The 143,503-nt window shown below is 40.4% G+C and overlaps 9 protein-coding genes and 1 long non-coding RNA gene across 14 annotated transcripts in view; 5 read left to right on the top strand and 5 right to left on the bottom strand.

Annotated features, from left to right (window-relative positions):
• The window catches only part of wdr41 (WD repeat domain 41), a 10,012-nt gene extending 8,326 nt beyond the window's left edge, over positions 1–1,686 (top strand). The window contains exons 11-13 of the mRNA XM_008423409.3: positions 37–122; positions 345–478; positions 578–1,686. Of these exons, the coding sequence (XP_008421631.1) occupies positions 37–122; positions 345–478; positions 578–718 (361 nt within the window). The 3' untranslated portion in view covers positions 719–1,686. The remainder of the gene's footprint in view (positions 1–36; positions 123–344; positions 479–577) is intronic.
• A 508-nt stretch (positions 1,687–2,194) lies between these two features.
• On the bottom strand, positions 2,195–56,294 carry pde8b (phosphodiesterase 8B). 4 transcript variants are annotated; one of them, XM_017307943.2, is made up of 22 exons: positions 55,896–56,294; positions 33,710–33,766; positions 27,212–27,402; positions 25,966–26,025; positions 24,657–24,714; positions 24,298–24,386; positions 24,134–24,212; positions 22,846–22,986; positions 22,664–22,752; positions 22,525–22,579; positions 20,569–20,620; positions 19,610–19,687; positions 18,941–19,017; positions 14,919–15,083; positions 14,367–14,412; positions 13,805–13,964; positions 13,343–13,541; positions 11,677–11,894; positions 9,983–10,121; positions 7,942–8,109; positions 7,692–7,821; positions 2,195–5,125 (listed from the first exon to the last, which is right to left on the bottom strand). In XM_017307943.2, the coding sequence occupies exons 1-22, from the start codon at positions 55,941–55,943 to the stop codon at positions 5,016–5,018; spliced, it is 2,409 nt and encodes an 802-aa protein (XP_017163432.2). In that variant the 5' UTR covers positions 55,944–56,294; the 3' UTR covers positions 2,195–5,015. The 4 variants fall into 4 exon arrangements, with proteins under 4 accessions (XP_017163432.2, XP_017163429.2, XP_008421626.2 ...); XM_017307940.2 differs by lacking the exon at positions 55,896–56,294 and adding an exon at positions 51,905–52,753; XM_008423404.3 differs by lacking the exon at positions 55,896–56,294 and adding an exon at positions 51,905–52,753 and having other exon boundaries at positions 13,805–13,934.
• Positions 52,306–54,587, top strand: LOC145554062 (uncharacterized). Its single transcript, XR_014090097.1, has 2 exons — positions 52,306–52,388; positions 52,747–54,587. It is a non-coding gene; the product is annotated as an uncharacterized LOC145554062 (long non-coding RNA).
• Positions 56,295–66,541: 10,247 nt separating the features above from the next.
• crhbp (corticotropin releasing hormone binding protein) lies at positions 66,542–72,315 on the top strand. Its single transcript, XM_008423403.3, has 7 exons — positions 66,542–66,992; positions 67,134–67,227; positions 67,552–67,709; positions 68,858–69,068; positions 69,276–69,421; positions 71,104–71,221; positions 71,657–72,315. Exons 1-7 carry the CDS (start codon positions 66,903–66,905, stop codon positions 71,809–71,811), a joined length of 972 nt encoding a protein of 323 aa, XP_008421625.1. The 5' UTR covers positions 66,542–66,902; the 3' UTR covers positions 71,812–72,315.
• A 15,429-nt stretch (positions 72,316–87,744) lies between these two features.
• s100z (S100 calcium binding protein Z) lies at positions 87,745–93,348 on the bottom strand. Of its 2 annotated transcripts, none has more exons than XM_017307712.2 (3): positions 93,096–93,348; positions 92,840–93,008; positions 87,745–88,415 (listed from the first exon to the last, which is right to left on the bottom strand). In XM_017307712.2, the coding sequence occupies exons 1-3, from the start codon at positions 93,212–93,214 to the stop codon at positions 88,260–88,262; spliced, it is 444 nt and encodes a 147-aa protein (XP_017163201.2). In that variant the 5' UTR covers positions 93,215–93,348; the 3' UTR covers positions 87,745–88,259. The 2 variants fall into 2 exon arrangements, with proteins under 2 accessions (XP_017163201.2, XP_081469894.1); XM_081613768.1 differs by having other exon boundaries at positions 92,840–93,015; positions 93,096–93,187.
• A 3,391-nt stretch (positions 93,349–96,739) lies between these two features.
• On the top strand, positions 96,740–97,660 carry ch25hl2 (cholesterol 25-hydroxylase like 2). Its single transcript, XM_008423400.3, has one exon. It carries the CDS (start codon positions 96,740–96,742, stop codon positions 97,658–97,660), a length of 921 nt encoding a protein of 306 aa, XP_008421622.2.
• A 6,940-nt stretch (positions 97,661–104,600) lies between these two features.
• LOC103473291 (proteinase-activated receptor 2) lies at positions 104,601–107,760 on the bottom strand. Its single transcript, XM_008423399.3, has 2 exons — positions 107,516–107,760; positions 104,601–105,884 (listed from the first exon to the last, which is right to left on the bottom strand). The coding sequence occupies exons 1-2, from the start codon at positions 107,580–107,582 to the stop codon at positions 104,806–104,808; spliced, it is 1,146 nt and encodes a 381-aa protein (XP_008421621.1). The 5' UTR covers positions 107,583–107,760; the 3' UTR covers positions 104,601–104,805.
• A 6,880-nt stretch (positions 107,761–114,640) lies between these two features.
• On the bottom strand, positions 114,641–118,201 carry LOC108166772 (proteinase-activated receptor 2-like). The gene is made up of 2 exons (XM_017307786.2): positions 118,012–118,201; positions 114,641–116,243 (listed from the first exon to the last, which is right to left on the bottom strand). Exons 1-2 carry the CDS (start codon positions 118,034–118,036, stop codon positions 115,180–115,182), a joined length of 1,089 nt encoding a protein of 362 aa, XP_017163275.1. The 5' UTR covers positions 118,037–118,201; the 3' UTR covers positions 114,641–115,179.
• A 1,227-nt stretch (positions 118,202–119,428) lies between these two features.
• On the bottom strand, positions 119,429–123,233 carry LOC103473499 (proteinase-activated receptor 1-like). The gene is made up of 2 exons (XM_017307695.2): positions 123,025–123,233; positions 119,429–121,087 (listed from the first exon to the last, which is right to left on the bottom strand). Exons 1-2 carry the CDS (start codon positions 123,113–123,115, stop codon positions 119,871–119,873), a joined length of 1,308 nt encoding a protein of 435 aa, XP_017163184.2. The 5' UTR covers positions 123,116–123,233; the 3' UTR covers positions 119,429–119,870.
• Positions 123,234–137,353: 14,120 nt separating this feature from the next.
• On the top strand, positions 137,354–141,988 carry LOC103473290 (proteinase-activated receptor 3). The gene is made up of 2 exons (XM_008423398.3): positions 137,354–137,968; positions 139,022–141,988. The coding sequence occupies exons 1-2, from the start codon at positions 137,902–137,904 to the stop codon at positions 140,050–140,052; spliced, it is 1,098 nt and encodes a 365-aa protein (XP_008421620.1). The 5' UTR covers positions 137,354–137,901; the 3' UTR covers positions 140,053–141,988.
• Positions 141,989–143,503: the final 1,515 nt, after the last annotated feature.

The following is a 143,503-nucleotide window of genomic DNA, read 5'->3' as shown; positions in this document are numbered from 1 at the left end:
TGTGTGTTTGATGGTGTGTGACACTTTCTGTTTCAGTGAGCTGATGTCGTGCTCTGAAGACGGCAGCGTGAGGATGTGGGAGATTCAAGATTTACCTTTGGCTGCTGAACCTGCGTCTGCAGGTCAACACACACACGCACGCACAGTTGTGTTTTCTGGTTTAAGCTATAGTCCTTAATTTTTTAGGGGGGACTAAATCACTTTTCAGATTTTCATTGCTTAAAAATGTGAGATTATGTCTAATTTTTCTCCATTTTCCATGGAGATGCTAAACTGTCACAAATTCCCCAAATGTTGAAATGTTTGCAGTATTGTTGCAAATAATCCTTTTTGTTTTTTAACAGGGTTCTTCGGTATGTGGACTTTTGGACGGTCGAGCAAACAGCTCGGTCCTCAGTCAAAGAAGGCCCTGGAAATCCCCAACCTGAGGACGCTGGAGCTGACTGGAGATCTGATTGGACACTCGGGAGCGGTCCAGGTACGTACCCGTGAGATTTTAGACATGACTAACGTTCCGTAGCACATTCTAGACGGCGCCGGTGTTCTTCAGCCGCCAACGCCAGACTTCTTCTTCCAGATGTTTCTGAGCTTCAGGGAGAAGGGCTTGGTGACGTGCTCGACGGACCACCTGCTGATTTTGTGGAAGGACGGGGAGAGGCAGTCCCGGCTGCGCAGCCAGGCGCTGTTCCAGAAGCTGGAGGAGAACGGAGGACTCTGAAAGCGAAAGCCTTTACTCAGGAGAGAAGGACGATGATCGTTGCCTCGCTCATCATATGACTGTAGACTGATGATTGCTGTTTACATTCATTGGTTGACTAGTTGTTTATTTTTTTATTGAGGAAAGTTCATTAGTTAAAGTGAATGAAATAAAAAATATTGCTTTTCTTTTCATCATTGTTTGAGATCCATAGAGCTGAATCGTGTTTGAGGTAAGAAACAAAAAATCCCTGCTGTGGTTCTATAAGAGGGAACAAAATTTCACGTTTTCCGTTTTCAGGGTGTCTATGCATCCTTAAAACATTTTAAATCCATGTTTCTAAATGTAAGGCATTAAGATGTCTTTAATTCATAAAAATGTAAGTTGGTCTTAATAAAGATAGGAGTCAGATCTTAAATTTTGTTGCAGCAGGACTATTTAATCTCATGTAGTTTTCTGTCAGCCAAAAGCTTGAGTCGGGCGCAGACATCTTAACTACGTTATTACTCCAGGCAAAAAACGTTGAAGCTAAAACTTTTGTGTGGCGTTGAGAGACTCATATGCAGTGAGAAGCCACTGACGAGACTCGCAAACGGAGCCCAGAAATATCACAATTTATGCTGAACATGATTATACTACAGGACGATCTCATCCTCCTTTTAATTCTTAAATTTAATTCAAAGTGGCATTTAAAAAAGTCTTCAGTTCAAGTGCGGATAGCCTGTTCTTAAACCCAGTGTTAAAAACAGGCAGCCTTTAAATGAAGATTAAATGAATCTTCATTCACTATTAAATGAATCTTTTTTTTTCTTTACAGCTTATACTGGTGAAAGTTATGGAGGCAGCTGCCAGAATCTTCCTAAGTTGTTCTGTCTTAATTAATTGCACCAATCAGTGCCAAACAAAGCTCACATTTTAAATGTCACGCATTGTAAATGTGATATTGCACGTTTATTTATTCATGAAATAAATCATATTTCTCAAACTAATGGGATATTGTTTTTTTTCCATGTAGCTACGCAGAAAGTTTAGTTTTTCTGTTTACATGTGATGATGTAAATATATTTTCCATTTTTACCCGGATCTGCTCTGGTGCTGCTTCTATACCTCTAAACCAGTGGTGTCAAAACTATGGCTGCAGGGTCATTTGCAACTCTTGGGATTATTTTATGCAGACTCCAGGTAAAGATCTTCACATCATCTGTGAAACATGGATGAAGGTGCTGTGGTTTGGCGATACCTCCTGGCTAGCTCGCCATAATGAATCCACTATGAATTCTCCCATGAGTCAGATTGTGGTGGTGAAAAATGTGAGACCATCTATAACAAAATGCCACCTGAAGCAGGACTGGACACCAGTGTATCCACCAGAGCTTTCACATATTTTGCTTAGAGAATGAAGCAATGTTGAACATGGAGGTTAACTGGTAAATAAAACTTTTACCAGACGTAAACTAAAAGCGTAGACATCTGCGTTGGTGACAGTGATGTAGCCACTTCATAGTTAAATAATGCTTTATTCATCTCTCACAATACTTTTATTTTGTTTGACAGAAATGTCAAAAATAAGACATAACGTGGCGAGAGAAAAATACACGTAGCTTTGAAAACAATCAGACATGGCAGAATTTAGGAAGCTGGAGCGTAAAACATAAAACTATTATGCAAGAGGCAGTAAAATCTTTAAAAACACACAGTACAGTTGTCATGGGCAATAATAACAATGTTAATAATAATTTTCACAAAAATAGATTTTTCTCAACTCTACATATATATATCTCTCTGATGACAATTTCGTCTATAAATGGTGCAAAGCTCAGGGTTGGCACGGCCGTCACTGAAGGCGAAGCTGTCTGTGGTTCTGCCGGGCTAAAAGACAGAATGCATGTTGCATTCAAGTAGCGGCTGCTGCTCAGCGGAAAAGGCATGACTGTCTGAAGTGTGAATATTAAATATTTTAAATCTGTCTCTCTCTCTAAAATTTCTAGTTACAGGATAGCAAAAATGTTTCTCTCATGACCGTGAAATAATCTGAGCTGGAACCGTGTTTCAGCTCTCTGTATTTCTGTACACGACGAGCCGAAATGTGAATAACAGGGGAGCACTGACTGCAGCTTTCTGGTCGTTCAACGATCCTTCATAGCCTGACCTGCCGATTCCAATTTTCACCAATTAATTTTGTCTGAAAAGTCACTTAATATAGCAACAAAGTCGCTAAGTTGGCAAACTGACCTGATAGATAAGATAAGAATTTTGCACTTGCACCCCTTACTAAATAAGAAGAAACATTAAAAGCGAAGCAAGGCAAATGCTGAGTATTTACATGAACAGCAGACGCATCAGGTAGTTTTACAGTGTGGCACAAGCAAAGCACAACCAAACAGCGACACACGACAGGATTAAGGCGTTTTTGTAAGGAAGTGATCATCCGTAAAGTGACAATAAATACAGCGATGTTAGATGAAGTTGTGTGAGTGTGTGTGTGTTTTTTTAAAGGTATTTGACACTATGAGCAAAACGAACAACAAAATGCAACCTTTTAATGTAAAACCCAGGACCGCTGTGACGGGACGACTGAAGACCGCGAAACAACGTCGCAGATGTGTTTTCTTTTATCCTAAAAATCACCGACGACACTTATGGCTTTTCTTGTGATTCACTTTGTATAGAAAGGAGGAGCCATTACTATGACTATGCTGTAGTGTGTGAGGAGAAAAGTGAGATGTAAGGCACCTATGAGGGAATCTCTGTGCCTTTGGTTGATTCTGCAGTGTGTAGCTGCAGCTCAGAGGATCACCAATAATATCCTCCTGCTGGCTGCTTTTGTGGTTGCCATACTTTTTCAACTAAAAGTGACCAAAAAATTTGCGTATCTGTAAAAAAAAAAAAATCATATATGAATAAATGTACAATTACAGAAGAAGTGATTTCTTGCTCACATTTAACTGCTTGTTTGATGTGCAAATCTTTGTTATGTCCACCAGAGGGCATACTACCATATCTGTGATTTGATCAGGTTTTCTTTCTTTTTTTGTCTTTTTATTTAAAAAAAAAACTCAACTGAATTGTCATTGGTCGTGTTTATGGCTTCAGAGATCTTACTGGATAACAACTAATGGGTCAGACTGAGTCACATTTGTTTATAAAGATGTGTGACAAATCAGAGGATAAATGGCTGAATGTTCTCAGTGTAACAACTGAATTTGCTCTGTGAGGACAATTTCTTCCCCAAACTACTAAAATAAAAGTTTTATCCACATAAAATTTGCGCTGAGATGCTCACAGTTCATTTCTACAGTTTGTGTCGCAAAGCTAAAAGTTCGACATTTACCCCAGTACAGTGCATTCTGTTCGGTAAAAGCATCTCCATCGTCCACATCGGCTGCTTTCACACACATTAAAGACGGGAAAGAAGCTAAAGCTGCAGATTCGATTTTTTTTTTTTTCAGGCTACATGATCTTAAAACGTCCGCAGCACACAGAACAGCCCTTGGTTGTCAGGTTTTATCTATGAGGCTGAACTATCGGCGCACCCTGCCGTCTCCAGAGATCTGTTCTTGGAATCTTTCCTACAACACTTTTCCTGCTCAGGGCTACTGGGGTTGCTTACAGTTTGGTCCCACACACATGTTTTTTTGTTTTGTTTTGTTTTTGTTTTTTAGATATTAAGGATGAATAATTCCAGCTGAGCACCTTCACAAGTCTGTATCAGAAGTTTTAGAGATGCAAACTCACATCTACAAAGAAGCCCAATCGCTAGAGATGCTCACCTTTCGGCCAAGCGCCTCTTGCTCTCGTCGCTCCTTTGCAACCACACTCAGAGATAAAATGACAGGGTTTAAAGAAAAAATAAAAAACTTTTTTTTTTTTTTGCAAAGAGCAAAACGGAGCTCAAAATTCAAATGTCTTGATTTGCTAAAGTGCAGATTTTCGGCGTGTTACACTGTTTGGTACGGATTGTCGGGTAAGCCGTGAGGCCCATGCATTTTCAAAGAGGCGCCAGAACAAAATGGCGGATGACAGTCATTCGGGCTATCAGGTAAAAACTTGTTTTTTTCTTTTCCCATGGCGGTGGAACACCGTGTTCAGTTGGAACGAGAAAAGCGTCCGGGATTGAAGACGAGATCAGCGCCACAGTGCTCATCAGTCAGCGACCTCGTTCCTTTTAGTCAGGAAATTGGCCTCGTTTCCTCGCCGTATGCGCTACTTTAGCGCTGCGGCTGAAATGACTAACTGTTTTAGAGAGGAGAGCAGGAGAGCAGGAGAGCAGGAGAGCAGGAGATCAGGCAGGAGATCAGGAGATCAGGAGATCAGGAGATCAGGAGGGCGGCGGAGGACGCAGGCTCTTGCACTTCATGTCGTCCAGGTTCTTCCAGTACTTGTAGTTCTCGGACAAATGCTCCATCAGGTTGGGGAGACTGGCAAAGGCTGCAGCACACAAAGCAGGAGTTGGTAAAATATTCACCAAAACATATTGACACAGGTGTACCATTTGGTGCATTTAAAAGGTAGTTTAAACTTACTAAACACCAGCTAAATATATTTTAATCAACACACTCTCCCTTTCTCTCAAACTACACAATGCAGATGCTCTGTCTGCACTGATGAAGATTTTCTCTGTTCACCTGCTCGAAATATCTCCAGCTGACAACCATATAATCTACTTTTCAAAGAATTTGGCTAATAACTCAACACCAATCACAGTTAGTTCGCCTTACTCCAACTGCAGTCCGCTTGCCTAGAAAGTCCAGTTCGGTTGGGGAGGTGAATGCGCAATCCAACTCGCCTGATGTGGACAAAACCCTCAGTTTGGCTGAAATCTGGTGCGGTACCAATGCATATGTGAATGCCAAGTGAACTGGAGACCGCTTTTGAGGCAGGTAGCAGACCTCGCTCCTGGCCAAAAACAACCAATCAGAGCCAGGAGGAGGGTTTTAGTGCTGTTAATCAACCTCATGTCCTCACTGCTAAATGGTGGAGAAATAACTTACAGTTACAGAAGACAGTTTGTCTGCCGTCATTAGTGGCTATGCTAATTAGCCTTAGCATTCACCACAAACTACACCAATGGAGGAAAGCTGTAGCAGTAGCAGAGAGCAAAGGAAGAGGGAAAGGGGGATAAAACGTGCCACGTGAAATTGTGATTGGCAGCGCTAAGACCCGCCACTTGCCTCTGATTGGTTGTTTCTAGTTAGCACTGGGAGAAGGAAGAGGAGCTGGACTTTTTCACGGTTTATCTGTGTCACACCATGCTGCCACACCATCGTTTCAACAAGCAAGTAAAAAAAACAACAAAAAAAAACATTGTTTATAAAAGCTACATACTGCAGCTTTGAGGGATGAGTCAGTACTTCTAGGCTTCTGGTGTCACCAGTGGATATGTGGTTAACTAAAATGTGACCCAGGTCTGTGACTTTGCTCTCATTTCACACAGATTTTATGTACTACACATCCAACAAAAAATGTTTCTAAAAGGATTAGATGATAACACTTAACTACAAATACCCTTGCTGGTCTGAAATGGCTCATGCGTGGTGGCTAACGTGATGTGCGTCCCACAGTTAGGGGCTGACGGGCTCAGAGGTGTCTGTGTCTCTCCCTCCTTTCGCTCCACTGTGTGTACGTTCCCAGTGCTCTCTCGCTCGCTTGTTTACATCCTGGCTTCCGGCTCACTGATGGCCCGCGCTGCATCTGTGACCCCTGACATGAACCGACAGCGACCCCGGTGGGTCGTATGCGCCTTGTGTTTATGTGTGAACCGGATTCCCCGCAACCCAGTTAGAACTTTCCCAACTACCCCCCAACTCACCCCCATCCTGTGACACTCTCCCAGTTTCTCCCACTAGCATTAGAAGTCTTTCCGTGACATCAGAGCCGCGCTGACAGTAAACAGCTTTCCTCTCGGGGTTCGTAGGAACAGGGAACTTTAGTAGGAATAAGGAGCTAATATAAGGAATCTATTTCCTTTCTAATTCTTTTTAGCGCTGACGGGTTGGTTTCAGTCATTCTGTCTGGACTGTAGTTCGGAGGTCGAGCTCAGACGAGTTCTGTTTCCATTAAAATATGACTTCAAATTTCTTTTTGTTTCACCATAAAGCCATCCAAATTTAAATAGCGCAAAGTTTAGCGCAAAATCCATCTGCCGGAAAAGAGTTTAGTTTTTCCCTGGTTAAATAAATGACATGTTAAACTAAATTCAGCTATTGAAAAGTAGCATCAATTTAGGGGAAAAAAATCATTTACACTTTATTAAAAATAACATGTTGGAAATTACTTCTACCTTTCTCAATAATCACTGGACAGTCTTTTTATGCCAGTAAAACAAATGCTACTTGTTGATATGTTTGTCCAGCTTTTCCATGTTTCCACTGGTATTCTGTTCATTTACCCTTGGAGATTCAAAATAGCGTCACCTTAAAGGAAAGTTAAAGAGTAGCTGCTTTAGAAGCCACATTTATCTCAGTTTGTTAGTTTTTTACATTTTAAACATTTCCAAACAGCAAATATTTTAGTAAAAGGGAGATTTTTGGTGAGAACTTGCCTCATTCAGCTAAAATGGACTGGCAGCCCATAGCAACAGGTGGGAGAGGGAAAGTGTTTCTCTACTAAAAAAAATGTAATTGTTTTAAACTTTGACACCTTAAACCAGTCCATGAGCAGAATCAGTTCTTATTTCATAGTAAATCTGCTAAACATTTGCTGGAGGCAGCGCGGCCATAATAGGAGCATCAAGAGGAAAACAAGAACAAAGCGTTTTTAAACGCATGAGAATGGAACCGATGGTCTTCGGGGAAACAGCTGGAACATGTGAGGAAGAGCCATGAAGCTGATTTTCTCCAGAACAGGGAGAACTTTATTTCTTGGAAAGCTGTTGCATTGATCTGACTTTCAGTTTTTAGGAACACAGAGGCCTGTTTTAATAAATAAACTCCCTATGTATGTAAAAATACATTTAATAAAATACCCACAGCGGTGCGGGAAATGTTGCTCTTACCGTCCCAGGCGTCAAACATATCTGTGATGAAGTAGTCTATGAAGGAGATCTGAGATTTGGGCACACTGCAGGTGTTTCTGTCAAACACGGGCATCACCACGGGCAGCCCTTGTCGCTTCTCCTCATCCGTCTGCGAGCAAAGACAAAAACCAATTCAGTCGCTTCAAAGTAAAACAACCAAAGTGGTGATGAGGAACAAAAGGCTGTCTCCCTTTCACCCCCCCCTCCTCCCCCCCCCCTCTCCTCCCACCTGGGCGAAGTACTCCTCTGAGATCCGGCCCGCCCACTCGATGCAGAGCTCCAGAGGCCTGCAGGGGTTCGCCACATCTGCACACTTGATTAGCATCCGCTTTATCAGCAGGCGGTTCTCTGGAGAGTTTCTGATGTTGCTCTGGCCCTCGCAGTCGCTGTTGGTGCTCTGTTGGATGCATCACACAGAAATAAGCGACGTTATTGACAGAAACGTCAGTGACTCAGATCTGCTAACATGCTAACGTAGACAACGGCTAATCCTGGGAGCACAAAGACGCAGTAGCTGTGTTTCCGTTGGCCACATAATTGCACAATTTGAAGTTATGAAAATGAATTTGCTTAATGGAAAAACGGCAATTTCGAAAAAATACCCTCAAATTTTATGATAAAGTTATTGCGCTGAGATGAAGTGGTTTTTCGTCCGTATCAAAATTAATATATTTCGTAAACCTGGAAACGGTTTTTGTATCGCATGGATCATGTGATCAACAACCAGATGTTACTACTGGCAGAAATGGCGGAAAAGACGACAGGAAGTTGCAACAAATAATTTGTTCACGACTTATAATGTGAACAAATTTACTCACTTTTGATTTTATTCATGCATTTCTTTTTTAATAGAAACGCCGCAATTGGAAAATTGTGGGTTTTTTTAGTGGAATTCCAACAAAGTATTGAGCACATTTGTAATGGAAACGCAGCCAGTTTGCACAGTTTGGTGTTTGCTACATCTAACTGGTGGCTGTTTGCTGAAATAAGCCCCTCCTTCTGTGCCCCATCTCCATCAAAAATAATTAATTAAAACCAGTTTAAAAACCAGTTTGTGGCGCCTGTGACAGATAAGTTTGTTTACTTATGGTGCCCCTAAGACCACGCAGCCCTGGGAGGTGAGCCACAAAATGAAGCTAACAAAGCTTTTAGATTTTAAAAGAGAAAAATACTGCTTTGAAATAAATACCAGTATTATTGTCTGCAGTACATCCATGGATGATGTGCACCTTGTTATGAACTACAGCTGCTTCCCAGCCTCCTCTGGAATACTGCTTTGAGTTCTGCTGCTTGTACATTTAAAAAAAAAAAAAAATCACTAAATTGTTCAGTAAACATTTGGTAAGGTACCATGGAAACGTGTCTCCCAGGATCAACGTGACAAATCTTCCAAATTGGTTTTCAAGCTGCAGCCTTTCATGTGAACTTGACTCAGGAAATAAAATACATGTGCTACCAGCAGCAGCTCCACAACTTGTTTTACATCCTGCAGTCTGCAACACATCCGCCTGTGAACCAGCACTCTCAATTTTCGTGTGATGCAGAGTCAGAACAACAAACCGGGTTACAGAGCTAACACGGCAGCGACTGTTTTGTGATTCATTCTCAGCGTTTTCCTCTTCTGACTCACACAGAAAGGATCTTTCCGGGTTTCTTTTATTGCTTTTCACACAATTTACACCGATCTCCTGCCACTTCATTCGTAATGAAATTGATCGGAAAAATCTAAATTGTTATCGCAACACTTTTCTGATAATTAGGAGAGCAAGAATGCAGAATAAATCCTGACAGTGAAGATGAATGAAAAAAATGTTTTCACCATGTAATACTGTGATTAAATTTGACAATAAACTTGGCCAGATATGTATTAAATTAAGACCAAACTGGTTTAAGGCGATGCTACTTTACAGGCCAATCTGAGGAGCAGCAGAACCGATCACTGTCGCTGCAGAAATCAGCAGAAACCGTGTATGAGGTTATAATTGATTTAAATCTGAATACAACTGATTTATAAATTACTTTTAATGATATCAGCTTTCATTCAAACTGGGACAAAGCTCAAACAGTACAGTAACGTAGCAATTGTCCTAGACGGCACATTGTATTTTCTAGTTCTTGGTTGCCACGCCCTTTTGTGATGCCGCCCTGGGTAACCGCCCCGACTATAGCGCATATTAAAAATCACCAGTGTTTGTTATCATATCTTGTTTAAGTTAAAAAAGCCACCATTTCTGGCCCAGAAGATCAAAACGACACCTGCTGAAGCTTACACTGGTGCTGGTTTCTTCGATGGCGGCCATTGGCTTGTTGATGCTGTTGACGAACTTGCTGACGTGCTCAAAGTGGCGGGTCATCTCAGTGGCGAGCACCATGTCGATGATGGCCTGGCGCAGCGTTCGGAACTGATTCCTGATGGCAGCGAGAGCGTGTGGAGACAGAGTGAGAGGAGGGTCAGCGGACAGCTAAAACACCAAAGGGAGAATGGGTCGCTAAATCCCTCAGAATGAGATGTTACAAGATGTTTGTGTCTGATTGTCCAAAATAGCTTTTTCTGTGTTGTCTTTAATCAATGGACTTAGAATTAAACATCTGCCTTTCTACTCATTTGAAGGTGGAAAAGCAGAGCTTTTCTGTAAAACAGCTTTTTTCTTTGCTGGACTGTAGCATTGGCTTGCTTGTAACTACTAGCTAACAATCACTGATGGGGTTGACTGTCACATGTGAAACAAATGGCAGCCATTTGTACAATGAAAAAAAAAAAACTCCTTAACTGAAAATGAAAAAAGAGCGTAAATAAAACAATATAGATTTATTTAGGCCATATTCTGTTCTGTGGTAGACATGATTCTGTTTTTAGAACCAACTCATTTTTTGACAAGTTGGGATATGTTTTATAAGTTCATGAAAAAAGAGATATTGCTGCTTCTATAGTGTTTTTTCCCCCAGCTAAGATATTAAATTAAATATTGTATATTGAAAGTTATTTTTTAAGAACTAACAATTATATTTTCATTAAAAGTGGTGCATAAATAAGGTCACACTGACTAAGCATTGCAATTTTTGAAATGTAGAAGAAAGTAATAAGTGTGACAACCAATCCACTCTTCCCCACTGTGCTGCTGATGGAAAACTTTAACTTTTATTTTAACACATTTTCTTTTCTTTTTGTTCCTGTCACACACAGCGTTTTTAGCAATAGTTCAGAGCCTTCAGCTCTCGCTGAGCAGAAGGCTTTCTTTCAACATCGGTTTTCTTCTTACCACTCATCCAGAGTTACACGCTGTTAGTCCACTGACTTCTGCTGACTAGCATTTACGTCACATAGCAACAACCATAAAACATCACGATTCAAGTGTTTAGTCACATTAGCATGAAATGTGCTGTGAGATATATTTATAGCCACAGTCAGCAGTAGAAGAGCTGTAGTAGGTGGTGCTTATGCTTGAAATAACATATTAAAGACGTCCAAACTTTAAAGGCCACTATTTTTGTTTAATTAAAACCCCATAAAATTTAGCTTTTTTTTAGCTGCTCAACAATAAACAATCAATGCAATATTTTAGTGAGACAAATAGATGAGCAAAATGGATTTGTAATTTTTTTTCAGATCCAAAACATAATAATTGTGTTATTAAAGGAATACCATTTACATTTACTATTATTATTATTTGACTGATGTTTGTTTCCTTTTCTATTACCCAAGACTAGAATGAGATCGAAATAATTCTTTCCTCACAAATTTTGCTGAATTTAGTGATGTTTATCAATTAGTTAAGTACGGACTTGTGTGCCCCCAGGTCTGCGTTTGAGTAAAAATGTTACCGCATTCAATTCAGTTCAGTAAAACTTTATTCATCCCCAATTTAAAAAGTGCAGAGAGACACATTATAAACATTTTCTTTCTTTTAACACATTGGTTTTCATGGTTTGTCAGCCACCACTGTCCAACCCTCCTCTCACCGACCTGTCGATGTTCTTAAAGACGTTGCTCTTGCCGTCGCGGACGGTGAGCTGGAAGGCGAGCGCGGCGTGGTGGCTCTCCAGCACGGCCGTGTCGTTGTAGAGGATGGCCAGCTCGCTGCCCGCGTTGCACAGGAAGGAGTTGGTCCGACCCGGGTGGTCCACGTCGTGGACCGTGGCGGCTATCAGCGCCGCCACCTCGTCCAGCTGGTCCAGGCTGCTCTGAAGAGGCAGCAGAGACCGAACGGAGACGTCAGTATAGCTGGACGAAACTTTATAAATGTGGAAATCAAATTCTGAGATAACCCACTATCGCTTAACATTAGCAGTTGTTGCAGGTTTGGTTGTTTTTTTGTTTGAAAAGTCTGTTAGCTACAGAGCTAATGTTAGCAAAATGCATCTTTGCCGTCTTTCTTGGAAATTCGAAAGAAAAGAGGGATGCAATAATTTCTCATTTCTAACGTGTCACTGATATTTATTTATCTAGAATGTGGTTCTGTCTGACAAAACTTGGTACAAAAATACCTTTTAATATGCTATGAAGGCTAAAAATACAGTGTTATTTTCCACGCTGTTTTTCAACATGCATGTATTCAAACCCCTTAAACATTTTCACATTTTGTCACATTACAAGTACAAGCTTCTGTTCTCAGAGAATGTGAATTTATATCACGGGACAACACATCATACACAATAATTGTGAAATGGCAACAGAACTTTCTGCCAAGAGCTGAAAGTTCACCCAGGGAAGAAATCCCAGTTCTCAGAAAATGTTCCCGCCACAACAACGCAAAAGGCCAGACACGGCGCTGATCTCTGTATTTTCCAAGAAGCTCAGATTTTTCTAAGAGTTTTTTTTGTTTCCTGAGAAAATTAATTCATGAGTCCTGCCTGAGGCCAGAGGACGATGGTGAATTATGCTGAGCTAGCGGGAGAGCACGAGAGCAAAAACCTGGCAAGCGAGACGAGTCTTGAGACTGAATTTGGACCCACAGAATTTTTTTAGGAGAAAAATGTCAGGATGAAATTTATTTGTTTATAATGGGGCAAAATTATGTGAAATCAACTTTTCTTTAGCTTTACATCATGTTATAAAGTTATTCCCTCACAAAAAACACACCTAGGGTGTTGCTTTGACTCTTTAATGCATGTTTCAGAAATCCTTTAATCGTCATAGCAACCATTCAGCTGTGTAAAACTTAGGTGGGTTTTACACAGGGAAGAAATCCCTGGTTGGACTTGGCTCCGCCTTTGAGATGCAGTTCCTCCTCAGAGCTGCAGTTCCCAATCTTCCGCCTGATAAAGTAGCTCTTCGCTTTTACTCCTCCACTCAGCTCCTTCAGACTAGCCAGCAGCAATTAGCAAACACCTGGCGGAACCGCTGAGCTCATTATAAAAGCTACTTCTCAGTGCAATGCTGGTAAAACTGTTGTTAATAGTGGAACAAAGTTGTGATGACTTCTTGAAGGCAGAGCTTCAAAAAGTGCAGGAGTTTCTTAAAGAAACAGGTCCAATTTCAAGGCATTAAATCACTCAAATTTCTTTTAAGTATTATTTAATGTAAAAAGCAGTTTTATAGCAAATAAAGTAGGTTGACTGTGCTATAAAATGGCAATTTTTGCCTGGAAACCCTTTCAAAAATTCAAGCTGCCCAATCTGTGATCTGTTACCTTGACTCTCTCCTTGCGCAGGAAGTAGGCCGTGGCGTGCAGGACGTCTGCAGCATGCGTGGAGTTGTGGTAGGAGTTGGAGGAGTGATAGTTGGCCTCCATGAGCTGCAGCCAGGAGCGCAGCGTCGCCTCGGAGCAGTTCAGGAAGTCACACACTCCGAAACTGGTGAAAATCTTCAAGCCGAGGTAAGTGAGCGGTCTGCAGCGGAGCAAACACCAAAGCAGGCACAACATGAGAGAAGTGTTTTAGGTTTCTGTGTTCCGGCTTCTTTTACTCGCATTTTAAAATCTCCAGTTCCACTGGAAGATTTGTTCACTTAAGACATTTTTTCCATTCTATTAGTGAAATAATCTGCCAATTAAACCAGTACTCTTTCATCAGTGTTATTGACTTAAAACAAGCTCATGTTTCTCGTTTCATTTATTAAACAGTAAGCACAGACATGATGGTGATACCGGTACCTTTTATGCGTAGCTGCCTCCAGGTCCAGGATGTTGAACTCCCAGCGCTCCTCGTCGTTCAGCATCTCGGCGATGGACGGAGGAACGTCGCTCAGCGTTACCGGGATGGCCAGCTGGCTCTGGCTCATATCTAGCACATGGACACAACAACCTGAACACACTGCAGACACACACCATTGAAGATTACACACTGTTAGAATGTAAAAGAGGGAAACCAGAACCTGGATGGTTCACTGATCTTAATAATGAACGCCAAGCTTCCCTATATAACAGGGAAGTTTGGCCAAAAATTATTTTAAAAAATGTTACTTTTTTTTTAAATTGAAAGATGATAGCCTTAACAGTCTTTCACACTAGTATTGCTATTTTTAGTTTAAAGTTATTGTTTTTCATTTACATTGAAAGCTACCTGCTACCACAAATGCAGTATTTGAAAAAAGTTCCCAGAAATAAAATTTTATTCTAATGTTAGCAAAACACTCAGAAGAATATAAAAGATTACAGAACATGTAAGAGATTTGTTTGAATTCCTTTTGGTGTTTAGTGATGTTTTGAAACTTACTTTTACTGAAAACATATTCATTCCCAGAGAGTCTCCGCAGCCCGTCCTGAAGAGGATGAAGAAAAAAAACACTAAATCTTTTGATATTACCCAGAAAATGTTTATGTTATTTTACATCGTTTTAAGCAATAGTTCAGTTATAAAACACACATTGTCAGCAGCCTGAATTTGCATTCTGATACAAATAAACAAATAAAAAAAATACAAATACTGTCTGCTAAACCGTACACCATATCATATTTGTTAAAAGTGTTGCTTTTAAAGTGTTTTATAAATAAAGCTGGAGAACCTAAAAACTTTATCCTCATTAAAATGACTTTCTCTTAATTTTAAGACCTTCTTGTGGTAAAATTACATCTTTATTCTGCTAATATTATAACTATATCCTTGTACCTAAGCATACATTTTAGTAGCCTAACCTTCATAATAATAATAATAATAATAATAATAATAATAATAATAAGAAAACAAAATTTGATTAAAATTGGATCTGGTTTGAAAAAAATCGGAGGTTTTAGTTTGAGGAGGGTTTGATATGTTGCTGCTTCTTACGGTCATGAGCCCCCCGACCAGGTCGTTGGTGTGGGGGTCGTCATCTTTGGAGGCCAGCTGGGGGGAGTAGAGCTCGGTGGTCCTCAGGATCTCCAGCACGCGGTCCAGAGCCTCGGCGACCGTTACCGGGCTGCTCTCCTGGGCCGCGTTGATGATGTTTATTACCTGCACACCAACATGCAACACCGGTGAGTGAAGACGCAGGCAGGACCCAGGATGTAGCGGTAAATGATGAATTTAATGATAAGGACTTCTCAAAAGGAACAACAGGGAGACAGCACGAGGAAACTGATAGCACGGAGAAGGTGACATCAACCAACAAGGAATAGACATTCAGTAGACAACTATGACAAGCGATAGACAAGGACCCGACCTAGAATACAGACAACAGGGGAGACTAAATACACACGGGGCAATCACGGGAACGAGACACACCTGGGAGACAATCAACGGGGAAAGACGCAGAGACAGGACCAACAGGGAACAGAATCACACAGAAACTAGAAAATAAACACATAGAACCACGGATCATGACAGTACCCCCTCCTCAAGGGGCGACTACCAGGCGCCCAACAAAAAGAGTCCAAAAAACAAAAAACAACCAACAGGGTGGGCGGAGGGGCGACGGCAGGAGGGCCAGAGTCCAGAAACAAAAACCAGATCCCAACAGGGTGGGCGAGGGGCGACGGTAGGAGGGCCAGAGTCCAGAAAAACAAAAAACAAATCCAAAACGAAATAAGCACCGCAAAACCCTCCGGGGGCCGACCACGGCACAGGAGGCAGACCTCTCGTGGGAGGTCCGGCGGGCGGCGACGCAGGAGGCGGAGCTTGAGCCGCGGTGGGCGGCGACGCAGGAGGCGGAGCTTGAGCCGCGGTGGGCGGCGACGCAGGAGGCGGAGCTTGAGCCGCGGTGGGCGGCGACGCAGGAGGCGGAGCTTGAGCCGCGGTGGGCGGCGACGCAGGAGGCGGAGCTTGAGCCGCGGTGGGCGGCGACGCTGGAGGCGGAGCTTGAGCCGCGGTGGGCGGCGACGCAGGAGGCGGAGCTTGAGCCGCGGTGGGCGGCGACGCTGGAGGCGGAGCTTGTGCCGCGGTGGGCCGGTCGGAGCGCCGGCTGCTGCAGGCGCTGGAGACTGGGGTCCGGGCGGAGCAGAGACCGTGGGCTCGGGCGGAGCAGAGGCCGTGGGCTCGGGCGGAGCAGAGGCCGTGGGCTCGGGCGGAGCAGAGGCCGGGGAACCGGCAGGACGGCCGGGCGGAGCAGAGGCCGGGAAACCGGCAGGACGGCCGGGCGGAGCAGAGGCCGGGAAACCGGCAGGACGGCCGGGCGGAGCAGAGGCCGGGAAACCGGCAGGACGGCCGGGCGGAGTCTCGGGCGGAGCGCCGGGGAGCTGCGCACCGGCAGCGGACTCAGGGAGCTCTGGCGGAGCGCCGGCTGCTGCAGGCGCTGGGAGCTCGGGCGGAGCCGAGGCTGTGGAACCGGCAGGACGGCCGGCTGGATTCTCGGGAGGTTCACCGGGGAGCTGCTCACCGGCAGCGGACTCGGAGAGCTCAGGCGGAGCGCCGGCTGCTCCGGGCGCTGGGAGCTCTGGCGGAGCGCCATCTGCTGCGGGCGCTGGGAGCTCTGGCGGAGCGCCGGCTGCTGCGGGCGCTGGGAGCTCTGGAGCTGGGAGCTCTGGCGGAGCGCCGGCTGCTGCGGGCGCTGGAGCGCTGGGAGCTCGGGAAGGACACTAGGGAACTCGGGAAGGACGCTAGGAAGCTCTGGGAGGACGCTAGGGGACTCTGGAAGGGCGCTAGGGGACTCGGGAAGGACGCTAGGGGACTCGAGAAGGACGCTAGGATGCTCTGGAGGGACACTAGGGGACTCTGGAGGGACACTAGGGGACTCTGGAGGGACACTAGGGGACTCTGGAGGGACACTAGGGGACTCTGGAGGACACTAGGGGACTCTGGAGGGACACTAGGGACTCTGGAGGGACACTAGGGGACTCTGGAGGGACACTAGGGGCCTCTGGAGGGACACTAGGGGACTCTGGAGGGACACTAGGGGACTCTGGAGGGACACTAGGGGACTCTGGAGGGACACTAGGGGACTCTGGAGGGACACTAGGGGACTCTGGAGGGACACTAGGGGACTCTGGAGGGACACTAGGGGACTCTGGAGGGACACTAGGGGACTCTGGAGGGACACTAGGGGACTCTGGCGGCTGCTCACCGGCAGCGGGCACGGGAAACTCCGGTGGTCGAGGGCGGCGGCGACGTCGATGCCCCGGGGCCGGGACCTCCGGCGGCTCAGAGCGATGGTATCGCCGTGGCCCGACACCTGGTGGGCAGATCGCCATACGAGTCCCCCACCAGGGACTCATCCGGTCGTCGGCAGCGGGCGCAGGAAACTCGGGGAGCTGCACGCCGGCAGTGGGTGCAGGAAGCTCGGGGAGCTGCACGCCGGCAGCGGGTGCAGGACAGGGTGACCAGGCTGTGGCGGCTGGAGACGGGTAGGCTGGGCGAAGAGACGGAGCTGGCTTGGGTCTCGCTGCCAGCACAGCCTTTACCGTCTCCAGCTCCCGTTTTACCTCCTGGTAAAAATCCTCCAAGCCCAACCCAGGAAGGAGCTGGATCCACCTGTCTAGGTGGATCACCATCCGAATGGCGGCGTTGAGGCGGGTGAACGGAGAATATGGTTTCTTACATTCCTCGTCGTATCTCCTGATCTCCCTAAACAGGGAACGACGGTCTGCTGGGTCCATGATGAAAGGTAGCGTTCCTCACCGTTAGTGGTCGTGGTCGGGTCCTTCTGTCAGGGAGCGGTGTTTACCGGTGAGTGAAGACGCAGGCAGGACCCAGGATGTAGCGGTAAATGATGAATTTAATGATAAGGACTTCTCAAAAGGAACAACAGGGAGACAGCACGAGGAAACTGATAGCACGGAGAAGGTGACATCAACCAACAAGGAATAGACATTCAGTAGACAAACTATGACAAGCGATAGACAAGGACCCGACGAAGAATACAGACAACAGGGGAGACTAAATACACACGGGGCAATCACGGGAACGAGACACACCTGGGAGACAATCAACGGGGAAAGACGCAGAGACAGGACCAACAGGGAACAGAATCACACAGAAACTAGAAAATAAACACATAGAACCACGGATCATGACACCACAGGCATTACACACGATAACAGAGCGACTCTTTATGCGTGTGCCACGGAGGTCTGCATGTGACGCGCTGCAATGTCTGTACTGGAGAAAGCAAAAACAAAACAAAAAGAGAAAAAAAACAAAAACAGCCAAAGAAAGTTCTTTTTGAGTCCATAACGGCATTGTAGGCCCTGTAGTGGCGGGACAATGTGAAACACAGATATTATGTTACTAGATGCAGCACGATGTGATCCATCCAGCAGCTTTATTTGAACTGAATCTGTGTGAGGTTTGTGTCATGATAAATTTCACCGCGTGATAAATTGTGCCGGTAATTATCGCGATAAATGATAATATTGTTCTTTTGAAACCATTTTCAAGTAATATATTGATAATAGCACTGTAATACGCGTGATTTTAATTGCATTTCTTATTTGATGGAAACACTGCAATTCAAAAATTACATTGTTTTTGACAATTTGCACACATTTGTAATAGAAACCCAGCTGGTTTGAAATTTGTTCACATTTAACAGCCACATTTTAAATATTTTTTTAAATTATTATTAATTAAACAAGATCTTGTGTCTGTGAACATGTTGCCTTAAAAGACAAGCAGTGTCCATCTGCTCCATTCGAGAACTGTGTTTGGGGACCGGGAAACAAATTTCAGCGTGCCGCAAATGGCCCTCTCACCACACTTTGGACACCCCTGCTTTAAAGTCTTTGATGGAAAATAATCTGTTGCTTAAATTGTTTCTGGCAAAGAAAATTTTCCACCTCATGGAGTGTTCCACAAAACGGTACACATAAAGAAATTCAGAAATAAATATTTCTTCACGATTCAAACAGACATGAAGGAGTAAATGGGGAAGGATGTACCTTAGTGATGGGAGCCTCAATTGTCATCGAATGGATTCTTGCAACAGAAGAATATCTCCGGTTCTGTAAACTAGGAGCTGTAACGAAGAAGCCGTAACTGTTAGCAGAGTGAAAACTCGCTATGAACAAGTCTATGAATGTCTTTGCTGGCATGTGTTCAAAGATCAACACCAAAAGTTAGAGGATTCAGAAATCGCAAACACTTAGATGTACACATACACACATAATATGTTGTATCTTTTTAAAAAAGGTGCCGCATAATCAGTAATTTTAGGCCGCAGTAGTCATGACACTATTCTACCTAATAGAGGAATAATTTAGGATTTGAATGAAAGAAAAATAGGTAGGCAGAGGAGAGCTGCATTCAGCAGAGATCTCTGAAAATAGCAGCAGCTGCGTCAAAGAGGGTTAAGGAGTGGGAGTGCAGATGTCATCAGCCTACGACATCTCCCTTTAGGATCTCTGCAGCTTCAAGTACCAACCATAACACCGTCTGACTCACACTCTGACTTTCCATCTCCAATTATCCCCCGCTCTTTCTTTCTTATTCCTGTTTCTATTTTATTCCTTTTGTGTTGAACTCTCTCTGAGCCCCTGTTGTTTTCTTCTTCACACAGCAGGACCGGTGCAGCTCTGTTCGGTGAAATGGAAAGCTCTGAGCAGACCTACCGTCGCTGCCACGGGAACCAACCGATCTGGCATCGATTGAATCTTTCCGTCTGTCCCTGTGTCGCAGTGAATGGCACTCTGTACAGGAAGAGAAGACGTTAAATGCAGATAGAGACGTATTGCGGCTGTTTCATTAATAGAAATGTTAGTCGAGACTAAAAAAATTGTAATCGATAATGTCGTTTTCTTTTAGTTACTCTTTACATCTGCAGTTTCAAATGTTATACGTGACTTCAAATATAACTATTTTTTGCAACTGTTTTACTGCCACTATTTAATTCATTTCTGCACTGGATTCACAAAGCAGATTGGACCAAGTACATACAGAAACAGTCCCACCCATAAGGTTCAAAAGATAAATGTTTTTTTTTTCTTACTTGAAACAGTCTACTTGATAAATATGACAGCGGATTAAGGCTATTGTAGATGGAAAAAGGAAAAAGGAGTACATTTCTGCCAAAAAACTAAAACACTTTTTAGATTAATCTCAGAAATGTTCAAGAAAAAACGAGGAAATGTCTGAGACATAAGAGTTGACAATTTGCTAGAAAAACTGACATTTTTGAGATTACCCTCAAAATTATTTCAGAAGACTTCTGAACATTTTCTGAGAACCAAGAATCAACAGTTTTCCACTTTTGAATTGTCAAAAACTCCAAAATTGTCAAAAAATTAAGTGTTTTTTTTTTACATTGTAATTATGCTTAGCTAATGTTGTGTTTTTAAATCTGTAGTTGCATTTGGTGATTTGTTGATTTGCACTTCAGGCCTTCTGCACAGATCCTGCTCTGTGTCTAGTTTAAGAGTAAGGAGCAGATTTAAACTCAGGTTTATTATCCTAAAACAGCTTTATTCGTCTGCCTTTTAGTGTAATGTAGAACAAATCACAACCTTACATTTCAGGTTGGTAAAAAGCTTCTGTCCATATAAACAAGAATGAAAACACAGTAATGAGTTACCTGAATGAGAATGGTCCCCGCTGCATCTGTCTTCCTTGTTCATTTTGAGGACCTGACAGAAAGCGATAAACCAGAGTTCAACTCTTTCTCCACATCACCAGGCAGATTAAGAGTGTTGTTTTCGATCAAACTTGCCTCATTGCCAGTACCTAAGCTAGTCCTAACTGCGGTGGTCACAATGTTATTGTGTATGTGTCCCATAATTCCAGCTGCTCAGCGATTCTCTTGTCGTTTCAATGCCATTGAAAGAGATTAATTGGGATTACTCCTTCTATGTTCAAACTTGTAGCTCACGCATGCGGCTGACAGTTTGTTCGGTACGCCGTGTTTGTCACGCCAAGGTTATGTAGTTATGGATGTGCAAGGCCTCTCTAATCTGGTTATGGAAGATTTTCCTCACCCAGTGACTCACTGTACCTCTGCACAGCACGAACAAACAAACAGGCACAGTTATGTAATTATCAACATGTGTCTATGAATGTAAAGGATTTTAATTGAAATTTTCAGGTGGAAAATTTAGAAAATATGTTGCTATTGCTAAAAAAAAACGGAGATTATTTGAATCAAATTTGAAGTTAAATACATTTTGTAAGAGACAAACAGTTCAAGGTTAGGATCAGCTGCTGCCGTGTCTAAGAATGTTTATTACCCAAAAAGCTGGAACAGTTTGTAATCATTTGGCTTTGGCGAGCCGCCGACTCACCTTGTACATGAAACAGAATGATGAACTAAAGCTGTTGTATAAATAGCCTTGGCACCTGGTTTCTAGCCTTGGTGGGCCTTAGAGGGAGATAGTGGTGCTTAGCTGTAGCTTAGCATGGTCTGATGGTATTGGCCTGCAGCTCAGCTGAAGGCAGCAACACGTCTGCTTCATGGTAGTCGCTTGGGGCTCTGTGGTCCTGGGAGCATGTCGGGTCCCCCCCCCCCCCTCCACCCCTTCCCGGGATTTTGTATTTAAACTTGACAATTTGGGTTTAATTTCAAGCGCTAACTAAAATTAGCATTTCAAACAATATAAACCAGAGAACTTTTTGCCATGCAGTGAAAGAATATTGGTCCCCTTTCTTCTGTTTTGATTTGTTGATTTACTTTCAGATATTTCAGTTCTGTAAGCTGCCACAAACATTAAGTCTACACTTTTGTCTCATGAATTTGCAGAATATTTTCTCAAAAAGTCTTAAGGTGAGACGAGGCTTTGACTTGTTTTTGGTCTGTAGCGTTTTTTTCCCTTGGAACTCTTTTCTCTGGTTTCTTTCCTATTGTTGAATCAGTGACAGATAATTCAATGCCTCCTCAGATGCCATTCCATTGTGACCTAATGGGTGAGTTTTTGATGCACTCCTGGAGTAATTTTGTTCGGCTGATAAAGTCCTGGGAATGTTCACTCCTGTCCTATTTCCTCTCGTTGTGGATAATGACTGCCACTGTGGTTCACTGGAGTCCAAAAAAACATTAGAAATAACAGTAACATTTTCCAGATTAATAGTTATTAATAGACTTGCTTTTCATCTGTTCTTAAGAGTTTTTAGATTGGACCATGATGTATTTGAGATCTTTAAGTTTAGCTGTCTACTTCTTGACTTGAGAGATTTCTTGACTCTACAGGTCTGGCAGTAGTCATGCCTTGTTGTGTCTAAAGTCAGAAGTAACATCTTTTTTCTGGAACTCAATTTTTCTCTGGACATACGACAGCAGAAGAATGAGCATTTTTCCTGAAGTTGTGTAACCCAGTTGAGTGGTACTCATAAAGCAGAAACCAATAATTAATAGACTTACTTTGTACATCATTGTAACTCTTTCTATCTCCAAACCTAAGCTGAAAAGGCTAAATAAAGTCTGTTAATCCAACTTTCTGGTGTATGAAAGTCTGGATACCCAACATAGCAGCTTAAATCTCTAAAACCTATAGCCGTATGAAGGATGTGTAGAAAACTAAGAGGAAAAAAGTGTAATCACCTGATTATTGTTGTCGGTATGAACTCGCTTGATGGCTACGAAATGTCGTATTTTTCTGTTGGCAGAAGGAATCTGTCAGATTTTCAAATTTCTTGTTAAGCTGCAGAAGCTATTCTTGGATTGAGTAGATGTAGCTCACCCTCCCTGGCCGATGACAGGCAGTATCTTCACTTGCTGCTGAATGCTGTCGCCTGACTTCTTCCTGGCAAAGTAAATGCCTTGCCATTCCTTCAGACACGACAGAGCGAGCAGGCTGATTAAAAACCCTCCTGGGTTTACAAGCTCAACAGCAACGGATTGACAGATGGATCCAAAACTCACTTTGCCCTTTTTGATGCAGGTGTTGATTGTATCGAGTAGATCGGCTCTGTTCTTGTCGCTCTTGGGAAGCTCAGTCAGTTCTTTTCCGATCAACTCCCCCCTGTGGTATCCCATCATCCTCTCAAAGGCAGGGTTCACATACTGGGTCACAACCACAGAGAGATTAGAGTCACAGCATTGACGAACACTTTCCTGCTAACATCTCTGTGATTATTGGATGTTAACTTACTGGCAAAGTTAAAAATGGTCAAATCAAAATTAAACAACAAGCTAGTATCAATGACATTGATACTAAAAAGGCCTAAAATTTCTTGATATATAAATAAATGGCCAATAAAGCATTAAGCAAAATAGTTATCAAAGATGTGACCACTTAAAAATGTACATTAAAAGGCATTGTTAACAAAGGTTCATTATGACAAAGGTTTATTAATAATAACAAAGGTTTATTAGTAATTAGTTAATTAAAACTGAAATATTTATTATTTTACAATTAGGGTCCCTCCAAAAAATGACCCACACATTGATTAGGCTATAAGAACCTAATATACTTATAACATTAATCACAATTCATAGAAAATGTGTAATGTTTTACCAAGAAATAGTTTTATTTTTATTTAATAATCACAGTCAATGAATAGTTAATAAATCAATTACTAACAAGAATTAAGCCCTTAATAAATACATAGTAATAATTACTAGAAGCTACGTTATTATTTTATGAGCTCATCATACATTGCTAATAAACAATTACTGAAACAGTTATTTTTAAAGCAGTAAACAGCTAATAAACCATTAGACCATTGGTAGGTACCGCTAATGTGGCTAAATAGTAATGAATTAATCAAATATTAGTAATTTAACTAAATGTGCTAATGGTTCTCAGTTAAGGGATGAAAAAGTGAAAAGTCAGACATTTTATTCAATTGTTATGGTGCGCTTTTTGCTAGTTATCTTAGATAGACAGAACTACTAGGCTAGCATAAATGTTAGCCGTATGGCGTTTTCCCACAAACAAGAATGTAAGTACGAGGTAGTTGAATAGACAGATAGAAAAAAGAGAGAGAGAGAAAAGAGATATAGAGACAGAGAAAGTTATGAAGATAAATAGCTAAAGTTAAAGATAATTTAGAAAGAGATAGCTAACGATAATGATAGATAGAGGTAGCTAAAGATAATGATAGATAGAGGTAGCTAAAGATAATGATAGATAGAGGTAGCTAAAGATAATGATAGATAAAGGTAGCTAAAGATAAGGACCGACAGATATATGTAATGTAAATCCCACCTGAATGATGTGATCCTCACTGGTGATTTCCACAGCCTCTTGGCAGTACTCCAAAGCCGTAAAGACAGAGTTGCAAGCCCTATGAATGAGTGAACTTGATGTAACTCAAAATGCCCAATGATTCTGCTTGCATCCGTTCATGCGGACACTTGCGTGTGCCGTACCTGAGTTTGAACTGGCAGCGCACCTCTCCATGCTCGATCTGGATGAGTTCGTTGTAGCATGCTGACACGCTGCTGTTCTCCATGAACCTCTGGAGTCCGACCCAGGTTAAGTGGTGTTTGAAGGAGAGACAGAAGGATGAGAGGGTAGTGGGATGAGTCAGGATCTGCTCAACTGCGACTTGTTTAGAAACCACCCACGTCATTTTCACACCATTTAGCACGACAGGTAACACAACTCGCACTCAAAACGACAGTCATGTTTCTATTTTTGCAGAAAAACTCTAGTTTTCTATTAAAGTAAGCCCTTGAGCATCATGTAAAAACACAGCTAAGAGAGGAGGTAAACTGGTTTGACATACTCTGCTAAATCCAGCGCAGAGGAGAGGGAGAACAGACGGTTCCTCTTGGTCCGGGAGTCTGTGAATTGGCAGAGAACAATCATTACAGTGAGTATTTATCAAAAACATAACAGAACCAAACTAAACCTAAAGTAGACACAAAAACCAAGAAAAGCTGATAGCTTATCTTGTAATAGAATTTATACCTTTACACATTTTAATCTCTTTACAGTCACACTTGATTGTGTATAATAGCTGACAAAAAGCAAACTAAAAAACAAAATTCAAACATGGTTTTCAATTATTTACAAATAAAAATCATAAAAGTGAGGAGCACGTGTTTCAATACTCTGTACAATCACCGACTTTTGGGGTATGTCTACCATTTATGTACAATTAGACTATAACTTTTGTCTGTCCTGGTTCAAAATAGCTCTAGTCCAATCAGTTTGGATGGAGAAGAGCTGTGGACATAATTTTTTTTTATTAAATTGAGTTTCAATTAGATTAAGTTCTAATTGATTAATGTCTGATGGACCACTCTAACACATGACTATGCTAAGTCTACACCTCTGTATTGTAGCTTTCACCCTCAAGGCTTTTTTCTCAAGCTCCAGAGATTTGTCCCATTGAGCTCAATTTCTCAAGATGCTTTTCATCCTGGCCAATGAGCAGAGAAAGAAGGAGGAGTTGTGGACGGATTCATTTAGAATTGGCAACGGCAACAGAGGAAGTGAACGAAGCCAGTCGTCCGTTTTGGCTACCCTTCCAAATATTGAGCAATTAAAGTTGAAGCAAAATTAATATTTAAGACATTTTATTGCTGGTTAGAATGTTGTGGTTGAACTCCCTATGGAGTTTGGCAAAAGTTCAATTTTTTTAGTTGGCTCTGTTAATGGCAAATGAGGTGGCACACAATTTGTGGTAAGCTTCGTAGCCTATATATCTTCCTTCCCAATGGATCTGGCTCTTTACATACGTCATGGCCAAATGTTGGACGTTATAATCAGATCCAATCGTATAAGACTTCAACAGATTCCAACCAATCATTTCTCAATAGCCAAGAGTCCAGTCCCTCTGTATGAAATAAGACGTAGAAAAAGGGGTTTGGCTTTTACCAGAATAGAGCAAAGGAGTTGAATATGAGTGTTGAAAGAGTCCAAAGACAACTAAAAACTTCAAATCCTTTTCCGTTCACTTCACAAAAATGTACATATTCCATAAAATCCCCAAAATGTACATTAAACCTTGTGGTTATATACAAATATATGGTACTTTTCAGAGACACTTATAACCTGCATACAAGTACAAATAAAAACGTAAAGCTTACTTCTGTGGTATAACAGCAAGTATAACTGTGCTCTCCGAGGGCTTTGTGGCGCGGATCATCCTGAAAATGAAGCAGGTGAATCAACAAACACATCATTAAACTCTGACGCTGGACTTTGGAGAGGTGGCTTGGACCGAGGCGCGGGACGGACATGTGGGCAGAATGGGGGTGATGTCACTGCTGGAGAAGAAGGACAGAACATTTCTGTGTTTAACACAGAAGCACCAAATGCGGCTTGCGCTTCGGAGGTTTTGGCCACCGAGTCCACACAGCTGGCAGGAAGTGTGGGAAAGCGGTCTGGAGGTGGAGAAGCAACGAGTCGACAGTGATGGAGCACAAAAAGGAGCGACAGAGGGAACGGATGATGGCAGAAGTCCTTAGGGGAGATGGAGGTAGAAGGAAAAAAAATGATATTAAGGAAGGGAGTGATAGAAGCTAGGCACAGCAGGAGCCGGGACTGTGGTTATCACAGGACAGGGGAGACTAATGGGTCAGTTTCTTGGGAAAATTTCCAAAGGACGTACAATAAATCACTGGACGAAATACGTGGTGGTGAATTTCACTACATTTTTCTAAATGGGCAAAGAACGCCCAGTTTTTGATGCCTCTATTTGTTAATCTGCGCTTTGAGTGTTGCACTAAATCCAGACACAGATCTCATATTAAAGTCAACATGTCCAAAATACTCCTGGAAAGCCCGGCAGGAAGGGGAAAACAGTGAAAAATAGGGGACTAAAAATACCCTCGGAATAAATCCTCATGCACGCCACAAAGCAAGAGGGGACAGAAACACACACCAGCATGAACTTAACAGCTGCCACAGCGCTAGACGTAGAGCAGCTCTCTTGTCAGCAAATTAACTCATTGCTTAGTGATTATTTTACCACATATTTCCGTTAGCCTCTTTTGGCTCATAACACCTTTATTTATCCTTTTTAAATGAAAAAAAAAACACAAAAAAAACACTGGGGTCAGGGCTCTTTTGTGGTTCACTATGTTGCTGGTGCCTCCAGTAAACACAAGATGGCGCCAACGAGCCCTCACAACTCGAGCCGCTTAACAAGATTCAGGTTAAAAAAAAATGATAGCAGAAGTTACAACATTTTGGATAAAACTCAGTTAATAAATTCTCTTTGGTGTCCTGTTTTCAGGTCTTGGAATTGAAACATGTCCCATTTTAAAAGACAGAGAAGTACTATTTCTATAGATATCCCGTCTTCCCCCATTTATTTGAGGCCAGACTCACCGGCAGACGGCTTCGGACTCAAAGTAGCGCGAGTGACGTCCGTCAATGACGATTATCTCGTGGTGCTTGTCCAGGAAACACTCGACGGCAGACTCGGGCGTCCGTGCGATGTTGCACCGGAAGCCGGCGCGGTCGCAGGCCCACCAGAAGGCATCGCTCTGGCTGTCCTCTTTAGCGAACACCAGCAGAACCTGACGAAGTCAAGCGAACCAGGACAATGTTGTGCGACTTTCACGGAGGCACCAAAATAGGTGAAGTTAAATTTTTTTTTAAAATTGCATAATATGTTTTTACAGATTACATGTTTCTTCCCTCATTTGTTTCAAATGTTTAAAATAATCTTCATACCCTATAAACTTTTTAACTTGCAACATCCCAGCGAGAAACTTCAGCGTATTTTAATGGGGGTTTGTGTAATAAATCAATGATATTTACATCAATATTTTTTTTTTACACTCGTTCATATAACATTACACAAATTGGCAGGCAACTTATGTTTTTGTGTTTTACCCATAGGCACGATGACAAGTGGCGAGAACAAAGTTGGACTGAAAAACATTTCTTTCCAATTGAATGTTTCTTCTTTCTGGCTTAGTCACAGCTGACCCAATCTAGCCGTTTTGACTGAGCTTTAGATATTTAGCAAAGCAGAATTTGTTATATATAAAAACAAAGAAAAGAGAACCATGTATCATTTTTACCTCCACTGTAGTATTATGCAATAGCATAAAATCCAAAAAAATACATTGACACATGGCTGCTCTGCCTCCTTCTACAAGGTATCATGTATAACTGTATTCTTGTTTCAGGTCTTTCAGGAATGATCTCGCTTCAATTTTTTCCTGGTGTTTTATTTAATTAATTAATTTATTTTTGCTGAAACTTTTTTTAGTTTCTCCATATTTTCTTCAATTTATGACATCAATATGAAACAAACAAAAACATTTTAAACATTCCTCTCTTTGCTTCTCCACTAGTTTTCAAGAGCTAGTAGAGCTAGTTTTGCTAGCCACGTTTCCATCAACATTTTCTAATGTGCTTCTTGAAGTATCATGTTAGAAAAGGTAGATGGAAAATGACAAAATTGGAAATTACATTATCAATTTAGCAAAAATGTTTTTGCACTTGCTTCAGGTGTTTTTTTGGCTTTTCCAAAAACAAAAAAGAGTTCATATGCTAAAGAGGAGATGGAAAATGCATTTGCCAAATACATTTTGACATGACAAACTTCCCCATCCACTAGTGGGTTCCAGCATGGAGGGAAGGCCTGTCCACTTGGAGGGAGTGGCTGGCGAGAGGCAGTCCTGACTGGGATTGAGGGAACGCTCCCATCCACTGGTGGGTCTGCGCCTTACCAGAAGCACAAAACCTGGACAAAAGGTCCACATCTCCAGCCTGGAGGGGCAAACTCTCTTCATTCTTCTGAGATGTGTGGTCAATACCAGTTTGCAAAGTCTACATCTTGCTCTTTACAGCCATGAGTAGCGTCAACATCTGACCAAATCACGATTTGTGGAGTCTGGTTGATTCGCTCCAAACTAGTAGAAGAAACACATCTACTCTGTCTCTTTTTTTTTTTTGCAACATTTTAAAAATGTGCTAAAAATTTGCATGAGAATTGATTTCTACAGAGACTGTGATGTCAATGTCTTGCTCTCCTGTAATAAATCCAGTTGCCATGCAGACGGTTAGAGACCTGAACTCTCCTTATCAGCATAGATGAAGCACTTTCCTTATGAAGAAAACGAAGAAGAGTAACTACATTTCCACTTTCTCTGATACCGTATATGTACTCCTTTGGCTGAAACTGAACAGCCAGCAGTCCCCAAACCTGCCTACTGGATGCAGAATCCCACAGAGCTTTTAAGTCGCTTTTTTGATCTCAAACCGTGCTTGGACCACTGACAACAGCAGCCACCTTTAGTACAGCGGTGCAGAAAAGCAACAGAGCACACAGGCACGCTCTCGTGCACCCAAAGGGCAGCTGGTCCGCAGCCAGAACTAACAGCACTCGGCTCTGCCGCGCAGCAGCATCACCTCCTGACTCCCTCCAAGGACAACAAAGGATACTGGGACAGAGCGAGAGTACGGAGGGTCAGCACTCAGAGAGAGAGGGTAGGCGATGAGGGAGAGCGTAAAAGAAGCAGAGGCAGACTAAAGTCGTGACTTTCCACAATCCTTGTGCTGTTAAAAAACTGTAAAACAGGAGAATTGTGTCGCATAGTGCCTTTACAGGTGGAAACGGATAAAAAACAAACAAACACTGAATCTGATGAAAAAAACGAGTGGGGCTGGCACAAGAGGATAGAAACTGAAGCAGCGGTCGGAGAGAGAAGGTGGACTCTTACTTGTGAGTGCCTGTGAAAGGTCTACAGTCTTTGATCCCGTGCAGGCTTGTGTAACCATGATGCTAGCATGTGAAATTCCACACACAGGGGACCCCACGGACACCGGAGCGCACACCTTCCACCCGGGAATGTTACCAGTAAAAGGCTGATAGGAGGCGCCGTTGGTCTGATGCGCACCGACGCATTTAGACAAACGGCTTCTCTGCACCACACCATCAACGTTACGGCCACACCTTCATCTGCATGTCACTCTTTATCTTTATCCCTCTATATCTATATCTCTCCATATGTGTATCTCTACATGTCTCTCTATATTTGTGCCTCTCTATCTCTCTCTCTCTACATATTTATCTCTCTACTTATGTTTAATCTACATTTTAAATACCACACAAGCTACACCAGCCACCCCTTGCTGACTTCCCTGTTTGCACAGTTAACATTCATGCTAGCCCAGCGGCTAATCCTCGACGGCTGCTGCTGGCTGCCTCACATTTCCAGAGTTCACCGGATCAATTTGCTGTGTTAAAATTAGATCTGAGTGAGAGAGTGTTTCTAATTATTTGTCACTCCAGCTTTTGTGCCGTAATAAAAATTCTGTCCACTTGAATTCTATCAGTCTTGTAAACCTGATCAGAGTGTGAGTGGTGCCTGGCTGATGTTTCTGTAAAAGCTTATGGTACAGTTTGTTTTCCTGAGGAGAGCAGAGAGGCCTTAAAAACGCCAAGAACAAACCTAAGCAGTTGTAGCACATTTGAATTTTACTTTCGTCTGGTATGGTAGTTTAAAAGAGGAGCCACAAGCCAATAAAGACTTATTACCGATTACAACAAGCTGTTGTCAAAAATGTTATCAAGCTGACAGTCATTATTAGAATGAAAAGGGACACAAATTGCATTTTTCTATTTGATAGGTAGAAATTACCAAAGCTTATCAACGACACAACAGCAAATTTTTTGTCTGCACAGTTTCACTTGAACTTCGTACAAACGATCAACATTTTCTAGAACCTTCACTTGTAGCAGGAGCTTAACGTGTCATTTAAAACTTCTCATCACCTTAATCTGTCGGCATTTTGTCATATTACAGCCGCGAGCTTCAGAGACATGACGGGAAATTGAGAAATGGTTTTCAGGGTAAAGATTTTTCTAACAAGCACAAGCCTGAATTGCCTGCACGTGTATTCAGCCACCCTAAATCGAGACTTAACCTTAACTCTATTCCATAGCTGCAGACTTTAGCTGAAAGGTGTCAGAGTAAAACTCCACATGTTGTTTAATAATAACAAAACCCCAATAAAATACAGTACATCAAAGATTGATGCTGCAACTGGACAAAATATGGAAGACTATCAGGGCCGTGAATACTGCATAAGGCACTGCATGTTCTGCAACAGCTAGCATGAGTTAATAAAAGTTTTAAGCGACAGCATGATTGAAACTCCACGTTTTACAGCACGCTGCAGGTACACTGCAAATGGACGTCTGAGAAATACGATCACATAAGAGTTGCTTTCCTTTAACTCGGCTGTATCTGAAGTCCAATATTATATGAAGGAAGTATTCAGAGATTTTGAAACTGTCCAGGCCCGAAAGGTTGGACAGTTTCTCAGACCTGGAAACTGTCCAGGACTGAGACAGTTTCCAGGACAGTTTTCCTTGACACTTACTGTCAAGGAAAAATTTTACTGTCAAGTTTTTCCTTGACAGTAAAATGTCAAGGAAAAACACTCAATATATTGCTCTCCCCTGCATAGCTTCTTTTTAAAAAAAATCTTTCTTTTTATCTCTATGTTCCTGTAGATGGGAGCGGCGAGGACAAAGAGGGGTTAGGTCATGGACACAGGAGAGAGTTTGGAGGCACAGCCACAAATATGGAAGAGTGCACATTTTAGGGGAGCAGTTTAGGGTTTTATGGACCGTAAAAAAAAAAAGGGCTCTAAAACCTTTTTTTAATAAAGCTCCCTCCACCTGCACAAATGTGTCTTGTCTGGTCTGTAAGATTGATGGACGGACACGAGCGGCGTGCCAGGCCTGAACTCAGAAACCCCTGGAGACGGGTCAAACGCCTCGCGCGGCTCACAAATCCAGGCAAATCAAATCAAAGCAATAAACGAGAGCTTAATAAAGCGGCTCATTCCCCAACTGGGGGCCGAACCGCCACAACAGAGGAATGCTTTGTGGCGCTCACATCCCGACCATCTGAGTAACCTCCACAAGCTTTTACTTCCCTCCTGCCCTCCCTCCCCCCCGTTACATAAGGATAAATCTCCCCGCCATACGTCCTAATCCGTAACCAGAGGATGAGCGCAGACAATCCCCGACTCAGAACCCGGTGCCTTGCGTTCTTGATGAAGAGAGAGGAGAGGGAGGCGCGGAAACGGTCCTCCAAAGAGGCCAACTCAACCACAGTAATGAGAGTCAGCTCAGGACATGTTTCGCAAAAAAAAAAAAAAAACAGCGGGTCACGAGGGATCACAAATTTGGTGTTATTTTATTTTTATGTGCGAGAACTAAATCCAGATTTTATTGGTGCGACTAATAAAAAAATATCTTTTAAGGACAAACTCAGGAACAAAACATCTTAATCTTATTTTGCTTCAGCTGAATTTTTTTCTCATCTGTTTTTCCAGTTTTAAAGGAGCAGTATTATGTCAATTTTTTTTAGCTTTACACCCATGTTTTGATGTTATTCCATGATCAGAGCATGTCTGGAGTGTTGCTTTGATTGTTTCATGCATGTTTGAAAAATCTTTTCATCTACCATGGCGACTATTTAGCTGTACAAAACATCTGGTTGAACCTCGATCCGCAGTTTCAAAGCTTCTGGGCTTCTTCCTTACAGAGCAGAACCTTCCCACACAGCTCCATCAGACTAGCCAGCTTCAATTAGCAAACATCTAGTGGAACGGCGCATGGCCTGATCTCAATATAGGAGCTACTTCTCAGTGAAACGCTGGTAAAAACTTTGCTAAAGAGTTAATAGAGGAGCCATGTTGTGATGCCTTCCTGGAGGTAGAGTTTCAGAAAGAGCAGGAGGTTTTAAAGAGACAGAGGCCCAATTTCAATACAGTAAATATTAAAGTCAAAATTCTTTTAAGTTATATTTGACATATATAACTGAAGTTACTTCATTGTACTATAAAATGATACTATGAGCCTGGAAAACACATAATGCTGCCCCTTTAAGGCTGTAAAGCCACCATCAGTCATCCCAACAAACTGATTTGATATGGTTGTTTTCCTCTCTGAGTTGAACTTAGTTTCTATTTATGGCTGAATTAAGAGTCAGGTGTTTAAAGGCTTTTGCATAATTTTATTACCTAGTTTTTTTCTCCCATATTACATTAGCAGAAGGACCTTACCTAAACCCAACTTAGTGCACAATTGGAAATGGGCAGTGTCTGTACCGACACTGAACCGAAGAGAAAATTACACTGTGTACAGTGTAAACCTGTCACTGTAACACATTTTACTGGATGATAAACGGTCCCGGAAACCATTGTGATAAACAATAAACATGATTGAAAATGGCATAATAATACAAGTTCACTCTCAAAGATCAATACAGTTAAATTTTGTAAAGAACACTTTACACTGGAGCTAGAAGATATTTTAAATTTAAAAAAAGTACATGCCTAAATAATATAGATTCTGAGGCAAGACTTGAAAACAAAGATTCACATTTGCTTTCCATTCAATCTAACTGAATGTGTCCCTTTTTTTGTAAAAAAAAAATTAACATAAAAAAAAATCACCTATATATAAATACATATATATATAAAAATAAATGCAGAAATTATGAAGACATACCAAATCAATAATTAAACAACCTATTTCTAATTTTCCTTTCACATGACAAAATACAAACATGTTCAAGACAGAAAAAATCTTGCAAGGCCACCATATTAAATTACTCAAAGACAATAACACACACACGTGTATATATATATATATATATATATATATATATATATATATATATATATATATATATATATATATATATATATATATATATATATATATATATATAATATGAAATTAAAAGTGGTATACTTTTTTTTTTGACTGAGCCTTGAATCTGTGGACCTCAAACATGAATCTAAACTATATAAAAGTTAGTGTTTGCAGATGTTGCTACACACTCTTACCTGAATCGGCTCCTTAGTCAGCCTCATAGGTCCCACACATTCTTCTGTGGCAGAAACCTGCAGGAGAAACAGAAACGATTATCAACAGAGAACAAACACAAACAACTCAAAACAGTGCGAGCATCTCTCACCATTTTACCATTGATGTCAAGAAGCATACTGGCATATTGCTTTTGTCTTGCTCAACCTGTCTGTTACCGCTTCTAATCTTCTCTGCTTGCTTTCGGTTTTAAGTTCACGCAGCAACAAATGCTGTCACAAAGGAGACGTGCTGAGTTAAACTCTCCCCTCCTAATATTCCGTCTGAATCTTAGCTGCAGCTTTTGAGGTTAAACTCGCCCAGGCTGCAGTCATGGGTATTTTTCACGGAGCTAGAGCGGTCGGCAGCCGTTTGCTGCAAACCTCTTTTAGAGGGTATTAGCTGCCTAGCCACAGACTGAACCCGCCGGGTTTACCGGCTTAATCCCACTGCGGGATCATCTCACACACCGTGCCGCAGGTACGTGTGTGTGCATGTGCGTGCGTGTGTGTGTGTCTTGTCTTCACGCACTTCTAAACCACATGCGTCACTCAGGTGTGAATGCTTAACTCAGCTGCATGTGCATCTTTCCTAGCATATGCGTGCACAGACACGGTTAGTGTCATGCTCAGAGGGAGTAAGAGGTGCATTATGTCATGAAGAACTGCAGCTGACACAGCGGGAGCTCCGTGTGTCATGTTTTGGTATTAGCTTCTGTAAATCCACTTGTTTGTGAGCTGGCTGTCTCTTAAGCAGGGGTCTTAAACAGAAGATGCGCTCATACACCACAAAGGCCCGGGGGGACACGTTCTGTCTCTGGAGTGAAGCAAATACTCTTTAGGGATAAGGAAGGTCAGGGTGTAAGGTGGTGGAGTTTGGCTTTGTGCACAAACTACTAAACTGTCATACAAATGGTGTAAGGAAGGTAGGAGGCGGTGACTCAACCACCCACCATGACGCCGCTATCCGTCATCAGTAATTAGGCCTAAAAGGGACGTGTTTTTGCCCACATGAAATCTCCAGTACCCACTACAAATTTCTAACAGCATCGTCAAACGACCAACACTTTGAGAATCTCAAGAGTCTTAGTTTGAGTAGAGTCATCGCTGCTCTAGATAGCAAAACTGGAAAGGATTATTGCTGATGTAGAAATAAAGTCCCCAAATATTGTACATACTATAATAAACAACTTTGCTATGCTTGACCACATCTCCTGGTCTATAATGGCATTGATTGGAAATGACGCCACTGTTGACTGAATGTTTGAACAAAGTGCAAACTAAATGGCGACATCTGAAGTGTGTGTGATGTTGGAAGATAAAAACGTCCTGGGGGATTCGTTGCAATACTTTTCGATACAGAAGCACAGTGTGGTGCAACTTTAACAATAGTTGAAATGCAGAGGACTCATATTGAGTGGACAGAAAGCATCGTTGGTTGAAAGGTAAGTGTTTTTACTGGCTATGTTATCTGGGCATACTTTCATTGGTTTGTTTTACTTGTACTGCTCCTTCACTGCACAGGCTTACCACTCTTGTTAAATTAAAATAGCCGCTGTGCGCTGTTCTAAATTTATTAGTTTGACGACATTTGTGATCAGTGCTATATGTGACCTTGCCACAAGGTACAACTGATGTAGGACTCTTTTGGATTAAGAACTACTTAATCCTCAATGTCTTACGCTATATTCACGTAGGAGGGAAATGCAACTTTTATCCCACTTTTTCACGGCAGTCCTAACGGCCCAAGTTTGATCTTTTCACCCTCAAAAAAGTTGGATTTGTGGTACTAAGTTGGATACATATCCAATTGATATTTGTTTCTTTTCAAATGTTGCTTCTGGCTTTGAGAGTTGTCAGACAGGAAAGTGGGTTACGAGAGAGGGGGAAGACATTCAGCAAAAGTCACTGGGCCGGGAATCGAACCTGTGACAGCAGCATAGAGGACAGAGGCATCCGTATATGGCTCACGCGCTTTACCCCATATGCCACTGCCACACCCTAACAATCAGAGTATTTTTAAAGTGCTTGCTGTCAGAACGTTCATGTCGCATTTTGCATAACTTTTATGTCTTTGATGTGAGACATGCATGATAAATCTGTGCCAGAAGAAGTCTGACACGGTAAATCCAGACGTAAACAATGGCTACAAATTAGAATTATGAAATTATAAAAGAAGTCTGTGTTACTGAAACGCATCACATCACAATCCCACCACTCTGACTACACATCCAAACTGACTTCTCTACATTAGTTGCTCCACAAAACGCCGTTGCTACTAGTTGTGCTTCGTTTCCATCAGCTTCCTTCGCGTTGTATTGAGCCAGAGTCGCCGTCGGCAACAGGGGTGAAGTCTGAAAGATGTGAGGTCTACCATGGGAATCAATCACCAACAGCAAGTTCATGTGGTACAGGATCAAGAGCGAGTAAAAATGACAGGCAGTGCATAGAGGCGGAGAGGACTGAATCACTGCTGAATGCGTCAAACGTAGACAAGCTCAAACTCCAAATATATCAGTGTGGTTGGAGGTTGGCTTCACGGGAACTTGAGTAAGTAATTGTGTTTTCTTTAAGGACGACATTGCCAGATGTGACAGAGAACAGGAAGGAGGATAAGCAGAAGCCAGAACAGTTCTGTGAGCAAATCATGAGAACAAATCGGAGAGAAAACGCTCGGTAAACGTAACTCTTTGTGTCGGAAATGCAGAGGGAAGTCATTGTCGTTTAGTTGGAGAGAATTTTACTGAAGTCTGGTGTAGGCGCAAAAGTAGATGTAGTGACAACCCTGATGTGATGCAGGAGACTTAAGAAGACTGACGGAGTGTTTACACTTTGTAAGGATTCAGACAGTGGGAAAATAGTGAGGAAGCAGGACGTTTTAAGGAAAAAGCAGAGCAATAAGACAAAAGGTTGATTTAATTTTAGAAGTCTGAAAAAGGTTACAGGAGACATGCTGAAAAAACAATTATAATAAAGGTTAAAGAAGAGGGGGGGAAAACCCTTCTTAATCACTCTTAAAATGCGTCCAAAACATAAGCTCTACAACCTCAAATTGATTTTTTTTATAGTGATACACATCATTAGGCAGAAACACAAAAATAATCAAAAGAATTGCTTTGGTTTTGTCGATGGTTAGCTCTATTTTAGTTCATTTTCCTGGCAATTAAATCAACAACATTAAATAAGCATTTCTTTAAGTGCCCTCTAAAAAAACACATTTTTGCAAACTGGACATCATCGTTGCCATGGAAACGGGCCCTGAAAACATCAAATTACATCCAGACTCATCCTCACCTAGACGCCTTCACATCGGGTTTGTGTCTTCAGGTCGTGAATGAAATGAAGACGCTGCTGTAAAACCTCAGTTACTATAGGAAGTTTCTGCCGTTGATATTTGTAGCTCAAATCTAAACAATCTGAGGCAGCATGTTTATATGTGTCATATAAGTTAATCTCGCTTCATGAACTATAAATGAGTGGCATAATATCCTTTATTTAAGAAAAGGATCAGAAACAACAAAATTCTTTTGAAAATCAAAAAAAGTTTGAAACTGAAAAAAATGTGAAGCTAAAAAAAAAATCTTCAAGTTGAAAATCAAAATTGAAACTGGAAAAAAGCATGTGAAGCTGCAAAAAAAAATAAAAAATGTTAAAAACTAAGGTTCCATACACAAAGAGAAGATTAGTCATGTCTTTAATTGGTAAATATTAAGTCATTTAAATGACCACAGACGGGGACCCGTCTTGTCACTGGCCGAACTTCCAGCAGAAGAGTTCTTTATTGTTCAGACAGAATTTGGTGTAATTTGGATCGCAGTCCTTGCAAGGAGGCTCCATCTTATCTGCAGATCACATGTCCTTCAATAGTCTGGATAGACTTGAGGTTGGCCTTGGTCTGTACACAGCTACACATTTCATTCTTATCTGCAGCGATTCAACCAAACCAGGGACATGCTCTCACTTATCATCTGATGCTCTGACATAGCTTTTCTTTGTCATGTGAGAAAACAGCTTTCTTCAAGCGTTACAATCGTACTACGAGGAATGACCAGGAATAAAGTCCTTTGGTTTAGTTGCATTGTACTAAGTGGAGTATGAAAACAATGAAATTAAATTTTATGGAAACATAATAAGAACTCCTCCAGAAATTAATGATGAAACAAAACCAGTTAAAGACATTTTAAAAATCCTCAGTGGAGCAAGTGAAACTGCTTTGTCATCCATCAAATTTTTTTTTGTGGATGTCGCTTGTGCGTCAAATTTACGGGCGTTCCAGAAACTCAAAGACAAAGGTTCCATATTTGGACTTTTGTATGTAAAACAAAACAAACAAACAAAAAGGCAAATAAATTCCTTAATTAAAAGCATTAAAATCTACGTAGTTAATTAATAAGTTAATATCCCAACCCTACCTGTATTTTACAAAAAGTATTTTTTTAAAAGTACCAAGCTTGAGAAGCTCATGGTGTATTTATGTGTGCATTTATCAACTAAATTTGTAATTGAGGACATTTATGTATGGTAAAAAAAAGAAAGAAGAAGCATTACAAATCAATTCAGCCTGTCTTTCTGTATCCGATCGGTATCGGCCGATTTTAAACCTCAGATATTGGTATCGGAAGTGGAACAAAGTGGATCGGTGCATCCCTGGCTTACAACAGCCCTACAGTCACTACACGTCTTTTCCACAACGCCAATGCACAATCCATGGATCATTTGACACAAAACACAGTTAGTTTAATCAACAAGCAATTGTGGTTTAAGGTAGTTTTCCACCATTTTGTTCGGAACTGTTAATATGTTGGTGTAACGTTTTTGATTAGCTACAATGTTGGCTAGTGATTATGACACTGCCTCTACAAACAAAATTAGATGGAAAAATTTATAATTTTTACAGCATAAACAAACTGTTGCACAAAGGTTTTCATCTATCCATCCATTTTCTTAAACCTTTGTCCCTCGGTGGGGTCTGGAGGGGTGCTGGTGTCTATCTCCAGCTAGCGAACCGGGATGAACCCTGGACAGGTCGCCAGTCTGTCGCAGGGCAACACAGAGACACACAACCATGCACACACACACTCACACCTAGGGGCAATTTGGAGAGGCCAATTAACTTGACAGTCATGTTTTTGGACTGTGGGAGGAAACTGGAGTACCCGGAGAAAACCCACCATGCACAGGGAGAACATGCAAACTCCATACAGAAAGACCAGGACCGGGAATTGAACCCAGAACCTTCTTGCTGCAAGGCAACAGCTCTACCAACTGCGCCACTGTGCAGCCCCACAAAGGTTTTCATCTTAGCAAAAAGCTAATAGTAAATCAGTACTCACAATGTGTGTATGGATGTTTAACCACAACTCCATACTTTCCTACATACAAAGACTTGAGGATCTGAGCTTTGCTTAACAGTATCTGATGGGGTGTTATCATCAAGTCCAAATAGGTCAATGCATTCAATAATCTTTTCCTTTGGGAACAGAGCACTGCTGGTTCCAGATTGGTTTGAATGAAGCTGTTCCACCGGGCTTGGACAGGACCAGGAATACACTGCTGTTATTAAAGCTCAAGATGGTTTGCATTTACTCTGGAGAAACAAAACAGGTTTGGGAAATCTTGACACCCTTTGGTTCACAATCTGCACGTCCTCCACGTGTTTCTCAGTAAGCCCATGGTGGTAGCTAATTGATGCTAATCAAAATGATCTGGGGAGGTTAAACAACAGTGACGGACAGACAAAGGCTCCACACTCTCCAATCAGGTGCCATCGAACCAGAGCAGGAAAAAACAAAAAACGAGTGGGCGCAGCAGCATGATGTCATTCAAAGGGCCGGAGAAAAGCCTGAGTCAGGGGGAAATAATGTGGAAATTGTGACAGAACAGTGACATGTTAGTTTCATCCAGCTGTTTCATACATGTAACTATACATGATTATGATCATTATATGAAATGATTGCGGTCAGCGCCAATAATTGCGGCCAGCGATTATGTAACAATTGTGACAGGCCTAATTACAACCAAACACTGCATAACAGTGCGTGGAGAGATATCAGCCAAAAGTTCCCAAAAACTCTTTTTTTTTCTTTTCTCCACGCTAAAAAAAAACCCATTCTGATTAAGTCAATATGGGATTTTTTAAAAGAAAAGTAAAAAAAACTTGAATTTAATTTAAAACAACAAAAACAGCAGATAATGTCACGCATATTACTGTATAGTAGTGTACACTTCATAAGTGTAAATAGAGCAGTAATTAAAACATATACTTTATGTAAGCTTGTTTTATTATGAGCCACAGATCTGAATCTACATGTTTACATATACTCCTAAAAATATGCATAACCATTTTTTTTTCACTGTCTGACTAAATTAGAACAAACTTTTCCTGTTTTGGTTAAGCAGAATTACTGAAATTAGTGCTATTTGCTAAATGCCAGAAGATATTTTTTGTTAAGATTTTTGTTTTTCCTCCATTCAAATTCTGGAGTTCACATACATTTCATTAGTACTTGCCTTTTAAATTTACAATGCATAAACATTTTGGATTTCCTTCAAAAAACCTCTCATAACGGCTTGCTGGAAATTTGGCCCATTTAACAACTTGTCCATTCAAGTTGTCATCGCCGCCATGACTTAGCACGTGAACAAACTTGTGTACGTGTGATTTTAATTGCATTTCTTTTTTTAATGCAAACACTGCAATTGGGAATTTGTGTCCTTGGTGTACATTTGTAATGGAAACGCAGCTACTGACTATATAGATTCTTTAAAATCGGATTGTGACCGGTGAAACTTTTACTCTATTCATGAAAACAAAAAAAATGGAGAGTCTACGTTTTTCCACTACAGCTGTGTTTCCATTGACCACATAATTTCAATCTGGAGAGACTCAAATGGAGAAAGAAAGCGATTAAAAGAGTTTAATGACAAAATGAACATGAAAATAAACAAAGTCCTTTGGCGTTCAGGCCCTGGCCGGGGACGTCGAGCTGGACGTCGATAAGCTCAATGAACATTCCTGATGCAGCGTAGGAATGTAGACCCCCCGGGGCCTGTACTGGTGGCGGCGGTCGGAGGAAGATGAGGCCTGAGAGCCGGGAGCAGAAGGTGGAGGTGGGGCGGAGGTGGGGCGGAGGTGGTTTGATCGCAGCTGCTGAGCAGAGGAGGCCGTGGGTGAAGGTCCTTTTGAACTGGAGCCTAAGTGATGATTGGCTGGAGAGAGGCTTGGACTGGCGCTGATAGGTCCAGGTTGCAGAGAGGGAGGCGCTGATTGATGAGGCAGGTGCGACTAGAGTCTTCCAGACTGAACTTTTGTCAACACTCCATTACGCAAACTGGAATTACGAAAAATAAGTCCACTTAATGGAAACATGTCAATTCTGGAAAAACAAAAACTAAACGTTTTCCGACCAAAAGTTTGGTGCTCGGATGAGGTGGGTTTTTTCAGTCGTACTGAAATTGGTGTATTTTGCAAAACGTTTTTTCCACATCAAATGTGACTGTGACGGGGTTCTCTTATGACTTGGACAAACTAAAATGACTGCCCAAGGCCAGGGATCACTTTAGTGAAGTTCATTTAGCTCTTCTAGTGAACAAAGACGACAGGTGCAGAATATATACAAGGACGTCCAAGGCAGGTTAAAAACAGACAAAACAGCAGTACCGTCAATGCAAGAGTCCATCACCTTCCATGTGACTTCTCAGGAGTCTAGCCACAGACTGCCTCCCTGTGGCTCAGAGCCCTGCTTGTAAAGCCACAGGCTCCGCCCACAGAAAGACCAAACAAGCAAAACAACAAAACAATTACTTCTAACTCAAATGAATTCTTAAAGGATACAAAATAATAATAATAATAATAATAATAATAATAATAATAATAATAATAATAATAATAATAATGAGAAAAATAAATAAACTTGTAATCAAAAATACAATACTCAATTTAATAGAAAACACTCGGTATGTTCCGATGACGTCACTATGTCATCACATGACTCCCTCCTGGCGCGCCACAATCCGGAAATAATCCTGCTTGAAAACAAAACCGGGAAAATATTTGGAACTGAAAACAGGTTAGGATGGATATGCTAACTGAAGCAGGAACACCGTGTGTGCACCCACGATGAACCGCATCAGTTTAAGCTGCAACAGAAGTAAGTTAGTGATTGTGTATGTGTGTGCGGGCGTGCCCGCATGTTGACACGGACTCATAATTAAGTCCCTGCTTGTGAGGCTCCTCCGTCACAGGCAAAACAACAAAACAATTACTTCTAACTCAAATGAATTCTTAAAGGATAAATAAACTTGTAATCAAAAATACAATACTCAATTTAATAGAAAACACTTGGTATGTTCCGATGACGTCACTATGTCATCACATGACTCCCTCCTGGCGCGCCACAATCCGGAAATAATCCTGCTTGAAAACGCTGTGACGGCTCCTCCGTCACAGCGACCAACAATCGGATGTTGCTACTGGTGGAAATGACGAAGAAGACGACAGGAAGTGGTAGGAGGATGATGCCACGGCATATTTTTTAACGGCATATCGTGTGAACAAACTCCTTCACGTGTGATTTTAATTGCGTTTCTTATTTAATGGCAATCACCTCACTTACAAAATTGTCTTTTCCCGACATTAGAGAATATTGACAAACCTTTGTGCACATTTTGAATGTGCACAAAGACTGACCCGGTATTATCTCATCGAGTGAGCTGAATGTATTGCTGCTACAGCCCTACTGATCTTGAACTTTTGCACAGTTATGATGGTGAGAAGTTGCCAGTAACGCTCTGATCTGTGTGTTGTAAGTCAGCGACTCTCCACAAAGACCCCATGGTGTTGTCTCTAAACCAGCATCAGCTCTTCTACATGTGACCGTTCACACCCCCGCTGTACTCACCAAAGGGGTAAACAGATCACTTGTGCATGCAAACATACACAAACACATATGTGCGCGCACACACACACACTACAGGAGCGTGATCAACACCGTGGCGGATGATCAGGATCCTGCAGGGTGAGGCAGATGGTTTAAATAATAAATGGCATCATTGATCGTCTCTTGGTGATGAAACTGGGTGAGAGCAAAGCAACAGCTGACAAACCAACACACTCCACATGCACACGCACACACACGCACACACACACACACACACACACACACACACACACACACACACACACACACACACACTGACTGGGCAATGAAAAAACTCTTGATCTATAAATGTATTAAAAGCCTTTAAATGCTTCTCGCCCAAAGACCGCTGGAGAGAGACACCAGCAAGGAGAAGCAAGTCTTACAGGTTTATATGAGAAAATGATGCTATATACCATGATAAATCTCTTTTTCCTCACAACCCAAACACTCACTGCAACCTTTAGCGTCTTCGGTATTTAAATTGCATCTGCCACAGAAAGACTATGCAACAGACAAGAAATCTCACTGGCATAAAGTGTGAAACCATGACAATAATTATTACTTTCCAAACTGTCTTTTCCCTATTTTATCATCGTACAAGTCCGCCTGCCATCAAGTCCTGACAGACGATCTCTAAAAAAATTAAACTGTTCTGCCTCCTCTCAGTGCTCTTAATGCCAGCTGCAGAAATTCACCACTTCTGGTCAGACACAACCAATCAGGAGCCAGAAGGAGGGCCTTAGTAACGCGCTACTCTAATCCGACCCGTTTTCAATATCTGACGTTTTCCTATTTCCAGTCCAGTTACTCATCCAAATCACCGCGCGTCACTACGTTTGTCATTTTACTTAGTAAACATATATATTGTTACTTTCCTCTTGCTTCATGAGGAGTGAAATAAAACCACGCAGAGACAAAACCGTAACCAATGCAGGGAGGAGAGCGATGCGCGTTTTGTAACTGGAAATAAAGGCACTAGTTTGAGTTTGTCAGCTAAAAATGACAGTATCAAAGTGCTGGCGACAAAGTGATACAGTTACACCATTGAAAAGAGGGAAGACAGAATAATAATAATAGTGATTCACTGTAGTATTTCTCTCATACTTCAGTTTAATGCAATGATGACGGAGCGTGAAAGCACCCTAGTGGACGATGGACCCACTGCCAATCTATAACAGAATAGGCTTAGTAGCTGATTTAATTTTTTATTTTTTTTACTATGAGGCTTTATAGTATGAAATCAATGTATAACCACTGCAGATAATCTTTTAGTACTGCTCTGGGGGTCTAATAATAATCTTCCAACACAATAATCTTTCTGGTAGAAAAATCCAGCCCACAATTAATTGACTACTTAAGTAGTTAAGTAGTAATCAATTCTTCTGGCAATTAAGTGATTAATTGGCTAAAACCTGCCACATTCTGCAGATTTTTCATATAAGCTTATTTTATACAATATTAGAAATGCATTAAAAATCAAATAAAGCAATCCCTTTTTAACATATGAGTGATTAGTTAGCAAAAGGTGCTTAATGGGAGATTTGTTTTCAATGATTTTGAACTTGGCAAAATTAAAAATATACCACATTTTGGGTCGAACATTATGTTTTTTTTATTGTAAATGCTAAATTTATATATTTTTTCAACAGTATTGGCTCAATTACTGCTCTGACTTTGATGTTATTCAGCAAAATGGCCTTTTGAGTCTGTGTAGTTAACGACTGTTGCTAAATTAGTCGACGAATACTTTAATAATCAATTAAAATATTAATCCGATTAATCATTTTAACCCTGCCTACATCTGCCTGGGGTCTGAATACACTTGAGCTTGACTGCAGTTCCTTATAATGTGTATTTCCTTCTTTAACAGCTTTAACAATGACCGCTTAAAGTTTTTTTTTTTTTTGCAGTAAGTGGATGAGACACTTTTATTCCTTAAACGTTAAAGCTGCAGTGGATATGATGGATGTCATGCTGGGTATTTTTCACATCAGCCAGCCACTCTGTGTTTTGTAATGTTCCCAAAAACTGCAGATGGTTCAGCCAGGTGCTGACCAGGGACATCAAGAATACTTATAGCAACTGGATTTTATTATCACTATTATTATTATTAAACTATTATTGTCATTTTTTATTTTTTTTGGTTTCTTCTTGGTAGACGTTCCCGGTCTAATCTGGGTCAGAATGGGTTAACATGCTCTGGGAGTCTGATGACTCGATCATCTGCTGCGTCGCTTCTTAACAAAACACAACGACATCCTCTAGGGTTTGATCATAAATATCAAGATGTTCACATGCCTCTTCATGAGAGGGATCACTGTAAAGCACACAGACCATATAATTTTATCACAGGATGTGATAAGGAAACCGGCCGAGTCTCAGTTGGATTTTAGGCCTTTTTACACCAGCACACAGACCTTATCATGTTACTTTGTGTTAGTTGGTTTTTTTCTGGTTAGATAACCTTTATATAACAGTAGCCTTTAAGGAAATTTAACCTAACCTAATGGATTATAAAAGCTTCCTTTAAATACAATGGCAGGGCTTTGAGTATAAAAAAAGAACCAAATAAGTGTTAAATATCAACCCTCTTTATTTATTGGCACCCCCTCAAAATTTAAGTAAAATAATCTAATATTGAGATTGTGCAAACCTTTACTGTCTGTATATTTAATTTAGTGAAGGAAATAATTGTTTTTGTTTGTTTTGTTTCTTTATATGTCATGTCCACGAAGCTGTGCTGTGAGTGTGTGTTGTCTCCTGCAGGGCGTGTCGGACAGGAGCGGCCAGCTGGAGCCCATCAATCTATCAGGAGGAGCGGTTAAATAGAAGCCGGATCCTGATAGCGCTGCCAGATGGTTCTACGCTTCCAGCGAGTCCTCGTTCCTGGTCAAAAAGAGTCCTCATTCCTTGCTCAGAAGTAATCCTCATTCCCCCCCTTCTGGTTTGGCTTTCCGTCCGGCTGCACGCGGCTCCTGCTCGCTGCCGCTCCCCGTCTCCTGCCTGGCTCCGTTTCCTGTCCGTCCGCCTTCGTTGCTGGATCATCCCCGCTCAACGCGCTCGCCTGCCTGTCCAACCATCGACCTCAGTGGATGCACCGGCTCTCCCTCCCGGGACCCCCTCCCCCTCGCCTCCTACAAGCAAAACCCCGACGGGTCCTTACCTGCTGCCGCTCCATCCACCCGTCTGTTTTCCCCCCGCTGCTGGTCACGAATAAATTCAAACTTACCTTCTGCTTGTGAGCGTTTGTAGTTGTTTCTGCACTAGAGTCTAGTAAACAAACATGTCAGAACCATCTGGCCATGTTGACTCTGCGGCGCAACTACGAAATGCATTAACGGAGCAAGGAGTTCTGTTAGGCGCCATAACAACGCGCTTCAGGCTATGCAGCAGCAGCAGTCTGAGCTAACGCAGAGCCTCTCCGAACTGTCCCAGCACCTGATGGAGATAAGTGCCAAACTCAAGCCGTCTGCTGCAAGAACCGGTACTCCTGCCGCCTTGCAAGCTCCCGTCACTACCTCCCCTTCACCCAGCTTCCGCGAGGTTGTTTCCCCTCCGCCGGAGCCATTTTCCGGGGAGCAGGGTAAGTGCAGGGGTTTCCTGCTCCAGTGCGCTCTGGTTTTTGGCCTATCACCTCAATCCTTCCACAATGACCCAGTAAGATTTCTTACGTCATTGGTCTTTTAAGAGGTAAAGCCCTGAAATGGGCTGAGGCTGTAATTAACGAGTCAAGCATACATCTTTACTTGTATGATGACTTTATTGAGTCCTTCAAGCAGGTTTTTGATCTGGCAGCCAGTAGGGAGGACGCTAGTAAGAGACTTTGGGAGCTACGACAGGGTAACCGGCCTGTCTCTGAACTCGTAGTGGAGTTCCGCATTCTGACTGCTGAGACGGGGTGGAATAGTGCGGCTCTTAAAGGAGCTTTCCGCAACGCTCTCTCCGAGAGGATGAAAGAGTAACTCTCTTACCGTGACGAGTCTAAGACTCTCGAGGAGCTAATTAATCTAGCAGTCCGTGTTGATAACCGAATACGGGAGAGGTCCAGACAACAATCCGGGACCTCCGCAGTCCCGTCTAGGGCCGAAGTTCTCAGAGTCACATCTCCGACCCCGAGTCCTCCTTCGTCTCCATTACCACCGCCTGAACCTATGGAGATTGGTCGGGCTCGGCTCACTCCCGAGGAGTGTCAACGGAGGAGAGACGCCAAATGCTGCTTGTACTGCGGGGTTCCCGCCCACTTCATCGCCAACTGCCCTGTTCGCCCAAAAGCCGGGGCCCGTCAGTAAGCGTGGGGGTACTGGCGGGCAAACTCACCACCAAACCTCACGTGAGTATCCCTTCCCTTCTTAGTATCCGTCGAGAGACGCACCCCATACTAGCATTTATTGATTCAGGGGCTGAGCAAAACCTAATCAGTCCAGAGGTTGTTAAGGAGTATGACATCCCGATCCACACTCTCTCTGCCCCCATTCCAGTGTCGGCGTTGGACGGAGGTCCATTAACTACCATAACCTGCCGCACTGACCCACTCTCGTTAGTGGTTTCAGGGAATCACCATGAACAGATTTCATTTTTTGTGTTTCCGACCAAGTCCGCCCCCCTGGTTCTTGGTTACCCTTGGTTACAGACTCACAATCCGCACATTAACTGGTCCACTGGTCTCATTGAGTCATGGAGCGAACACTGTCATAGCTGCTGTTTACAATCTGCCGTCCCCAGGGGGCCCCCCAGTCCTACTGCAGAACCTGAACCCCCACACTTATAATCAGTTCCCACCGAGTATCATAATCTTAAGAGAGTTTTCAACAAGACACTAGCTCTATCTCTCCCTGCACACCGCCCTTATGATTGTGCCATTGAATTGCTCCCTGGAGCCCCCCTGCCTTCAGGCAGACTTTACAACCTGTCAAGACCCGAACATGAAGCCATGGAGAGATACATTTCTGAGTCTGTTTCCGCGGGCATAATACGTCCATCCTCTTCCCCCGTGGGGGCGGGGTTTTTCTTTGTCCAAAAGAAAGACAAGTCACTCCGTCCCTGCATTGATTATCGGGGGCTTAATCAGATTACCGTCAAGAATAAATACTCTCTCCCTCTCATCTCTTCTTTCTTTGAGTCAGTCCAGAGGGCCACCATTTTCTCCAAATTGGATCTGCGCAATGCGTACCACTTAGTGTGGATAAGAAAGGGAGACAAATGGAAAACTGCTTTCAAAACCCACATCGGACATTTTGAATACTTGATTATGCCTTTTGGACTTTGCAACGCTCCAGCAGTTTTCCAGGCCCTAGTAAATGATGTCCTTCGGGACTACTTGAATGTTTTTGTGTTTGTCTATTTGGATGACATTCTAATCTTTTCCAACAGTCTCACCGAACACCGGACCCACGTAAGGAAGGTTCTTCAACGTTTACTGGAGAACAACCTGTTTGTGAAAGCAGAGAAATGTGAGTTTCATAAACCATCCTTGACCTTTCTGGGTTTTGTGTTTGAGGGAGGACAGGTGAGGCCCAGCCCTGAGAAGACTCAGGCTGTCCAGGAGTGGCCAGTTCCAACTTCCAGGAAGCAGCTGCAGCGCTTCCTAGGTTTCTAGGGTCACGCATCAAGGTTCTCCTGTCACTCTGAGGTTAGCCGCACTATTGGACTCCTCCGACGCTATTTCTGGTGGTCATCCCTTAACAAAGATGTGCAGGAATATGTCAAGGCCTGCAGCACCTGTGCTAGGGATAAATCGTCCTACTGTCTTCCTGCCGGCCTGCTTCAGCCTTCTCGAAGTCCCTTCACGTCCCTGGTCTCACATTGCCCTGGACTTCATCACTGGTCTTCCCCCCTCCCATAATAAATCAGTCATTCTCACCATCATTGACAGATTCTCCAAGGCATGCCGCCTAGTGGCATTGGGCTCCCGTCAGCCCCCGAGACAGCCAGACTCCTTTTGCAGCATGTCTTCCGCCTACACGGCATCCCATCTGAGATTGTCTCTGATAGAGGGCCTCAGTTTGTCTCGCGTGTGTGGAAGGATTTTTGCTCCGCGCTAGGGGCCAAGCCCCGTCTATCTTCTGGCTTCCACCCCCAGACCAACGGGCAATGTGAGAGACTTAATCAGGAGTTGGAGAATACCTTGCGTTGTATTTGTGCATCTGATCCTGGTTCTTGGAGCACCCACCTATCTTGGGTGTAGTATGCACACAACACACATATCTCGGCCGCTACAGGCTTTTCCCCTTTTGAAGCCTCTATTGGCTACCAGCCACCTCTCCTACCGTCCTCTTTTCCAGAATCAGCCACCCTTTCTGTAAAAACCCACCGAAGAAGGTGTCAGAGAGTGTGGGGGCAAACTAAAGCTGTCCTGCAACGTACGTCCGTTCAGAATAAAAGGATAGCAGACAGACGACGTATGCCAGCACCCCAGTACACCCCCGGTCAAGAGGTTTGGCTCTCTTCAATGGATTTTCCCCTTAAGTCCACCTCTAAGAAACTCTCTCCTACGTTCCTTGGCCCTTTTACCATCATTTCGGTCATTAGCCCCTCTACAGTGCGCCTCAAACTTCCTTCTCACCTCCGGGTTCACCCAGTCTTTCATGTTTCTCAGATCAAGCCTGTTCGTTCCAGTCCCTTGTGCCCTCCACCAGACCCCCCTCCACCCTCCCGGATAGTGGATGGCCATCCCGCCTTTTCTGTCCAGCGCGTTCCGGTGGCCTGCCTGTCCAACCATCGACCTCAGTGGATGCACCGGCTCTCCCTCCCGGTACCCCCTCCCCCTCGCCTCCTACAAGCAAAACCCCGACGGGTCCTTACCTGCTGCCTGCTGCCGCTCCATCCACCTGTCTGTTCCCCCCGCTGCTGGTCACAAATAAATTCAAACTTACCTTCTGCTTGTGGTCATTTGTAGTTGTTTCTGCACTAGAGTCTAGTAAACAAACATGTCATTATAATGATTTATGTAAACTAAATTTAGCTGAAAGATGTTTTGTAGATTGGAAGCATTTATTCATTAGTAATCCTGGACTTCCTGCTTCATGGTGGGCAAACGTAGCTCTTTCTGTTACAAATGTGTGCAATATCAATGTGTGCGATATCAATATATCATTGATATCGACAAAAACAAAACACAATTTCTCAGTTGCGGCGTTCCCATTACATAAGAAACGCAATTAAAGTCCCACATGAAAAAGTCTGTTTACCTGAAAACATTTAACAACGCTTTTACCAGCATTTCTCTGAGAAGTAGCCTCTATAATGAGCTCAGCTATTGCATCACCAGGTGTTTGCTAATTGCTGCTGGCTGTTCTGAAGGAGCTGAGTGGAGCCGGGCCGAGCTGTTCTGTAATGGTGTAAAGGATTGGCTCAGGGAGTTTGGGTATTAATGTATGCCACAATTTTAAAATTACAGTTATCTACTATCACATAAAATCCACGTAAACTTTGTTGTTTAAATGTCATAAAATCTAAAAAAAAATACATTTAAAAAAAGCTATTTTCCAGAATCCACATGAATTTTGCTTTCAGAAAAATCAGGTCAAATGCAGAAATGTCACATTTTAACAGGTCAAACTGCACCTTACTGGGCCACTTCCATCACTTTTCTTTTCAGGCTGAGTTCACGTCTCCACATTTAACAGTTTGAGCACAAGGCATTCGTCTGTAAACAAAGATTTCTACATAAAAAGGAACATGCTCACACTTATGTGAACTGGAAAAGCAAAACATAGAATGATAGAAGTACAGCGCAAAGAAAGAATGCAGTGGGTTAACTTCAGTCACATTAAAAAGGAAGTCTGCAGGGCTTAAAACGTCTGTACTCAAACATTTAGTAGAGTGACAAAAGGAAATAAATTGCAGCAATTAGATGCAAAGTGACTTCTAGAATAGGAGCACTTACAGTCTGATGTCAGCTGAACGATACAATAGAGAGCTGAGATGAGCATTAAATGACTCAATTCATGAAGCTCGGGTTAGACTTTAGCATTAAGGCCTAAATGATGCAAGTCGAGTGGGACTCTAGATTTTGGGGTGCCCTACTTGCCTACAACAAGCTGACTTCATTTTACTTTGTAAATCTGTAAGCCGCAACTTTTATTCCCTAAAATTTATCGAACCAACTCTGACTAATATTTTGTCATTTCTGTTAATAGTTATTTTTTGCTTGCTAATTACAAGAAAAGTAAAATGAGACCAAACAGAGAATTTGTAAATTTGTCAAACAGCAGTTTACAAAGGGTCAAATAATGATGGAGAAAAGAAAAAAAACAAAGATTTGCTCCACTTGCTCAGTCTGTTGTTCTGACACTAAAGCATAAAGAATAACTGAAAATGATTGCTAATTTTAATCATTTTCTTCCACGGTGAGGATCAACACATGTCAATACATTTGAAAATATGAATAAATTTGGTTACTGTAAGCAGCTTAGTGATACAAACCATACTTCTTAATGTGACTGAAGCCCAGAAGAAAAACATTATAATTTTTTTATCAAGAGCAGTATTTGTTTGTGGAGCTATGATTGCTCCACAAGTCGCCTACTAATGTCACCTAAAAAAGGAAATATTGTCACTTTTATTATCACAATAGAACTATAAAATGTCATGATAAAACTTTAAGCCCATATCACCCACCCCTGATGTGAATTATAAAACAATATTCAAGCACACAACTGTTATTTAACAACCCATTGTAACTGCCATTCATGGGAGGTAGGGCACCAAAAGCAGCCCACAGACCAACATTTTATAAATCCGGCCCTGCACAAAGGGCCATTTCCGCATGGTTTCGACTTTGTGTGGCTCCTATACAATTTTTAATGGCTGTTTGGGTCAAATAAACCAACTTATGTGTTAAACTGTCAATAGAACTTAAATCAGGGCTGTAGGTGTTTGTGCATGAACCACCTGCTGGAGCGACGTGACAGCATGGATGTCTCAGACCTTTTAGCAAAGCAGCCACTGTCACATAACTTCAGCATCATCACTACACAGCAGCTCTCCCTGCTGACGGTATGGATGCAGACCGACAGAGACAATGAATGAGCGGGAGCCTGAATGAACCCGTCAGATTCACGAGCACACCCGCAGCATCGGGCCCTTCTGTGGAGGAGAAACCAAAACGAAAACACAAAGGCCTCCACCGAGTCTCTATTATCACCCACAACACGGAGGCGGCGACTGCGTTGTCTACGGTACAAAAAACCAAACAAACAACAACAACAAAAAAAAAACCAGACCGCGGATCCGTTCGGTATACCGGCAGCGGTACCTTAACGCTGGCGTGGCTGGTCTGGGTCTCGGCCTCGATGCGGACCTGCCCCCCGCTGTTCTCACTTCGCTCCCGGTGCGAGTTGTTGTGCGAGAGACGGCTCTGGTAGGTGAGGACGGAGGGGATGGTCTCGGCCGCGTCCGTCTTGATGAAGAGCCCGTGCAGCGTGGCGGCCGCCGTGCCCTGGGAGATGGTGGTGGTCTGGTGGGGGGAGTTGGATTCGTCCGAGTCCCGGCAGTAGATCACCCCGCTCTGAGAGACGTGGATGCTGGGAGCGCAGCCCATGCCCTCAGCCTCGGCGAGGTTCGCCTAGATCCCCGGTAGTGAACAGCGACTCTCGGGTGCCTTCTTCCCTCTGGTCCGCCGCCGCCGCCGCAGCAGCAGCTCTCCTCCGGGCATCGGCCGCGAGCCAGTACCGCTCTCTGCTCCGCTCCGTTTGGGAACATTAAGGAGTGGGAACGCGTCCAGCTTCTCCTCAGCCTGCGTTAGTGCGGGGTCTTGGATGTTGCTCTCATTTTTGGGGTGGTGGTGGGGGGACAAAATGTTTTAATAATAATAATACTAATAATGTACCCAAACCACGCCGCCGACGGCCTGAACCGGGAGCATCTAATGAACAAAACTAACAGCCTAAATGGGCTAAAACATCTGGCTGCTCTTCATCCTCTCATCCTCTGTGGCATGCTCCCATTTTTTTCAGCCTGAGTAGAGAAAGACCTCTCAATGAAATCTTTTCTCTACTTCTTCTTTAGCTCCTGTGCTTGCAGATCATTGGCCCCTGTCCATCTCTCCTCACTCCGTCCGTCCATCAAACTAACATTATATCATTTCTATCTCTCCAGAATAGAGCAGAATCTCCCAGGAGGTCACGCTCCGACTCCAGGGGTCGTTTAAAGCCTGCCACCATGATGAATTAGAGGTAATGTTGTTAGACTAATGAAGGTCTTATGAAAAAGCATTTACTTTTTAAAATCACATTATCTTTATCCTTGCTTTTTTTTTTCTTGGTAAAGATTTATGTCTTGAATCTACCACAGCTCCTATATGGGTCAAAAATAGAATTAGGCTAATAACTTAACTTTAACTAACTCGGCTGACAGTAAACAACCCGACCACTGCTTTCTCAAAACATACTCCTTCCTCATTTAAAGAGGCAGTGTATAACTTTTTTTTTTAAAGTCACTGTGTCCTAACTGTATGAGTCAGATAATCTGTGAAAAACTATCAATCTTTTCCATATTCTATCATTGCCATCTGAAGAAATACAGCGCTCCTGACTAAAAACAACCAATCAGAGCCAGGGGGAGGGTCTTAGCATTGTCAATCAACCTCCATTTTATTTCTTATGGAAGCCTTTCACTGCCAGATTTTGGAGAAAAAAAAATTCAGGAGCGGCGTCTTGTTGAAAAGAGAACATTTTTATTCTAACAAGATATGAAAATACACTCTTCTGACAGATTACAAACTTGTTATAAAACGTGTTTTATTGTATAGTTTTCCTTCTGTATTTGTTCTCCTCTTGCTCCTGTACATTGTTTTTGAATTTTGAACCTGAATTAGCAGATATGGTCAACAGATGTGCACATGCTTAAAATCTGGTTACAATCCAGCAGCTAGAAAAACAATAACAGGCTTCAAGTTTTCGCCACACCTTTAGATTGGTAGTGAATGTTAAAGATGTTTTGAAATGACTGCTGTGTGGCTTCGGTCCAAAAATTCATTCATTCACTCGTTTGCAAAAGGTGCCTGTTATACCACATCGAAAACATAGAAATATGAACTTTCTATCAAATCAACCTCTACGCCGCGGGAAATCGTCCACTTTGCCTTCGCTGTTTTTCCAACCACTAGCTTTGGTCCTGTTTCTATAACCAAATAGCAGGAGAAAGCTGAGGGCATGTGTCAAATTAAAACAAAGCATTAAAATTCATAGTGACTAGTTGCAGATCCTCTGTGGTATACCACCCACTTCTGCTTCAACCTCCTACAGCTCCCTCTGAGGACAGTCAGTAAGCAAAAAAACATAGAAGGAAGGAAAAAACTCAAAGTGACAATTTATTGGGAGACACCTGTATGAGTCACATTCAAAATCACTTGAGTGTTGCATTTTTTCCCCCATATTTAATCCACTAAAGGAAAACTAAATAACTGTTACATTAAGCACCAAAAACACTATAAATGTGTAGTTAGAGTTGCAGATTAAATGTAGCTTGAGGCTATATGGCAGAGATTATGTTATTTACTTTACACAATTTCTGTTTAATTCAATGAAATTAATATGTTAACTACTATTAACAACTGAAAAGGTGCTTAACATGCGATTTTTCTTCTGACCAGGTGCCGCATGAAGAGTTTTGGGTCAACTTTTATTTATCGTAAATGCAAAAAGTATGTCTTTTTTTGTTCAGTTTTGGCTTTATTACTGCTGTCTGTATGTTTTTCTTTCATCAAATGGTTTCTTTTGGAGTCTGTGTACTCCAGTTAACAATGAATCGATAACTAAATTAGCTGATCTCAATAATCGATTCGTCACGATTAATCGGAGTAATCGTTTCAGACCTATCTACACCAGTCCGAACGGTGCCAACAGCCTCTCTTTTCCCCAGATGCTGCAGAATCGTGAGACCAGCACTTATCACTGTCCATATTCAGTATTTATTGTAAATAAATCCTTTCTTTTTTGCGTCCTGTGTATGATTCTGCAACATGGGTCCGTAACATTCCGGGAAACTCAGCAACCAAAGGGAAGAAATCGCTCTGGTTCACATGCGGAACGTCGTGTGTACACAGTATAAACTGGCACCTCACGTCACTCCGAACGCCGTATCCTCATTGTGAGATATGGTGGTGGCAGCATCATGCTGTGGGGTGGTTTTCCGCAACAGGGCCAGAGAAGCTGCTTAGAGTTGCAGCTCCAACTGGGTCACATCAAAATGTTCAACATGCAACAATTACTTTAAAGTTTAAACGCAGCAAAAGATGGTTCTGTAAAAACTGTACACTCAGAGGAGTCTGAATACAAATGCATGCCACACTTTTCAGATTCTTATATAAATATTGCATGGAATGTTATGTAATCCCTCAGTGTGATCTGTCAGAAAATGAATTATATATTTTAAATAAATAAATAAAAATCTGAAGAAAAAAAAAATAAAACCGGAACGTTTCGTGTCATAGTGGCTCTGGATGGTGTCAGCAAAACTCCTAAATCCCACGACTTCATTCAGATTGGTTGCTTTAGCCGCAAAGTTATACAAGAACTCAGATTTAATTCAGAGGCGACGCTGTGAGCAAACATCTCAAAACCTGGACATGTGAAAGAAATGGATATACGCTGTATAGCAGGGTTTAATCAAAGTCATGGGAGATGTAAGGACGGTTTGTTGCTTGGACATAAAAATTTATTTTCCGTTGTCTAAATGATAGTTAAAGTTATTTGCTGTCATCCCGTTATATATACACGTAGACACATAACAAATATTTAATAAATCCAGTAATTTCCTAAACAAATGTAAACGACTTTTTTTAATAACAATTCGCCAGTCCCAAAATCAATTATGACAAGTTGTACCTTCAAACAATCAAAATGTTTGTCTCAACAACGTCTGCCAGTCTAACTTACCTACTTATTTAAAACTAAACTCCCTGTGTATTGGTCAATAGTATCACAGTTTATTCTGTTAAGGTCGCCCCCTGCTGGTCGACCTGTTAAGAGCAACCAGTGTTTAAAAACGAAGATGCAACACATTTAAATTTTAATATCACGGGTATTTAGAAGAACAAAGCAGTTGTTCTTCTAAATTAATTCGAGTAAAACATATTTTACTGTTTCTCCTAATACTTATTAATCTAAGAAAATAGTAGAAATATTTCACTTTTTATCGTTTTTTTAAGTAAATGTTGTTGGTGAATGGCAGATATAGCCATAAGCAAAAGTAGGTAAGTTAAACACCAATATTAGAAAAATGTGAGTTTGTGAGCTCCTTCCTACCTTCAGGGGTCCATTGAGGGACAGCTCCTCTGTGGACAGTCCACTCATGTCTCTGCGGCTCAGCTAGAAATCAAACGGAAACAAATAATCCCGCAGCTCTTTCTGTCATAGAAAAGCGAAGTGCTGCTGAAGTCTTTAACAAGTCCCTTAAGTATGTCGAACTTCGCCGTCCCTCTTGGTTCGGACGGATTCGGGCGGACTCGGTGTCCGTGCGGCCCTAGTGTCCTCAGTGCACCGCAGCGTGGGAACACTCAGCCGCATGCACGCGCCACTTTGGATAGATGCTCAGTGACCAGTTCAGCGTTTTTGTCCGAGTGGAAAATGTACAACATCTCACAACAGGCTAGAGGTGTCTCTGGAGGAACTGCTGGGATCCGTAACTCAGGTGAGGGGTGTCCCAAAGTCCCAGGGGAACCATTTCTGACCTCTGGACTGATTTTGTTTCAGCCCTCCAACTGCAGTTTAAGAATAAGACAAATTGTCCAACTAGCAAACAAATTTTGAAAGGACGTCCGCTGAAAGTCGAAAGCTTGTGGGTTGTCTGAAAGTTCACTCTGAACATTCACTCAGTGTCTGAGTTTCTATAACACATGTGCGCCAAATGTTGCCAATGTTGTGCAAATGTTTCCATTAAGTAAGAAACGCAATTAAAATCACACGTGAGCAAGTCTGTTCAAGTACACCTCGCTACAGCAATCAGAAAGGGGCGGGGACGGACCACTGTCAGACTCTCACCTTATTTGGGAATGGGACCATTGCACTCCGGAAGTGACGGGGGCGCTATTTCCTATATTATCCGCATTCTCCCGTTTTAATTTTCTTTTGAAATCTGTGATATAATAGCTTCAACTTGTGGGAAGGAGTTTCACTCTCAGCATGTATTTGAACTACTTCTCTCTTTTATTTACTTCAGCGCAGCTCACAGCTTTTAACAAATTCCGTAGCTTTCTGTGTACTTCTAGATCTGCTCCTTTTTCGCATCTTTTCGGGCCTGCTACTGATTCTAGTGGCGTGGGGGTGGTAACACAACTCAGGCACGTGCAGAGGGGGGTAGCTGGGGGTGCTTGAGCACCTGCCCTTTTTGCTTCTTGCCCCAAAGTGCCCTTTTGGTCATTTTTTTACATTTTTATATTATTATTTCCTAAGCTCTCTTCTGACACATAAAAACATGTGCTAAAATTCTTTGCTTTTTTGTTTCTTTTTTGTATAACATAAACTGGTCACCTTGTTACCTTTGACCTTTTGCCCGTGACGCATGACACAGTTGCCTCTTGCGCAGTGAGATAAAGCAGCTAACTGCGGAGCTCAACGTAGCGAACGTTCCAGATTACAGAACAGTTTTTGGTGAATTAAAAAAACGTTTTTGGTGAATAAAGTGGAGACTTGTTGCTTATCAGATAACGGAAAACGTTAACGTATCGTTTCTGCTTCAGCTCAGAGTCGCGGTTTAAACAGAGAGGTAATGAAATACAACAGACACTGACAGGCCTCTGCGTCTGCCTTTCTCTGAAGAACTACTGAATGGGAGGAGACAGACAGGTGAGGAGAAACTGTTCTTATCTATCGATTCAGTATTTCTATCATGCAGACATTAGGCTGTTGTTGTTATTGTGCTATTAGCTAGCTTTGCTAGCAAAGCTATACTACAAAGCTGCTCCCCTGTATCTTTAATTATAACAGTCATTCTTCAGTATCGCTTATGCAATAGGGGCACAAAACCGATCATCTCCATAATGGATATATGTCCGATCTTCTAATTTCCTTTGCTGCATAATGTACATTTCATTTAATCTAGCGTTACGTAAATGTATCTTGAAGGAGAATAACACATTAATAATAGTCCAACAAGGATATTTAGAATTAAAAATAACTCACTCTGAATTACCATGATAGATATAATGAATGTAATAAAAGTGTCATTAATGAAGGGAAAAAAACTCAGCATAACTAAGCATAACTCAGTAGGCTTTTCTCATGGTGGCATTAACAATTCAATTTTTGCTTTTGTTTTTTTTTTTTCATTTTTCTGCAGTTCTAGGTTAAAGTTTGATGCAGCTCTGCTTTCCTGAATGGACCATCTTCATCTCCACTGCAGCAAACAGGCAGCTCTTTGTTTTATAGATTACAGTCCACTAAAAGGTTGCATTGTGCCCTTGTTTATATTTTTAATAGTGTAATTCTGTAAAGACAAAATATGTCTGGTGGTCCAGCTCTGATTTACATATCTTGCTAAATTGCGGGTTTGAATATTGCAAAACTTTCCTATAACAAAATAGACCTGCAGAAAGAAATTACTAATAAAATATCTTACATTTGCATAGTGTTATGCTCTATATGGAGATGTTTGTTAGCTTTGATTGTATATGTCACAATTTTGTAATTTATCATTGTTTATTAAACTCTGAAAGCTGAGAGGCTGTTGATATTCTGTCCTATAATGCGGTTAGATGAGCCCTTTTTTTGTTATTGAGCACCTGCCCCTTTAGTGGTCTCTGCACGGCCCTGACACAACTAATATAAATATGTCACTAAACGAGAATACCACAAAATCTTTATTATTTACTATTAATTTTGCCATTACCGGCAACGTGAAAGATAAATTATCTTCTAAAATACCATATTTTTCTTCAGGATGTAGAGCTAATTAGGTGACATAAACAACACCTTTATACATTATAAATAATATCTATATATCCCCATCACTTATAGGAGGAAGAAAAGAAATAAGACATGAAAAACAACATTATCAACAACAATAAAAAATACCATATACAATGTATACATAAGAAATGTAATTGAGCAAAAGTCAATAACGAACATATTAATTAGGTTCACAGACGAATAACCAGGATTGTTAAACAAGCAATATGCCACATTTTTGTTTTGTTGGTAGAGTCCTATAAATAGAAAAAAATATGATTAAACTATTTAGTCTTCCAAGGTGGAAATTTTTCTTTGACTCTAAAACAATAAAATAAAACTCATTAGTAGAATCACAATATCAACAATTTGTGCATCAAGTAAACACTTAGCATGCTGCAGGTAAATGTTATCATTTAATTTGGCTAAGAATAATTATTGCACTGTCAGTGAATGACGTCTAATAAATGTTCTATATTTACCAGAGGAACACAGTAACGCCTTCATGAGCTCAAACTGACGAAAAAAAAGAGGATGGATGCTCTCTGCTGAAATATTTTATGTTAACATTTTAACTCATTGTTAACATTTTAACTCATTGTTAAAATGTTAACATTACTTAACTAGAGGTAATGTTAGCTAATGTTACCTCTAACTAACTAGAGGTTTTGCACGAGTTGCACTTGTTAGGTAACCCCAAGATCATTGGGTCTTCTTTAAAGATAGAGTGACGTTTCTTAAAAATGTAGCCAGTGTTTTCAGGAAAATTGAGCTGACTGTCCTGGAATGATCCAAAGTATTTAAAATTTGCCATAGTTTCAACAGGTTGGCCAATGAGTGAAACTGGAACCACTTTTCAGGTTTTGTTTATGTCATTTAATTAGCTCTACTTCCTTAAGAAAATTAAAAGGTATGGTGTTTTGTGAGGGACTTTATCTTTCGCGGTTCCAGTTATGCGAGAATTAATAATAAATAATAAAGACTTTGGTATTCTGATTTAGTAATGTATTTATATTAGTTGTGCTACCACCACCACGCCACTAGAGGCAGTAGCAGGCCCGAAAAGATGCGAAAAAGGAGCTGCGCTGAAGTAAATAAAAGAGAGAAGTTCAAATACATGCTGAGAGAGAAACTCCTTCCTAAAGACAAAGCTATATCACAGATTTCAAAAGAAAATTAAAACGGCAGACCGCGGATAATATAGGAAATAGCGCCCCCTTCACTTCCGGAGTGCAATGGTCCCATTTCCAAATAAGGTCTGAGACTGACAGTGGTCCGTCCCCGCCCCTTTCTGTTTGCTGCAGCGAGGTCCTTCTCATTCTGTTCACGTTTTAAGTCATTAAAAAACATGCTGAGCTATGATCCTCTACTTCCTGTTGTTTTCTTCTTCGTGGTTTACGCCGGCGGCAACATCCCGTTGTTGATCATGTGACTCGTGTGACGCGATAGAGTGTTTCCATTACAATGTTCCAAAAATAAACCTATTTCAATGCGCGCCCCCCGAAAACAAAAATCACCTAGTCAAAGCGGCAAAACTTTTTTTTTTTTTTTTTTTTTTTTAGCCAAAAACGAGAGTTTGAATTGAAATAGGCGAGTTTCCAGTCAGCACATTTTTTTTTTGAATATCAAATTGCGTAATTCCACGGGAATGGAAAAACAGCTGGGAAAATGTCTTTGCAGTGATTTTATTCAACTGTTTCTAAAATACCTTTTAAAAATTTATGCTGGTTGCAGTTTTTTTTTTTTTTTTTTACAAAAACCCAGGAGGAAATAGGTGATCGACGCAGACGGAGACTTTTGTTTTAAATTTGAGCAAAAGTCTCTTTTACCTATGCGAGGCATTACCTGCCCTGTGACCACGAATGGGTGGATGACTTAAGAGATATGATTGTGTAAAAAAAAAAAAAAAAAACTCAAATTGTTTTTTTAATACATATGTTGTGGAACAAGTTGAGAAAAGAAACGATGTGAAACTTTACTGCGTCAGTTAAAGAATTAGACAAATTTCCAAGCTAGCAAAGCGAATACTAGCTAAAGGTGTACACTTTACACTTTACTATAAAGTGTAAAGTGTAGTGTGAAGCTTTTTAAACTGACCTTTACATTTTGAAAACATTTTATCATGCATATAGAATAACACGTTCTGTTTTTCCTCATTCTTTAACATTAAAAAAGGTAGTTGTATTTATATATATAATATATATATATAAAGAATGATTTATTATTCTTTATATATATATATATATATATATATATATATATATATATATATATATATATATATATATATATATATATATATATATATAGTGTGTGTTTTCGATACAAATCTATATTGTATAGATAAAACTGAATAAAGTAAACCTTTCATATTAGAACAGATTAAAAAAAAGACGTTTGGAAAAAAATGGTAAAAGTTGGTTTGTTGCAGTTTCATGAGAAGTCCAGCAGATGGCAGCCGAGGTTAGTTGGTCTCCCTTCAACCCTTGAAAACAACATTATTGTAACTTGACGGGTGAACACATCCTGAAAGAGGGACATCTTTAAATATAATGCTAAACTAATAAACAACATTCGCTCGGTTTTTGCCATCTAATGTCAAATAACGAAAACAGATGCTTCACTTCTGGACTTCACACATCATTCAAACATTTCAAAGTGAAGTGTAGACAGACAGGAAGGGGGACCTTTCCTGGGAGACAGAAGGAAGCAGAAGATGCTGAATGTGCCGCCGTTCCGTTTATCCGGAAGCTGGATTTCAGTCTCTACTGCTTCACCTGCAAGAATTGCTAGCTTAACGCCGCTATGACATAAGCAGGCCTTTGTTTGTCTAAATCTGCATTGTCCATGCCTGAGCTGAATCCACAAACACACACACACACGCACACACACACACACACACACACACACACACACACACACACACACACACACACACACACACACACACACACACACACACACACACACACACACACAAATCAAATCAGAGGTTTATGAAATTGATGCATGAACGAGGCTTTTTTTTTTAAACATCTGTGGTTTATGGTTCATGTTGACCTTTCTTTCTTTTTTCTTAGAATCTTTCAAAAAATAAAATCTAATTATGAATTATAGTTATGTATGAATGAAATTTCCACCCATTTTCATATGCAAAGCAAACAAAGAAACACAAGTTCAGTCATATTGACTGGAAAGCATAGGAACAACAAATTTGAGCTCTTGCCCCTCATTGAGGCTTAGTGCTGAACTTTGATTAGGCCTTTGTGAACAAGCTTTGATCCAAACCGTTCCATTAAAGTTTCTCTTTCAGGATTTATCTCCATCCAATGTCCCATTCATTCTGTCTCAGTTTCAGGAAAAGAATCCCCACAGAATGATGCTGCCACCACCACCAAGTTTCACAATTTCACCCAACACACATTGTTCCTCCTGTTTTCTCTGAAAGAAGATGGAATGAGGAATCAAAACAATTAGGGATAAATAATAAAAGAGTGCAGTTATGAGAAACAAGTGTTTAATTCATGAACAGTTGAGAATAAGAGAAAGATTTTATTTATTTATATATTAGATATTTAATAAATAGAACGTCAGAAAAAGCCAATATTTTATAAACGACATTTGTTTCCTGTCGTCACAGCAGCTAAAAAAAAAAGCAAAAAGGTATATTAAGTTGTTATTTGTTGGGAGTTTTTTTCTTTTTTTTTTCTGTTTGATGAAACGATCTACTCATGGAAACAAGCTCATGGAGCAGATAGCAGCAGATTCACAGCGCCGGGGCCAACCAGTGTGTCTGTATCTGCTCCCCTCCTGACACTGATAAACAACTCAGCTCAAATTACATCTCAGCGCAAAGCTTCAAGTGTTTTGCTAAGGAAAAGAGATTTCATGTATTACTGCTGAAGGCACATCGATGTTTCTAAATCACAGCATGAGCTGTCTCTCCTTATCGATGCTGTCCCGGTGATCCATGGATGCCCAGGATGGGAAAAAAAAAAGATGGAGGAGGTAAAAGAAGACGCTGAATGGGTTCTGGTTCATGTCTTTCTTTGGATCTCATTATAGTTAAAAGGAGTATAGCTGCTGTATACATAGAAAAAAAAGGATTAGGGTCGCTGAAAAAAAACAAGCAGAATTCTGACTTTTTTCTCAAAATTCTGATGAAAAAAAGTCAGAATTCTAAGATCAAATCTGTCATTTTTTTCACCACAGTTTAAATTTTATCCAAGACTTAAATTCTGTGTCACGTCTTATTTAAAAAACAGGTGTAATTAAGTTTCAAAACTATAGACCATAATGACAACATCGTTCTGGTATTGCTCGGAGAATTGAATCTTGAACCTTTGAAATATTTTTTTCCAAACTGACATCATGTAATTTCTTATGACTGTACTGTATTTTGAACAAATCCAGGCCCTGCATTTAGTACATTGGTTGTCAAGTCATGCTATTTAAATAAAGATCAATTTGATTTTGAATTTACTTGAAATTAGCTTACCTGCATTAACAAAATAAACTGAACTGAAAGCATTCAAACTAGTAAAATCTCTTTTACAACGCTGAGTAATGATGTCCAAATCATGATATGTCTTTACGTTTAATTTGGACATTTAATGTCCAAAATAAACCTTACTTAAAATCTCAAAATAGCTTTCCCGCAGTTCCCCAGTTGTTAATTCTATTCAATTTAATCAAATTTCTCATTAAGTATGTTAGAAAAACACACAGGCTGCTTTAGAGTGGTCTAACTAAACAAAACTAAAAGAGTCCTCAATCTTCATCGGCCTCTATGTGAGTAATTATTTCAGCACTTTAGTAATTTCACCAATCAGGGAATCTTTTTGAAAGCAGTCAGGTACAAAATGTTTTCATTTAGGGGTAAGAGGCTGAAGATTGTTCTTTGAAAAACGGAAATTAAAAACTGCGCTTAATTTTGCATCCACTTCACAGTTTCTCGTTACTTTTTTTGCTGAACTTGTCACAAAAACATGTCAAGAAAATATAGAAAATTGTGCGGTGCGGTTGTCTCAAGACACAATGCAAAAAGGTTGAAGGTGTACACATGTAAGGCAATTATTCCTGATGTAATGACGCAAGAGGGAGAATTTAGTGATGCCACTTCATTAGGAGCTCAATAAAGTGGCTGAAAGCACTTTAATAGCAGCTTCTGTGACTCAACCACTCAAAAAAAAAAAAAAAATGCAGCAACGCTGACATCTTTAGAGTTATAGATAGATAGATAGATAGATAGATAGATAGATAGATAGATAGATAGATAGATAGATAGATAGATAGATAGATAGATAGATAGATAGATAGATAGATAGATAGATAGATAGATAGATAGATAGATAGATAGATAGATAGATAGATGTAGGTAGGTAGGTAGGTAGGTAGGTAGGTAGGTAGGTAGGTAGGTAGGTAGGTAGGTAGGTAGGTAGGTAGGTAGGTAGGCAGGCAGGCAGGCAGGCAGGCAGGCAGGCAGGCAGGCAGGCAGGCAGGCAGGCAGGCAGGCAGGCAGGCAGGCAGGCAGGCAGGCAGGCAGGCAGACAGACAGAAAAAATGAAAGAAATATCTATACTTCTTTCACAAACAAAAAAAATCCCTATAACTAAGTGGTTTTGAAAAGCTGAAAGGAATGTTCTTAGTTATGAAAAAACATGATAATGATTCAAAGTATGCACTAAACGGTTACATTTACTATAGCTGCAAAGAGCGTGTTGTTATGTATGAAGTAAACACATTCAGCAGCAATACCATAACTAGACGCTGTGCAGACTTTTACAGACCTTCAGCGGTCTTTTCGGTAAATCTGATTGGGATTTGTCCCGCTGGGTGTTAGCAGTAACCCTTTAGCCATAAAGACACAAGCAACTGCTGCAAACAAGTTGAAAGTGTAAATCGGCTTTCTGTCTCAGAATCTGAGATTGAACTTTTGACCGGTCAACATGGAGGATTCAGGTGGAAACTCTGACAGATTGAAAAGCTCACAGAAGCTAAAAGCACACTGTAAAAAGTTTTATACATTTTTTTGTATAGGAATACGATGAAAAATAAAAGCGTTGAAATTGAAAGTGTTTAGCCAGGATTTTACCCTAATCTACTGTTGGACCTCAGCGCAGCATTCGACAATGTTCAATTGAAGCAAGTTAAGAGCTGGCTCAGACTCTTTGTACATGACAGGTTTGAGTCTTATCTAAAAAACTGGGATCTCTGTGTTTCCATTGACAACTTTTCATCGGAGTGGACAAAATCCCATTTGAGGTACCCCAAGGCTCCATCTTGGGGCCCCTTCTTTAATATCAACATTCTGTCGCTAGCTCTGATAACAATTAAGATTAGCTACCATAGCTATGCAGATGGTACACAGCTCTACATTGCAATGTCACCAGGTGACTCTGAACCCATTCAAGCGCTGAACAGATACATAGAACAAATCGATGCATAGATGTGCTATAAATTTCTTCAAATTAAGTAATTATTTCTGAACAATCTATTGTCAGGGAACAGCTTCAGTTATTACAGCTGGAAACCAGCGATCAGGTCCGAAATCTGGGGGTAGTGATGGACTCTGACCTGAACCTTCTGGGTCACATAAAGACAGTTACAAAGTCGGACTTTTTGTAACTTTTGGTGTCAAAAAAGAAAACAAAAACAGAATTAATTTTACCATATGAGAATTTACCGAGGTGTAAATTGCTGTTCCAGTATCACAAAGTATGAGTTTATGCTTATATCATTACTCTTATTTTTGACACATTAGTATACATAGAACTAAAACGTGTTACTTAATGGTAGAATCTAATAAATATACAGCATGTAGCCTCACACTCTATTTGCCCTCAAGGTGTTAATAATAAATGGATTTTTCTCATTCAGACATGCCATTCCTAATTATCTCCTGGGTTAGACGGCTTATCTTGCAGAAACAAACAAGGTTTTTTCTCAGTACGGATTACACTAAGGCCCAGTTTCTGCGTTTGAACGGACTGACCTATCGGACCGCCTGAGGCGCCTGCAGACGGTCGGGGACTTGGTGAGGCAGAAGTCGAGCTTTCTGCGTCCTTGACTTTCAACAAAATTACCTGAATGCAAGCAGCAACTTTTCAACAGTCACACATATCATCAAATTTGCCTGTTTAATTTGTTGTTGTTTTTCATGCTCAGCAAAATGGCCAAATTCTGTCTCACGGATGCCGAAAAGGTACTTTGAAAGAAGAGTTGACTCTGCTGACGTGGGAAAATCATTTTCACTAATTGAATGCTTAAATTATAAAATTGTTATTAAATTAAATTAGAGGTGAGTGATGTGGAGTCTTCTGTGTGAAAATGAGAGTTTGTTAGGACTAGACATTTCATGTCTTGAACATCAAAATGAATGTTGATTAAAACGTTCTCCACGGCTCCACGACATGATAACACCGCTGTGTTTTCCGTTTATTTTTCATGAAGACGCAATAAGTTTCCTCTAATTGGTCCAGAGCATCTTGCTGATGTATCCTGGACTTCTTAAGGCTCTATTTTTTTTTTCCAGGAACATAGTGCCATTTTATTGCACAATCACATTACATTCAATTGTTCTAAAAACGGTGTACATATCAAACATCACTATCAGAAGATATTGAAGGATTTCTCAAACAAGCAGGAAAGGAATCAAGGCAACACTCAATGTATGTTTTTGATGAGGTAATAATAATATAGCTTTATGGTATAAAGCTAAATAAAAAAAACACCTCTTTTGCATACTGTCCTTTTAAAATGCATGCCACACTTTTTGGAATTTCATTTGTGAAAAAAAAAACAAAAAAATCTAAAAACCGTTAAAAACCATATTGCCATTTTCTTCCACTTCACAAACATTACTGGTACTTTATTTTGGTCCAACATTCAAAATCTGAAAATATTTTTTGAGGACTGTGTTTTTAAAATGCGGAAAAAGTAAAAAAAAAAACAAAAAAACAAAAACAAAACTTCAACATACAGCTTCACTGAAAGAAGGATTGCAATACTTAGGATGAAATACCATTCAAGCACATCAAGTGCTAAACTCAACAGAGAGCAAGGACGGCGAGGCAGACTGAGGGGAGATAAGATGTGATGTATCTGCTGGCTGCCTCTTGGCATCAGCTGCCCATCATCTCCTCCGCTTCTTATCTCTCTTCACGCTCGCCTTGATCTTTCCCTCGTCACATCCACGCAATTGGTCAAGAAAGGAGGCGGTGGGTGACGGCCCCCTCCCCCCTCCACCCCCGTGACTCCCTCCGTGGCGGATTGGATGAGTATATAAAACCAAAAAAAAGAAAAAGGCAGCGCGCTGACAGCAAAGCAGCTCAGACCTCTCCCAACTTTACTCCAGGTGAATCTCACATGCGTGTTATGGAGCGCACTTTCCGGGAGCAGCTCTTCTTTCTGCTGTTGTGTCTGTCCGTCCTCAAGGGAGACAGCAGGTACATCGAGGTGAGAGAGAGAGAGAAACAGAGAGAGAGAGAGAGAGACATTCTTTGCTGTTGTAAAACTTGCAAATTAAGCTATCTGTTTAAAACGATGCAAAGATGCGTGGTACAAATTGACTTTTGTTTTGTTTTTAAAATCCTGCAGAACAACGACATCTCCAAAGATGAACTCTTCTCGATTTTAAGCTCGGATCTGAGGAGGGAAATACCCGAGCTGTTGATGTATCGCAGACCTTTGCGTAAGTTTTTTTGGGGGAAAAAAAAGAAACAAAACATTTTTGCATCATATAAATATTACCATATTGCAATAATAATAATAATAATAATAATAATAATAATAATAATAATAATAATAATCTGATTAAAATTTATTGACCAAATATTTTTACATGCCGGTACAAGGACTATTCGTTTTGTGCAGAACCAAAGCAGAGGATTAAGAATCAAACTAAGAAAAAAAAAAAAAAAATCAAATAAGAATTAAAAAAAAAAATTGCATAATAAATTGTAATCTTGAATAGTCCAGTAACAACTCGCGTTCCCTCTCTCTGATTGGCCGTCAGGTTGCCTGGACATGGTGGCCGTGGAGGGTCAGTTCACCTTCACGGCTGAGACCCCGCAGCTCAGCTGCGCAGCTTTCTTCATGGCGGAGCCCTACGAGCTGATCACTGTGGAGTTTGACAGCGTGGACATCGACTGCAGTGGAGGAGACTTCATTACGGTAAGAAGGCAGCATCCAACGCATAAAGATCAAATTTAATACCCCTTAAACATCTTTTTAAGTTATTTTAGATATTTATATGGGGGGGGATGAGGGTTTAGTTTATATTTTGCAGGCTGTTCTTGGTTTTCTGCAACCAATCACTGGATTATTTGCTAAGATTTGCAACACTTTCTGAAAAGCTCTTTAGAAGCATTGAGTTAAACCTTCATGTCAAATAACCTACTCAAAAACAGACTCCTGGGCTCTAGCTGAAAAAAAAAACAAACTTTAAAAACACTTTTCTCTTGCGCACATGACTGTTCAGAAACATGTCAGTTCCTAAAGGAGCTCCACCCATCACTGTTACCGAGGTAACGTTGCCTAAAGCAGCAGGTCACCTAAGCAGCTGCCCTCGCACTAGCCACCGGAGCAGATAGCTTGACTAATTAGACAGCTAATATTAGCTTCTCGGAGTTCATAGGTAAAACATTTTTTGTTGCCGTTAGTTGAGTGTGATACTACTACACAATTTAACAAGTATTTTTGCTTAAGTCTACATATGAGAATAAAAAAAAATAGCTTTTATTTGTATCACTTATTTAAAAACAAATTAATGATAAATATAGTAGAGTAGTTGTTGCTTTCCTCTTCAAATGAAAAAAGCTGTTACAGATTTTGTTTTTAAATATTTATGTTGATATTACAGTAGCAATTCACCAATGTGAAAATTTGGGTCGATATCAATATCCAATATTTATCATCCGATATTGTTACCTCTCTTATACTATCTTTTTGACACCTCGAAAAAAAATGACTGCTTTGCTTCAGTTAAATTTCCCACAATCCTGTGCTGCATCACTATAACTGTCACATGACCAAACAAATATTGTTCATTTCCAGAAACGAACGGAATCAAGACGGAAACAAATATCGGTTGTTAATATCAACCCAGTTTTATTTATCGGGCCGATACCGATATGTTAAAAAATGACATATCACCCCATGCCAATGTTGGTGCCGATATATCGTGCATCCCTAATTTTTACTCTAGGTTATTTAGCCCGGAGCTATTTTTTTTACATTTTGTCCATTTTATGTAAAGCTCTGCTTATGCGCTGCTTTAAGTAAAAATCATCTCTTTTTGTGTGCTTAACTGTCCTGCAAAGATGTTTGACGGCTGGGTGATGAAGGGCGAGAAGTTCCCCAGCTCCCAGGATCACCCGCTGCCTCTGTACGAACGCTACGTGAATTACTGCGACTCGGGAGCCGCGAGGAAAAGCGTGCGCTCCTCCCAGAACGTGGCCATGATCTTCTTCCGCATTCACGGCGCCGGCAGCAGCTTTGCGCTGACTGTCAGGAAGCACGTCAACCCCTTTCGTGAGTAGCATTCAGAAAGAATCTCCTAAAGCAAAAGAACGCACGTGAACAAATCGGCACGACTGCTAAAGGCCCGTTTGATCTACAGTGTGAGAAGTAAAGAGTAAAACAAGACCCTCCTTTGTCATGAGGTGCAAACAAATCGTTTGTTCAGTGCATCCATCCAGCATGTATCTAATGTTTGGATCCGTCCCCGTCTCCCTGCAGCCTGCAATGTCATCTCACAGTCACCAGAGGGCAGCTACACAATGGTGACTCCGCAGCAGCACAGAAACTGCAGCTTCTCCATCATTTATCCAGTGGCTATCGACATCTCAGAGTTCAGCCTGGGACACCACAGCAACTTCCCTAAGGTAAGTGAAATAAAACAAGATAAAATACATTAAAGATGCAGAAGGGTTGGATTAGAACTCCTGACTCTGGAAGTTTAAAAGCCTAGTTCAGACTTTAACATAATTGAACAGTTTATTATGTTCCACAGCATGCGGCCACAGCGGGTTGTTAACTTTGCAGCAAAATGTTACTGTTCCTTTAAATCTGAGAGTGGTCTATTTCTCACCACGTGTCCTTTAAAAAACCCCCACTGTGAAGTCATGTCTTGTCCACACTTAGCTGGGTCTTTATAAAAATTAATATCTCCATCACATCACTTTAAAAAACTATCGTACACACAGGGTCGGATTCAGAAAAGGAACTCACAAATTCGCAACTGAGTGTTGTTTTAAACATGCCAAACCCACAGGGGGCCTGTTTAGCCCCCTGTGGGTTTAGATGTATTGCACAAAGCTATACATCTATGTCAGCCAATCAGAATCCTTCAAAAAAAAGTTGGAACTTTTAAGAGTTTTCTCAAATCTCCACATTGGTCATAGTTTTCATGAATTTTTTGTGATATTAAATAGAGTTTTCATGTGTATGGAAGACCAAAGTGCACAAAAATGTATTTGTCTGGACTCTTTCTTGTTAGTTATATTAGCTTGTTATGGTAGTGTTAAAAATTTTTTTTAGCTTGTTCTATGGGTTAAAAAGCAACTAATATTTTCCCCTGAATTACATAACTCTCTTTGCATCTGAATTTAGCTTAAATCTATAAACATTCACAGAGTCTAAAGCAAAAGCTAGTCAGGGAGGGACAAGCTTGTATTCTAAAAACAAATCCAATCTAAAACTTTTAATGCAAGCATTAGATGCAGTGACAGAGACAGTGAACGGGTTTCAACAGAGGAACTAAAATGGCGATTGGAGGCAGTGCGTCACCATTCATCTTCCTGTGTGAAACTTGTTCTGTGAATGGAACGTAGGTGATGTATCAGACATGTAGCCGTCTGATTTTATACTAAAGGCATTTAAAACTGTAGTGACTTCTTTGACTGCTGCCTTACTTTTCTATCAAGCAGTTCTCCGTTTCACACAAGAAGACCACTGATGGCGCACTGCCTCCAGCCTCCGTTTCCCATGTGACTAATCCGCTTTGTAAATTTTCACCCAATGTAAGCAGCACAAAATTCAGAAAGTAGCATTCGCATAACCAACTGGAACATTTTTTAGACTGATATTTCCACTCTGCTTTGGTATCTGTGCAAAACTTTTCAAAGTAGAATCATTCATAAATTCACTAATATTCACTTATAGCAGTAATATTTCTAAGTCAAAAGTTCAAATCATTTTAAATGTTAAATCGTCACATATCTGTGAGGCTTTTCATCTCTCTTTTTAACTTAGTTTTTTTTTTTCTAAAGACAATTTTAAAGTTGGCTGTGAATTGTGTTGTGAATGCCACAGGCTAACAAACCGTAGATCTAATTAGAAACATGCTGAAACTAAAGCAATGACACCTTTTTCTCTGACTTTATTTCATAATTGCACTGAGAGATTGGTGATGGACTTCGACTTGGTTGAATCGCCCTGATGGATCGGCCACAAATCGCCAAAACCTGATTCGATACAGATATTAATATTGGATCGGCGCGTCCCTAAGCTGAACTGACTTGAATTAAGCTGAACTTGTCACATTTTTATGTGCTGATTTCCACAGAGATCCGTACCTGGCTGTGCAGAGTCTGGGGATTACGTGCAGCTGCTGGGAGGAAGTGGCATCGACACGTCTAAACTGCTTCCCATCACAGACCTCTGCATCTCCTTCACTGGACCCAGTAAGCACACTCTTCTTTCCATCCTGAATAAATTGACATTATCTGCGTTTCCGTTGGCCATATAATTGTGCAGTTTGACATTCTGAAAATAAATCCCCTCAATGGAAACATGCCAATTTTGAAACAAATTCGCTAAAAAGTCTTGGTGCGAGCATGAGGTGGTGTTTCGGCCGTACCAAAATTTTCTTTGCATCACACGTGTCACATGATCAACAACCGGATTTTTTTTAACGACTTGTCATGCGAACAAGTTTATTCACATGTGATTTTAACTGCATGGAGACACCACAAATACAAAATTGGTGGTGGTGGTGGGGGGGGGTTCTGACGTTAACGCCTTGCATTTGTAATGGAAACGCAGCTGATGTGATGTCGTCACTGACCTCGCTCAGACCTAACGCACATCGTCGTTTCTTCCTCTCCCCGCCCACGCAGCCCACATGAAGATCGGCTGCGACAACACGGTGGTGAGGATGGTGTCCAGCGGGCGGTTCGTCAGCCGCGTGTCTTTCAGCTACAGGCTGCTGGACAGCCAGGAGCTACAGACCATCAAACTCAACAACGTGGAAGATTTTTGTTTCAACAACTGATCCCAGTAGGGTCATGATGTGACACATTTGACTGCCAAACATTTCTAAAGTCACCTTTTTTTTTTTCCACACCCAGACTAAAATCCGAGGCGACTGAAGTAAAAATGAAAACTAATAAATATCCTAAGGCTACGACATTTACTGGCATTTTGAATGAATTCCCCCATGTTCTTGTTTTAATTTAATTGTATTGTTTTTGATGGCTCATTGTTGTAGCATCTCAGCTGTCGTTTGTATTTAATGCTTTGTTTATGACGTGTATTTATTATTGACATGGGATTATTGTGATAAAGTTACTTATGAGTTTGTGGTTCTTGAAGACGAATGGTGCTAAAATGAGCGTTGTGTCTGTTCTGTTTGTGCGAGCGTGCCGAGTCAATTCATGTGAAGCAGAAAGCAAATAAAAAAAATGTGAGTATCTGGTGCCATTATGCAGTTAAATTTGGTTTAAAACAAAGAAACAAAACACACTTTTGTAATAAATTTATACTGCATGGCAAAGCATTCAGTGGTGGCTGTCTTATTTCAGTTGACAAAATATTAGGCTTAATAAGAACAGCAATATAGCAATCAAAAATTTGAGTTCAATTGCAAAAAAAAAAATATTATTTCAGTATCAACTTTTGTAAAGATCAGAAATAAATCAGCACAGCATTCCTTACTAAAAGTTATTGAACATAGCTCAAAGGAAACTATGTGATGCAAGGACAATATCATCAGCATAATGAGTGATGGATAGTAACATATAGATAATTATTTTTTAAATCCTCAGATATAATTCAGGCTCACAACTAATAAAGTGATACACCATAAAAATTACAACAAAAATGATGTATTTTCTTAAAGTTTTTTCAACATTTTTCTTTTTTAATTTCTACAAAGTTAGTGGTTGTGAATGAAGGTGTTTTGTTTCACGGCTCTCCGTGCTTCTGGTCCAGTAGCGTTTCCAATCTGTTCAGTGTCACATCTTTGGAATTTCCTCATTTTCCTTGCAAATTTCACCTTCACCTTCAACACGTTAGTACTTAAAGCTACAAACCAAGGTTCGCCTTGACCTCATGGGGTTTTTGAGAGCAAAACATTTCCAGAGTGCTCAAAGAAAAGTATTCTAAATTTGGAAATAGAAAAAGAAAAACCTTCTGTTAGGATGAATGGATGGTGAGTGGCATTCATTGTTCATGGTCAAAGGTCCTCCTGCGTAATTGTATTATTTTATACATCCCTTATCTGGAACACCTGGAGGCACTTACATTGCATTTGCTCAAACTGTTTTTTGACAAAAGCATAGAAACGAATGCAATTTAATGGTCACTGACCTCCGAGACAATGCAGTTCTTAGAAAAACAGCGGATTATCATGTTTTGATTGTTCAGAATTTCCAGCAGACGTCTAATTATTTGTGTTCTTTGACAGTAAAACATGAATAATCAATGAAACGGACAGACGCGTTTCAAGCACCAGCCTTTGTGTTGGCGCTCCAGTTCTCCCAAGGTTTCCAGGGAGTTTCTCCTGCAACATTTCCTCCTACGACGGACAATGTTGCCGTTGACCGTTTCTGCTAAATCATTTCCTCCCACTGTGACAGCAGGTGAAAGCGGGAGGTGATCTCCGACCGGAGGAGGCTGACACGGCGCAGTCCTGCAGGAACATTATCTTTGATAGACACCTGCAGCCGCGGTTTGGGATGAACGGCACCAAACAAATAGCGTTTTGATGCTGTAAAACTCCCCTCTGCTGGTCTGACGATAAATTGAATTTAAGCCGAATAACAGACTGAATGCGACTGGAATTATTCCATATTTGACCCCAAACTACCACCTGCTCACCTCTATGGCTCCTCATATACAAAACATATCAAATATTCATAAATTAAAAAAAAGATTAACACCTGATTATAGGCCACATTGAAAGTATTAGTTTTAGATCAATAAAAACATCATAAACTGCATTTTATGCACATTATTTTGGTTTCGGTTTACATATTTTGTTCATATTTCAGATTTGAGTTAAGTGCTTTGAAATATGACGTTTGTTATGAATAGGCGCTATGTAAATAAATTGATTTGAATTTCATGAAGAAATAGAAATATATATATTTTTTAAGTGAAGTAAAACAAACAAACTAAAAAACAAATTCAACATTTTTGCTGCAAGTCATTTAGTGACTGGGATCATTAATCAGAGTAATCTATATTAAATATGTTTTTTAATGGCTTGTTATTTTACAACAACAATAACGATACAAAAACTACAAGTTGCTGTAAAATATTTGTATTTTACTAATATTAGTGCAGTATTACTAATATTAGTAGTGGAATACTAATATCTTACTAATATTAGTATGCTTCCTGATATTAGTAGAAATATTCATAATGGTTTCACTAATATTCAAATTTATCGAGTGGGTCTGTATTTTGGGAGAAAATAAAGTTCAGTAAAAGGCCTTGAAAACTTAAAAACTTGTTTACTTGTAACACTTAAAAAAATACAAACACATCTGCATTCCTATAAAATGTTGTTTCATAGCAAGGCTGTTTTTTTCAGAAAGTAAAAAGTAAAAAAAATTTTTTTTTTTAAAGTTTCTTCCCACTGTCCCCTCATGCTCACTAACTGGAGTGTCAGTGACGTTTCTGTGCAATCTGCTGGTTTCTTTTAGGAGATAACTTTTAAGCAACTATCATTTTATGAATACGTATGAATGAATAGGCTCTGATTGCCATAGCTTGTCATTTTTTCCCAAAATAAACTGCGACTAGATTTGATTCCACTGGGTTGGATTTCAGAAAATTGTACTGAATGAAATGAACACAGACTGAATCCAATGCAATTTAGCCAAACCACATATAAAGTGGTTTGAGTTGATGTGTGTTGTGTAAAAAGCTGAAATGAATGAAATAAAGCTAATTTCTGATACTTTATGCCCAGTGAGGCGTTCAATTGTCCATTCCCGCCGTCAGACAATGGAATTCACTGGTTGCACCCTGCGGTCTGGCCGTTATATATAAAAGTAATTTAGTTATTTAAATTGTGGCCTGAAGCTGTACATCAGTCACATCTGGTTTACTGAAATGTTTTAATTAGTGCTGACAGAGCCGTGTTTTAGACTGACAGGTTGCTGTCAGTGATGGTAGTGACTCCGAGCTCGGCTGCTGCGCTGCAGATTGAGGAAATTAGGCTTGACATCTGAATCCAGCATCTCTGATGGGAAGATTATCAACAATTTGTCTCTCAGCGTGAGCTCCGAACAGATACAGACGCTCAGCGCTGTGCCTCTCGAAATACCACTAAATACATATTCATTCATTAACAGGAACTTTTATACTCTAAAAACAAACCTTTCACTGTTTTTATCACTATGTATACATTTATATGTAAAAAATAACTTTTGGAAAATTTTAAATATAACCCTGGTCAATCAGGATTTAGAGCATTTCTAGTGGGATGCTGATATATATTTTTTAAACTCTTTAGGGTTTTAATCAGGCAATATTGGAATAGATAAACCCCCGTTTTTTTAAATTCTACAGTTAATAGACAAAGAGTCACTTTTAGACATGTTTCTGTTTGAGAAAAATATAAAATACAAAAATAAGTTGGGATTTATTGTGCTGGAAGAAGGTTTTAGTGTGTTACAGCGAAACTGAGGTATGTTTGGTTGAGTTAAGGTTGGATTAACCAGGAACTGGGGGGTCAAAAGTTATCAAAACTATGACTGCTTATTGATGTCTTCAATGTTAATAAAAACTTGTTCTTAATGTTTTGTTTGGTGAAATAAAACTTAGTTAACTAAGTAAAAAAGCTCATCATTGAGGTGCAACTAGTTAGGGTTTACTTCCATCTTAGAATATTGTTTTCCCACAAATACATTTTTTTTCCATACTTTTTTTTTTTTACTGATTTCGCCTGCTCCCTGTTACAACATACATACTGTTGTACTGTGTTTCTTAATTCTTGTTACTTTTTATGGCTTTTAATTTTCAGGGCACTGCATACATGTACATACATGTTTTGTATACGACACTTAACTATAGAACGGTTACACTTATTGTCCATAAAACCACTCACAAAGAAAATAGTAATAAAGAATAAAGTCATTCTTTTCAGTTTTATGTTCTTCTGATTTTCTTTCTGAACTGCAGGAAGACAATATGTCTCTGAATGCAGTCAACGGTTTTCCTCAGCGCAGACATCCTCTGCATAATTATTACTGTGCAATTCATCTGTGAGGTCTTAAATTACCTGGCAACCAATCAGTCGCCTCCGGCTGCATTCAGGCTGTTTTCAGGAGCTCAGCGTCCTGACCTCCTAAATTTAACTGAACATCCTTCTTTCTTAGTCGATGTTTGAGTTTCATCCCAAACCTAGAAGGAATGCTAATTGTATTTAGTTAGTTTAATTCTTTGCAAACGTCCTTGAATAATTAATAATAAATGTGGTTGTGAAAGAATGTGTTTCGTTTTCTTAGTTTGTGGACTGGTAACATTTATCCCAGAATGCTTTAGGGTGGTCAAATTCAATGTTTTTATGTTTTTATCGACATGCAGCACTTTAGTTGATTAATTTCACTTTTTGCATCTGAGATTAGATTACACAGAGCAACTTTTCAAACAAACTGGTTGCATTTGATTTAATTTACGGGTGACAGAGGGGTAGTTTGTGTTGGTCTATTCAAATCCCAGTAAAGTTCATAGACATTCGCGGTTATGAAATTACAAAATGTAAAACGTTGCTACAATATTTAGTGGTGAAATAGTAGCCGATTGGGAAAATGTGGGTATTGAAGAAACAACATGCTTAAAGTATGCAAAGGAAGACGCTGTTATTCTGACATCTACCAATGCTTGACCAGCCCTGAGCGCTTCACTTCCCCTACAGTAGTTCGCTTTATTCTATCTGTCTTCCCACTTTATAAACTAATCAAGCAGTCCTACATATGAGCCAAGAAAATGAAAGCGCTTTGCACGCACACAAAGAAGGAGAAACATACAGGTCACTCCTAATGAGTTACGAAACAAGCGGTGACGCACAAAGTGACGAAACAGAAGAACGGACAGCATGGGGGAGATAAAGGCTGGAGGCCTTTTTGAAAGACATTTGTCACAGTTTCGTTTGGATGGATGTCTGTCCATCCTTTGAAAGGGGGCCCGACACCCGATGGAAATGAACGCCATCTCTCCATTAAGACACTGCAACCACAGCTCAACATCTGAGCTGCTGTCCGAACGAATGAAAGCGAGAGCAATTCTCGATCGTTAATAAATGAATCTCACTCGATCAACTCACTGCACAAACTTCAGGGATCAAGGTTGAGTGTCGAGGAAGAAAATCCGGAGTCAAACAAAAGTACCAGTCCATCATCAGCAAATTCCACCAACTCCTGGAAGCATTTTGCCTTTAAAAGCAAAATATTTCCAGGAGTTGGTACAAAGAAGAAAGCTCAAAGTGAAGACAGTAAAAAGGTTAACACCAACAAAGACACACAGAGCTTCAGGCATGTCAGCAGGACTCTGAAGGGATTAAGGGAAATATTTCTGCTTGTACAACAAGCCAGAGGCAAAAATCAGCTTAAACAGCCCAACTCAACCCAATTTGCCATTTTTGGTGGGAGAATGTCAAAACTTTTTCATAAGAAAGTCTGAAAGACTACCCCTCTCAAAGCTATGCCTAGTACTTTATGAGTCACCATTAGAGCAATCAGTGTCCTGCACATGTGAGCTTTCAAAATACACCCAGGGTTTTGTGGAACCAAATGAGATTAAGGATGTTTTCACACCTGATAGTTTGGTAGACTTGGTTCGACCAAAGCTGCAACATTTGTTACAATTTCAGCTGGTGCAGTTTGCTTTCACACTGTACGGTGGTAAACGAACAGCCTGAAGCATCCAGCTACAGCTACACAGAAATGGTTTGAAGACAACCAGGAGGGTGTTCTGGAGCGGCACACTTTCAGATTTGTGGTTCTGTAAATTGTGGCTGCAAACATTTGTTCAACTTATTTAGAATATTCTTGAGCTTGTTTGCCTCTCAAGTCATCTTTAATCTGCATCAGCATCCCACATCTGTTGAATAAAAAAAAAATAGACTCCATCCTTTCTACTTCTAGATTCTTAAATTACCGTCTAGTGGTTAGAAACTCTCGCAAATTCAGGTGCAAACATTGTCGCCTGAACTGTTTTGGGATCTTTTTCTGTATAATTGGAGTAATTTTCCTCCCACACAAACAAAATAATTATAGTGACCCAGGAAGCAATGAGACGTCCATGACTGAAACTTAATGATCTCCAGGAATGACGAAACTGTAGAAGTTTTTCTCTTTTTTTTTTCCTGGCACGTGACGTCCACTGGAAGAGGATAGCAATCAAAAGACTGAGAATATAAATATCCACATCTGAAAATCATGAATTGACACTCACAGCATTGATTACAACTTTTTTTTATAAAAACAAAAACATAATTACTTCATGGCATCTTCCCACGGATGATTATCCTCCGTTTGATTGCTGCCAATCACAGACAAATTGCATTGTAATGGAGAGGAATTTTTGATTTTTTTGATTTTTTTTTGCAGGCGCCATCTGCTTGGATAAAAGCGCCACACTCACGCTTTAATTTCAATAGTTTTCTCCTACGTCACCTCGGAGAATGTCAAGAGCAAATGAGCCGTCTGCTTTTGGTATTTTGGGAAGTGGACCTACAGAGGAAAACCCTTACAGCCCGAGTCACTTTTGTCCTCGCTGAGCCGGGAACATTAGGAGCTCTGCTTGAGGGGGGAAGACGTGTCAGCTCGTTTGGCTGATGAAGCAGGACCCAGGTGGTCCGTGAGGACTGCGACTGCCACGCTTCACTGGTACACAAGCTGCCAAGTTATTTCCCGACAAACACGAGAAGACTTCTCGCCCCGAGAGATTATCCACGGAAGGAGAGCGGGAGGAAGCCTCCGTAGTTAGCTCTGGTTAGAGATTTACGTTCACTACTTGTTAGCATGAATGTAACTGTTGGAGCTATTTATTCTTTATTTTCTTTATCCATTTGAATTTTGTTAGCTTATCCTTAAATTTATATTTTTTGTATTATTTACAGAACTTATTTGTAGGTTAATAATTGTTGATTTTATTTATCTTTTGTTTTATTATTATTGTTTTTCTAAGCAAACAGGAAGTGAGGTGGGTTGGTCCACTTTCTATAAGTGTAGGAGCCTGGTAAAGGACCAACAGGCATTTGGGTTTGGGGCCTATGGTTTTTACCAGTGCAAGAGAGGTAGAAGGAAAAGTTATCTCTGTAATTGTTTTCTTTTGCAAAGATGTCAAGAAATAAATAATGAAGAACAACTTACACGTTTGGATATTGAACTTTCTTTTGCCTGCGTTAAAGACAACTGAATCCAGTGCCTCAGTGGCTTAATGGAACTTTGTTGGATGTTTGGTTTAACAAACAATCGCCACTACATCAGTAAAAACCTCCCCATGGATCAGTAAAAACCTCCCCATGCATCCGTAAAAACCTCCCCATGGATCAAGTAAGGAACCAGCCCGTGGACTAAAAGGACTAAATTCCGACATCAATTGACATCCTGGATTTATGGATTTCAAGAATAATCATCAAACAAAAGGTTTTGGATCGTCTTTGATGAAATCAAGCGACTGCTGCGTCAAGCCTGGATTGACACGTCACTCATTCATCAAACTGGTTCGTGGTAATATTGTTCAAGCCGTATAGGAAAACGGTGAAACTACTGGAGTTTAAAGACATTATTTCACTGCAAAGACTGATGAGATGTGTTTGATGTGACAAGTTGACGCCTAATTGGATCCAGACGTGTGCCGACGCCCATCCTGGAAATGTTTGTTCACAAGAATCAACCTCTTTAAACAAAGAGACACGTTTGTGCTTCATCTGTGGATTCTTGGATTATGCCGCTTTTGAATGTGTGAAATATTTCAAAGAATCGCTAAAATGTCTGATGTAAAGAGTAAAGAGGATGACACTGAGATGTCACAAGAGAAAAGAACCATTAAATTCACACAAAAGGGTTTGGAGTTTTATATAAAAACATGTCAAGAAAAACGAAGTTTAAAGTGTAAACAAGCTTCAAAGTTTATTGAGAAAATCTCCGCATTAATGACGTCACAAGAAAATGTTCTGGAAGTATCTTCTAACTTTGTCAAGTTTATTAAGTGCTATCAAGATGCAACTGATTTACATGAATCCTTCTTAAGTTTGCCATTACCAGAAGAAGAAGTGAAAAGGCAAACTGTATATTTTCGGTCCAAGGTGACGGCATTCTCTGAATTTATGGACAATGTAAAGGACTGGTTGCATGAAGCAGGAGATTCATATACTGAACATAAAATTAATGTTGATGATCAGGTTGTTGCAGATCTGGATGAAATAAATCCTGAAGACAGTGCATCTAATATTTCAAGTGTAAAACCACGTTCAAAAACATCTTCACAGCAGTCTCGGACTTCATCCACCTCTTCTGCTCGCATTAAAGCTGCGGCTGAAAAGGCAGCGCTCATGGAGAGATTCGCTGCGTTGAACAAAAAACATCTGATTGAAGCTCAAGAGGAAAAACTGAGACAAGAAAAGGAAAAACTGAGACAAGAAAAGGAAAAATTAGACTTGGAAACAGAGTTGGCAGCAACCAATGCAAAGCTTAATGTTTTAAAAATAAATTCAGTTGCTGGCTCTAAACAATCCGATGGAATGAACTCTTATTTTGAAAGAGCCCAAACAAGGGACACGCCCCTGCTAAATCCTCGCGCTGATGAGTTTGTTCCGAAAGAAAGGGCAACTTCTTCATCCGACTGTCCTGTCGTAAGACCTAAACAAAGGCAGAAACAACTTCAAATGGATCGTCTGAGAATAAAAGTTGATTCTTCAACTCAAGCAACACAGCAAACACAATGTCAATCTCCCTCTATCTCTGAGAACTGTCAGAATGATATTGTGAACATCATGCAGAGACAAAATGACATCACTGCCTTACTTGTAAAACAAAACTTATCGTCTGTTCTCCCATCCAGAAACATCCCTGTGTTTGATGGGGACCCCCTGCAGTACAGATCATTTATGAACGCTTTTGAAAACGGAGTGGAAGCTAAAACTGACAACTCGAGCGACTGTTTGCACTTCTTGGAGCAGTTCACTAGGGGGCAGCCTAAAGATCTGGTCCATAGTTGTCAGCACTTACCTCCTGATCAAGGTTATTCCAAGGCCAAAGATCTCCTCGAAGAACATTTTGGAAATGAAAATAAAATTGCTTCTGCATATATGGAGAAGATTATGAGTTGGACACCAATTAAAGGAGATGATGTGAAAAGTCTTCAATCATTCTCTCTTTTCCTTCAAGGATGTTCAAATCTAACACAACAAGTTGTTTACATGAGAGAGTTGGACTTACCTTCAAATATGAGAACAATTGTAATGAAACTCCCATATAAACTGAGGGAAAAATGGAGAGTTACTGCTTATGAGCTGCAGGAGCAAAATGGCCACAGAGCATTGTTCACTGATCTGGTTGCTTTTATAATAAAAGAAGTAAAAGTAGCATCAGATCCAGTGTTTGGCAACATCCAAGACCCACCAACTGGGAGCAACTCTAAAGTTTCAAGTTCCAGCAAGCAAAGGAAGAAAGGAAGCAGTTTTGCCACTAATGTCAGCACAATTCCAGAAGCCAGAACTCACTCAGCTGAAAACAAGACCAAGTCTACTGCTCTTTACAGCTGCTTGTTTTGTTCACAAAGAAATCATCTGTTGGAAAACTGTATGCAGTTTAAAGCTAAAATGCATCGGGACAAGTTGACCTTCATTAAACAAAAAGGGATTTGTTTCGGTTGTCTGAAAGTTGGTCACACAAGCAAAGACTGCAGGAGTCGTTTGGATTGCAACGTGTGTCACCAAAAGCATCCAGGGGTTCTTCACATAGAGCTAAAGGAGCCAGGAGCCTCTACAGAACAAACCCCACAGACAACAAGGTCTCATGTCAACTTCTCAACTGCAACCACTCAGACATGTGGGCATATTGGGGCCGGTCATGACGACGATGCTGTTTTTTCTATTGTTGCAGTTAAAGTTAAAAGTCAAAAGAGCAACAAAGTTGTACAAACTTATGCGTTTCTTGATCCAGGAAGTTCAGGTACGTTCTGTACAGAAACTCTGGCAAAAAGTTTGAACTTAAAGGGCAAAAGGACAAATATTCTGCTGAGAACAATGAGTCAAAATAAGATTGTTAATGTACAAGTTTTGTCTGGGTTGGAAGTCTCTGGTCTGAAAACAAATGACTTTATAGAGCTACCAGATGTTTTGACTCAAAGTACAATGCCAGTTTCTACATTGAATATTCCCCAGCAGAAAGACATTGATCAGTGGCCTCATCTTAAACCCGTTAAGCTTCATAACATCAATGCAGATGTGGAGCTACTGATAGGAACAGATGCTTCTAACGTTTTAGAGCCCTGGGAGGTGATAAACAGTGTGGATGGTGGACCTTATGCTGTAAAAACTAAAGTTGGCTGGGTCATAAATGGTCCCCTGCACACTAGAAGCAACAGCAAAAATAAAAATGTCTGCACTGCTGTAACAGCCAACAGGATATCTGTTGAGCATCTTAAAGAAATGCTGGTCAAACAGTACAATCATGATTTTAATGAAAGATCATCAGAGGAGAAAACTGAAATGTCCAGAGAGGATCTGCATTTCATGAACATTGTTAATAACTCAACAAAACTTGTTGGAGGTCATTATCACATTGACTTACCTTTCAGGAGTGAAAGTCCCAGCTTGCCGAATAACATCTGTGTTGCAGAGCAGCGCCTCCAGACCCTCAGGAGGAGATTTGAAAAGGATGCTCAGTACAAGGAGGAATACACTGCATGTGTGAACAACATGCTGCAACAAGGACATGCTGAGGCCGTACCAGTAGAGGAGTTACAGAAAGATGATGGACAATTGTGGTACATCCCGCATCATGGAGTGCATCATCCCACAAAAGGCAAGTTGAGAGTTGTATTTGACTGTGGATCAACTTATAAAGGAACATCACTGAACAGTCAGCTTCTACCGGGACCCGACCTCACAAACTCTCTGGTTGGAGTCCTCATCAGATTTAGAAAAGAGTCTGTTGCACTAACGGCCGACATCGATGCCATGTTTCACCAAGTTTATGTCTCCGAAAAACATGTCAACTTTCTCCGTTTCCTGTGGTGGCGTCATGGCGACACATCAAAACCTGCACAGGAGTTCCGGATGTTGGTTCATTTGTTTGGAGCAGTGTCTTCTCCCAGCTGTGCAAATTATGCTCTGCAAAGAACTGCCGTTGACAACTCACAACAGTTTCCAGCTGAAGTGATTGATATAATCAGAAATAACTTTTATGTGGATGACTGTTTAAAATCCGTTCCCACAGAAGAAGATGCAGTGCACACGGTGAAGAGGCTGACAGACCTCTGCTCTAAAGGAGGATTCAAGCTTTCAAAATGGGTCAGCAACAGTCGCACAGTGCTCATGTCAATCTCAGAGGAGAGGAGAGCAAAAGAAATCAAGAATCTGGATTTGGACAAAGACCAACTTCCAGTTGAGAGGGTACTGGGTTTACAGTGGAGCATTGAAACGGACGAGTTCAGGTTCAGAACGTCTGTGCAGGACCGCCCACAGACCAGAAGGGGCATTTTGTCTGTGGTTAGCTCACTGTATGATCCCTTGGGAATCCTGGCTCCCTTCAGTATGCCAGCTAAACTGTTGCTTCAAGAACTTTGTCGACAAAATCTGAAATGGGATGAAGTTATTCCCCATTCTCTGTCTAGAAAGTGGCTTGATTGGCTGGAGGATCTCCAGCTGATATCCAGTTTTAAAGTGGAGCGTTGTATCAAACCAAGCTGCATCAGAAAACCAGACAAAGCACAACTCCATCATTTCTCTGACGCAAGTCAAGATGGCTATGGAACAGTGTCGTATCTAAAACTGGAAAAGAATAACATCTCACATGTTGCTTTCATTCTAGGAAAAGCAAGAGTTGCACCTATGAAGCAAACAACAATCCCCAGGTTGGAACTGACAGCTGCTGTTCTTGCTGTCCGAGTGAATAAACTGCTGCAAAAAGAGCTGCAGATACAGTTGGAAAAACCTGTTTTCTGGACTGATAGTACAACGGTACTGAAATACATCTCCAGTGAAACCAGAAGATTTCACACCTTTGTTGCAAACAGAATCTCTGTCATCCGAGAAGCAACAGATGTTAATCAGTGGAGATACATTTCCTCCAAGGAGAATCCTGCAGACGATGCATCCAGAGGCCTGAGAGCTGAGGAGTTCCTCAGATGCAAGAGATGGATAAATGGGCCAGAATTTCTCCACAGATCAGAAGAGGAATGGCCTAAACTGGATGTGGATCACCATGCAATTCCTGCAGATGACCCAGAGGTCAAAAAGGACCTAACAGTAAGTGTTGTTGTGAAGGAATCACAAAATGCTACGAACCATCTGATTCATTATTTTTCATCTTGGACAAAACTTAAAACCTCTGTTGCCTGGTTTCTAAAGCTGAAAAACATTCTGATGTTGCTGCAACAGAAAAGGAAAGAGTTTGCTGCTGCAGACCTGAATAAAAATGATCCAGAAAATCAAAAGAAAGAACTAGAAAAGCGGATGGACAGATTCAAGACAACTCTGAAGAAAGAAAATCTGACTCCTGAAGACTTAGCCATGGCAGAGCTATCTATTATTAAGTTTGCACAACAACAGAAATTTACAACTGAAATGGCTTTAATCACCAGTGGCCTTAAAGCAGTCTCCAAGAGAAGTTCTCTATACAAACTCGACCCAGTATTAGATGCTGGGGTCCTCAGAGTGGGTGGCAGGTTGAATAAAACAGCCATGCCTGTTGAAGCAAAGCATCCTGCAATTTTAACGAAGGATATGTATGTGTCTACACTGATTTTACGCCATATTCATCAACAGTTGGGACATGCAGGAAGAGCACATATGTTGTCCAGATTAAGACAAAATTACTGGATCATAAATGCTAATTCAGCTGCCAGAAAAATAATCTCTCACTGTGTTGTTTGCAGACGTAACAGAGGAAAATTTGTTGAACAAAAGATGGCAGATCTGCCAGAAGAAAGAGTTCTGCCTGACACCGCTCCTTTCACAAATGTTGGAGTGGATTACTTTGGTCCTGTAAGTGTTAAAAGAGGAAGAAGTCTCCTGAAAAGGTATGGAGTTCTGTTCACTTGTTTCACCAGCCGTGCAGTACATCTGGAAATTGCATACACCCTCGATACAGATTCCTGTATAAACGCAGTCCGCAGGTTTATCTGTAGAAGAGGCCCAGTTTCCACCATCAGATCCGATAATGCCACAAATTTTGTTGGTGCAAATCGAGAGCTGAAGGAGAGTTTGGCTGAGCTGAACCATGCCAAAATTCAAAATGCTTTTGTGCAGGATGGCATCAAATGGAACTTTAACATCCCAGCAGCCTCTCACCAAGGTGGAGTTTGGGAGCGTTTAATTCGTTCCATAAGAAGCATCTTAATCTCTGTTTTAGATGATGAAGGACTTCAAACAATATTTTGTGAAGTTGAAGCCATATTAAATGACAGACCTATTACCAAAGTTTCAGATGACTCAAATGATCTTGAGGCACTCACACCCAACCATTTGTTGCTGCTGAAAACCAAACCAGTTTTGCCACCAGGACTGTTCCACAAAAAGGATCTTTATGTCAGGAAAAGGTGGAAGCAGGTGCAATACATGGCAGAGCTGTTCTGGAAAAGATGGCTTTCTGAGTACTTGCCTCTGATGCAGGAAAGACAGAAATGGACAAGAACTAAAAGATGTCTCATTCCTGGAGATGTTGTCTTAATGGCAGACTCTACAGCTCCAAGAAGTTCATGGATGATGGCCAAAGTCTTGAGTGTAAACCAGGATGCCAAAGGCTTGGTGCGTTCTGTGAAATTACAAACAAAGACCACTGTCCTGGAAAGACCTGTGACCAAACTAATTTTGCTACTGGAAGCATCACCCTGAGGAATCAAGAGCATGTTTGAGAGAATAGCTCCTTTTCCTTGTTAAAATAATTGTGATATTATCCACAATTAGGGGCCGGAGTGTTGGAGCTATTTATTCTTTATTTTCTTTATCCATTTGAATTTTGTTAGCTTATCCTTAAATTTATATTTTTTGTATTATTTACAGAACTTATTTGTAGGTTAATAATTGTTGATTTTATTTATCTTTTGTTTTATTATTATTGTTTTTCTAAGCAAACAGGAAGTGAGGTGGGTTGGTCCACTTTCTATAAGTGTAGGAGCCTGGTAAAGGACCAACAGGCATTTGGGTTTGGGGCCTATGGTTTTTACCAGTGCAAGAGAGGTAGAAGGAAAAGTTATCTCTGTAATTGTTTTCTTTTGCAAAGATGTCAAGAAATAAATAATGAAGAACAACTTACACGTTTGGATATTGAACTTTCTTTTGCCTGCGTTAAAGACAACTGAATCCAGTGCCTCAGTGGCTTAATGGAACTTTGTTGGATGTTTGGTTTAACAAACAATCGCCACTACAGTAACATTAGTGTTACATTCATGCTAACACTAGCATGAATCGTATTATTGCATTTCAATAATACGATTCTTCGACGGAGTATTAGGGTTATCGTAGATTAAAAACAAAATCCTCCAAATGTAGTTTTTTAGATATCAATTCCTAGAAAAAAACGTGGACGTTTCTGAGGTTGAAATGATAGAAAATTAGCTAAGGAAAAAAAAACCCTCAATTTTGAAAGTTTTTGTAGGAAAAAAGTTTCAAACATCAAAAAATGTTGACTTGGAAATTTTCTGTTTAAAATGTCTAAAATTTTAAACTTGGTTTCTTGTTTTTTTTTTTAAAGAAATGTACTCTTTCTTTGTTGTCTACCAGGCCACTAGAATTCCCTTGTAAAATTCTATTTCTTAATAGGAGTGAAAATTTTTTGACATTATTTAAGCAAGTTTTAATCAGTGTTTAGGATTGTGGTCCTTCTGAAAGACATGTGTTAAAGATTTAAATATTTAGCTTCATGTCAAACCAAAGTTGATAGGGATTAAACTGGTTGGGTTGCTTAGGAAATATTGGATTCAAATTGCTACCTCTAGGCATACGTACCTGAATAAGCATGATGGCAGATTAGGGCCCTGGTAGATTAAAAGAAAAATTTCTGCCAAAAAACTCAGACATTTTTAGATTAATCTAAAAAAAATGTCATGGTTTGGTTTGAACATTGTTGAGTTTCAAAAGTTAAAAACATTTACAGAAAAGCTTGGAAATTTAGAAAATTTCCAAAAGTCATACATTTTTGACTTTTGAAAGTCTGGCATTACTTTTTCCATGTCTTTTAACTTCAGGTCCTCAACAGGCAGAACCACACTCTGGTACCAGAAACATACAACTAAAATCTAAAACAGAGTTTTTGTTTTGTTTTCTTAAATTTTGCTTAAAAAATGCTACTAATTCTTCATGTAGCTTCTTTTTAAATTCTTGTTTAGTGCTTTATGACTAAATATGGCTAGCTTGACCTCTCATTTTCTACTTGATCTTATTAACCAATTTCTGTCTTTTATTCAGTTATTGTTTTTTTATAAACCTTCAGTATATTAATAAATAGTTATCCTAGAAGAGGTTCTACGCTGGAAAAAGAAACAGATGATCCAACTTTTTAAAAAATGAGTTGATTTGTTACATGATTTGTTTATCCAAGTAAATATATTAAATTTTTTTATGCTGTCATATTAAACAAGTCAGTCTGACAAACTTAATTTGATTACATGTAACAACTCAACATAACTTTTTTTAGTGGGAGTTTCATTCTGTTTGTTCAGTACAGATGATGCAGTAAACTTACTGACTAGACTTAGGCTCAACATGAACACAGCAGCTTTCAAGAATAAATTGGAACTGAAGTCAAATGCATAGAGTTTTATTAGAAAAAAACAAACATTCAAATAGCATCTGGAAAGAAATGAGCATCTAAACAAGAGCCGGAACATCCAGTAGAAGGGAACACTGCTAAACACGTACACTTTTTCCATGACTCTAGCCTCGCTGCACAGAGGGGATGGAGAATATTTCTCCTGGGAACTGAGAGCTAAACTGACAGGGGAGAAAAATGTTTCCTGCCTAATGAACCATCAGGGAAAATATCAGATATTATACATTTGACATTTAAAGTTGAGGAAGAAGGAGAGAGTGTCGACTGGGGCATCTGTTGGGACACAATCAGGGGATACAGACACGGTTTCAGATGACGACAATGTTTTTCAAGGGTAATGTCACAGAGCTAATTAGCAGTAGCAACTACTCTTATTTCAAGCAGATAAAGGAGTCTTCAAAGAGTGCGGGCTTCGTCGTACATGCATCACATATGAGATATGAGTGATTAAACTGCAGATTTGAGGTTTACATTTGCTTCCAGGTGTCTATTTGGCATTCTTATTCTGCTCTTGGAAGAAGTCGTTGCAGGCCACAGTCAGGGCCGCCACCAACACGACGAACTCGTTGAAATCCACCTCGTTGTCTTTGTTGGAGTCCAGGTCGTTCATGATTTTCTCCACCAGCATGGGATCTTTCTGAGACTGTGAACAAACACATTAGGACAAAAAAGTAAGACAAAAAAAAAAAAAAAAAAAGCCTGATTAAATTTCTCTCATGCTACTTAACAATTGGTACCGGAGAAAGAAAACCATTTGAATTTATGAGTTAGACTTCATAAATTCAAACCAAAATCATGTCAACAGCACTTATGTTTAGTATTTAATCTTAACAAGAGTTCAGCTTTTTAATGGCTTGAGGCAGGAAGCTGTTTAGCAGTCTAGTGTAGGGATTCACTGATACCGATTCCAGCATCTGCTACCAGTCTACCGCTGTTTGTTCTAATGCATTGTGCATCTGGACACACCAGAGATGTTCCTGGAATCATTGGGTGTTCTGGGTTTTTCAACATCATGTGTTTTTACATCATATACCCCTGTCTGGGTGATCCATCCCCAGCTTGCGTCCAGATGACTGATTAGCTACATTGACTCCATGGTTCTCCTCTCTTAAGCCACAACCATCTTGAGCCCCTCTGTGCTGCTTCAGTGGGGCTACGGATGTCTCTTCTCCTGCGTTCTCCTTCAATGCTAAAACTACTCAAGGCTCTGGCCAAAGACAGAGCCGCAAAACCTCATCCAGAATCAGCTGGGAAGCATTTCACTCTACAACCTGCCTGCTTACAGTCACTGTCTGCAAACTGCTAGTATTTTCAGATGTTGTTTATTCCACGTATAGACGCCACTGCCAAGACACCTTGAGTCAGCTATAGTTGTCATGCCAGGCCACTATATGGGACTGTGATTTTAGCATGTCATCGTAATAATGGATGAATCAATGTTTGATTCATAATCAAAAATTGTGTTAAACTGAGCAGGCTGAGCAGCAAAACACAGCACAGCTCTATCCGCCATTGTTTTTGTCATCTGCCAGTGGGTGCTCAGTATAAACCCTACAACCGTGCGTCATGTATGCTTCACACCAGTGGAGTACTTCACACAGAGGCAGTGTTATAGAAAAGTTTCACTCTGAGACCTAGCTTCAAAAGGTGCTGGGATGAGAGATTTTGGTCACTTTGGTGTCATGTAAACAAGCAGCTACTTGAACGCAACAAATAGGTTACTGAAGAGCTGCTTCATCTAAACGGAGACTTCAAGGAGTTGGCCAACAGCAGCAGGAAACTGCAACAGCTAGCTCTGTGGCCAACTCTGAAGGAGACGAAGAGGTCAATGGACAACCTGCACACCGCGGAAATAATAAAGGTGTTTACCCTGTACAACGCTGTCCATAAGAGTGCGTTTGATATCTTCTGAGTGCACTGAAGCTAAGTACAATAACATTTAACCCATAAGGTATTGGCTAAGCTACACGACGTCGCTATGCCATATTTGAATAAGCAGTGTTAGCCCAGTGTCCCTCGTCGATTTGACAGTGAATTTAAGAGCTGTATTTCAGTGACAGGTTGTTTAAGAAGGAATGTAGAAATGTTATTATGGAACAACCTTTGGTTGCATTAAAAATTTTATTCTTTACATGTAAAGTGTACTAAGAATTCAGTTCCACTAAAATTTGACTGAAAATAAAACTGTTCCAAATGAAGTGGACGTAATGTAATGGCTTTAAAAAGGAATAATAGTACTCAAATGTAGGTACTTTGTTTATAAAAAAAGTGGCATCAGTGCCTCCCTACTCTGATGGTCCTTATGTTGCTGTTGCCATTTTGGTTGCCTGATGGTCTGAAGAGTCTCTCTATCTTCTGCAGGGTTCTCTCATCTCGCCATCTTGCCGCTTTGGTTTAATTACTGGAGTTAAGGACTTGGTACAAATTTGTCATCTCTGTCCATGAGGGAGCAGAGTGAAAATGCTGTCGAATGACCCCAGACACACGCGTTTCCTTTTTTAGCCTCCTGACCTCGGAGGCAGCCTCAACATTTCATCAAAGGTCCAAACTGACACTAAAGGCGATTCTTTAACGTTGGGGAAATGTCAAATTGTGCCTTACTCTCCTTTTTTTCATACAAAGTGTGTCAAAAAACACAAACCATGAGGGAAGAACATTGCTGATGTAATAGAAGTGTGGAATGTGACTTTGCTGTAAGTCATGTTTGATCGAGACGGTTTGAGTTGATAAAGTCAGTCTGCTCTAAACTAATTCATTTTGGAGTATATTAGTTTGTAAATGTAATTTTTATTAGAAAGAAATTCTAACAACTGTAACTGTATTTTTATGAGGAGACATCAGGAATGATTTTCACTAGAACTTTACTGTGTTGGTTAGCAAAGAACAGTAAGGCTAACACAGGATGTGTAGCACATCACTTATTAATACTAATTAATACGGTTTGGTGAACTATAATGACGTATAGTCTAGAAAGCTTATGTGTTGTAGCAAGACTTAGAGTTTTTATCCAGCTTTAGCTAGTTTAGCCACAGCGCTAACTCTAAGCTTCTTAACCTTGAAGCCATTTCTGCTACTGAAAAACAAATCTTATCTGTGGTTATGAGGATAAACCTTTACATTCCACCTTTTTCAGAAAGCTTCATAAGCATTTCAGTCATGTTTTACGCCTCAGTCGCATATTTAATTCTTTGTTTCTTTTCAACATGGGGGAAAAACCCATAAACCACGACTGAAACTGTGAACAGGTTGGATTTAAATGAGGATGAGGATTGTAGAATGAGAATCCTAAACTAATTTCTGTCATGCTGTTGTTTATGAAGTGTGCATCGAGCAGATATTGTGAAATTACAATTAGAAAACTATAAATGGAAACTATTCCTTTGTGTGAATATAAAAACAAACGCGGAGAACCCAACTGGTTTAATTTGAGTAATTAAAATTGTCTTGAAGTTGAGTTAGAATTTGGCTATTTTTTTGCCGAGCTCATGCAGTCCAGCGCAAACTTTTTCATACCAACATTTAGTTTTAAAAATCAAATGGAATATTAACGTTTTGGAACTGGAGGTCTGATTAGAATCTGATTTGTGGAGGGAGCTAAAGATTAGGGCGATGGCACAGAGGCCTTCCAACCTCAAAGACTCGGAGCTCGATCAGCAAAAATGGAAGAGGTTGATCGACAGATTTTCTCCTCTGATTATTGAGAAAACTATGAATCATTTTGACATTCATGTCAAAACGAGTGTTTGTCTCATTTTGTACCAGTCATCTTTAACATTTCTTGACTGAATGAAAATAATTTGTAAATATGTTCAGAGGTATGAAAAATTTTAAGCAATAAATTTCGTCAGTGTCTTTTACTAGGTCCGGAAAACTAAGCTGCCGGACCCCAAAACCATCAGGGTCCTCTTATCATGCAGTCCATAAATCTGTCGTTTTTTAATTTGTTTATTGGGAATGAGAATATCACTACACTTGATTTCAAGGTTTCAGCAAGATTTTAAATAGTTTAATATTTCGATTAAACAATTTAAGTAAATTGGCAAGCTTGCATCGAGAAACTGCAGTAAAGAATCATCATTTTCTAATGGTTGTGCTAATATAGCTCCAGTCAGATGTTTCTAATTTAACTGTTCCTTCCTGTTTGAGCTCAGTTTGTTCAGAAACTCCATCTTAGAAAATAACAATCATTTGTGATTGCCCTTAAGCTCAACCAATCTAATTTGGCCGCGTCTCCCGAACTCTAACAAATCTGTACCGAGCTCCGTCAGCGTTGGGGAAGTTGGAGGAAAACCTAACAGCAAACAGAAAACTAAAAACCCCAAAAGCATTTTAATCAGCAGCTGTACTGAACACACAATAATCTATCAAGCCCTGCGTCTCGACTGGGGGTCAAACGTCTCTCTCGGCATGAGCTGACGGTGGACGTCCTGTCCCGGTTGCGTCTTTTTCTCAAGGGTGAGTGTGGCTCACAGGGCCGTGGTGACATCACGTCTATATTTGGAGTCGATATGGGGGCCACTCATGACGACGGTGACGCTGATTGTGATTTATATGCACCTGAGGCTTCCCGCCCGCCTGGATGGAAGGAGAATGAGCGGCGGAGAGAAAGACGTCTGAAGGTGTCTGAGGTTTGAGGCGCTCGGTCGTTTCTGGCTTCAATCATTGGCAATTGCAGGCTTTCCGCGGCGCTATCGCACGAACCCAGAGTCTGGACTTATCTCAAATGACCCTATTTGTCTCCCCCTCCCCGCCCTTTTACTCTGTCAACATGCGATGATGTAAGAGCAGCGGGTCCACTCCGTGACTGCAGGATAGCAATCGGTGAAAATCAATTTCCTCTCGCAAGGTCAGAATGGTAAATTATCTGAAAAACAGCGTTGCTTAATTAAACGTCGCTTCCTCCGAAGAGCCAAATATCCTTAAGCAAGTTACTGCACTTAACTGGGTAGAAACAAGAAACTTAGGGGAGTTGTTAATGCAAGTCTACAACCTGAAGCAAGAAATTTGATGTATTGCATAAAAATCGGGGGGAACCACATCCATGTGCACAGCGTGGGTCTACTTTACCATGAGGAAGTCTGTGAGTTCGCTGTGCAGCAGCTCCTTCAGCTCGCCTTTGTTGAGCTTGTGTTTATCTCCATCGTTCCCAGAGTAGTTGTAGAAAACCGTTATCAGCGCGCCCATGGCACCCTCAAGCTGGCTCGGCATTCTGCTGGAAGATAACTCCTGTGGGCCCCTGGAAACTAAACAAACAAAAAGGGACAAACGATCAAAGTAAGAAAGATAACTCGATCGCTCGCGAATGAGAAAACGTTCCGCCAACCTCGTCAGAATCCTGCTCAAATGTCGTGCTGCAGCTGGCTTGCTCGGAAATGAGAAGGAGCCGGGCGGGCGATCCTCTATCTTCGCAGAGATAATTAATTCCACAGGTGAGGAGTGCATGGTAACTGTCTATCTTTCCAGATTTAATCAGTGCGCTTAAGTGAAAAACAAAACATCACCGGCGCAACCCAGGAGACCCAGTGGGAGTTGATCAGGGCCTTAGTCACACAGGGCCCTTCACACACACACATACACGCGTCTGCATCACTTGCTACATCCCAGAAGCGACTCCTACACTTCTTCTTCAACGGGAGGATGGGTTGAGACCTGTTCCTGCTGTCAGTGATGAGGTTCATTACGAATGTTCCACTCATCTTGATTCATGTTTCATGTCTTTTTCAACAGTCTGATTACGTTGTTAGTTGAACTTATGTGGTATTTGTTGTAGCCTTACACATCTCAGTTTAATCCTGGACTTTGATTATGCCACTGAGGAAAGATTGTGATGCTATTTTTATTATGTTTTCCCTACGGTGGCCCGACAGGTTCCAAACTTGCAACGAATGGCGAAACGTGTTACAAACATGTGAATGATGCAAACACCAAATGACGCAAGCAAAAAAAAACCAAAAAACAACAACAACAAATGTAACTGTAAATAGAAGTAAAAACCTACAGACAACAAATGCAAGTAAATTTTTCACATTAAACACACAAATACAAAAATCTTTTAAAAGGATTAAACAGAACTTGTCTGGTAACAACATACGGTGAGGAAAATAAGTATTTGAACACCTTGCGACTTTGCAAGTTCTCCCACATAGAACTCAAGGAGGGGTCTGAAGTTTTCATCTTAGGTGAGTGTAAACTGAGAGAGACATAATCTAAAAATGTTTTTTTAGAAACATTTTTTTTTAGAAATCACAACATGATTTATTTTTTGTCAGTTTGTCTCTGGTGTCTTTGGGCAGCTCTTTGGTCTTAACCATGTTAGTAGTTACTGGTTGTGAGTCTTTTATGTCGCTAACATAACAACAAACAGCTGCTTCTTGGTGGATTCACCTCCTAAAAGTTTCATGGATTGTAACTTTAGTACCTTTTCAAACTTCTCTACCCATTTGATCTGAGTCCATACTTATTATTTTAGTTATTCCACTCAGTACACATAATTTGATTTTATGTTTTGATTTATTTTTTCTTGAACCCAACATCTTCATCACAACATGTCCAATACTTATTCCTCCTCATTCAGTGCTTTTATGAATCCTGTCCAACCGTTCCTCATGTATCCCATAAAAACCAGAAGGACGCGACATTAGGATTATCGAAACCTGCCTTGCTGTTGTCCTCGTCTCGTCGCCACTTTCTCAGTTTCACCTTGTGTTTCCGAGTTGTCATGCTCTCATTGCTGGGTTTATTTTTAGCGTCTCCAGCTCGCTTCCTTTTGTCATCTTGTGTCCGACGGTCCTTCTCCGACACTCTGGCTCCTCCTCTGTCACGGCTGACAGCGGAGAGTAACACCCTCTTCAGCCTTCAACCACCTCCGTCTGCACCGCAGGGATGGAAGTTGTCAGGTGCACCTTCAACTTTTTTCTTTTTTGTTTTGTTTTTTCCACTGCCATGAAGGCAATCATTTTCCATTTGTTAAAGGGTGATGAAACTGTTTCCCCTTCAGAGCTGCAGATGGTAAATGAGCAGTAAGCGACCTGTTAAACCCCAAACACTGGTACTGACATGTTTTCAAATGGATACAGCAAAACTCAGTCAACTCTGAGCGATTTCAGATTTCAGCATGCAATTGGGTTTTTTGCATCCGTTGAGGTATGCATGCAAAAAAAAACACAATCAAATTCAACAACAAAGATATTGATCAATTTATTCCTGCATGAAAAATAACACCAATAAGTTTATCCCTGTTTAACTAGTAGACTTAGTAGAAAAAATACTACTACATTCATTAAACTTTGAACTATTTGCTTGATGTTTAGGATTCACTGCAGTGTTGAGTGCATGATTCTTGCATGTGCAAGGATTAGACTTTAAAGCTTGCAAAGAAAACAAAACATACGCCACTCCAAATACTTTTCTACACCGTTAATTTAAAATAAAGCTGAGTTTTGAATATACAGTCATGATGATGTTATGCTATTTTATTGTTTCAATATCAAAAACACTAACCAGGCATATAGGCTGCTCCTCCCCCCTCTCGCTAGCAGCTAGCATGGATAGTTAGCTTGGTCACCGATGATGGTTTTTAAATGGTTTTCCTGTCGTTTTTTCCCGCCATTAGCACATTTAGCAGGTGTAAATGAGCACCAAGACCCTCTCCTCCTGGCTCCGATTGGTTGTTTTTGGTTGGATTATCAGTTTCATAGCATACAGTCATGATATGGTGACAATTTTAACAAACATGTAAAAAAAAGCCACAGTATGATGAACTCTTCTGTATTTGTTTCACAAATGAAAACTTTTCAGTGCCTACATTTGTTCAGGAGTGGGTTTTTGCTGCCCTCTGCTGGTCGACATGAAAAACATTCTGCTCAGAGTGTCAAATGACATGGTGACTGATCTGTGATCAGCTGCCAATGTCACTGTTTGATAAAGGATTTATAAAATTCCTTACAAAAAGAAATAAGGATGTTAAACAGTTGTTGTTTATGGTGGGCTTTGACAACAATTTTAATCAGCAACCTTCATAAGAAGTGAGTACATTTTTCAAATCTCCTGTGCAGAAAGAGTGGAGAATTAATCCACAGGCAGACATAACACATAGTCTACAGATGAGGCATCATTTTGGTACAGCAGATTGCAGACAGTCTTTCACTGCATAAAAATGTGCTATATCCATTTTTGTCTGAATAAGAAATAGTCCAAAGTGACGAGTATTGATTTTAACATGAACAAGTGGAGAACAGTGAAGCACATTGGATCACATGATATTCATCAAAACGTCAAAATTCTGCAGGATCATTTTGTGACACCATAGAGACGAGAGCTGCAGTCGCTGCTCCACTTCTGTCTGCTTCTTTTCAGTACATGACAACTTCCTCCATGATTAATGACTCTTTGGGTTCATGATGTTGTATATGAGCATGTGTGTGCGTGTGTGTGCATGTGTGGATTCTGTATTTGTTTCATCATTTGAGGGTGTTGGTGACAGATCCATTGACAAGATTAATACGTGAAAGATTAGGGGAGTAAATACAACCCGACGAGTTGTGTTTAATCGTTAGTCATTGTTCGTGTAAGCAGAAATCGAATTCCTGACCTGCACTGGTTTTGTTTGCGACAAAGTCAGATTCACAAGAAAAGCGGAAGCTTTCGCTCTATGATTTGGGACAAAAATGAGAGCTGCTGTGACCCGGCTCCTGAGTCCTGGCTGCGGTCCTGGCACCCATGAAAAAGGGCCTTCACAGACAGCCTTCTCTTAGAATGCAGAGGGTGGTGGGGATGGAGGGAGGTGGGACTTGAACATACATAAGAGGCGAAGACAGTCCGCCAGTTCAATTTGGCACGGCATCACCAGACAATTTGCTATTGCTGAACCTTTTCAATTGGATCTTTTCAGTCGTTCAGGACCTGTTTTTACCCTCTTTCGGGGCTTGTAAGAAAATTAAAAATACCCCCTGGCTTGGTCATTTCTGGATGAGAAACGACACATCAGTGATGAGCGCAAGCAGGTTGCTGAGGACTGAGGCTTTGTCTTGGCTGACGGCTGTAGGAAACTTGTCCGGGGACGAGTCCCACGCCTTGGTCCTGCAGCCTCTCTGGGACTACCTCCACCAGAACCACCACGACCTTCTCAGGAGCCCGCTCTTCCCCGTGGTCCTCTCGGTCACCACCTACTTCGTCCTGGTTGGTATTTACACCGCGTTGGACCTGCTGGCTTCCACCTGGCCCTCCATCAACCGCTACCGGCTGCATCCGGACAAACCCGTCACCTGGCCTAACATTTGGATCACCCTGGGCGTCACCATCTACAACCACCTGTTCTTCATTTTCCCCGCGGCGGTTGCGCAGTGGCTGTGGAGGCCGCCGACCCCGTTGCCTCCGGAGGCCCCCTCTCTCTGGAGCTTCCTTCTCGGCATCCTGGGCTGCATGGTTGTCTTTGATTTCCAGTACTACCTGTGGCACCTCCTGCACCACCGGGTTCCCTGGCTTTACCGCACCTTCCACGCCATCCACCACCAGTACAACCAGCCCTTCAGCCTGGTCACCCAGTACCTCTCTGGCTGGGAGCTGTTCAGTGTGGGATTCTGGGCGACGGTGGACCCCATCCTGCTGAGGTGCCACTGCCTCACAACTTGGGGCTTCATGGTCTTTAACGTTTACGTCTCCACCGAGGACCACTGTGGCTACGACTTCCCCTGGGCCATGCACAACCTGGTGCCTTTTGGCCTTTGGGGCGGGGCCCCCAAACATGACGCTCATCACCAGCGACCGGGGACCAACTTTGCCCCATTCTTCTCCCATTGGGACTGGCTCGGTGGAACCAACACGGTGCCAACCATGTCCGGCCAATCTGCCTCAGAAGAGCCAGAAGACATGAAAGAGATAAAGGACTAAAGGACTCAAACACTTTTGTACCTTCTCACATTCCAACACTTTTGTTTTTTCTATCTCCACTCTTGCAGCTTCGCCCAGTTTTTTTGTCTTTTTCTTTGATCTTCCATATTTCTTTTCTAACTGAATTTGTTGGAAATCTGTTATACCTAAACTGTCTGCTAAAAATGTACAAAGATTGTTTCTTTCTGCATTAATGGAAAGTGATGGTATATATTAACCCTGATTGTCTTATTCATTAGTAGTAAGTGGAACATTGATCAACATGTTAGATGTGCATTAATAATTTTGATGATGGATTTGACAAAATGTAATGTTTGTTTCCTGTTTCAGAGTTGGTGACTATTTGATGTTTTTATGACGGAAAGCACTTTGAACTGCCTTGTTTCTGAAATGTGCTAAAAAAAATACATTTCTCGTTCATCCGAATATCTTGACGTATTGCCGCTTCTCTTAATCTCCTTCTCAGCCTGTTTTTGTGCATCTGCAAAAAATTACATGTAAATGAAAGGAAAGATAAAGATATTCAAATCAGATCCGTGTTGTCAAACCTTTCTGAGTGGCTCCTCTTGAGAATTCGGTGGCACGGACGCTCGTCCTCTCTCTCCTCTCGCTTGAACACATGAATGGTCGTCTTTTAGCCGAATCAAGCGTGGTCGCAATGTTAATCCATCAATCTGCCTTCCAGACAAAATGCTCTAGCTGGAAGCGCTCTTAATGAGGGGCTCCTCACAGGGAGGCGTATTAGGAATGTGAAGTCTGCAAGTGGAAATAAAAATAGTTTGGAATGTTTTGGAATCTTAAAACTGCAGAAATCTCTAGGATTCATTTGACAATATTCACATTAGTTGCTCTTTTTCCATCATACAATTAAACCACGTGGCTGCAATTATTGAAATGTTCATTTCTCACTCAAAGACAGAGTTACAGAGGTTAGGTGAGGTGAAGGAAGACGCAGGCAGATCCAGGTTGAGGTTGAAAATGAAAAATTAAATGACGGAATCCACAGGGGCGGCACAGGGAAACAGACTGGTTAGACACGACGGAGAGACACGAAGAACGAATGACGTTAGACGAGGACCCGACAAGAGACAACAGATGGACTTAAATACACGAGGATGGTAATCAGGGAACGAGACACAGCTGGGAAACAATGAACAGGGAAGACAGAACAGAGACTCACAGAGAAACAGGACTAAACACAGAAAACCTCAAAATAACTACACAGAAAAACACAGGTCATAACACAGAGTACATATACTTCTGTAACTTTTTGGAAAAAAATCTACTATTAAGAGTATTTTTTACTACATTGTACTTTTCAGTTTTACTTGGGTAATTTTATTATGAAGTATTGCTACTCTTACTTGAGTAAAATTTAGGGGTATTCTATGAACTCCACTTTTACACTGATTAGTTTCTACACTTTTCCATAAACCTGCATTATTTTCTGAAGCCAGCAGAAGTCACCCTCTCTGCACGCACATATACAAACATCCACATAAAAAAAATGACTCCAGTCCCTAAATTAGACTGTCAAATTAACCTGAATAACAAAAACACATCTCTAATTTTAGACCATATTTGGTTGCACAAAAACTAAGTGACTCATGGAACATAAAAATGACTCACGGGCAATCGAAACACCTTGTGCCACCTGTTGTTTACCACCATGCAATGGTGACTGGGTCAGAACTGGTTGAACAGGTTTCTGGAGTTGTGGGAAGCTGTTAAGACACGCCAGAGTGTGTGAAAGACTAACCCATCGTCTGCGTACCTGAGTGAAGCTACATCTGAAGAGTAAGGAAAAGGCTGTATCCCTGAGTGTGTGTCAGGCGAGCTTCCGTTATATGATGTAATGTTAGCAGTAGTATGTGTACAAATATGTCTATGAGAAGTCATGGAGGTGAAACAATGCATTGGAAACACATGACAAATGATCATGGGATCAAGAAAGAACTTTTTCAAAGGTGTGCCCCCTTTTACATTGAGTGTAAAACTAGAAGCATTTCAGAAAAAGAACATGATATTCACTGTCAAACTTCACAATAGTAGTGTGTTATTGTCAGGGGCTACTTTTGTATGGGGCTAAAACGATGCCAAAATTGAAAAATAACACTAAACAGAAAGATTGACATTTTAAAATTTGATCATTGCTGAAATTATTAACATTAACTGTGAAAGCACTGAAAAGTGCTAAAAGTGAAACAAAATTTGATAATAAAACTCCAGATATGTACAATAAAGCAAATAACTCTTGACCAATTTTCAAAGACAGTGTTTCCTCTCTGACAGTTTGTTTAGTGTTACAGTTTTTCAGTTTGAGTTATCTGCACTGCTTTTTAGCTTGTGTGGACATGTTTGAGGGGCGGGGCTTCAGCACCGCATATCATTTGGGTAGATTATACAAGCAGACACTATGCTGACTGTGCAAACATCTTTTTCTGCTAAAAGGTCTGCTTTGGCGGCTTTGAATTAAGGTGAACCCTTTCAACTGCATGTCTGTAACGTCGTCATCTTTTCCCACACATGCCAAAACAGTGCAGAGAACTGAAATAAAAAAACAGCAACAATTCAAAAACAGAGTCAGTGAAAAGAAAGACTCAGTGTGAAAACAAGATTTCTGTACATTTTCGAGTAGCTCAAAACACAAAAGAAAAAAATAAAACAAAAGGTTTTAGAGCTACCTAATCAAAGCCCAATTGTGGTGCTTAAAAAAAAGCCTGACTTATCCAAAAAACTCCAATAAAAAAACTGAATAAAACTTGTTCCACAGCAAAGACTGGGTCAAAATTCCTCTGCATGGGGTAAACGGATAAATATCGATTATTAAAAAAACTTGATGACAATTGTTGCCGCAAAGTATTGACCAGCTATTAGGTTTAGGAGGAAATTACAGAGGCTGGGGGGCCAACAAACCAACGTGTTGCAACATCTCCTAGCATTGACTGTATGTCCTGGTATCATCACAAACCAGGACAGCCTCCAAACAATCTAATATATCATGTCACAAAGCTTCAATCAGGAACTCCAACTCGGTTTAGTGGCAGTGGAAGCAGGTCTGACTTCACTTTGACCATCAGTGGAGTTCAGGTCAAAGACGCAGCAGTTTATTACAGTCAAAGTATCCATTGCATAAATAGTGCTGACGTGTTCACACAGTGATAAGTAGCTGTGTGAACCTCCCTCAGTCAGACTGCAGACACTCTGAGCTGTTAGAGCAGAAACTGAAGAGACGGATACAGACCACTGAACACAGAGATGAAACCTCAGCAGGGCCTGAAGCTCTGCAGTAACTCTTTACCATTAACTACAATGAATATTTTCTGTTTGATATGAAATGTTTCTTACAATAAAAGAAAAGTCCATTGTGAACAGATATGTATCTGTGTCCATTTGTCAGAAAACTCAATATAGCTCTTTTTCAGTTTTCTATTACCAGCATGATTATAATTTGGAAGATGAATCAAATGAAACATTAATATTCCCATTATGTTTGCAGCATCAAGTTCAAAAACTAAATGAGGTTGAATTTAGCTGGACAATTTATTGGTTTCCTCTCAGGTTTAATCAGGAAAATTACTATTTTCTTGTATTCTGGTAAAAGAAACAGCGTCAGCATTGATTCAAATGTTTCATGAAATACAAAAAATCACTGACAAGGTAAGACAGGGTGTCCAAAGGGAGGTTCGGGGGCCTTTAGTGGACCCTTGAATGATTCCTTACTGCAAAATTATTACCAAAAACTTCTTCTTACATGTTAGGAACATGTTTTAATCTCTTAATAAACAAGGTTGTTGGATTTTTTTTTTTTCATTTCTTATTGAACTGAACCACATTTATCCAGTGACTTTGCCTCCAAAGCGGACTGTGTCACACCCTAATCTCAATTAAATCGTCAAACTTGAATAAATCTGCAAACCTTTTCAAAGAAACAGCGATCCAAAACTTTTTCCTTTAGTTGAGGATGAACATAATTTATTTTTTGATGCAATAAGGGAAAAGATTTTGTAAAACTACAAAATGTACTGAAATAATAAATAAATAAATAAATAAATATTTAATTCTCCTATTTTGCATCCGATTCACCTTTCATCTCCTCTCACACCAGGTGTCTGTTTGACTGTTTGCTGCTTTGAATGATCGCTGTGCTTCGCTGCTCCTGGATCAGTTTAAGGTGAAACTCAGAGAAGCTCCTCTGCTGTCTGACGCTCAGATTTTTCTCAGCTATGATGTCACTGAGTTGATCACGCTGCTGCTCCAGCTGCCAGGTGAGGAACGACCAGCTTCTGTTTTCACTTGTTCTCAGATGAAAGACACTCACATGTTTGCTACTGTTTCCATCCTGCAGGATCAGATGGTAATCCCTCTGTGACTCAGTCTCCAGCAGTGAAGTCAGCTGCGTTGGGGGAGACGGTCTCTCTGAGCTGCTCAGCCAGTCCAGGAGTTGAGAGTTGATGGTGATCTGAGTTGGTGCCTGCAGAAACCTGGACAGCCTCCCAAACTGTTATTTTATAAAATCGCCAGCCATCAATCTGATACTCCCAGTCATTTCAGCAGCAGTGGATCAGAGCCTCAGTTCACTCTGACAATCAGTGGAGTTCAGGCTGATGATGCTGGAGATTATTACTGTATGGGAGTGTATTTAATAAATGATGACTACGTGTTCACACAGTGATTTATAGTCGTACAAAAACCTCCTTCAGTCTGGCTGAAGGCTGCAGGTGCAGAGAAATGATTAGAACTGGTTCAGTGAAAACATCACAGAAGTAAAACCATCAAATATCTAAAGTTCAAATCACCAACTCTAGATTATTTTATAAACGCAGATGTTGGAATTAGTTTTATAAATATGGATTTTTGCTTGGTTAATTATGATAATTTGAATTAAATTATCATAATTTACAAAATCATGCAAAGTTAAAATCATGTAAAGTTGGCACTTTTAATGGACTTTTAATGCAACTTTTAGAGCAACTTTACATTAAAAGTGTCATTATTTACCGAATGACATTTCATGACAACTGTCATAAACATTCATAAAGACTTATTCATGTTCATGACAGATGTTATGTCATGTTTATGACAGTGTCATGTCAGTCTTATGCACACCCCTTCAAATAAAGTGTTACCCAGTTCTGTCAACATGCACGTGTCAAAATCAAATCCTAAAGACAACCGACATATTAAGTCAGTGCTTTGGAGGATAAAATGGAAAAGTTGGTCATCGCTTCTGATTCCATGTCTCATTCTCCTACATTCAGATGTTCACAGGCTCCTAGTGGAGCTTTTTTATAGAAACACAGTTAAATGTTTTCAGTCAAGGATAGCAGATAAGTCAATGTTGCATGACAAAACAATGCAGCCATCGTTTTGGACAAAAACTATCTAGTCAAAGGCTCGTTTGTGATCCCAGTCCTTGGTTGAACATTTTAAAATACAACAAAACAGAAGCAATCAGTCCATACAAAAACATATGCTGACCATGACTAATGACAGAAGGTAAATGGCGATGCATAGAAATAACACATTATCCAGCTACAACAAAGTAGGTCGGTTTACATTGGTTTGCTTCACAAAAACCTCTGCAGACGTGCTATGTGTGACAAAGTGCTACCCTAATTTTTAAATAACCTCCAGCACTTCTGTTCCATTACGCCACAACTGTGCTTGGAAAAGGAGCTGCGTCAAACGTGAACAGGGCGTGGCTCCGCTCTGAAAGGAAGGCCTTCTGCCCCGCAGCGTTGACAAAGGGTAAGGTGACACTCTACAGCCAATGATTTACCCACAGCTCTGCCCTGACCGGTTGTTAAAACAGGAACCTGGCAGCGCTCTGTGGGACGGTGGAGCCCTGCAAAAGGTGTGGCGAGCGCAGTTCACTTGCCGATTCTCTTGACATGAATGACCATAAATGGAGTACAAAGGCCTTTTTTGTTGTTGTTTTGGGAAAGAAGAGAACGCTGAAGCCGTAAAATGTTCCAATTGTAACATTAAAAACAAGCAGCAGGAAGAAAAGCTGCAAAGAATCCCAGATCTCCTCCAGAGATCCTACAATGAAACTAGACACAAGTTTCTAAATGCAGAAGAAATTGAAACCAGAAAGATGACGACTTCCTAAGATCGTCTACAAAATGTGTCTCATCATGCCTTCTGACATTCCTCAACCCCGAGCTCACCATCCCTTGATCTTTGACCAGCGTTTAGGTGTGCTGCGGTGCTCTACGTTTCAACACAGCACATTCCAGAAATTCCAAGGGTTTTGAAAGATTAAGTGAACTAAGAAAAGGACGTCCGGATGACGACGAGCCCCGTGACTCACGCAGGACAACACAATGACGCAACGGGATGATGGAGTTTCACAGAAACCCTGTTTTTGCTGTTTATTTAAGAAAATATGTAACAATCAAAAGGTTAACCACAAAAGGTTTAAAATGAGTTTAAAAAAAGCAACAAGAAAATTGTAATGAAAAATGTGTAAAAAAAATATATGTATTTTTTTGTATATTTTCTAGTAATAAGACTGAATAATTGTAGCCATTTAATACATACAACATACATTTATTTCCAGTGTGGTATAAATAAAAAGATGCACCAACCGGCTATAAAATTGATAAATACAGAATTTTTTTTTGTATGTATATATCCATGAGATCTTTTGAAAATAGAAATGTCCACCTTTTCCAATCTATAAACTCATCAACCAACAGCAGGACTTTTTCAGAGAATGGATATAAATAACAGATTCAACAAATAAGTGTTAATAATCTTGTAATCTTTTCATTTCATGCTTGATTCAAAACCGACAGTAAAAAAAAACACACACACACACACACATTAGAATCGGCAGATCCGACCTCAAACATTGGAAATCTTTGTTGTCCAGGAAAATCCCACTTAATGCATCTCATGCCACAAACATCAGTCTTTTAACAGTTGACCTGCACATGTTTGCATCTATTTATTTAATATAACATTAAACATTTAATGATTCACAGTTTAACGCTGAGCAGCTCCTGATAAAGTCACACATCCCAAGCTGCAGTCCTATCAAGGTTCAGAGTTCATCTTTGGTCGGGTTCATGATGGACGACAACATCAGTGCAGAAGAGTGGAAGCACCCGCAGCATGGAACAGTCTGTGCTCTGTCGCTAGCAGGTGCTGCTCTCCGTGTTGGTCCTCCCTGACATGAACGACTGGTTCTTCTTGGAGTACCTCATGGAGCTGTACGCGGCCTTCTCCTGTTCCACGGTTCTGCTGCTGCGGCACAGCAGCGTGTTCTTCACGTGCTCCCTGAACTCGTCCGACACAAAGTAGTAGATGAAAGGGTCCAGGCAGCTGTTGAGGCTCGCCAGACACAGCGACGTGATGTAAAAGCCGTAGCCTCTGTCTTCCATTTCGGTTTTCACCAGGACATAGTGCACCACCAGCATTATGTTGCTGGGGACGAAGCAAATGAGGAAGGTCACCAGGACAACCAAAATCAACACGACGGCTTTTCTCCGTGTCTTTGTTGCATTGTTGTCGACCGTGTTGCTCCCCAGAGTTTTGAGCAGCAACGCGTACGCCACAATTATTACGATGCAAGGAATGAAGAATGAGACTGTTGCCATGAACATGAAGTAGAAGAAAGGGTACTTGATAGATTCATATAGATCTTTGCCATCTCGACCTATGATGATCACATCATGGCAGGTTGTCATGTTTATGCCCTTGATCTTAGTTGTGTGATCGTACAGGTACAGAGGAGTGGAGGTGATCCAAATGAAAACCCAGACAGCCACACAGACACTGATAGCGACTTTGTTGTTCTTCCTCTGCGAACTCAGCGGGTTTGCCACGACCCAGTACCGCTGCACGCTGAGGCAGGTGATGAAGAGCACCGAACAGTACATGTTCCCATAGAAGAAGCTCACCAGGACTTTGCACAGGGGCTCCCCGTAGAGCCAGTTGTTTCCGTTTACGTGGTAGGAAATTTTCAGAGGCATCCAGACAACGAACAGCAGGTCAGCTAAGGCAAGGTTGGCCATGTAGATGGAGGAAGGGTGCTTCTTCTTGGTCCTGAAGAGGAACACCCATATGGCCATCCCATTTGCAGTTAGCCCCACCACGAACACAACGGTGTAGATGATTGGGAAGAACACGGTGGTAAGCCCGCTCTGCAGTGTAGCTAATGCTACATCGTCAATAGTTGCTCCATCCTCAGTGTTTATTCCAATAAAACTTCGGCCTGAAATAGACAAAGATAAAAGACATGTTAGAGTAAAAGACGAATCATTTATGGTATACTACATTCCTCTGGTTACCCTCACTGGTTAGTGGTTTGCTTATGTCTGTTCAGTTCCAATCTCTTGACTTCAATTAATACTTATATTTTTTCATAGGCAGGCGAGAAGGTTTTGATGTTAATCCCTAAAAACATGACAATAAAGTAACTTTAGGAACAGAATTATTTTAGTGGTGGTAGGGGAAGGCTGAATGTCTTCCTTCAAACAGGACTTGTATGAAGTTCTCAGCCAAAATGACAAGAATACTTTTAAAAGATTACATATAAATGACTTTCCATTAATGTTTAACACATGACTGTAGTTGCAGCTCTGTAGCATGTTTAAACATAATATACTTCATTGTGTTTAATTAGGAAATATGAAACCCATAAACAGTTTGAGAGGGAAATTAAGCTCCGTCTCAGACAATACAGTCCATTATAGCGTTAGGTTACAGTCTAAGACGGTATTTCATAAAAGCATCAAACAAGTATGACTGGCTTCTACCGCACAAATACCTTGTACCATCGAAAAAGAATGGTGGTGATAGAGGCGTGATAAGGGCTGGTATTCCAGACATAGGACACTATGCACATTTCAGTGACTGTAAAAACAAGGAGGCGAGGTTTTCTGCAATCATATGTAAGGCAATCAGACTCTCAGCTGAAGCTTGAGAGAAACTGGGTCATGCAGAGGGACGTCAGACCCAAACACACCACAAAATAAAGAACAGAATTAAGGGTCACCAGTTTATCAGCACCGATTTTCTGAATTTTGGGAGATTGGTGATTGGCCGATACTTACATTTGAAGCCGATCTTATCTACCGATCTTTTCTAGACCAACAAACGTCTAAAACTCAACCACTGTCTGTTTTGCTCTGCCATGAGAGAAGTTTGACTGACAGAGCGGCTCACCAGGTCATTCCTGCACATTTACAGTTAACAATAGTCACATTTCAGACAAAAAAATAGTATTGGCCAACTCTGGAATCGGCAGGTTAGGCTTTTTAAATATCGGCAATCAGAAAACTGCAATCAGTGCACCCCTAAATCGAATCAATGGAAAGGTCGTAGGACAGTCTTTTGAGCAAATGCTGTAAATTTCCAACAAACTACCAGTAATGATGTTGAAATAAATCACCAAAATTTCTCAACAATTACGTGAGACACTTATTAGGTCACGCAGAGCAGCTGATGGCAGGGAGTATATCATTTGCTTTTCTACATACATTTTTCTTATATATTCACACATATCCATATATATCAATTGAAAGCTGTATGTTCTTTTACTTAAAACTGTAAAACTCTAAAACGACAAAAAAAAATTATTAATAAATAGTAGTTACTATGGTTATTTCCTTGCTTAGGCAGATTGTAGTTTCTTTGTAATTTACCAAATCAAAAATGTGAAAAATAAAATCCTACTAAGAGAATCTATATGAGGTCTAAACCTCTGAACATGATGTCCTAACATTTAAACATTAACATTATTACTGCAGCCTCTTTGCTCTTTGATCAGTAAAAGCCGTGCCTCCCGACCCTCCATGGCCATAAAACGTCGACTTATCACAAAGAAAACTGTGTTTGACTTACCTTGTGCATCAACAGCAAAAGCACAGCCGATAACCGACAGAAGCGACAATATCCACTTTGAATCCATGTCTGTGCGCTCAAGACTCGAAATTCTTCTTCTGGTCGTCTCTCACTTGATTTTTCCTCTTTAAAAAATGTCTGATAAGCTCTGGGCGGCTGGAGGACACACCCCGAGACTACCTGCCCGCAGTCCGTGCATGCGCATACGTCAGTTGACTAATGCACGCGGTAGTTTGGTTTCCCCCTTTGGTTTCCATGGCACTCAACTTGAACAATAAGAAACAGACAATTTAGATAAAAGCTTACGAATGCGGAAATACTTTGACACTGCAGTATGAAACATTTATTTTTAAGCGTGGAAAAATAAATATCTTGGTATAGATTAACCTTGGTTAAAAAATGGGATATATGTATAATACTAATAATAGTAGTAATAATAATAATAAATTAATTGCCGAAGTTCTAAATTTCACATGAACATGATCATGTTAATAATTGATAAATACACATAAAGTGTACGCAATTGTTAGTTGATTTACATTTCCAAACTCTTTCCATCTTTCATGTGTTGTTCATCCTGCCCAATACTAAACTGAGAAACAAAGCATTATGTAAAGCAATCAAGAAGAAGCAATAACCAGCTGGTTGGAAACGTGTTAACATTTTAAGCAACTTTTAGTTTAGTTCCGGTGTTATTTCTTCTTTGGTAGGAGTCAACCATGATGTTGACTCAGCAATATTTACCTTGTCTTTCAAAAAAAAAAAAAAATCCAAATGGTCTGTTTCAGATACATATATAAAAATGTTTTAATACACAGAAATAATCACAATAAACATAAAGCAAAATGTTTAAATTATGATTTTGTTCTCTGGTGGGGGAAAATCTATCCAAACCAACAAGCTTTTTATATTTTAAGATTGTGTGCAGCACTTTGGTTCTGTTGGTGTATAAAGTGCTTTATAAATAAAGTTGGTATGGTGAGATTTTCTACTGGTTCACATGCAGACAAACTTGCTCTCCGTCGCTTGCTCTGCCCATGCGCTTACTCCTCACCCTTTTTTCCCTCAGCTTGCTGCCACAGCCCCTCTATCAAATTGTTTGTTGGTCTTCCATTTGTTGTCGTCTTCATCTCATGTTTCTGTTTCTTTTTATTTTCCTATACATCTACCAGAGATTGTATGTTTATTTAAAAAAAAGGGGAAAAAAGTGGTGTTGTTATCAAGTCAAGCCATATAAGTTGTAGCACGCCCCAAAATGAAGGACGGCACTTGATGAATTTTAACTTAACTTTCAATAACGTTTACAACGTAAATTAGTACAATTCATTTGTAGGCAACATTTTGTCCACATACTAGACTGAATGTCAAGAATAAATACGAAATAATTTTTCTTGGCCTTTAAAGCTTTACGGTCTGCATAGAAAATGTTTAATTATTTACAGTATACTCAGCTGTGTTTTATTAAAGTTATGCAGCTAATGTTTATGAAATATACCTGAGAAATGTTCTCACTCCCACAACAGTTCTGATTAGATCCTCAAAAAAATTGTTGTGGTTGCAAAAGTTTGCAACTACAATTAAATATGTAGTGACACATCCACATTACCGGGAGCTGGAACCACATGGTGGTTTTTCTAAGGGATGACATTCTCGGACATTGTTTTTTAGGAAATCTAGGTGTGTCCTGATGCAGTTACACATTAGTCATTATGTGGAAACAGTGAAACCAGCAAGTTTTATGTTTCTGAAAAAACGTCTATTTAACAAAAAGCTACAAATGACAAAAAGACCAGCTCCTCTTTCATGAGAACACAACAGGCTCCCTGTGAAGTTATTGTTCAGATTGGGCTGATGAACTATTGAAAGTGTCCTGACTTTGAAAACCCACATGGACAGGCTGCAACACAGATTTTATTCTCTGGTATTTTGACCATATTTTAAGTTTTGTTTTGTACAGGCGAAGCATCGTATGAAATTGACTTTTTTATTTTATTTTAACACGTCGATCGCTGAGGGTTTTGAATCGATCTCAGCATGAGGTGACAAACTGAACGGCGCCAGGACGCTGAGAGCAGCACGTCCTCCTCTGGGTCCTTATCAAAATGTTCATAACTTTATTAAAGAACAACAACAACAACAACAACAAAAATCAACGTGTTCAAATTAATGATTCATCAACAATAATAATCTCAGTGATTATTGTTTCAACAAGGCGTTTCGGTTCCATAACGAGCAGAGCAGGAGTTTAAAATGAACTAATCAACCACCGCTGTGTTCATGAGAGGCTTATTAAAAATCGCAAAATAAATATCAAACCTGAAAACCTGATATCGTAACGGACTGAACGTTTTTAACATAACCTCTGGTCGGCTTGTGGAGCGCAGGAGGTTGCCATGGCAACGGGTGTGCTTAAATGATAGAGAGAGACGGAGAGTAAAAAGGTGCGAGTGGTTTAGAGTTGATCACCTGTTCAGGTTGTTTTACCTTTGTTTGTCTTTGTCACAGCCGTTGTGATTTCTGAGCATTCAACAAAAAACAAACTTTTACTAATTACCTCATTCTTTGTGACAATATGTCTTTTACAACAAACATCAAACACGGAAAATACGTTTCATTCAGTATTTAACAAACAAATGGCTTCTACCACGATAATTATGTGAAATTAAATTAATTGTCTAATATAAAAATTAGTTTGCTGCTGTCGGGTTCAGAGTCTGAGAGGCTTTTCCTTTATCAAACAATTTTGTTTTTTGCCTCTTAGTGGAAATATTGATGTTGATGAGATTTTCTACAAAATAATAAAATTTTTCAACCTTTATAGCTCCACTGTTGAAAAGTCCAACATCTGGTTTGAGGTGATTCCTCTGGAACCCGTTGGAGGAAAAATATCCCAACTTCAGAAGATGAGCTTTAACCTAACAGAGCTCTGTGGTTCCTCCTGTCAGTATGAGAGTCGGGGTGAGGAGGCGCCATGTTAGGAAGATGAAGTGGAAGCTGCAGGATCTTCAGAACAAACAGGTCATGATGCTGGGCTACTGATTATCCCTCTGTGTGGACACACGATCAATAGAAACAGATTAAAATGTAAAATGAATTATTATATGCCAGACATGGAAAACTGGGATGCACTCCATGCCATGATGTTCAAGATTTAGGTCTTATGGCATCTCAAGGTGTTAACATTACAGCCAGTGGGCTGAGGGGGAAATACAGCTTTATTTTGTAGCAAATCAAGAGATACCCAGTTTATATAGGGTTAGGATTATATATAGGGTTTTATGTGTTTTTTTGTTTTGTTTTTATATTATATTTATATTTATATATTTGTCATTTTTTTATAGATGTTGGATATATATTTAATCTTTTGTTTACATATTTATTTTTTATTTCTTATGTCGGTTTTGGTCCTCCATATGTGTCTAATTGTAGAATCAATCCATCCATCCGTCCGTCCGTCCGTACGTACGTACGTGCGTGCGTGCGTGCGTGCGTGCGTGCGTGCGTGCGTGCATGCATACATACATACATACATACATACATACATACATACATACATACATACATACATACATACATACATACATACATACATACATACATAAAGAGAGAGAGTCTCCCTCTGCTTCCCAGTACTAACCTCAGTGCTCTTTGACCCCTGCACCGGCGCCGTCCCCTGGACCCGCCTCCAGCGTCCACCTCTGCCAATGGAGATTTCAGACTGTGGCAGGAAGCCGGAGCGCCCGGAGAGAAACCTGCAAACAGGAAACCTGTCAAATCTTTTTACCTTTTGTCCTCTGGTGTCTGATCAATTCTTCTCGTAAATGTAAATGAAACCGTTGTTGGACATGTCTTCACTGCAGTCGCTGTCTGCAGTGAAGACATACTCATTGTCTGCCTTCACTGTTCCTTCTCCCTTCATTAAATAACAGTAGACGTATGTCAGCTTTGGATCCACACAGATGACGGAGGACAGGTGGTACGTCTCCGTCCCACATTCTGCAGGCACATCGATGGTCTGAGTGGCTTTGGTTTGGTGCTTCCTGGTCAACCTGTGCAGAAAAAATACCAGGACCTTGTTATCGGTCAGGCAATGAGTTTTCTGCCAGGGTGACCCGCAGCCTGAACAACGGCGTTTGCACGCCAAATCCAACCAGTATTCAAGCAGTATAGATATACTGGTTGAAAATAACACTGGTGGAAGGGCAATCATGACGCCGTCGTTCAGGAGCCTGAGGGAAGTGGCTCCACAGTTAGAGCACAAGTCGTTGTCATACAACTCTCTATCTGTGTCACCGCCAAACGAATCCAACCAGACCAGCACAGACTCCAGCAAACTTTTGATGTCATAGTCCTTTCCCACGTCCGACGGCAGCTTCTTCTCCCTCAGCTCCATCAGAACTGGGGAAAGGTCTTGTTGACTAAAATGCTTGCCGGGCTGACGGACAGCTGAGAGGAGGAGACTCCCAAAGCAGGGGATGGACGATGCCTCCAGAAAAATCCTTTCCTTAGCGAGACACCGCTTGGTTTAGGATGCTCTGGAACGCAGCGTTCACCCAGCTGTTCTGGAGCTCATCGGAGAACTTGAAGAAGTTCTCCTCTGCTTGTCTTGGTCCTGCAGATGTCCTCCCTACATCTAGCAGATCCAAGCCAACGCTATCTTCTGAGTTAGCTCCAGGAGAACAGGAAACCTCGACATCAACGGAAATCTTTACATTCAGAGATGGTTTTACAGACAAATGTTCAACACTGTCAAAGGATCCTGTGAAAGTGGCCTTCAGAGGACTCTCCTGCAAGGATGGGACCAGTGAAACCAAAGCTTTGGCTGTCATTTCAGCCACAGCTTCGGCTGCAAGGTCAGCTCCTGACAAATCTTCACCAGATGGGTTAGATTTTTCTGCGACTGCAGTCTCACCCTCACACTGTACCATCATCTCAGAACAAACCTCCCCAGCCGGGTCAGTTTGTCCAGAGACAGTACCATCATCCTCTGTACTGTCTCGTACAGAGGACGAGATGGAGTCCGAGGTCCCAACATCCAACGCCTTTTCAGAACAATCCTCCCCAGCCGGGTCGGTTTGTTCTTTGGAAGTGGATGGAAATCCTTTCCAAAACAGATCGTCCTCTTCATCCTGATCGTATCCTTCATTGGAATCCTTCCCTGGGAAGAAACGATCGCACACTTTCTTCATCCCAGTCGTCACGGCATATCCGATGCCCCAACCAACCGGGAATATCAGGGGAACAAGCGCCGTCGCAAAACTGAACATTGTTGCTATAAACAAATCTGAAACTCCTGTCTGGATCCTGACTGATGCTTAGAGATTCCAATATTCAAGCATTAGAACTTCTTTGATCTACTGTGATGTGAATAATGTCATCTATGACCTCATCAGTGAGCTCACTAGACTTCTGGTGCAACGCCTTGCTTCTGATCGTTGCTATGGAAATGATCAGATCAGATCTGCATGACTCAAGCTGACATAAATACTTAAATAAAACATTATACGTTTTATTTATTTAACATGAAGAGATGAATAGATTTGTATATGATTTAATTTTTGCTTTTGTGGTTTTCCATACCTGCTGTGGTATAAATGTTCTGAAGCCTTTGATCCACTATTATTTTTAATTACTATTAATCCATTAGGATTATTCATGTATTAATCATTGCACAGTGCTAGGAACAGTCTGTGACTTATTATATTTATTTTTATTAATTTTCGCAGACAATTTAATGCTGTGACTATTTTACCAAACATAAGAAACAAAAGCGTGTGTGTGAGCGCAAGTAAACTGCTTGCTACCTTTCTGCGCACGATAGTGGATATATATATATATATATATATATTTTTTTTTTTAGTCATAGTACCCCCAAAAATTTAAAACTACTTTCACCTCTGGATACAGTATAACACTCAAAGTTCTGACACAGTACTGAAGTGGTGTAGGACCAACCCTGAACTGAGAACAAATGGTAAACATGTGTGTTATGAAAATAAGGAACAACTACAGTTTGACCTTTCCAACAGTCTGCCATACAATACACTCTCAGCTACACATGCATTTTTAAAGGTCTTTTTTAGTTCCACATGCAGCAGCTTAATATTTGATTAATCTTACTGCATTCTTCTTGGTAACATTTTTAAAAGCTTTTAAATGACATTCTTTTCATGTGAGAAATGTTTTTGGGTGTTTGTTTCACCCAACGCTTGAATATTAACTGGATTGCATTACAAGACAAAAACCAGAAACCCTTAAAAAGAGTAAAAATTGAACACATAGATCATAATTTTTCCTTGACCAAAATTGGCCTTAAAAAAGGACTAGGTTTAAAATGATTAAAATGTATAATGTGTATTGTACAAGTGACAAACAAAGCAAGGGTAAATAAAGGTGTTGGAGGTATCAGGAGTGTTCAATGTAGGTTGAAGATGCATCCAGCAAATATAAACTTTTTTTTAATTGCTAAACAAAAAAAATAGCATTCTAACTCTGAGGGAAGCTTCTTGATAAAAGTACTAGTATTTTTGAATTCAACTGAAAAATACAAAGTTTTCCCCATTTATCTCTAACCTGAGTTTTACTAAACTGATGCATGTACAGACCAAACAAAATGGGAGTTTCAGCTTTTGAATTCATTTGATTTACAAAGATTTCTCAGTGCTCGTCTTCAGTCAGAGCCAACTAAGACAGAACTGGCTGATTTTGATCAGTGATTGATTAAATGACTGGCAAATCCCCAATTTAAACCATCTACATACTCAGCGTGTAACCATGTTCTTTGATCCGAATTCAAATCAGTTGATTCAGGTAAAAATTTACAATGTAAATGAAACAGGTTTTTCCATGCAGGAAGCAGGAAGAGCTGAACTAATAGTTGGGCCAATGACTCAACTTTTCTCCTTGCAACATGAAAACATGAAAGGTTGCAAACTATCTTGGGAGGTTTAGCAGAGATGTAGCTTAAACTATTGTGTTTATCATTTTCTTTTGACTAAATTCTGTAAACTGAAAAGGATTTGCTTGAACATTGTGATTCTAAATTTTTTTTCCCCTTTTGGTTTGACAAAGGCTAATATGCATGGTTATACAAATATATATATATAAAAAAGTCAACTATTAAGGTAGTTTTACATAATTTAATAGGCATCATTAACAAATTGATTTACAGTCCTGTGGCACACAAAAAAGGCTACATTCACGTATCTAAAACCACAACAAGTATATTCTATGTGATCAATGTAACTGGTCAAAAATGGCAATAAAATGAGGCATATATATAAAATATGTAAAACAAAATTAAATAAAATAACTGTACAAATTATTTTTTCAAAAACAAATATTGACCATGCAAAAAAAGCTCTAGAAAATCATAGACCATTTTCTCATAGACCATAGAGATGGAGCATTTCTAGAGATGGAGCATTTCCAAATGCTCCATCTCAAGATCTATTTTTTCTCAAACCTGAGTTTAACCCTCCCGTAGTCTTAAGGGAAAGGGTCCAGTTGACCCCGCACACTCTTCACCCTGTGAGCGATCTGATGGGGGTCGCACTGACCCAACCTGCGTCTTTACACCCCTCCCGCTTCCCAACCTTGATGTCCTACAAGCTCCTTCAGAGCGTCGTGCTAAGACCACAGGAGGGTTAGTAACGACACCGCCATTAGCAATCGCTGCTCTGTGTGTTTCGCGTACTACTGGTGGTGTACGAGCCGCTCTTCTTGGAGAACTTCAGCGCGCTGAAGGAGACCTTTTTCCTCTCAACTGACCTCTGACTCCTGCACAGAAACGTGTTCTTCACGTGCTCCCTGAAGTCCTCAGAGATGAAGTAGTAAATAAAAGGGTCCACGCAGCTGTTCAGGCTCGCTAGGCATAGGGTGGTGATGTAAAACCCGTACCCGTTGTTCACAACCTCTCCCAGCAGGAGGATGTAGTGCGCCAGCAGCATGATGTTACTGGGGGTGAAGCAGACGATAAACATGACCAGGACGGTGATAATCAAGACCACGGCCTTGCGGCGCTTCTTGGCAATGGTAGGGTCCCCCATGCTGTCCTGGAGAGCCCTGAGCATGAAGACGTACGACATTATGCACACAACTGTGGGGACGACATATCCCACCGTTCCCATTGTCAAGAAGTATCCAGCCGCAGTCTTCTTTTGGCTTGGCTTGGTGACGTCATGGCAGGTCCGGATGCACATGTTTGGTATGTTTACTTCTTGATCGTAGAGGTAGAGAGGAATGGTGATGAGCCACACCAGCACCCAGATCGCTACAGAAACAGAAACTGCTAAAACGTTGCTCCTTTGATGCTGGGACATTGGGTAGACTATAGCCCAGTAACGTTGGACACTAATGCAGGCGATGAAGGCCATGGAGCAGTACATGTTGCCATAGAAGAACCCCACCAGAACTTTGCACAGCCCGTCTCCATACTTCCAGTCGTTGCCGTTGAGGTGGTAGTCTATTTTTAAAGGGATCCAAATGACAAAAAGCAGATCAGCAAGAGCCAGGTTGGCCATGTAAATGGATGACGGGTGCCTTTTCTTGGTCCTGAAGAGGAAAACCCATAGAGCTAAGGCGTTGGTGGGAAACCCAACGAGAAACACGAAGATATAGACGGCTGGGAGGAAGGCAGTTGTGAGAGGACTTTCCAGGACTGCTTGGGCTTCAGAGCCAAGAAATACGCCATTAGCTGTTTCTCCCCCAGTCAAGCCCTTGGTACTTCCTGTGAATTCAAAGCATGAAAGGATAAGCAAATGAACAACAGGCTTTCTTTTTAGAACTTTCTAAAAGTACTTGTAAAACATTAACTTTTTGGTATTCAACGCATAATAATAACCATAAATGTCAGTGTACTTCAATGGGATTTCATGAGATAAACCCAACATAAAGTAGTGCATAACCATGACCTGAAAAAGATACAGTGCTCTAAAAAGTATTTGTTTTCTCATTTTTTAATTAATTTATTTACACTATATTTTTTCAGATCATGAACCAAGTTTTAAGATTGGATAAAAATAGCTTGAGTAAATAATGACCTCATCCACTAAGGGAGAAACTGTATCCAAAACAACCTGGACATCTGGGGAAAAATAATTGTGCCCTAAATTGGTGGGAAATTTAGGGCACAATTGAATAAATGTGTTTATATTTTGGTTGTGCCTGCATTGACAATATCTTCATTGAGAAATTGTGGCCCATGGTCCTTTGCAGAAATGTCTATAATTCAGCCATGCTGGTGGATTTTCAAGCATAAAAGGTTATACCAAAGTTTCTGAGTTGAAATTAAATCCACGCTTTGTTAGACACCTTCAAAACCTTTGGATCATTATCCGGTTGGTGTAAAAATCAAAGCAGGATTGTTCTAAGGGTTCTGTATTGATAGCTCACTGCAGGTTCAGGTGTTAAGGAAGCAAAGCAGACCCAGACCATCACATCACTACCACCCTGTTTTACTGTCAGAGTGATGGTCTGTTGGTTAGTTTTAGGTCAGAAGTGCCATGGCACACACTTCCCAAACATTTCCATTTTTGTCTCATTAGTCCACGGGACTTTTTCTCAAAAGGGGTCATCAAGATGTTTAGTAGCAAATTTGAGGTGAACCTTTGTGGTCTTCTTGGTCAGCGCTTGGTTCTGGTTTATGAAATTTCTCATTACTGCCAAGTCTCTCTGTTAAACACTGACATTAAGGAGTCGATGTCTGTAGAGCTGTAACTGTTGTTCTGGGCTCTTGTGACCTCCTGGTTATAGTCGATATGATCGATCAGGGACTCTTGGAAAGGCTCACCAGTACTGCATGTTTTTTTTAACTATGGTTGATTGGTGTCTTATGGTATTGGTACCATACAACACTGTTTTTCCAATTGCTTTTAGATTATGTGATGCTTTTAGAGATCTGACTAAAAGACTGGAAAAACTGAACATCCTGACCGGCTTCCAAAAACATTCCATCTCTGAAAGTGAAGAAAAGAGACTTGCGGTTTGTACAGAGGTCAACCTTCCAGGAGGACAGACTAAGCTTCAGCAAAAATAGTTGACTTTGAAACACATCAATATGCTAAAAAGGCCTAGTCAAAGACCAGACCTTTAATCTATTGAGAAGTAAGGGGAAATAAAACTCCTACATCCAATTCGACTGCAATTGAGACATTTTGGACAGAAGTATGGGACAAAATGTCTCCCTCTATATGCAAATCTGGCCAAGAGACACCGCAAATGTACACAACCTAATGGCTGAATACAAAAACAAACACCTAGTATTAACCTTACACTTTACAACTATCCACTACTTTTGTGTAGTCAAACACTAAAACTCCACATGAAATACAATACAATACAATAAATTTCGTGGTTGCGGAGACGGTCTGTTGGGTGTAAGCACGTACTGAGTAACCTAACGGTATGAGACACCTGTTTATGTACTGGGGTTCCACACAGACATGTTATTGAGGTAATAACAGTAAGAAAAGGCACAAAAAAAGATTAAACTTTACCTTGTGTCAACGCACACGTCTCCATGACCGTAAGTTCAGGTGACAAACGCGCAGGTTAAAAATGAGAGAGCGGGCGCGGTCTGCGTCGACACCGTTTGTTTCGTCTCTACAGGTTGCAAGACCAAACTTCCGCAACACCTGGATGATGTCACTATAGGTCACGTGACTATGCAAAGCCACCAACCTTCCCCCAACCACTCCAAGACGGTAACTGACCTGGTGATTATGAGAAGATTTCTTGTAAAAACGTGTCGCCTGCTTCCCAGGAACGCGGGGTTGTGGTGTGGGCGATATCTAACACAAGGAGTTCCTTGAACTGGCTTACTGTGTTCACACATAGAGGTTGTCAGGGTATACAAGTCAGTACAATGACTCTTTTAATCTGACTGATTGATGCAATCAGCGACTATCAGCCATAATTTCTCTTTTTAAATTATTGGCCTGTATGCGAACATCTCATGGACAAACTCAATGTTTTAGTTATGTACTTCTTAGGGAGGAAAAAAGCTAGAAGAAAGCGACTTTGCTTCACCAAAGGAGAATAGTATATCAGCCGAATTAAAAATGCTTATAAGATTCTGAGTTTTTTTCCCCTCCTTTCGACTATTTCAGCTAGGCTATCTTTGACTCTGCATAAAGGACATTTTAATAAGATTTCTGACAAAGAATTTCAGGAAAAGTTCATTACTGTCTTGAGACATTTAAGCAATAACTACCTGTAGCTAAAGTGTCTCTTCTTTGGCATTGCTATATAACGTTGAGGATGATATTTTTCTTAATAAACGGTAAAACAGCACCACCTATCGGTGTAGATGAGTAAGAACAATTTTGACACTTTCAGTCGAGCAGTTTTGAGGTACGCATGCGTCACCTTTAGCGACATGTTTTACACTTACTGGCTTTTATTTGTAGCCAATTCTGTTGATGTTCATCATAATACTCAAATTTTATTTTATTTGAATGTCTTTTTGATGACGCAATTAATGTGTAGAGTATCATTAGAGAAATTAAATTTATTTTAAAAGGACATTCTTACAATTCAACAGGGCTAATTGCGCCCACAGGCCTTATATTTTAATTTTACCAATATCATGTAAAATGTTCTCGCACACCGAATGTCACGTTTTCATTAGTTGTAATCCATATTCAATTAAGACGTACAGAAATAAATGCAACAAATTACTTTGTGGAAATAATTTTCATTTCATGAACAAAGTTACTACAATAATTCCCTTTTCAGTATCAACCAAACTTTTGTTAAATATAACGTGACCCATTTTGTTAAAAAAAACAAAATATGTAAAGTTCTCTGCAACTTATTTATTTGTCCAGCAGGTGGCAGCATTAAACTACTTTCCTAGTAAGTGGAACCTCTGGTTAATTCACAATTTGATTAATAGAAGTCAAAACATCAAAGTTGAGTCTCAAATATTTATTAAGAGACAAACATATTTAAAAAATACAAAAATATTGTACATTTTGAAAAGATATAGCTAAAAGCTTACATATACAAAAAACAAAGCACTAAATGTAAAAACCTTTTCAAAAGCTGAAGGAATAGCTAATAACATTCAGTGTGCAAATGTAAATATAGAGCAAAAGGTGAAGCATACTGTTTTACACTCAGTTTTATGCCAGATCTAACTTCACATCTGTGCGCGTAGGTTTGTCCTCCTGACAAAAAAAAAAGAACGATTTCTAGTGTTTCTACTAGAGCAAGATGTTTGGTAACCTTCCATTTTTATGTAAATCTCAACAGAAACATCCAAAGTAAGTGCTCAGTTTATGTAGTAGCCTTAACTTTACAGCTTTGTGTTTCTGCACTTAAAAATACTAACCAATGCCCAGTGCCACAGTGATCAGACCAACAGTTTCTTGTACTGGCTGTTCAGGTTTGCTTCTAATGAGTCCGTTTTGCTCACTGATGAAGACATTGTGGAGCATTCGGTGCGGCTGGACTTCAGAATGGGTCTGGTGCTGGATCTGTACGAGTCAGACGACGAATTGGTGAGACTACCCTTCTTCGACGATATACACAGCATGTCGGACAGCTGTCTCTGGCACTGGGAAGAGCCGAAGTAGTAGAGGAGGGGATCCAGGAGGCAGTTCAGACTGCCCAAACACAAAAACATCAAGTAGAGCTCGTAGGAGCTGTCGGTGGCCTTGCTGGCAATGTTGGATACCCCAAACAGCAAGTAGTGTACCAGCAGTAAGCAGTTGGTGGGCATGAAGCACAGCACAAAAATCACTAGGACCGTCAAGATCATCACCACTGCTCTTGTTTTTTTGCGTGATTTTCCTTGAAGCCCGCGTACTTCACTGCTCAGCGTCCAGATAACTTTGGTGTAGGACCCCACCGTGACAAGACAAGGCAAAACGAACAGGGAGAAACAGATGGCAATGAAATATATCTTCAACCACGAAGTCTCGGTATAGAGTTGGACATCGTGGCAGGTGGTGATGTTTAGCCCTTTGAGGTAAAATGTCTGGTCGAAGACGACAAGAGGAACGGAGGCGGCGAAGGACAGGACCCACATGGTCGCACAGGCTTTGACGGTGTTCTCCGTCTTCCTCCAAGCCAGGGAGTCAATGGGGTACACAACCGCAAGGAACCGGTCCACGCTGATGCAGGTAATGAGTAGGACGGAGCAGTACATGTTCCAGTAGAAGCTGGCGGTGACCACTCGGCACAGGAACCTGCCGAATATCCAGTCGTTACCCATGAAGTGGTAAGAGATCTTGAAGGGGAGCAAGAGGCCAAAGAGCAGGTCAGCGGAGGCCAGGTTCAGCATGTAGATTGCTGCTGGCTTCTTTGGCTGGATGCCCTTAAAGAAGGCCACGATGGCAGCGAGGTTGATGGGAACGCTGATGCAGCACACAAAGGTGTAGAACGAAGGCATGAGTAGCGTGGAAATGGGGCTCGTCAGGAACTGACGTGCCTCTTCAGAGAGGGATCTGTTTAATGTTTTATTCCGTCCTGTTTGGTTTGAAGGAACCCATTGTTGATCTTCATCAAAGTACTCTATTGGTTCATCTATGCCTGCTTGTCCAATGACAAAGGTCCGTAGATTAGTGCCTGGCGAAAAAAAAAAGAAAAAAAGAAGCAAATCAGGACCCAGATCGCTATAAACTGAAATATTTACTATTCAAAGCATTAATTCAGAGAAATACAAAGTCATTATGAAGGGCACAAGGAAAACTAACTGACAACACCTGAAATAGATCTGATCATTTCATGGTATAAAAAAGGCTGGATGTTTTATATGAACTGTCAATTTGTGTTTTGTACCTGCTTTGGCAATTGATGATTTAAGAGTAGTCATCTGTAATATCTATCAGTAGGGGATCAGTTCAGAGTTATTGGATTGGGAAACAAATGTCCCAAACAGACAAAAACCAGAATAAAGTAGAATATATTCTATATAATTTTCAGAAAACATTGAAACCTTAAAATCAGGCATTTCAATATGACTATTTATCTTGATTATTTTTTAAAGACATTAACCTGAAATAGTAAACACATCCTATTTGGTAACACTTTATTTGAAGGGGGGTGAATAAGACTGACATGACACTGTCATAAACATGACATAACACATGTCGTGAACATGAAAAAGCCTTCATGAATATTTATGACTGTTGTCATAAAGCGTCATTTGGTAAATTATGACACTTTTAATACAAAGTTGACATTCAAAATGTCTGTTATGACAACTTGACATTAACCAAGAAATCATTAATGATAGAAATTTGTTATAAAAGTATTACTGATTGCACTTTAAAAATTAGGTAACTTTATGTTATTAAAGGTAAAGTTTAAACAGTAATGATTTATTGGTTAATGTCAAGTTGTCATAACAAAGACATTTTGAATGTCAACTTTGTATTAAATGTGTCATAATTTACCAAATGACGCTTTACAACAACAGTATAAATATTCATGAAGGCTTATTCATGTTCATGACATGTGTTATGTCATGTTTATGAAAGTGTCATGACAGTCTTATTCACCCCTCCTCCCCCTTCAAATAAAGTGTTACATTTTATTTTAATAAAACAAAAGTATTTATATATTGTTACAAGAATGGTTGGTTGACATGATTAATGCAGAAGTACAGAGGAGCACAAATAAAATCCTGGGTACAAAATGACTGAATAAATAATGTTAACAGATTGGCCTGATTGTCAAACCATGAACTTGTGTTCATTCTAGGACTATAGAAAATGTGAAATTTCTAAGCAAATAAACATGGCGGTCCCTCATGAGCAGTCATCTACAAAATGGTTCAAGACTCACTCACGTGGCTCTTTGGCCCTTTCACACTGGCACTTCATAAATTTGGTTAAAAATGACAAAGAACCAACTAATTTTTCCAACATATAATAAAAATCCAGTTTCTCGTGGAATGCCCACATTAAATTTTCAGGACAGAATGAACCAAAAAGTGCAGGTAATATTGTTTTATGTCAATTTTTCTTGTCATTTGTTTGAAAACCTAATTTTTTTTTACATTGAATTTTTGACAAATAGCATAACATAGAAGATAATCTATTCGTGAAGATGAAAAGATCACTTCGGATTGTAAAAGTTGCAGGTGATTTAGGGCTACATTCAACCTTGGACCGGCCCTGTACCAACTTTCTAACACACACAAAAAAAAAGAAAAAACAAGAGAGAAAAAAATAAAAATGCAGAAAAAAACATAATCACTCAGAAGTAGTCTTTAATTTACCATTCATGCTTCAATTTTGGGAGAACGAATACTACAAACTTTAAAATTGTAACCTTAAAATTAACCACCCCTTTATTTAATGTCAACTCATATTTTTTCCCGTCAAACATGGAGATGCGAAAAAATGTCGAAGAAGCCCCTGGTTTCTTCCTACTTTGTTTTCTAAGACCAGCTCATTAGTGTGCGAAAGCCACACCAGTTACGTTTTTTAAAAAAACAAAAGCAAGTTATTTTGACGCATGATTCATTTCAGACGGATAAAACTCAAACGTTTTCTCACCGTTTATTTTGGAAGAACCATCAGCAGTGGTAGCAGAAAACAAGCAAACCAGCACAAAAACCAAAGACCTTAGATCCCCTGAAAACATCATGTTGGTGAAATCCTGGCTCCAAATCGCAACGAAGACGGCTCCAGACGTTCTGCGTCTCTCTCCCACGTTCCTCTGCAGTTTATCAGACTCCCGAAGACTTAATGCTTCCGCCCAAATTTAGTCCCAACTGTGTCCCTCCCCCCGTGTCCGGTACTTCACTCTAATTCCTTTCTCCTGATGTCACCTTTCCTGTCACATAATAACAGCCCAACCATGAGGACCCCATTACAAAGACCAACCATGTAAATAAATAAATAGATAAATAGATAAATAATACCACATTTCTCTTTAATATTCTGTCGAAGACGTTCCACATTGCGTCGCATTACAGCCAAACTCCAACGTGCCTTATTTTAATTTTAAGCGTATACTATCACGTTACTAAAATTCAAAATAGGAAATTGCCAAATCAAGTTCAGTACTAATTTTATTATTTTAAATTATATGAAATCAACTTTCAATGAATTTTCATGGCTAACAAAATAAATAAATAAATACATAATAAAAACTGCATATCATAGACCCCATAGTTTCAGAAAAATCGTACATATTTGTAAGAGACAGAAATGTACCTAGGGTTGCCACACATCCCGTAAAATACGGAACCGTCCCGTATTTGGCTGTTAAATTTAGGGACTGTTAAATATATAGGGACTGTTCCCTTGGTAACCCAAGTCGAAGCCCCCCCCCCACCCGCTTATGAGAGGACGACGCGCATTAGTGGGCGTCCCTTATTTTGATTTCTGAAAGGTGGCAAATGTACCCCTTCACTTCCGGTCACTTCCGTTGTATCAAGAACGTCAATCTCCAGGCTTTGAATAGGAGTCCTGCAAGTTTTAGACGTCCTACAGCAGTCAGTCGTAACTCTTGTCAGAAGGATAGCATTAAAGAAAAGCTTTACTTTAATGGCGTATGATTAGAATGTGAAAGAAGGAAAGAGTTATGAACTTTACCAGACATACTATGAAAAAAGTGTGACTCATTGTCCGGAAAATATGTTAAATGTTTTTTAATCTTTATTTTTGCTTGTGGTGACTAAATTGGACCAGAGTAGAGATCAGTCCAAACAGAAGGACTTTTATTTAATATATATAATCTGAGGTTCATGTAGCCTCGGAGCGAAAAGTGTAATTGTAGTCTGACTAACGTGTACGTTTATTTTCCTTTTGATAAAAGTAAAACCAGCTGGAGATTTTCAGAGAATGAAAGATGGGAGACTTTGTTCTATAAACAGAACTTTATCTCCATGTCGTTTACGAGATAAGTCGTGGTTTGTCCCTGTAGACGTTTCAGGGCTTCCTCTGTTTGTAGCAGACAGCTGATCATATCAGGAGGAATCGTTAGATACGCAGCAGAAAAGAATTACCACTTTGAGATGCTTTTTTATTTTTTTTATTATTATTTATATGAGTCGTCTAATCTAGTTTTCTGTCTGAATTATATCTAGGAACATATTGCTAATTTACGACGAGGATGGAGGATCAAAAACAAAATGTTCAGTACACTTACCGTTTATAAAAAGTTTTTTCAAGGCATTTTCACAGGACCTGACTTCCTGGACTTCTTCCTTTTTTTGTCCAAGTGAAGAGTTTATTCGTGGCTTATGCAAACTAATTGTTCAGACTGTAAAACACTTCTAATTTTAGTAAATCACATGGCATGAAAGTTCACTCCAGCCCCAGATGGGAATCAGCCTCAGTCATCAAAAACCAGGAGATTTGTAGCTATGCAGCACTAGATAAAACCGACAAGCAGCAGAAAGTGTTTCTTTTGGCTCATGTGAATGCTGATTGTTTTCTCTCAGTGTGAGAGGAAAAGTTAGTTTCTGATGACAGGAGGAGGTTTTGGGAGTAGTCGGCCTCATTTACACAAACAGCCTGGACTCCCTTGGGGTTCAGCATCTGAGGTCGCTGACGTTCATGCAAATCCGTTTCCTCCCAGACACCTCTATCAAAGTTCTCTGTTTTTCATTAACTTATCTCTCTTTTGCTTGCTGTCAAATTGATTTGTATGTAAAAAAAAAAAAAAAAAAAAAAACTGCCACTCATTATTCAGAGCTCCTGTTAGTTTAGACTCTGTCCCGCTGTTTTGTATGCTCTCTCTCTCAGGCGCTGCTAGCTGAGGTTAGCTCCACTGATATTCCACACCAGTTAGTCACTCCATTTTCCAGTCATCGCAAGTTCATCCATTACGCAGATGGTCCTTGACGGGTCTCTCCTTTGAGACAGAATTTATTGTTCTTGAACCGTTCTTTTGATTTGTGCTTTTCCTCGGGATTTCCTGAAAAATACCCAAACATTCCCTTTCTGTTGCCTGTGCAACAGAACAATGGAAAATCTAGATCAACCCAAACTGATTTCAACCAGTTTGCCAATAAATTTTATTTCCTCACTTTTTATTCATGCTGTTGTGTTGAAAACATGTTATACAGGTATGAAAATGAGGAGACGAAGGAGATTTTGTTGGAACTTAAATGTCGGAATCTCTTGTTGCGATGAGTGCCTGTGCACTGGGATGAGCATTGTGAAATTTAAAGCATTGTGCATTAACGGGATGGGTTATGTTTCTTTTCCAGTGACATTGCCGTCTTATTTTATCTTATTTATTAATGTTCAAGAATTTGGTTGGTAAGTGTCCCCATGGGGGACCAAGAATTTATTGGTCACATTCTTCATAAAGAAGGCCTTCACTTTTTGTTTCAAGCATCCAGCACTCCGATGTGAGTGAGGCTCATGCACTGTGTAAAACGTAGACAAGGCCATCAAATCAATATTTGGTTGTGCAGCTGTAAAGATTTTGTAGAAGTGGTGCACATATGCTGTAATCACAATGTGTGAGGGCATCAGCCAGCATTTCTTTTGACACATTTCAAGATTTTTGTCACTCTGGCTTATCTGGTCATCACGCCATGTATGCTAAAACATCAAATGAGTAGTGAGGCGTTGCTGGAACTAATGAATAGGAAAAGTCAAAGCATTTCTGAAAGATTAATTCCACCATAAGGTGAAAGATGCAGACACTGTGAACTGGCACTGCGGAAATAAACTGAACTAAATTGAACGGAATGAAATTGAGGAACTGAAAGGTCATACCAAAAATTCAGAATGAGTTGGCCCACAAACTTCAGTCTAGAGGCAAGAAATGTTATTAGAGTTTCTTAATGTGCAAGAAATGTTATTAAAGTTCCTTAATGTGGCAAAAGGAGTCGTTGTAACATACAGTAACAAACGTAAATGTTACCATAATCAACCAGCAAGCTTTTGGAAAAAGTATTTTTTTGCTATCAACAAAGTGCGTTCATTTTGAGGAGTTTAGTCACAAAAATAGAAACACGCCTCATTCCTGTAAGAAGCTGTCACTTACCAGAAGCATCTAGAAAGATAGCATCATTTTCAACCGAGCCTTGTTTAGACTGCTTCCTGATTACTTTCTGGCAACCAGTGCAAATTATTTACGCAATAAAATATTAAGGAATTTGTTTGTTAACTCCACTTCAACTAAAAGGACTTTAGTGTGACGTATGCTGCTGTCCAGTCAAATTTTGGGTCAGAGTTTTTAGAAAGAGAGATAATTCTAACAAGGTCCCACATCGTGGAGTTGATGGTTTCTGTTTTAATGCTAAAAGGTGCATTGACAGATAATCTGTGGTAAATATGGGATTTGTTTGGGCAAGTTTGTGGTTGCATAAGCATTTGAGGGCCATAAATATGAGATTTTTAAAAAATTCATATGAAAATTAATTGTGACTTTTGTTTGTTTTACCTACAGTAAACTATTGTATTCATGTTCATAAAATGAACAAAATAGTCTGATTGCTGAAAAATTTGTATGTATAAATTCTTTGTATCCGTAAAATACAAAGAGTTGTGCTCATATGCTTTTTTGAAACAAAGGTATAGAAACTTTTCTCCTAGAAACTTTTGAGGTTTACTTTTTTTTTTTTTTTGTCTGGAAAATATAAGTACATGCTGCTCATAAAAAGTTAGGACTCTTCAACTTTCCGGTGAAATTTCAGGATGAACCTAAGATGGTCTGTAACCTTTACAGGTCAGCTGAAGGCGACCGTCTCTAAATTTTTGAATGTTCACTTGTTCAATCTTTCAGTAGATTTTGCACAACTTTCTGTTCTCCAACATGCGTTTGATCCATAAACTGACAAAAATGTCCCGGTTCAATCAGAACTGGCGTCTAGAAAGTCGTCATCAAGCGGATCGCATTATGACGTCATGAAACCGAGACGCCTCACGATCGAAGGTGCATTGCATCTTATTTAATAAAGCTATTAATATAACCAACTGCCAACTGCTGCAAATCAGCATCAACACTCATAAACCAATGTTTCATCCTATGGGGGAATTCCTTTGCTTTACTCTGTTCTTCATGTTTTGCTTCTACAGTGTTGAACCGAGGCCCGATCGGGCCGGACAACAACCAGGAAAGAAACATTTTCAGCAGCGACAGACAGAAAAGCAACAAACCCTTTATTGGTTTCTCTCTCAACTGGAACCGGGCCTGTGACTTTATCTCTCACTGTCTGCATCCTGCCTCCTCCCTTGAGCTAACAGTGAGTTCAGGAACACCGCGGCATGGAAGCAGCTGACCTCTACTCCAGTGGCGCTCTCTCGTCTTTTGAAGAATGAACATTTTTATATCAGCGGGGAGGATCAACACGCAAAGGAAAGAGGTCACACATACGTCCAGGAAATGACCTCACTCCCTGAGCTCCCTGTCAAATATGGCTTGTTTTCACGGTATTAACTGTGTTTTTGGTACATTGCCTTCAGAGAAACATCATTTCCTGACAAAGCTCAGAGCAACAGGGAGGTTAAAATAAGCTGATTTATACAGGGCCCTGCAAAAGTAAACTCTAAACCTTTACAAATTAACTTTCAGTTTACCGTGCGAGTCCAATAGACTTATTTCAAAAATATCCAGGTATTTCAAGGAGTGCAATATGCCATGCATTCTAAGATTATTGAAAGCGTGAAATCAGGACAAAAAGAAACCTGTTGTGTGAAGGTAAGGTAAGGGAATTGTATTTATATAGCACATTTTCAGCAACAAGGCAATTCAAAGTGCTTTACATGAATTAAAAGGAAATGCAAACAAAATAACTAACCAAAGTAAAGAAAAAGGAGAAAAAAAGCAAAAGAAGGGAGATAATCTAATGTTGGTCTACAGTATGTAAACTAGATGCTCCTGTTCAGGGTTGCTAAGTATCATCTGGTCTAATTCCATGTCTGGGTTGGGAGAACAGGAGTCTAAGTATTTCTGGATTCGAAGTTCATAGTTATTCTAATTCCAATCCTGATTCTGAGTTGTAGTTTTCTATTAGAAAAAAAATTCTAACATAGGAGAAAGTAAATGTGGATCATTGTCTAGATCTAGAAGGAAGCAGATATCAGAAATGAGTTTGATGTAAACTCCTTTGATGCGCGTATCTTTAAAAAAAAACCTCAGAGTTTTACCATAAAGAGCTTCACAGTTACGCAATCAGACTTTGTTGTTGTTTATTTGTTTTTGCTACTAATATAACATTGAGATTGTAGCTGAACAGTTTCCATGCAGATTAGGCATGTTCATTTTTAATCACAGAGCTGGAGCCTGGGAACATGAGGCCTTTTCGAGACTAAATATGTGAAGTGGGAGGACTGGTCTGGTAAAGGGGAGAGACACCATCTGTTTCTGTTGAGCAGAGCCATCATCCACTCTGTCTGTAGCTTTAAACAAAATGGAAGATTTTTTTTCACTGCTTCTCTGTTGCATTCCTGAGAGTTTCGACCTCGTATTCAACCAGAGAATGAAACTCTTTTCTTATTTTACTCTGCTATGAGACTAGTCTTTGGACTCGTCCGTCAAAAATAAATGCATAAATAAAACATAGATCCTCTATGTAGTATTTATATGAAAGGAACTTTGAAAGTGGAACATTTCTGTGGCCATATTTTCTCCTGCTGAACCTTCCAAACTATTTTGAGACTTTTAAATATGTTTAAAATGGCAAATGTCTAAAATGTTGAGCAGTTTTTTTCCCAGTGTAAAGTGATGGATTTCAAACATCAGACAAATGCATCAAGCAACAAACCTGACACCTCGGTGAACCCAGAGAGCAGCAGAAATGCTTTGCTGATTTGCATATCACCAGTTTTTAAAACACCCAAATACATTTATATCTGCATGTCTTCTTTATTATTTGCTCATAATTTGTGAATCCAGAGCACAGCGTCACATACAGCTGCAACTAACGGTTGAATCAGTAATCAGTTATTCTTTCAAATATTCTGATGATTACTTGATTGATTGGTTTAAAAAATTGGAACATTGCAGATTTTTCCCTTAACCACCCAAGCTTTCTGTATGCAATGTTAAAAATGTAGAACATGTAGATAATCAATTGTTTGCTTGTTTGTTTTAAAACATCTTTATTGCCTAAAATGCAATGAATGAATGAAAAAGATGAATAAAAAAAAAGACACCTGAGTTTAACCTATTTACAGAATAAGGTGTGTTTTTCTTAAATTCATATATATGTTGGTTTGTTGCAACAAAAGGTCTTACTTTAAGTCTGCATACTCCAGTTAATGATTAATCAATAACTGAATTAGCTGACAATTATTTTGATAATCGATTAATCATGTCAGTACTAGAGTCAGGTTTTACGTGGACCTTCAACAAGCTGACTCAGAGCGGTGAGGTTTGTGTTGCTCCGTCCACCAGGCTGCTTTAGTGGTGCAACGAAACCAGACTTACTTTACACAAAGCAACAGTTTATTAAATGATAATGAAGAAATATAACCTGAAAATAAATACCTGACATGAAACAATAATCCAAAGCTCATGTGAATACTCAAGCTAAGCAAAAGCCAAAAAAGAACTTAACACAAATCCACATGATGTAATTAGAATTTTTTTTAAAACACTCTAGTGTGGTTTTCTTTCTCGTGTTTAAGTATTTAAAGCGCTATACAGGAAGTCACTTATAGGAAACACTGAATTTTTTTCAAATCTCTATAATTGGTGCTTTTAGCTAAGCAAACAAACACTGCCTTGTTTTTTTCTTAAATCTTCTGTATGGAAACACACAGATTGTCCTTTTATAGTTATGGAAATCTACAACCAGAAAAAAAACATTTTCTGAAAACCAAAACAATTTGATATAGCAGCTTTTTTTTTTTTTTAGGCAGGTTTATAAAAGAGGTCTTTTGGCCTTCCACGACTTTGTAAAAATACTTCAAAATTTCTTCCATTTCCCTTTCTCAATATTTTTAAACAAATTTTTCACTTCCCCCAGTTATGAAAGCCATACACCTTGAGCAATTTTCAATGGAAGTAAATTTATAAAAGCAGAACATCAACTTCAGCAGCAAGAGACAGGAAAGATGACGCACTCAAAAAAAAACTTGATTCTTTTTGCAAAGTCATTCAGTCTTTTGCACGATTCATTTCCTAGCTTAGAGTCAGTCTTGTTTATGTCATGAACTCGTGACAGAAAAGGCGGACTGTATTTAATAAAAACTCAATGGAAAAGAGTACAGATAAGTAATTTCTCTATTGTAAATACTTTTGGAAGTTCTTCTTTTTTTAAAAAAAAAAATCGTATCTTTAACAGTTGCTGGAAGAAACTCCACCGATCACAACAACGAATGATGAAACCACGATGACACACGCGTGTGTTTCACTCAATTACTCATTTTTTTCTTTCCTTTCTCGCAGTCGGTCACACACATTACAGAGACCAAGCAAAACGCAAGGCGTACATGTTAAGTTGTTTACACAGCAACAACAAACATATGCTATCTAGATTTTTTTGTGATACAGTAACACATAACTCAAGTGGAAGGGAAACAATAAAAAGAGTTTTTAAGGTGTTTTTAAATTGTCCTTCCCTGATCCTGTTAAAGAAAAACATTTTCCCACAGCATGATGCTGAAAACACAAGCACACCACACTTTTCAGAGTTTTATATGGGGGGGAAAAAAGATAGAAAACCATACATATCCCATTTATGCACGTCTGCATAAAATCAGAATAAAACACATTGAGTTTTGTGGCTAACATGACAACAAGCACTACAGCTGCTTTATGACGATAAGTCGGCCTTTGAGTCCTAAATTATCAGCTACATGTTTGGTTTTCACATCGATTCAAAATGTGATCTATTGTTCTTTTGACATGATCACCTTAAATGATTCTTAAAGCTAAATAAAGACATTCCTAAAGCTCCGAATGTGGAACATTAGAGACACAAACAGGAAAATGTGAGGATTTCAAGATGAGATCAGTTTAAGAAAAGTAAAAACAAACAAGTGGTTTTCATGCTGGAACTTTCTCAGATTTGAGTCAGGATTACGACATAAACGGCAGCGATGGCTTTGCTTTGAAGTGGAAAAGTACAGGAAGCCATAAGTTAGGCCAGTTTATGTGGAAAACCAGTGAAAGATGTCGTTAGAGTTATTTACAGTAGCATGTGGATGTGCGCTGTCAGACACTTTCATCAACCCACAATTATGGAAATTAAAAGACAGAGCAAAGATGATATAAAACAAAAGTTTATCATCATAAAAGGGAAATATTGCCATCTTCTGAGAGAATTAGGAACTTCCTGGTGATTTCAGTACAATTCAGAAAAGAGAAGCATCTGCCTGCCTGAAAAAGTCTAATCATTTCAAAAATATAGGCACAAAGTGAACACTGCTATTATTATTCAATACAGCACCAGTCAGAGGTTTACACAAATGACTCATTTTACTTATTATACCTTCCCAGAAAATAAAATTACAAGGCTCTTCTCCAACTACAGATATTAAAACAAAACAATAAAGAAATAAACAATACAAATAACTAAACAGTTCAAAAAAAGGCTTAAATGTTTGTTTATTCAGTTTGGAATTCGTTATAAATGAATGTTTGTAATTACTGTAAGTTTATGAATCCTGCATGTGTATGAAAATGCAAGTATATACAGAATCCTCAGCAGAGTATTAAACCAGTTATGTTCCTGTTGCCGTACGTTTCCAAAATCCAACTTAGCTGAATAGTTTTATTTTTAATCTGGATGCCGTATTTAAGTCAGTGTTTGTATTTTGCTGTTTTTATGGCGCTTAATATCTAAAACTTTTTCTTTTGTTATATTTACATATGGATCCTATATATATATATATATATATATATATATATATATATATATATATATATATATATATATATATATATATATATATATATATATATAAAAATTCCCTTCTCACCCTCCGCAGGTGGTCTGTTTCATCCTCTGAGCTCGGGTCCTCTACCAGAGGCCTGGGAGCTTGAGGGTTCTGCGCAGTATCTTGGCTGTGCCTAGAACTGCACATTTCTGGACTGAGATGTCTGATGTTGTTCCTGGGATCTGTTTGAGCCACTGCTCCAGTTTGGGGGTGACTGCCCCGAGGGCCCCGATGACCACAGGCACCACTGTGGTCTTCACCTTCCAGGTCTTTTCCAGTTCCTCCCTGAGGCCCTGGTACTTCTCTAATTTCTCATGCTCCTTTTTCCTGATGTTGTAGTCACTTGGTATTGCTACATCCACCACAACGGCTTTCCTCTGTTCTTTATCCACCACCACAATGTCCGGTTGGTTCGCCATTACCATCTTGTCTGTCTGGATCTGGAAGTCCCACAGGATCTTAGCTCGGTCATTCTCCACCACTTTTGGGGGTGTTCCCCACTTTGATCTCGGGGCTTCCAGTCCATATTCTGCACAGATGTTCCTGTACACTATGCCCGCCACTTGGTTATGTCGTTCCATGTATGCTTTCCCTGCCAGCATCTTGCACCCTGCTATTATGTGCTGGACTGTCTCAGGGGCCTCCTTGCACAACCTACACCTTGGGTCTTGTCTGGTGTGGTAGATCTGAGCCTCTATTGCTCTGGTGTTTATATATGACTCATCTTACTGTAACCCAGTGTTTCTCAACCCTGGTCCTCACCGCCCCCCTGCTCTGCTCTGCATATTTTAGATGTGCCTCTATTCCAGAACAGCTGATTCAAATGATTGCATGACCATCAAGTTCTGCAGAAGCCTGTTAATCACCGAGAGACACAATTCAAGTTTGTAGCAGAAGGGAAATACCTAAAACATGCAGGACATGGGGGGCGGTGAGGACTGGAATTGAGAAACACTGCTGTAACCAAACCTACCTAATGGTACAAATAAAGTTTATTGAAACCTCGTTTACAAGATGGCAGCATGCTCCTTAGCAGAGTGCAGAGCAGTAACACACTTTTCGTCGCCGTAAACAGAATCTTAGGATGATTCCTGCTGGAAATTTGACCACATATCTTATCTTAAACGATAGAAGTGTTTTTGGAGCAGGCAGTCCAGAAGGACGGTTCTGCTCGTTGTCCTGAGATATCTCTGTTGTTATGACGGGATACGCTCCGGCTGCTGGAGGACAAATTCATTTCACTTGAATTCAGAAATACTTTATTAATCAAAAAGGAAATTAAGCTCATATTGTTTCAAAATTCTTCAAACAGTTACTGCAGGTGGAGACGGCTGCGGGCAGGAAGGATTTCCTGTAGTGAACTTAAAGAATCCTCTGACTGAAGACTTTGTTTTCTTTCCTATGGAAGAGGAGGGTCAGGATTGTCCGTCACTTTATACAAAATCCTTCTTTGCATCATCGTCTCTATTCTTCGTCAGCAGGTTGTTGAGCCTTTTTAAGTCCCTGGTTGTGATGCTGCCACCCCAACAAGCTTATGGAAGATAAACTCACCACTTTGCCTCACACTGCTAACTTTCTTCTACTAGTTTTATTTACACTGTTAACTTTCTTCTTTCCTTCCTGCTAATGGGGAGTGTTTCCTCTGTTCCACTGTTGCCATCTGTCATAGCGATAGTGACAGATTATTATGACATGTGTGCTCGGTATGACAGATTGATGTTCAACTGAACAACACAGCGATTATCAATAACTCTATACATTCTGCTGGGTTTCTTCAGATGCACAGCTTCTTAAGCTAATTTGGAGAATAAACTGAACTTATTGCCCTGTTTGGTAGCTAGGATCAGTTGAATGTATGTGCGACTGACCTGAATTGACTTGTTTATAAAGCACCTTGAGACGACCTTTGTTGGGAATTAGCTTCATGTAAATGAACCTAATTGAATTGAATAAAAGGGGCGGTATTATGTTATGTTATTCTCTCGTCAAGAATGTTTGAGAAATCCTCTCAGCCATTCCTTTGCTCCGCCCTCGAGGATGAAGCTCCTCCTCAGAGCGACAGTTTCCAAGCTTCTAGCTGGGAGTGCAGATCTCCCCCACTCAGCTCCTTCAGACTAGCCAGCAGCAATTAGCAAACACTTGGTGGAACTGCGCATCTGCTGAGCTCATCAAACAAGTTACTTCTCAGTGAAACGCTTGTAGACATTTTAACGGGTTAACAGAGGAGCCATGTTGTGAGTTTCACAAAGAGCAGAACCTTCTTAAAGACACAGAGACCCAATTTCAAGGCACTAAATTACAAAAGTCACATTTCTTTTACATCAAATTTGACATGTACAGAATTTTTATAACACCTGAAGGTAACATAGTTACTGGATTGTGTCATAAAATGGCAGAGTGTGTCTGGAAAAAACATGTTACTGCCTCTTTAAGAATTGAAAACAAATTACTGACTGAATCTAGATCAGTGCAAGTCCAGACTTTGTTAAATCCAAACCTGTGTGTTTGGATTTGATTGTTGGGGATCGACGGGTAAAACCTTTCTTGAAGTTGAAGAATTTGAATCTTCTCCATGGCGGTGGCATCATGCTGCCACTGCCATGCTTGCCACTTGGTTCAGTGTTTTGTAGTGTACAAGTTTCATCACAACAGACGTCTTATCATTGTGTCCACACAGCTGAGCCTTATTGTCCTTTTAGCACAAAATATTTCCCTCCTGTAGGCGTTTGGCTTGCTCATGTCAGCACCTGCACACTTTAGTTGTTGCTGAGTTGGAGAAAGAGCTTTTTCATGGTAAGCACCGTTTTAACGCTTGGTGATGAACTCACTTAACTCTGGATGACATCTTCAGCATTTGTGGTTCTTTAGTTTTCTCTAAACATGCTCACCAATTCATTCTTTTCTTTCTGGGGTATGAGGGGCTAAACTTGGAAAACACTTCATAACTGGTTTTGGAACGGCCTCAACCCTACTGTAAATAAATTACACACTAGTGTGTAATGATCCAACTGAGGCTGTTTACTATGATGAATAACCAACAATAAATTCTAACTCGTTCGCCCAATTTTGCTTTCTCAAATTAACTGGAATTGCTTGCTGTGTCATCATTTTATCTGGGAAAATGAATGAATCAAAACTCCAAATTCTTAAGAGATCCATACCCGTGGGGAGCGGTTATGCCTTTAAGGTTCTTATTTTGAAAAAAAAAAAAATGATTTATTAATTCTGTTTGACTTTATGGGAAACAGAAACAGACCACAGACGTGGTCGTAAAAAAATACAGGAAACAGATGGCTGCCAACGGATGCAACACTGTGGAGAGAAGGAACGGCGAAGCGACGTGCTAAGATGAGCTGTTTATGGATTTTCATTGTTTCTGTGTCACTACCGCTCTTATGAGGCAACAATTAGTTTTTTACTTCCAACCACTTGGAAACCGCCGTGGAATAGATCAAATGACTTCCCTCTCGACTTTGCTTTGAACATCTCTGTGGTCTTCATAGCTTGACGTCACTAAGGCGAAGCGCTCTCATGTCTTAAGAAAAAAAAAAAGTCTGCAGAGAGGTCGAATGCAAACTGAACACACAAACATCTGAGAAACAGATTCAGTGAAAACACGGAGACATCTGTTATCAGCTGGATGCTACAGCTCCAATAATAAACTGTCCCTTTGGTCGGAGAAAATACTGAAACGCTGCGTCTTCACAGAGCCAAAACGTTCTCACGTTTTGTCATTACTAATGACTAATAAACACGTGACGGACCAACACGGATTAGACTGCAGTTAAAAAGCTGGAGGAGAAGCCAATGGTGGCCATACATTGTTATTAATAAAACACTTTAAAAGAGGAAAATAAAAAGGTTACAAAATTAAAATGACACAGTTGTGGTCAGAGAGAGATCACGTTAGCAATCAAACAGCATCGTCAAGGAAAAATCACCAAGGAAAGCAGCAGACAGGTCAGGGTGTCATGCTGAGTGCTGGTGATGGAGGACACAAATGGAGTTTTGACAAAAGTTCAGTCTGGAAGACTCCAGTCGCACCTGCCTCATCAATCAGCGCCTCCCTCTCTGCAACCTGGACCTATCAGCGCCGGTCCAAGCCTCTCTCCAGCCAATCATCGTTTGTGCTCCAGTTGAAAAGGACCTTCACCCACGGCCTCCTCTGCTCAGCAGCTGCGATCAAACCACCTCCGCCCCATCTCCACCTTCTGCTCCCGGCTCTCAGGCCTCATCTTCCACCGACCGCCGCCACCAGTACAGGCCCCGGGGGGTCAACATTCCTACGCTGCATCAGGAATGTTCATCGAGCTTATCGACGTCCAGCTCGACAGGGAGAGCACACACTTTTTATTCTCTACCCTGATTGTAGTTCTACAGTAAACAGTTTCAAATCAACTGATGTCCTTCTTGCTTTCTGACTAACAACCAACTGCGGTAATTTTGGTAAAATTAGCAACAGAGTTAGCAAAACTTAACAGCTAAAAAAAAACTAAACCCATGAGTGAAATATGTGTTCCAAAGAATCTCTTCCTGAAGCGCAAAAAAAAAAAAGAGGCACATTAACAAATTTGAATTTGTTGACTGTGATACTGTGTTCAAGTCATTGACACACAGTGGATGTCAATATGGTTGAATGTAGCGCTTTAGCGTCAGCAGAATTTGTGTTTATGATAAGTGCTTTAGGGTTAGCGCAGCTAAGGTTTTATCTAGACCCAATGAAGTGTTTGGATATTTTTTCATGGAGCAGCAGCCAGTGACACTACAAGGGATAAAAGTTTTTGCGAAAACGAAGTGCACCGTTTAAGCTCCAACACTGCGAGTTGAGACTAAACAAAGCTGCTTGCCTTGAGACAAGCTTATCATTTCCGGACAGACATTTCCTCAATAATCGTCCGGCTGTCTTTGCTGCGCTCCACCTCAGGTCATGTTTCCTCTCACACATGAATCATCGTTTCCCGTGTGACAGAGGAGTATTTAAACATTTGCGTTTCCCTTTGCAAACGTGTTTCACGCAGTGCGGGTTTAGCACAACAGCCTGCTATTCAAATATGCTGCTGGTCATTGTGAAGGAAAATTAAAAGTAAAGACAAAAAAGGAGTAAACAAAAAAGAGTTGAGGCAGAGGTGTTTCACAGGATCGCAACTCAGGTGGATGCGAAAGCATAAATCGCCCCCCCAAGACGAAGACACGTTAAAGGTAATGTAATGTTATGTGCGCGAGGTGAAGGAGCGTAAGGGCGCTGAAGTGTAAGCGAAGACATCGTCGGCGCGCCGCCCCCTCCAGACGGGGTTTTGACGCCCCCCCTGGTGCAGCGCCCCTATGCGTCGCATGCTCTGCATACCCCCTTTTTGCGCCACTGGTGTTTCATATGGGCAGAAGTGAAACCAAGCGCAAGCTGCGACGCTGCAGAGTTCACTTGTCGCCTGATGCTTTTCTCACCCGTCAGTCTGTGGGTTTGAGGTGGGACTTCTCACTTGAACACTCCCACGGCGCTGAGAGCGAGGGGAAACTTAGCAAACAATAAGCTGTGAGATTCACTTCTGAGAAGAGCGCCGTTTTACTGCGAGGCTAAACAACATGAGGAAACTTTTTATTCTCCTTCCGCTGTTTGCCCTTTTCACACATGGGACACTTCAGAAAAATGGTAAGAAATGCTTTAAAAAAATAGATTTAAGTGAGCTTTGATTAAGATCACTTAACTTAATACGTTTTCAGGCATGTATATGGCAGATGAACGTTAATGTCAAACAACTCTATTTCACAGAGATTTAAAGTAAAACTGTTAATCATTGGGGTTTTAGACTGTCTTTTAATCCAGAGAAAACTAAATCTGAAAAGAGCACGGATTGACTGTAGGGACATCATTCAGTTGTTGTCAATGAGTCAGTCAATCTGTATTTACAGTGGAGTTGTGTGAAATCAGTGCAACACGAAGCGCTTCACGTGAAATAAAAGACACGATAAAGAAAAATGTAGGAACTACAGCAGCCTCATTAAAAAGAAACAACCGTAGTTTGAAGGACTGAGGAAACTGAGGTGAAAAAGCAAAGATTTAAATGAGTAAAAAGAAGACTTAAGATTTTGGAAAAAATAATAATACATTTACACAATAATTGCAAAATGATTTAACTCAAGCAGCTTGTACAAAAATAACAGCAGTCAAGCAATATAGGTATGGTAGATATATTTGAAATCAATAGTTTGTTAGATTGTTATGATTCCACTAAGTTAGAACTAGTTTCTGATCATTTCTTAATGTTCTTCAGTCTTCCCTTTGTGTGTTTGATTTTTGGTTTATTATTTATTGCGCTTGTAGACGTAATGTTTCTCTCCGTTGGTTGATAACGTTGGTTTCTATTTTTCCGTTCCTTCCGTTCGGTTTATGTTCCTCTTTTTGAACTTCCATTTTGCTGTCTGTATTTTGGTCCGGTCCCTGCGCCAGATGTGACGCGGTCGTAGTCATCTTAAGATGAGTTTCTAAAAATTTCTTAATTCATAGAAGTCAAGTAAAAGCCAATTCCAAAAGCTTGCTTTTGGAAAACATCAGTGTTCCCCACTGCGCTTTGTGCATTTAAAACATCGGATCGTAGAGGAGGTGGTTGCCATGCCGTCTGGTTTGTTCTAGTCCAAAGATTAAGAACAAATGCATGTCAAAACAAGTTTTTGAAAAATGACAGAATGTCTGAATTTCTTGCAGGAAAAAGGAAGACAGCGATAATTCAGCCCAGAGTGTTTTTAGGAATCCGTGCCACAGAGTCTGTTGTCCATGGCACCCAGACTCCCAACTCCACTGATCCTCCGTCTCTGCAGCAGTTAAGTGACACCGCCGTAGGGTACCTCAACGGACGCCTGAGCACCAGAGTCATCCCTGTCATCTACTTGCTGGTGGTGATCGTCGGGATCCCGACCAACATCACCATCCTGTGTTTGCTCGCCACCAAAATTAGAAAGGTGTCGTCTGCCATCCTCTACTGCAGCTTGGCCACCTTCGACCTGTTGCTCCTTGTCTCCCTCTTCTTCAAGGCTCACTACCATCTCCTCGGAAACGACTGGGTGCTTGGGGAAGCCGCCTGTAAAGTGGTCACCGCTTGTTTCTACGGTAACCTCTACGGCTCGGCCCTGACTCTGGCTTGCATCGCCGTCAAGCGTTACATGGCGGTGGTGCACCCGTTCATGTACAAAACGCTGCCCAAGAAGAAGTGCGCGGCCTGGGTTGTCCTGGCCCTGTGGCTGGCCTTCGCTGCCTCCATCGTCCCCGAGCTTTTGGTCCAGCAGACTTTTTGGGTCTCCCAGCTGAACCGCACCACCTGCCACGACGTGATGCCCCTGACATCTGACTCTCACAAGTTCCTGCTCTTTTGCACCATGACTCTGGCAGTTCTGTGCCTTCTGGTGCCCATGGTGGTCACCACAGTGTGCTTCATCAAAATCCTCAGCGCGCTCAACCGGTCGCACTACAACTGGGCGATGTACATCAAGTCCAGCTCTCTGGTGTTTACCATCTTTCTGGTGTGCTTCCTTCCTGCTGGCGTCCTGCACTTTCTCCATTATGTGCAGCTGTCTGCAGGAGGGGCAGAGAGTCTGTACAAATATTTCAACATGGCGGTGTGTCTCTGCTGCCTCCATGCTTGCCTGGACCCCTTCTTCTTTATCCTCATGTCCAAGTCTGCAGGATCCAAAATGTACTTTCTGACCTTCAAAGGCAAGAACCTCAGTGTGTCATTCTGAAAGACACTAAGGATGTTTTCACACCTGATAGTCCGGTAGACCCGGTTCGATGGGGTAACATTTGTTTCATTTTCAGCTGGTGCGGTTTACTTTCACACTGTACTGTGTCAAACGATCTAAACCCTTTGAAAAACCTGTTTACCTCCTTACCTGCGGGGGCGTTGCACCAAGAACCGCCATTGCACCAAGAACCACTGAGGGAAATTACATGAGCACAACAACCTACTTTGCAAAACGTAAACAAAAATGAAGTAGGATCATATTTTAGCGATTGTAGGACGTCTCTTTTGTCTTCGGTACCTCTACACTCTCGCGTTTATTTTGGCTCGATTGACCAGGAATGCCCTGCTCTATAGTGCATTTCCTGCTTTTGGAGCGGTCTCGTGTCTGCTTGCATTCACATATGCATTCGAACCGCGCCAGAGTTCTCTTCAACCGAACTGAGACTCAGGTTTTTTAGACGGACCAGAGTTTGCTTCTTACATCCTCATCAGAGTTCGATTACGGCATGCACACCTTCCCAAACGAATCGGGCTTTTGGAGCAAATGAACTAGAGTTCAATTAAAGCGAACTAAACAGTCCTGGTGTGAATGCACCCTAAATGTTTTGAAGAAAACTGACGAATTTCATGCTTTCTGTGGCTGGAAGCCAAAGAGAAAGTAATTCAGTTTAAGGGAACGTTAGCCTTGATGCAATGGCTGTTTTGAAAGTAGCACTTTTCTTTTCAATAAATGTTTATGACAGATTGGTTTAATGAAACCTGTACCTTTATTACCAGTTTGATGTTAATGTTACAAAACAGTTGAAAGCATTCTTAAATGTAATTTCTTTCAAGCTGATGAGTAAAAAAAGACATTAGACAGATGCAGTTACAAACATAAAGAAGAGTTAAAGGAGAATCATATAAATGAGTTTATAATACTTGCAACATCTCAGATGGTGCTGCTGTTTTACTGTTACGACTTTTCTTGTTTAAACGAGAACATAGTTTGGCTTTAGTGAGATACAAACCTCTATGCAGCGAGTTTTATATCTCTCTAAACAAGAAAGTTTCTCATAAAGTTCTGCTCCCGTATTTATTTTCATCCTCTGCATGGCATAAAATGTGGTTTCCTGCAGGTGGATTATTCGGTAAATAATACCATCATTCACCAACTTCTTGGACAACCAGTAGCTACTGTTCTGTTTGGAAAGTCATGATCTTGAAAATGAAGCACAACCTTGCTACTAAAAGTAAAGCTAGCATGCCAAGACTGAAGAGCTGTAAGCACAAAAAGTGGCAGAATGCTAGCTAGCTAGTAAATCAGATTACCCTGTTAGTTTGGCAGACGCTGCTCTATACACAGCAGAGCAACAAAAGGAGGTGCCACTCTGTGAAATAAGGATATTTACTTGGAACCGCTCTGACTTTAAATCTGCAACTTCTTGTGACAGAAGCCAAAATTAAATCTTGATTTTTCAAAATATCTTCAGCTCAGACAAATCTTTGTTTTGAGTACATGAAACGACTGACACTCACCCTTGTTGTCTCACTCTCCGTTATGTGGTCAGTATAACAATTATTACAATGAGAAAATACATCCTGTTCTTCAGCAGTGCATATTCGCTTATGTGCCTGCAGTTTTAGATGACTAGGAAAAAAAAAACACTGGGTTGGCCAAAAGTTCCTCTGACAAGTCCCGACACGAGAGTGTTAGTTTAATGTGAAGATGCATCTTGTATAAATTTTTCTTCCATCGTATGAGCAAGAATGAAATACAGAGTAAAAACCAGCTCTGATTTTGCTTATGCTTTGCTCTTTATGAATGTATTTATTTTTTATTGTTTTTACTGTGAAGCTCTCCTTGGTCCCTTTTATTATATGTTATCCTGTATTTCACCTTACATATTGTATAGCATATACTGATGATGGTTAAATAAATACGTTTTAAAATATGTGTGGTTTTCACTGGAAGTTGTTGGTGGTTTATTAAGTATACTGGGTAACATTTCACTCAGACAGTGGATGTTCACAGTCAGCAGTCCAGCCCACTTTTTTGATTGGGTCAGAGGGTGTATCTATGTTCCAGATAGGGCTGAAACGATTAATCAAATAATCGTGATTAAGCATTTATTGAAATAATTGTCAACTAACTTAGCAATCATTAACTGGACTAAACAGACTCTAAAAAACGGCCATTTGCTGAAAGAACAACACATTCAGAGCAGCGATTAAGTCAAAACTACAAATAATCAACAGTTCTTTAAATGAATGCTGTGTTATTTGTTTTCTTATTCACAAAAGTAATTTCATTATTTGCATATTTTATTGTACTTCAAATATTGCATAAAAAAGCCTTAAGTGGTTAAATGAAAAAAATGGCTAAATATGCCTTTGTTTTGTTTTTTTTATCAGATCAATCAATTAATCAATAGAAATATCAATTACCAAAACAATTGTTAGTTGCAGCCGTGGTTTCAGAGTGTTAAAAAGTGAATTTACTGTGTGTTCTGACTTTTCTAGAACTTTTGGGATATGTCCGTTTGTGACCTTGTTTTCATGCCATTTGGTTTGTCTCATAAAATCCCGAGAACATACTCTGGAGTTTTAGAGTCGTAATGCGACATGATGTGAAAAAGGTCAGGAGTTGTAAATGCTTGTGTAGCTTAGGCCTGTTTCCTAAAACAGCAGGAAGAATTTTTGAAATCGCAACAAAATACTTAACGCAGCATCCTTTTCAATGTTGCTTGGTTTATGATTCTTCAAGTTCCCCTCCAAACTCTTAACGTAAACAGTGATGTGTTTATTTCCTCAAAACTAGCTTCTTCCTCGGCTCTATCAGACTAGACATTTCTTTTCTCGCCTGTGGGCTGATATGTCATATTTGTAAACTTTTGCTATTAGTCTCTCACATATCTTCCTCTAATTTTAATAGAAATACTGACAGATATTGACCTTTCTTTGCATTTCACATGGTAGTATTCTCTGCATCATTTAATCTCTGACTAAGAAAACAATTTTTTTGGACTTCCTCAGCATGCTTCCTCACTCTGTGTTTCTGCATGTGCTGAACTTCTTTATCATTTATACAACTACTACTTAAAAATTGTCATAGTAAATTATCTTATTCAACTCTGTGCAAGCACTCTGTGCAAGCACTCTGTCTGCGCTGATGAAGATTCACTTACCTTCAGGATCCAAGATGCTTGAAAGATTGAAATGTTTGAAGCCAATCATTATCTGACCACTTGAAGCTCAGTGGTTATTTTCTGGAAGTGACACTGAAAATCCATTCCTGGGTCATTCAAGTCGTGCCGGGACTTGATGGTTTCTTTATAAATCTATAAAGAAACCATCAAAATGCCCAAATGACAGTAATCCATGCAGTTTGGCTCTGAGAAATCCACATTCTTGATCTCGACACATCCACTTTGCATCTCTGTAACATGTTTTTCCAAGTGTGCAACAAT

The sequence above is a fragment of the Poecilia reticulata genome, chromosome 12 (assembly GCF_904066995.2).
Source record: "Poecilia reticulata chromosome 12, P_reticulata-male-v2, whole genome shotgun sequence".
Taxonomy (NCBI): domain Eukaryota; kingdom Metazoa; phylum Chordata; class Actinopteri; order Cyprinodontiformes; family Poeciliidae; genus Poecilia; species Poecilia reticulata.
This window is presented reverse-complemented; position numbering and strand designations above follow the sequence as displayed.

Excerpts from the sequence above, each read along its gene's own strand:
- pde8b (XM_017307940.2), bottom strand. The coding sequence starts at position 52,189 with ATGGGCTGCGCTCCCAGCATCCACGTCTCTCAGAGCGGGGTGATCTAC. Across the intron at positions 24,213-24,297 it reads CGCTGCCAGTTCAAACTCAG|GGCTTGCAACTCTGTCTTTA; the intron begins GTACGGCACACG and ends ACTCATTCATAG. Across the intron at positions 22,753-22,845 it reads CCTGCATCAAAAAGGGCAAA|GAATGGCAAGGCATTTACTT; the intron begins GTGAGTTTTGGA and ends TCGTGTCTGAAG.
- crhbp (XM_008423403.3), top strand. The coding sequence starts at position 66,903 with ATGCGTGTTATGGAGCGCACTTTCCGGGAGCAGCTCTTCTTTCTGCTG. Across the intron at positions 67,710-68,857 it reads GTGGAGGAGACTTCATTACG|ATGTTTGACGGCTGGGTGAT; the intron begins GTAAGAAGGCAG and ends TGTCCTGCAAAG. Across the intron at positions 71,222-71,656 it reads CATCTCCTTCACTGGACCCA|CCCACATGAAGATCGGCTGC; the intron begins GTAAGCACACTC and ends CCGCCCACGCAG.
- s100z (XM_017307712.2), bottom strand. The coding sequence starts at position 93,214 with ATGCACTCCTCACCTGTGGAATTAATTATCTCTGCGAAGATAGAGGAT. Across the intron at positions 93,009-93,095 it reads TTGAGCAGGATTCTGACGAG|GGGCCCACAGGAGTTATCTT; the intron begins GTTGGCGGAACG and ends TTTAGTTTCCAG. Across the intron at positions 88,416-92,839 it reads AACTCACAGACTTCCTCATG|TCTCAGAAAGATCCCATGCT; the intron begins GTAAAGTAGACC and ends GTTTGTTCACAG.
- ch25hl2 (XM_008423400.3), top strand. The coding sequence starts at position 96,740 with ATGAGAAACGACACATCAGTGATGAGCGCAAGCAGGTTGCTGAGGACT.
- LOC103473291 (XM_008423399.3), bottom strand. The coding sequence starts at position 107,582 with ATGGATTCAAAGTGGATATTGTCGCTTCTGTCGGTTATCGGCTGTGCT. Across the intron at positions 105,885-107,515 it reads TTTTGCTGTTGATGCACAAG|GCCGAAGTTTTATTGGAATA; the intron begins GTAAGTCAAACA and ends TGTCTATTTCAG.
- LOC108166772 (XM_017307786.2), bottom strand. The coding sequence starts at position 118,036 with ATGGAGACGTGTGCGTTGACACAAG. Across the intron at positions 116,244-118,011 it reads GACGTGTGCGTTGACACAAG|GAAGTACCAAGGGCTTGACT; the intron begins GTAAAGTTTAAT and ends TTGAATTCACAG.
- LOC103473499 (XM_017307695.2), bottom strand. The coding sequence starts at position 123,115 with ATGATGTTTTCAGGGGATCTAAGGTCTTTGGTTTTTGTGCTGGTTTGC. Across the intron at positions 121,088-123,024 it reads TGGTTCTTCCAAAATAAACG|GCACTAATCTACGGACCTTT; the intron begins GTGAGAAAACGT and ends TTTTTTCGCCAG.
- LOC103473290 (XM_008423398.3), top strand. The coding sequence starts at position 137,902 with ATGAGGAAACTTTTTATTCTCCTTCCGCTGTTTGCCCTTTTCACACAT. Across the intron at positions 137,969-139,021 it reads TGGGACACTTCAGAAAAATG|GAAAAAGGAAGACAGCGATA; the intron begins GTAAGAAATGCT and ends AATTTCTTGCAG.